At 41.7% G+C, this 144,179-nt stretch overlaps 2 protein-coding genes and 1 pseudogene across 13 annotated transcripts; 1 reads left to right on the plus strand and 2 right to left on the minus strand.

Moving 5' to 3' along the window:
- Positions 1 to 1,505: 1,505 nt before the first annotated feature.
- LOC307029602 (adhesion G-protein coupled receptor G2-like) lies at positions 1,506 to 32,476 on the minus strand (annotated as a pseudogene). The gene is made up of 11 exons (XR_013810607.1): positions 31,736 to 32,476; positions 31,040 to 31,159; positions 30,887 to 30,934; positions 30,633 to 30,727; positions 21,327 to 21,445; positions 20,836 to 21,103; positions 19,256 to 19,352; positions 18,706 to 18,955; positions 16,567 to 16,718; positions 13,534 to 13,663; positions 1,506 to 1,934 (listed from the first exon to the last, which is right to left on the minus strand). The product of XR_013810607.1 is annotated as an adhesion G-protein coupled receptor G2-like (transcript).
- On the plus strand, positions 15,696 to 99,771 carry mmp15b (matrix metallopeptidase 15b). 3 transcript variants are annotated; one of them, XM_079664856.1, is made up of 10 exons: positions 15,696 to 16,747; positions 73,803 to 73,951; positions 74,781 to 74,903; positions 74,992 to 75,299; positions 78,604 to 78,765; positions 79,776 to 79,972; positions 84,192 to 84,330; positions 88,354 to 88,504; positions 92,319 to 92,437; positions 93,944 to 99,771. In XM_079664856.1, exons 2-10 carry the CDS (start codon positions 73,815 to 73,817, stop codon positions 94,450 to 94,452), a joined length of 1,845 nt encoding a protein of 614 aa, XP_079520982.1. In that variant the 5' UTR covers positions 15,696 to 16,747; positions 73,803 to 73,814; the 3' UTR covers positions 94,453 to 99,771. The 3 variants fall into 3 exon arrangements, with proteins under 3 accessions (XP_079520982.1, XP_079520983.1, XP_079520981.1); XM_079664857.1 differs by lacking the exon at positions 15,696 to 16,747 and adding an exon at positions 32,832 to 33,972; XM_079664855.1 differs by lacking the exon at positions 15,696 to 16,747 and adding an exon at positions 55,847 to 55,981.
- On the minus strand, positions 38,229 to 78,684 carry LOC307029152 (adhesion G-protein coupled receptor G5-like). Of its 9 annotated transcripts, none has more exons than XM_079664848.1 (17): positions 78,583 to 78,684; positions 54,901 to 55,015; positions 54,444 to 54,598; positions 53,138 to 53,247; positions 52,643 to 52,711; positions 51,316 to 52,116; positions 50,996 to 51,137; positions 50,329 to 50,451; positions 45,741 to 45,860; positions 45,588 to 45,633; positions 45,342 to 45,436; positions 45,080 to 45,198; positions 43,730 to 43,998; positions 42,906 to 43,002; positions 40,167 to 40,296; positions 38,718 to 38,874; positions 38,229 to 38,413 (listed from the first exon to the last, which is right to left on the minus strand). In XM_079664848.1, exons 5-17 carry the CDS (start codon positions 52,648 to 52,650, stop codon positions 38,322 to 38,324), a joined length of 2,199 nt encoding a protein of 732 aa, XP_079520974.1. In that variant the 5' UTR covers positions 52,651 to 52,711; positions 53,138 to 53,247; positions 54,444 to 54,598; positions 54,901 to 55,015; positions 78,583 to 78,684; the 3' UTR covers positions 38,229 to 38,321. The 9 variants fall into 9 exon arrangements, with proteins under 9 accessions (XP_079520974.1, XP_079520975.1, XP_079520973.1 ...); XM_079664849.1 differs by having other exon boundaries at positions 54,901 to 55,012; positions 78,583 to 78,662; XM_079664847.1 differs by lacking the exon at positions 78,583 to 78,684 and adding an exon at positions 68,226 to 68,392 and having other exon boundaries at positions 54,901 to 55,012.
- Positions 99,772 to 144,179: the final 44,408 nt, after the last annotated feature.

Genomic DNA, 144,179 nt, shown 5'->3' on the forward strand with positions numbered 1-144,179 from the left:
TTTAGGGAAGTAGTGAATGTTAAAAAAAAACTGCATAGCATAACCACAATGTGACCAGATACATACATGCTGACACTGTGAAGAGCATGAAAAATGTTTAATATATACATATATACACATGATGAACATCAGAAGCCTATTTTAAATATAATATATTTTATCTGTAGGATAAGGCCACCAGACATACACTCTTAGAGAATCTCTGCTGTCTCACTGCACCCAATCAAAGCCAGATCAGACTCAGATCTGTGTACACATATTTGCCTTTGGACACAACGTGGAAAAGGTGGATGCGTGTCTGGAGGCATAAAAACTATTTGCAATTGTTTCTTAAACCTCTGGAGAACTCCAGGAGACCCAATGCATTTGCTTATTCTGGGTTTTCTTCTGGACCCTATTTCGTACTGTACATTTAGGGTTAGGGGAATGGAGAAATAACCAACGTGGTCTCATCACATCAATGCTTTGCAGTCTCTTTGTAACTTACTGTGTACCCTTGGTGTTACTTTGGATTAGGCAACAACACTACTTGGTGATGTTAAAAGAAAAAGGTTAATTGTTTGGGTTAAATTAGGAGTAATTTATGTAATTTAAATGGGTGAAATATGTGACGTTGGTTAAGTATGTTATACGTTTTCCTAGGTGCATAATATATAGTAAGATTAGTCACTTCTCTACGCAGACAGAGTTAAAGTGAGCTGTTGTCTAACCTATTATTGTTGTGGATTGGTTTACATGAATTCACATTTTGTAAGCATGGTGCTGGTACAAACACTTAAGGGTGCCATGCTTGTACTACCTGCAAGAGCATTCACCAACAAAATAAAACTGTACTGAAAGCTGCTTGGCAAAATCTGTGCGCTCAAACATGGGTGGCAACCCCTTCATACCACTACAGTCATGCATGGATGGGGGGGGAAAGCAGCTATGGGTTTGGGTATTAAACGTTGAGCGGCGTTACAAAGTGTCAGTATTTGACAACCTGGGAGAAAGACAACTGCTATTCTGAATGTTGTTCAGAGGAGGAAATCAAAAGGCAAAGGGCATAAACATGACAGCGGGAAATGTCATGGTTCAAATTTAGAATTTGCTTATCTGTGAGTAGCTTGCAAGTTTTTGTCATGATCAAATATTTGCGACAGAATGGAAGTAGGAAAACTGCTTTTGCTAGGTATGGAGGAGACATAAAAAATAAATAAAAGTCTTGATGTGTTGGGTGAGGCTTAGGTGTTGGTGCCGGGTGTTACACTAGTAGTTGATTGCTGTCCATTCTTTCTGAGAGACATCACGAACCACAGGAAGATGAATAAACCTCAGTCAAATAAGTGAAGAGAAAAGTGAGAGGATCATGCAAAACATGCAAATACCCTGATACACTTTATAACTTTGTCATGTAACTGTTTGTCAATATAAAAATATTCTACATGTCAGACCAATAGCCATTACACATAAAATATCAATACATTGTCTCATATGCACAATATTTTGTTGCTGAAATTTGAGTAATCTAAAGATAGACAGTTTATGGTGAAGTTCTACATGCAGCTGCACAAGTGTTTCCATTCCCAAATTGCCCTGTATGGTCTGGCATGGATCAAACATTGCGGTCCCAGCTCTTAACCACGTTAGATTAGGAGTTAACATGTGCATCAACTATGTTCAGCTTTAGTTCCCCATTCTAATAGTCAAACCAAGAGGATCAACTTTGCAGAAACAACGAGTAGTGTCATTGAAATATACAACCAATATGTGCTGAACATGATCAGGTGGTGCAGACCTTGCAGTGAGTTGAGGATACAGAAGAGGTAGAGGCCAGGCGTGGTCAGGTAGCCAAAGGAGAAGAAGACCAGACCCCAGGTAATGCCCAGCAGAGCGGTGACTCCCAGCAGCGTGCAGATGTCCTTCTTGGCTCTGTTACTGTCACTCTGCCCAAACTGACTCACAAGACAAAGTATACAATGACACATCAGCAGGTTATATAAAAGTGTGTCCTAAAACCTGGAATTGATTCAGCAATTTACCCCCTTCTTGTTCCCTGGTTTTTTGTATGTACTTTTCGTAAGATGCCTGAAATAACCTTTGTGATTGTCACAAGCTTAAGACAAATTTGTGTTTCATCCTAGCACATTAAATATGTCAGTAAATACCCCACTGGTGATCTTCCGAAACTTTTATTTGACTAAATGAGACTACTAAGCCATGCAACCTTGTTTTTTACATTTATAACCTAATGTTAATAGCCTAAAGTGCATGGCAAGCCAATTTAGTTTTTATTCATTTCTGTAGGATATCAAAAAATGTATTCTTACTAGTAAGAATGCAAATTCTTGATATACAAAATGCAATTCTTACTAGTGATAATGTTTATTTCTGATATCAAAAATTGAATTTTAACGAGTTAGAATGTGAATCCTTCATATCAGAAATTCAATTGTATCTAGTTGTAATGTGTATCTCTGATGTCAGAAATGTGATTTTAAATAGTGAGATTTGCATCGTTTTTCCCATTCATTTCAATGGAAGTATTTCTGATATCAGTAATTCAAATGTTACTAGTTACAATTACATTTGAACTAGTCAAAATACCAATTTCTGATATCAAGAATACAATTTGAACTAGTTCAAAATCCTTTTTTTGATATCAGGAATTAAATTGTAATTAAAACTATAGGTTACTTACGTAACCCCAGTTCTCAGAGTAACATGAAGTGAGATGTCTCACTATGGGATGCGCCTCAACGCATATGCAAACAGAAGCATCAATCTCATTACGCCAATCCTTGGCTGGTGATCTTGACGTCTACGTCAGGGAATCCACCCACCCTATAAGTAGCTTGCGCTACGACGCAGCGTCATTCAAAATAAGCACCTCTTCTCGCTTCGCCTTAGCAAGAAGGGCCACTGGTGAGACATCTCACTTCATGTTACTCTGAGAACTGGGGTTACATAAGTAACCTATAGTTCTCATTCATAACACTCCGTTCGATGTCTCACTATGGGATATTGAAACTCCCGTATTGCGAGACATGCTTATCTCGAAAACCACCAAAACAACCAGAACTTAACAGGTAGAACCCTGTCTCAACACGGGGCCCAGCACTGCGCGGGCCACACTTGGATCAGAGACATCTAGCCTGTAAAAGCGGACAAAAGTGAGCGGTGAGGACCAGCTCGCTGCTGCACAAATGTCTTGGATGGAAACACCCTTGAACAAAGCCCAGGATGTAGCCAGTCCACGAGTAGAATGAGCACGCAGGCCCATTGGTGCCTGCAAACCCTAACTCATATAAGCCAGAGCAATCGCTTCCACAATCCAGTGGGAGAGCCGTTGCCTGGTAACGGGCTTGCCCTTCTGAGGGTTAGCCCAGGATACAAAGAGTTGGTCATTGCAACAAAACTCTTTTGACCTGTCCATATAGGTGCGTAAAGCACGAACTGGACACAGCAAATTCGGCCGCTGTTCCTCAGAGGAACACAGCGGCGGAGGAAATACCACAATGTCAATGGGGGTACATGAGCCAACCACCTTAGGTATAAAGTCAGGGTTGGGCTTCAGCAACACTCTCGTTTGCCCCGGGGCAAACTGAGTGCATGAAGGATGTACAGAGAGCGCATGAATGTCACTGACTCGCTTGGCAGATGCCAGAGCCAGTAACAGCACTGTCTTCAGTGACAGGTGTTTCATGTCAGCTTCTTCCAGGGGTTCAAATGGAGGTCGAGTGAACCCATCTAAAACCACTGCCAAGTCCCATAAGGGCACCAGTGACCTGGAAACAGGGAGGAGCCTGCGAGCCCCTTTCATAAAACGGCAGACCAAAGGATGTTGGCTAGCCGTCTTTCCCTCAAAGCCCACATGGCATGCAGCAATAGCAGCCAGGTACACTTTGATCGTAGAGAAAGCTCTGTGTTTATCAATTAGGTCCTGTAGAAATGATAAAATCACCCCGACAGGACATTGAAAAGAGATGTGTCCTTTTTGAAGGCACTACTCCTCAAACACCCTCCACTTACAGTCATAGAGAGACCTGGTGGAGGAAGCTCTTGCACTCTGAATAGTGTTTATCACCTTCTGAGGGAGCCCCACTGTATTCAGATTGTACCACTCACGGCCAGGCCCATAGTGCCAAGCGCTCTGGGTGTGGGTGAAAGATCGTCCCCCCCCGCCTGAGACAGTATGTCCCTGCATAGTGGGAGCTGCCATGGCTGCCCCCACAGCAGCTGATATATCTCCGCCAGCCAGTACATTGCAGGCCAGTGCGGAGCTATCAGGATCAGTGTGTGGCGTTGTTCCCTCACTCTGGCCAGAGTTGGGGGTATCAGAGCCAGGGGTGGGAACGCGTACAGAAGGACCGGAGGCCAAACGTGCGCGAGCGCGTCCACGCCTAACGGTGCGTTTAAATCGTGCATTGAAAAGAACAGCTGACATTGAGCATTTTCTTTTGATGCGAACAGATCTACCGCGGCTCGGCCGTAATGCACCCACAGCTGACTCACAACCATTGGATGTAGAGTACAGTCTGCATGTAGTGGTACGCCTCTGGACAGCAGGTCTGCGCCGAGGTTCATCACTCCTGGTATGTGCGTCGCTCTCAGAGAGAGGAGACGTCCACAGCTCCATAAGATCAGTTTGCGTGCCAGCATGTGTAACTGGAGAGAACGCAAACCCCCTGTGCGGTTTATATACGATTTTGTGGTCGTGTTGTCTCACGAGGACATGATTTCCTCTGAGAAAAGGCAGAAAGCGTTTTAGGGTGAGGAACACCGCTAAAAGCTCCAGATAATTTATGTGTGACCGTTGGAGGTCTCTGCTCCAGAGACCCCTCACAGGTCGACCTTCGTATATACCCCCCCAGCCCGTCAGACATGCGTCTGTGGTGACCACCTTCCGCGATAGGACAGTACCCATAGGCACGCCCCGTACTAGAAAAGTCGGGTGCAGCCAGTGGCGCGGAAATACTTGGAATAAAAGCTGCTCTGACTCTGTTCGGCGGGTATTATCGATATAGTCTTCTTTTCTAGTAGCGAGAAAATCTCTTGCTCCAGAATATGTGCCGACTCTCCCCGGGCTTGTGAATACAGAATGCCCGAGAAGAGAGATGGGGTGACAGCGAATTGGAGCCTGTAGCCCCGTGTTACTGTCTTGAAAACCCAAGCAGAATCTGTGAGCATCTTCCACTTTTCGCTTCTTAAAGCGAGCGGAGATGTCACATCTCTGTCGTCTGCCCTCTGTGTCTTTATTTGTTGAGTTATGGGGCCCTCTAGTGTCTGAACACGGTGGTACCCCAGGTTGACAACCCCGGCCGACACTGCGCATGCGCGTGGTGGTGGTGCCTTCACAATCCCGTCTAATGTCCGCCTTTTGAGAGAGGCCGTAGCCACTCTCAAAGGAGGAGTAGACGACAGACTGTTTATTGTTTTTATTGTTTTTCTTTTCATTTTTATTGACTGCACCCTTGGCTTCAAGCCTGGAAACGACAGTGGAAAATGATTTATTAGGAAACAATAATGATGACATGTGTTTGTGTGACTTAAACAGGCAGCGGAACTTGCTGTCTTTGATGTTAAGTCCATTTCCCTTATGGCGCGAACTTGAGGATGACGTTCTGGTATCACTCGAGGCGGCGGGAAGATGGGGGCATGGTGGCACCCCGAAAACACATGAGCATCTAACACTGGAACGTGTTCTGGAGCTGGGGAACAGGGAACTTCCAGCTCGAGGAGAGGAGAGGAGGCTGTCAGGCCGCCCGCTTCTTCTTCCTCCCCTGGTGGCTGAAAACCTGGGTCGGCTGTGCCTGAGCGGCAGCTGCCGGAACCGGAGATTTTCTTGGCCAGCTCATCCTCGCCTCGTGCCTGGGCTGGGGACCCGGGACGGGCTGTGGTCTCTGCTGCTTCGGTATCTTGAACCGGGCAGGACGTGAGGCAGCTTGAGTGAAGGCCTGCCGCGGGACCGTTGAAGGTGGCGGCTGGACCCTTCGGGGGAGACAGAGCTGGAGAGCCTTGTCTTCCTTCTTTTTTGATTCGCATCTCAGCTGCATCGAAGCTAGAGCGTAGCCAAATATGCCCTCGGGAACAATAGGCATGTCCAGAACATCCTCTTTTTCCCGGTCTGGAAGGTTCGTCAGGTTGAGCCACCTGGATCTCTCCTGTACCACCATAATTCCCAGTGCTTTGCCCGTGCCTTGGACTGCACAGCGCTGCACACAGAGGCAAATGTCCGTGATCGCTGCGATCTCGTCCCACACGGCAGGCTCAGGTTTGCTCGACAAGTCTTCGCAGAGCTCCGCCTGGTAGCCGGTCAGCAGCGAGGAGACGTTGAGTGCCCTGGCGGACAAAGCTGCGGCTTTATAGGCCCGTTCGGTCATCGCTGACTGAAAACGGTCTGCCTTTGCCGGTAGCGTGGGGTTCCTGCTCGGTGTCGAAGCCAGCCTTGGTTGGAGGTGGGCTGCCACCAGCGGTTCCATGGGCGGCTTGCGGAGCAGGCCGAGCCTCTCCATACCGTCACATTCCAGGGATGAGGCACCCTGGATTGGGGCCTTGTAGCTGAAAGGGCGGTCTCTCCACGAGACCGACACCTCGTCCATCATCTCCGGAAAGACTGGAAGGAGCTGCCTCTTCGTCCTCGCTGCTTGGGGCAATTGCTTCCCCTCGTAGCGAGATCTGGAGGTCTCCTTGGCCACTTCAGGCCATGGGATGTCCAGCCTGGATGCAGCGCGTTGACACACGGCCTGCAAGTCCATACTTAGGCAGGGCGAAGCTGGTGTGCTTTTGCCCGGGAGAGCGGACATCGCTCCCGGCTTTGCAGCCTGAGCCGATGAAACGAAGATGTCATCCTCGTGCTCATCCGAGTTGGACAGGAGGAACTCAGATGCATCCTCTTCTTCCTCCATATAGTCCAATTCCAGGACATCCTCCGTGGGTGGAACCATGGTGAGGTCCAGTTGGGAGCCCCAGCTTGACACAGCCCGGGGCTCCGCTCTCGCGGCTCTTGCCGCCACCGGACCCCAGCCTGACACGGCGCGGGGCTCCGGTTCAGCGGCTGCTGCTGTTATTGAGCCCCAGCCTGATACAGCAAGGGGCTCAATCTCTGCGACGGACGCCACCATGTCTTGATTGCCGGACGGAGAATCAGCGGACATGAGGGGGTCCTATCCCGACAAGCTAGCTTGGCGTGCTAGCCGTCAGCGGAGGCTCGCACGAGCCGGGGTTATCGATAGCCTCCTGGGCGTGTTCCAGCCCGAGGCAGGACGAGGAGACCTGGTTTGAGTCTGTGCCTGAGATCTTAAACCCGCAGCCGCGTAGCCGAGCCTCCGAGTCCCTGACTCCTCTGGTGTGAGGGAGAGAAGGGTCAATCTTTATTCGCCGGGGTGTCGGCGTGGAGTGGACACGCTAGTAACAGGTACGTTACTGAGAAAAGAAATCCAACCTTGTCGTTAATCCGAAAGGAAAAAGCGACGGTGTAGATTTTATTCTTTAAAGAATATTAACTGGTGTGTTAATACCTTTTGTTTTTATCTCCATCTCCTCTGGTGTGAGAGAGAAAAGAGAACGTCCTCGCTACCGTGGTGTCGGTGTGCAGGGAAGAAAAGCTGGCAACAGGTATGTTACTAGCTTGAAGAAAAAATCAAACCTTACCTTAATTTCGAAAGAAAGAAACGGCGAGGCAGATTACAATATTAACTGGTGTGTTAATATTGTTCAGTCTTCTTGCAAAGCAAAAAAGTAACCAAGGGTACACTGATGTATTCTCCTGAATCGATTTCAGCCAACAGTGATGTTTAAAAGAGGCGTGACGCATGGCTGGACTTATGTCAACGAAGCACAGCTCTGCAAACTGTTTGTGTTTGTTGTACATTGTGTAGGTGTGGGTGTGTGTGTGTGTGTGAGAGTTGATGTGCCGGGCAGACAGGCGGGTCTCAGTATAGCTTAAGGTAGTATCTGACATATAAATGGTCAAATATGGTACATTCTCCGTTGGCCTACGAGCTCCACGTTCAAGTGATCGACTATTCCATCGCAATGTCGCATCACTTTGGATATGCGCTTAAATTGTCCTGGATTGGAATTTTTCCGATCTTTTCTCTAGGAAGAATTTGCAAAAATGTGCTTAAAATGCATGAAAAACGCACATTCTTCAATATCGCCAACTTCCTGGGGGGCGGGGCTAATAAAAGCTCATTTGAAATATGTCCGCAATCAAAAGAGCAATGTGTATACAGCGTTTCTTGAATATCGGAAAAACCATATCCGAGTAGTTTGGATTAATTTGCGACATTTAAATCGTCAAAAATTGTGTATTCGCTGTTAGTTTACGACCTCCATGATTGACTTATCAAAAATTTGCATCATATTGGATAGGGGCTGAACTTGTCCTGGATTGGAATTTTCTGATCATTCCCCTAGGAGGAGTTCGCAAAAATGTCCTTAACACTAGAACCACCAACGGGTACATTTTACACGCAGCTGTTTTTTGATTGTATGTAACTTTTGTTCAATAACATATTAAAGTCTCCCAGTCTGTGACTTTTCATGAAAGTGTGTTATGTAGCAGCCTCTGTTGTTAAAAATTGTCAATAGGAAGTCAGATTGAAAAAATCGCCAAATAAATTGCCATTTATACCCATATCCGCCAGCGGGTAATATTTACCTCATAGAAAATGCAGCGTAAACATGACGTGTTGCTATAGCAACGCCTTTTGTCTAATGCGGTTCCTTATAGATAGAGAGATAGATAGAGAGAGATAGATAGATATATTGATAGATAGAGAAAGAGAGAGATAGATGTATAGTTATAGATAGTGTAACATCTTGGAGAATACAAGATCTTGGATGACTGAGCTCACGTTGAGGACGTAATGCATGTGTGCAGGTTACGTGCCAGTTGAATAAAGATGAACACTCGGAATGAGAGAAGTAGTCCGCGTCCTCTGTTTATGTAGACAATTATATGTCCATAGAATAGATCATTACAGATGGATCGATAGATAGTTATAGATAGATAGAGAGAGATTGAGATATTTGTACCTAAACAAAACACAAGTCTAACACCAAGCGTTTAAATCAGCACTTGTAGCGATATTTTATACTTCATGCTATCTGCACAAACTATATCATATGAAAAGCTGAGAGTCCACAGATTCTATAGGTATAAGTTTCATCCCTGTGCGATCAAAACTCACTGTTCTGTATGATAAATAAAATAACATTCTACCTTGCAAATCAATAGCGGGTACATTTTACCCGTTGGCGGTTTTAGCTATACAGCGACCTCTGGCGGTTCTAGTGTTAAAATGCATGAAAAACGCACATTTTTCAAAATGGCCGACTTTTTCGGGGGCGGGGCTAGCTAATTAGAAATATGTCCCCAATTCCATGAGGAATGTGTGAGGATTTGCAGTTCTCCCTCCTTCTGCTCCCCTTTGTTTTGTGTTTGTTATTGTCTGTCTGTCTGTGTGTCTGTCTTCCTGGCTGGGCGTGGCTGACCCACTTCTGATTCCCGCCAACTCACCTCCTCAGCTGCTGCTCGTCATCCTGATTACAACTACTCACCTTCACCGGCATATATACCCGGTTCCTTCATCCAGTATTCACCAGTTCGTTGTTTCACCACGCTGGTAATTCGACTTAGTACATTTAGCTAGCAGTTAAACTAACTCTCTGTGTTTCTGCAAATTATAACCTTTGTTCTCTCTGTTAGTATCCACCTGCCAACTCCTCTGCCTGCCACGTCCAGCCACCTTCCCCTCATCTGTGTTCCTCCGTGCTTCCACGCACACCAGCTCCAACCAGTCAACTCTCGCCAGCTCAGGATCCTCGGCTCACCTCGCCAGTGTTCCTCCGTGCATCTCCGTACCTCCTCTGGTGACACACCCAGGCCCTGTGCTAAGAGGATATCTAATCCCTCTTTTGTTTCCATAAAAGGTTTTTGGTTAATAAACCTTTTTACCTCATAAACTCTGTTTCCTCTTCCTGGTGTTCAGCATTGTGAGTTCACTACTGTAAGCTCCCGGAGAGCATAACAGAATGTCTGTGCCAAAATTCGTGAAGTTCTGAGAAACTATATGTGACTACAATAGGCTAGTGAGCAGTTTTTTGGAAAAATTACGTGTGTTTTTTACATTCTCGAAAAGGGGCTGTGACGTGTGTCCCAAGTTTTGCGTCCGAAGCTCATTTTATGCTATCGCAATAAAAAAAAAAAATGTATAGGCCACGCACACATTCTGCATTTGTTGCGAAACTTTAAATCTCAGTTCGTATAGTCGTAGTTCGTATGTGTAAAAAAAAAGAAGAACATTTATCCATCCGTTCTTGAGTTATAAATTGGTGGTGTTTTTGATGCCCCCTATAGTCCAAAATGAAAATGGATACATTGTTGATGAGTTATGAGCATTTATTTCTAAGCCCCGCCTTTTTGCGAGTACGTTTTGATTCATGGCGGAAATATTTATCGTCTGAACATGCTCATTTTCTACGGTAATGTGTCTGACCCTCTACCGATGCTGTATACAAAGTTTGGTGTTGAAAAACTGAAAATTGAAATTTAAGTTAACATTTCACTGTTTTGGGAAATTATACTAATTCAAAGAAAAATGTAGGCGGAGCTTAGGATTCCAAGATAATCATTTGTAGAGCAGGTCCACCCGGATATGTGTGCACAATTTCAGGTCATTCGGAGTTACGGTGCGACTTTGTAAATGTATTCCGAATTGGGATTTTCATAGGTGACACTAGCAAGCACGTTGGACCATTTTAACTCATTGACTCCAGAATATTGTAGTTTTCACCAGTCCTGGTCGTCCGTTCAAATGTATACAACTTTTGAAGCATCCTAAAGGCCTCAAAAACAGGAAGCGCCAGCAAAAAAATAATAATACCTAGGATAACAATAGGTTCCTCGCACTTCGCGCTAGGACGCCGTTGGGTCCTAGTGCTCCGTGCTCGGTCCTAACTAGTTATAAATAACAATTGAATTATAACTAGTAACAATTGAAGTCCTGATATCAAAAAAGGATTTTGAACTAGTCCAAATTGTATTTCTGATATCAACAATTGAATTACTGATATCAGACATTGGCATGAAGTAGTTCTTTGAAACTCATCACATAACGGCATTGTAATACACGGTTCGGCTGCATTACATATTACACATCTGCCGTAATTCTCTATTTATAGAGACCTGATTAGAAGACCTTTGGAGAAACTGGAAGGAATGCCGCAGAAACTGAATATGTGACGTGGATCATAAATATATCAGCAATTGAACAACATCTTCAATTTCTCTTCACACAATACGTCTCCTTGCAGTATCAATATTAATTCGGCTGACTTTTATATTTGATCCAATTGGTAGATATTTACACCATAACGGTGCACAGCTGATAGAAAAGGACTTGTAGTTTTTAAAGATATTAATGATTTTCTTTGAATTAAAGAATGTAAATACTGAGTTGAGAGAATAGTCAGGGGTTTTGGGCGATGGGAGACACATCTATGGAATCACAATTTCAATAGCTTACCATTAAATGACGGATATGCCTTTCCGTCTGTGATGTTTTGCCAATCAGATATTAATGTGTAGAACTACAATATGTGAAATAATATAGCAATATCCTGTAAAATTATGTAAAAACATGAATAAAACTACACATCTTCAGATGTTATACATAGATAACTGTCCTACACTAATAATACAAAGTTATGATGGCATTTTACGCCGTGTGTTATTTTTTACATCTTCATAAAGTATAATTTATTGTGTTAACACCGTAAACTCGATAGTTTTTTAACCCGCACCGCCTAGTGGTTAAAGCACGTTCTTTTATTGAATATGTTATATTTGATGAAAACATTTAAATATTAAGAGTAGCCTACATATAAAATAGGAGGAAAGTAGAAGGTCAATGATAGAAATATAGAATAGATAATATCAAGAAGATACTGTAGTGATCTCTACAATAAAACAGTTTAGTGCAGGACATCCAAAGATATGAATAGGAGGATGTGCAAAACAGGCAAACTAATAAGGCTTTATTTAAACATTAAAGAATACTTTAAGTTAAGGTCTTCTTTTGAATAAGAAAAAAGCATTGGTGATATCTAGAGATAAATATTAAGCCTGACGAATTACTTAACGTCTAATATCTTGCATAGTTTATTTTGGCACTTGACAATCACCTTCCCTGAATTTTATTCAGGTGTAACTAAAGTCTGCTTTAAGGGTTGTATATAATTCACATCATTAATCAGAATCTGCAAAGTAACTCAAATAAATGTAGTGGAGTCCGTTCGAGTCCAGTTTTGGATAGTCTGCCGTGGTTTCATTCCGTTTCATAGAGCTGTTTGACGCTCAGTGTAACCTTGGCGCACTACCACTCCAACATCCAATTACAGAGCTTGAGGACTAATCACAGGGTTTGTCAAGAAAAGCGGATGTTGTAGTCCCAAACGATAGCTGAGGATTATGGGTAGTGTAGTGTCTTCGGCCATCCTAAACTCCCAACAAACTATTTGTTTCTCCGAATCGAAGGTTAAAAACACAAAAAGCATTGTACACAATTTAAACCAATCAATGTTGTGTAATATATTATAAGGATAAATTGAGGTTTTTTAGTGGATGAGTACTGCAGATATATCACTGTGAAATCATTTGACAGTGAGGGGAATACTTCCGGTTTTATTATGAAAACTTCGAGACCGGAAATACTGTTTTCACCCCGTGAGGGTTGATGCCAACTTTACATGGATGCTGCGGAAAGACATAGTATATACACGTTCTCCTGGCGATACCTCAAATCATCTTCATAATATCCATCAAACTATAGATCCTACACATCCACTGGACTTGGATTCTAAAAGTACAATATACACTTCTCGCTAGAAATCAAATCAAAAAGCATTTTAATGGCCTAACTATTCCACAATTTATGATTTTCCAGAGAGGGTTATTTGTGAATATACGACCCTCCGGAGCGTTTGCAATCAACGGGAACATATGCCGCAAATTGTTGTTTCTTACACGATCAGTAGAGGTGCTAAACATTAAAACGGGACTCTAGCTGCTGAACAATCAACCTATTTGGTAGTTTTTTGGAGGAGGACAGGCTGTTAAAATCGCATTTCTGATATCAGAAATACACATTACAACTAGTTACAATTGAATTTCTGATATCAAGAATTTGCATTCTAACTAGTTAAAATTCAATTTTTGATATCAGAAATAAACATTATTACAAGTAAGAATTGCATTTTTGATATCAAGAATTTGCATTCTTACTAGTAAGAATTGATTTTTCAATATCCTCCAGAAATGAATAAAAGCTATATCAGCTTGCCATAATAGTGGCACGATTTGCTCTTTGCTCACCGCCATGTTGGGCGCAGAGCTTTGCGGTGAAAACAGCTAATTAAGTTTGTTCCTATGGAATCGTACCCTGCTAGCTTGCACTGTTACATACAGCTGTCTTATGATTGGTTGCCAGTCCAGAAGAAACGAAAGACAAGTAAAGCAGAATGCAAACAGTGCAGGTTGAGTCCTACCTTTTTGCTCTGGTGCAGACTCACCACCTGTCTGACTGTCACCCCCAACATGGTCACGTTGAAGAGGAAAACCAAGCCAAACACTCCCACTGTGGACACCATCTTCAGTGTGTTATTCCCTATATAGCATCTGCAAAGAGAAAGGGGTTTTATCCCGTACACTGAACAATCTATAATGAATTATGTTCAAATTCTAGGCCAATTTAGGTGATTCAAGATTCAGTGCTATGTATTTTAAAGTAACCATAGGGTCAGGGTCTTAACATACATCTGCTTACAGTCTACTAATTTGTATATAAGCATTATTTTTATTCTACTGTATTGCATTCAATTTTAGATTATGTTTCATTTTATTATTTTTCCAAATTACATTGTTTATTTATTCCTGCATTTTACCATTGTATCACTTATACTACGTGATTACTCCTTTGTTTTATTTTTGTTGTCTTAAATATATATATATATATATATATATATATATATATATATATATATATATAGTATGTTGAAATAACCTCGATCTTTAGCTAGCAACTTCACTGGGGTTATCTTGCACATGAAAATTAAGCCTTAAAATCTTGAATCCTCTGTTCAGGAAATAGAACATATCAGTACATCCAAGCTATTCTTTCCTATAATTTTTAATAGCTTCTGACATGTGAAGGGGGTTTAGCAACCATTCAAGTTATATTTGAATACACAGATATGCTAACGCACATGCAAAACACTTGATAAAATGAGTTACCTATCTATTTAACAGCCTGTCCTCCTACAAAAAACGACCATATAGGCCGATTGTTCAAGCCCTTATTACGACCCAGAGACACGTTTTAAAGTGTATGTTGTTTCTTATAAGAAAGAAACAACATGCTTGATTGCAAATGCTCCGGAGGGACGTTTATTTCGCAAATAACCCTCTCTGGAAAATCCTAAATTGTGGAATAGTTTGGCCATTAAAATGCTTTTTGATTTGATTTCTAGCGAGAAGTGTATATTGTACTCTTAGAATCCGCGTCCAGTCGATGTGTAGGATCTATAGGAGGATTTGAGGTCTCGCCAGGAGAACATGTATATGCGGCAGCGTCCATGTAAAGTTAGCGTCAACCCTCACGGGGTGAAAACAGTTTTTCCAGTCTTGAAGTTTTCATAATAAAACCGGATGCATTCCCCTCACTGTCAAATGATTACAAAGTGATATCTGCATTACTCATCCACTAAAAAAACATCACTTTATCCTTGTTAATTACACAATATTGATTGGTTTAAATTGTGTACAATGCTTTTGTGTTTTTAACCTTCGATTCAGAGAAACAAATCGTTTTTTCGGAGTTTAGACACTACAGTTTCCGAAGACACTACACTACCCAGAATCCCCAGCTATCGTTTGGAACTACAACATCCGCCTTGCTTTACAAACCCCGTGATTAGTCCTCAAGCCCTGTGATTGGATGTTGGAGTGGCAGTGAGACAAGGTTAAGCCGAGCGTCAACAGCCTTTTGAAATGGAATGGAACCAGGGCAGACTTTCAAAAACTGGAATTGGACGGGTCCATCCCATTCCCCCTCCCCCACCCCGTCCCCAGAACTACACATGCTGGCTATTGTGTGTTTCGCAACATGTTCTATGTCTCTTTATAAGACGTTTTCGTATTTCCCACAATTAGAAGTTGCCAGTATTAAACTGTGTACACCCTGGAGGTTTAGGGAATACGAAACACAGTGGTGTTATCAAATTTAAAACATATAATTAATAAATGGGTGAAAACATGATACCCACATGACAGCTAATGTCAGAAGAGCTTTATATAAAGCTGGTCTTATGTCTGTGACCCCTCCTGTTGTTCATTGATAAGCCTGAAACATGCACTTGTCAAGGTTCAGAGGCAAACTTTGCAAATATGGCAGTAGCCATCGATCATCTTAAGATAAGATAAGATATACTTTATCGATCCCAAGCTGGGAAATGTTTTTGTTACAGCAGCATACTACTTTGTTCTACTCCACTACAATTCAGAGGTTGACCTGGTATTTTTACTCCACGACATTTATTTTAGTTACTTTGCAGATCCTGATTAATGATGTGAAATATAAACAACCCTTAAATCAGGCTTTAGTTACACCTGTAGTGCCGAGGACATGGAGTCGGAGGCGGTGCAATGGAGATGTGAAAGGATACTTTAATAGAGAGCAGAATAGGACATGTTGTCGGGTCGCAGCCCGGGTCGACAAGAGAAAGAGCCAAGAGGGCACACACTATATATAACTCACCCATAACATGTCCGTGTGGGAACAATAACCGCAACTGTAGTTCCTAGTTTGAATTGTGTCCCAGTGGTTAAATAGGTGGTCACCACACAAGCCCCCCCAGAATTCAAACAGGGCAAAATAAATCCTCGCGCCCGTGGAGGAAGCACCATAGGGGCCGACGAGGGTGTGGTCGCAGGTGAGGACCGGGCCATGGAATGGGCCACGAAAGGGGGCCGCAGGAGCGGGTAGGGGCCCTAACGAGGGCGAGGGCACCCCCACCGGGGGCGGGCCGGAACGGGCCGTCGTAAGGGGGCCGCAGTAGGTGTCGCAGAGAACCCAACAGGAAAAAGCGCAACCCGGCCGCAGGCAGACGCACAACGACGGCGGGCACGAAGTCCTCAGCAGGCGTTGAGGCGTCCCCGGGAAGCAGGAGAGCAACCCGGCCGCAGGCAGACGTGCCGCGGCGGCAGGCATGAAGTCCTCAGCAGGCGCTGAGGCGTCCCCGGGAAGCAGGAGAGCAACCCGGCCGCAGGCAGACGTGCCGCGGCGGCGGGCATGAAGTCCTCAGCAGGCGCTGAGGCATCCCCGGGAAACAGGAGAGCAACCCGGCCGCAGGCAGACGTGCCGCGGCGGCGGGCATGAAGTCCTCAGCAGGCGCTGAGGCGTCCCCGGAAAGCAGGAGAGCAACCCGGCCGCAGGCAGACGTGCCGCGGCGGCGGGCATGAAGTCCTCAGCAGGCGCTGAGGCGTCCCCAGGAAGCAGGAGAGGAACCCGGCCGCAGGCACACGTGCCGCGGCGGTGGGCATGAAATCCTCGGGAAGCAGGAGAGGCCAGACAGGGTCCCGGAGCGTGCCACCCAGGGCGACGTCCGGAACTGTCGAGGCGAGACGGGGTCAAGGAGTGCACCCCCCAGGCGTCGATTGAAAATGTGAGTGGTGTCTGGAACCGCCGTCGAGTTGGTGAAAAAGGTGAGAGTGTCCGCATGAGGTCAACCGGCTGGTCGAACCTCCTCTCCGGCACCAGAAAACTCAAAAGGGCTGATAGCCGTTAGCACTAGCCGTTAGCACTATCCGTTAGCCACTAGCTAGCAGCCATGGGTAGCTGCTAGCCGTCGTTAGCCCCACGTGGTTAGCCGCTAGCTGGCAGCCATGGGTGGCTGCTAGCCGTCGTTAGCCCCACGTGGTTAGCAGCCGGGATGTGCAGCCGCACGCCCTGAAGAACAAACCCACGAGGTAGCAATAGGGTTGCTGGTCGACCCAGCTGGTCGTGCATCGTCCCCCCGTTGGATAGAAAGCCGATGCGGGAACGGCGAGCAACATCTCCAGCATTCCGCGTACCGAGCCCCAGTCCGCGTGCCGGTGGCAGCCACGGACGTCTCCAATCAAACCCCGACATTTCGAGAAAGGAACTCGAGTTCCTTTTGCCGTGTTCGGCTCCGTCCAGGAAACTTCCCAAGACGTATCGGGGTCACCAGTGTAGTGCCGAGGACATGGAGTCGGAGGCGGTGCAATGGAGATGTGAAAGGATACTTTAATAGAGAGCAGAATAGGACATGTTGTCGGGTCGCAGCCCGGGTCGACAAGGGAAAGAGCCAAGAGGGCACACAAATAAGTCACCCATAACATGTCCGTGTGGGAATAATAACCGCAACTGTAGTTCCTAGTTTGAATTGTGTCCCAGTGGTTAAATATGTGGTCACCACACACCTGAGTAAAATTCAGGGAAGGTGATTGTACTTTGTCAGACTTAATATTTATCTGTGGACACCCCCAAAGTTTTTTTCTTATTCAAAAGAAGACCTTAACTTAAAGTATTCTTTAATGTTTAAATAAAGCCTTATTAGTTTGTCTGTTTGCACATCCTCCTGTTAATATCTTTGGAAGTTCTGCACTTTATTGTAGAGATCACTACAGTATCTTCTTGATATTTTCTATTCTATATTTCTATCATGCCTTCTACTTTCCCCCTATGAAAGTATGTACTCTTAATATTTTGTTCATCAAATATGACATAATTTCAAAAAAATGTAACATAATTTCAACAAAAAAATTCAATAACGTTTTTTAACCACTAGGTGTCCCTTTCTATCACTGTGTACCGTTATGGTGTAAATATAACCTATCTACCAATTGGATCAAATATAAAAGTCAGCCAAATTACTGTTGATACTGCGAGGAGACGTATTTTGTGAAAATAAATGTAAGATGTTGCGTAATTGCTGATATATTTATGATTCACATCACATATTCAGCTTCGGCTGCAGTTTTTCCAGTTTGTCTAGAAGTCTTCTCATCAGGGCTCTATAAATAAAGAACTACGGCAGATATGTAATATTTAATGCAGCCGAACCGTGTATTACAATGCCGTTATGTGATGACTTCCAAAGAGAAAAGCAAGAACACTCGGAATAAAGTATTTTATTTTTTAAATGTTTTCCGATTTCATATTGCATAAACACCATATCCCGACATGAATTGCGGTGTGATTTTAGCCTATCACAACCTCTGAAAAAAGAAATATGTCTCTCAGAATTGAAAGAGAAAAACCTATGGGAAAAACACAAAAGTATTGTACACAATTTAAACCAATTAATGTCGTATAATTAAAAAGGATAAACTGTTTTTTTTAGTGGATGAGTACTGCGCAGATATCACTGTTAAATCATTTGATCATTGGTTTCATTCTGAAAACGTCGAGACCGGAAATACTGTTTTCAACCCGTAACTTTACATGGAGGCTACCGCATACGTTCTCCTGTTGAAACCTCAAATCATCTTCGTAATATCTATCAAACTAAAGATCCAACATATCGACTGGATGTGGATTCTAAAAGTACAATATACACCTCTCGCTAGAAATCTAATCAAAAAGCGTTTTAATGGCCAAACTATCCTACAATTTATGATTTTACTGAGAGGGTTATTACGGCTTGGCTCTCAGCCATAACAAACGCAGCAATGAGACGATGGCGTGAGTATGGAAAAAAGAGGAGTTTATTCACACTCCCCAAAACAACCGACCACCAAACAGGGTTAACAAGCACAATGCAGGAGGATAGCTGTTCCGGGCTGCTCTTCCTCCTACATTCCCCGACCAGAGAGAGAGCCACTGCAGCATACTTAGATCCTTTATGGAGGCGCTGATCAGATTTGGGAGCACCTGGAGAGAGGCTGCACCTGGATACAATCAGGGAGAGAGAAGCACACACACCCACACACAAAGACACACCCACACCAGCATAGGCAGTGAAGCAGGGGTCGTCACAGTGAATAAACGACCATCTGTAACGTTTGCATTCAACGGGAGCACTAGAGGGCGAAAACTTTCAAATGTAATAATAGTTCGTATTAAGCGCTTGAACAAACAACACATTTGGTCCTCATAAGGGCTTGAACAATCGGCCCATTTGGTCGTATGAGTTGGAGGACTTGTTGTTATTTAAAGTGTACATGCTTGCAAATGTGCTTCTCTCTTACATTTGTGTGCTGTTGGGGTTAGAAGAGTCCAGAGGGACGCGTCCATACGAGCTTCTGTCGATGATGACCACCAGGGCCACAATGACTGCAGGGAGACCTGAAACACAAGCATTAGACAAGACATTGGAAAGTAACTAAGTACATTTAATGAAGTACTTTATTTACTGTAAATACATTTTTGTTTATCATTTCCTTAGGTCTTTATATTTTGAACATTTCAGAGGCAAGTATTATACTTTTCACATATTGCAGTGTTTTATGATTTAGTTCATTTGAATACTTATAGTCATATACAAAATATAATCAACAAAGTATGATGTATAACTATACAGTATATACACACACTAATATTCAATTAAACGAAGGTAAAGCAGAGGTAATTGTTTTTGGAACCAAGAAGGAACTAATAAAAGTCAGCGCTGAGCTTCAGTCTGCAATATTCAAAACAACAGTAAAAGTCAGAAATCTAGGTGTGTTGTCATAAAAATGTTTTACTAAATCAGGCTACTATCACCCGAATATATTATCTAGGATTAAAAGACTAATGTCACAGCAGGATCTGGAAAAACATGTCCATGCTTTTATCTTCAGTAGACTCGATTACTGATTCAGAACGCCGCTGCTCGAGTCCTCACTGACACTAAGAAAGTGGATCACATCACACCTGTTCTGAAGTCTTTACACTGGCTTCCTGTGTGTCAAAGAATATATTTCAAAAATACTGCTGCTGGTTTATACAGCTTTGAATGGTTCAGGGCCAAAATACATTTCTGATCTACTGCTAAATTATGAACCATTCAGATCTCTCAGGTCTTCAGGGACTGGTCAGCTTCCTGTCCCCAGAGTCAGAACTAAACATGGAGAAGCAGTGTTCAGTTATTATGCTCCAAATATCTGGAACTCCCAGAAACCTGCAGGTCCGCTGCAACTCTGACTACTTTTAAATCCAGGCCGAAGAAAGCTGCTATATAAATAACTTGAATTGCCTTGCAGAAAAATAATTTATACAGAATCATCAAATGAAATAAAAATACAATAAAAAAACGTTTTATAAACCTAAGAGTAAAAAGTAAAAATATGCAATGAAAAAAAAGATATATGAATATTTTACATGATGTAAATAACATACAAATATGTATATAAACATTAGAAGTTAAAGTATAATGTCTAATAAAAAAATATTGATCCTGTGGGGAAATTCACTAGCTCACAGCAATAACAAAACCTCAGAAGATAAAGCAAAAGTGTGCAATGAAAAAAAAAGAAGACGTTTTTATTATATAAATAATATAAAAAATGTTATATAAACCTTAGAAGTTAAAGTCAAATGTCTATGAAAAATATATTGATCCTATGGGGAAATTCACAAGCTTGCAGCAATAATTTAGGCCAACAATATATATATTCTAAAATAGGACTTTTGGACATTTTGAGTGCAGTTTGGTTGCTTATACTTTTGTACTTTCACTTCATACAAGTATTTATAGACAGTACTATGGCTAGTTAAGGATTAAATAATTCAAATGTTTGTTGACAGATGTTGCCACCTGTTGATGCCTGGCCTTTGCGACTCTACTCACCCCATCCCACCAAGCTGAGCTTGAGCAAGTATTCCGGATATAAATGTTGAAGACTCTGACTAAGAGAAGGTAGAGGTGTAAACCCTCCAGGGCCATCCACCTGAAAGTGGCCAGCAGGGAGTAGTGAAGAGAGACGGCCATATAGAAGCAGAGCCCGATGGAGGACGATGCTGCCACCGTCTGGCTGGGGAGGAAGTGCAGGTTGAGGAGGATCAGGGCAATGGCCAGGTTGATGTGGACCTTCATAGAGATATCTGCTCGGACTTTTCTGGAGGAGAATTGTTTCTTGGTAAGTGTTACATTTTTATTTTGTTAAAGGATTTCATGACATATATGGGAAGAAAAGGGACAAAATATGATAATAAAAGGAGTGAGAAAAGAACATTGCATTTAAAAGTAAGTAACAAATAAGGCCCACATTGCCAAGGCCTTAAAGAGGTATGATGGATCAATGTCATCCACGTGGCAAGAAATATTTCTTTTTTTTGTACCTATTTGCGATGAAGAGCAGAACAGTGATGATCAGGGCAAACAGAGAAAGACTACAACCAATCAGAGTGATGTATGTCAGCATCTGCAGGTCTGTTTGTGAGAGGGAGGCAGAAGATACCTGAGGAGAAAGGACAAAATAATTCCTTTAACACAGACAATTTGTCAGTAATTTGATAGAGCTAATTAGATTTTAAAATTCAACTATGATATTCCTATAACTAATAATTAAACAGGACAACCGCAGAGTCAATAACCAGCCTGTCCTCCTCCAAAAAACGACCAAATAGATCGATTGTTCACCAGCTCATTACGACCTATAGTCAAATTTTAAAGGTGGGGTAAGTAAGTTTCAGAAACCGGCTCGAGATACACTTTTTGTTATATTCCATGGAATGCTTTTAACATCCCGATAGCAATGAATATCTTAAGTGCTTTGAAAAAAAATCCATTAAAAAATGTCATCTGTGGAACCCATAATACTTTAAAAACTACAACCAATCCGTTGCTAAACGGATTGGATTGCTGCCCTGTCTGTCAGCCTTCCATCTCGTGCACGCACAAATGTATCTCGTGCCCTCATTGGGCATGCCGTCATTGGGCGTGCATTGCAGCAGTACTTCAATGACTCGCCAGCAACAGGCGGCCACTTTCACCATGGCAGAGTTAGGTTCAACATCGTCTACTGGTCGCAGAAGAAAAAAATGTCACGGAGCAAATTAAGAACAAAAAGAAAGCGGAAACTAGGAGAAGTCAAACCAGAGTCAATATCGGAGTTGCTTTGGCTGTGTCGTATTGCTAACCTAGATGTGTTTAGCTTTGCCTGATATGTAACGTTACTGCAGCCTGCTCTCGCGGAGGAGGTGCTCTGTATTGATGGCAGTTTGACACTGAAGCTTCGAACGGAGCTTCAACCCTGGACTTCCTATTCCACAAAAGCAGTGCTTCGAAGCTTGCTTCAAATCACGTGACATGTGACGTCCGAAGCAGCAACTGCTTCAAATCACGTGACATGTGACGTCCGAACCAGCAACTACTTCATTTCCTGAATGAATCAACTCACTGGTTCGCCGTCCAATCAGGTGATTCAATGCACTGCCTCGTCTCGATTCTGACAGGTGACAGGTTGAAGCAGTTTCAAATTTGAGCGCTTCAACACTTTATAACCGCTCTAAACAATGCGCAATGTGTGGGTTGTTGTCGTAGTTTGCATTGTTGCTGTTGAGTTGTTGTTGGCATTGCATTGGATCATTATAGCAAGCCAGGAAGAAAAATAGGTCGTTCTGGCTCGTGAAACACTTCGAAATGTGGAGAAGTTGTGAACAAAAAGACAATCAGTAATATAAAAACACTTCGATGGTCTAAGGAATTGATAGCCCAGTGGATAGAGCCGGCGGCCAGGATGCGGCGATATCCTCCGCGCAGCTGGTTCAAAGGTCGAAATAGTTAAACTTTTAATCATTGCTTTTCAAGTTTAATACTTTAATAACTGATAAAAGACCCTCTCCGCCCCAAAAAATGTCAAGCACTCTCTAGTCTCTTCTCAATAACCCAATACACACTATTATCAATCTTTAATTGCAAATAGAACATGATATTCAGTCTTAGTGTGTGTGTGTCTCGAATATTTTTCAAGGCAAAGATACGTTAAACCCACTGCAGCCTTACACTTCGCCAGGAGAGGTCGCTGTAACTGAAGCTTCGAGAAATGAACCTATTTCCGACACAATTGTCCAAGTGGTTCGACGCTTCATTCAAAGCTTACTTTTGCCATCACTAGTGCTCTGTAAGGAAGTCTGATGGAAGGGGCGGATTCTTTTTGGCTGTGTACTTTCAAATGTTAGTGCACTCGAGCCGATTTCTGAAACTTACCTACCCCACCTTTAAAGTGTAGCACCTCTAGTGGTCGTGTAAGAAACAACAATTTGCGGCATACTCCCGTTGATTGCAAATGCTCCGGAGGGTCGTATATTCACTAATACCCCTCTCTGGAAAATCCTAAATTGTAGGATAGTTTGGCCATTAAAACACTTTTTGATTCGATTTCTAGCGAGAACTGTATATTGTTACGATTATTGTGTTATGTCACGTTTTGTATGTCTTGTTTTGGGTGTTTTGCTGTTCTCACTATCATGTTTTCCTCTTGGTATATTGTCTGGTCCTTCTTCCTGTGTTTTTCCCCTGTCGTTAGTTTCCCTGGTGTGTCTAATTGTCTGATTGTTTTCACCTGTTGCCCTTGTGTTTCTCCTCCGCTGCCCGGCTGTTTCTCGTCCTGTGATTACCCCTCCCTGTATTTAGTCTTGTCTCTTCCTGTGTTCAGTGTTGGTTCGTCTTTTGTTTGTGACTGAGTTCACCGGTGAGTGTTCTGTTTTGTCGAAGTTATTATTTTATCCTTGAAATAAAGGCAATATCAGTGTAATCTGCATTTGGGTCCTGCTTTTTCTTCACCCACCGTAACATATATTGTACTTTTAGAACCCACGTCCAATCTATAGTTTGATAGATTACATGTTACTTATTAGACGCTTTTACCCAAAGCGACTTACATACTCAATACCCAAAAGAGCAATTTGGGGTGAAGTGTCTTGCCCAGGGACACAACGACATGTTGACTGCAGTAGGGTTTGAACTCAACACCAACGTTCTATCCACTGCGCCACACGCCTCGCCTAGATATTACGAAGATGATTTGAAGTCTTGCCAGGACAACGTGTATATACTATGTCTTTCCGCAGCGTTCATGTAAAGTTGGCATCAACCCCCACAGGGTGAAAACAGCATATCCGGTCTCGAAGTTTTCATAATAAAACCGGAAGTATTCCCTTCACTGTCAAACGAGTTCACAGTGATATATCTGCAGTACTCATCCACTAAAAAACATCAGTTTATCCTTGTTAATTACACAACATTGATTGGTTTAAATTGTGTACAATGCTTTTGTGTTTTTAACCTTCGATTTGGAGAAGCAAATCGTTTTTGGGAGTTTAGGCTGGCTGAAGACACTACACTACCCATAATCCTCAGCTATTGTTTGGGACTACAACATCCACTTTGCTTGACAAACCCTGTGATTAGTCCTCAAGCTCTGTGATTAGATGTTGGAGTGGCAGTGCGCCAAGGTTACGCCGAGCTCTTTGAAATGGAATGAATCCACGGCAGACTATCCAAAACTTGACTCGAACGGGTCCAGTTTTGGATAGTCTGCCGTGGATGTTTTGTTACAGCAGTGGGCTATGTACAACATGCAATTTATTAATTTGTAATTCTACTCCACTACAATTCAGAGGTTAACCTGGTATTTTGACCCCACTACATTTAGTTACTTTGCAGATTCTGATTAATGATCTGAAATATATACAACCCTTAAAGCAGACTTTAGTTACACCTGAGTAAAATTCAGGGAAGGTGATTGTCAAGTGCCAAAATAAACTGCAATATTTTAGATGTTAAGTACTTTGTCAGGCTTAATATTTATCTGTTGATACCCCCAACGTTTTTTTCTTATTCAAAAGAAGACCTTAACTTAAAGTAATCTTTCATGTTTGAATAAAGCCTTATTAGTTTGTCTGTTTTGCACATCCTCCTAATATCTTTGGACGTCCTGCACTAAACAGTTTTACTGTAGAGATCACTACAGTATCTTTTTGATATTTTCTATTCTATATTTCTATCATTGACCTTCTACTTTCCCCCTATTTTGTATGTAGGGTACTCTTAATATTTATATTTTTTAATCAAACAAGACATATTCCAAAAAAAAATGCAATAACGTGCTTTAACCACTAGGTGGTGCGGGTTAAAAAAAGAAAAGTCTCTCTCAGAATCGAAAGGGAAAAACCTATGCGAAAAACACAAACGCAGTGCACACAATTTAAACCAATTAATGTTGTGTAATTAACAAGGATAAACTGATGTTTTTTAGTGGATGAGTACTGCAGATATCGCTTTAAAATCATTTGACAGTGAGGGGAATGCGGTTTTATTACGAAAACTTCGAGACCGGAAATACTGTTTTCACCCCGTGGGGGTTGACCCTAACTTTACATGGACGCTGCCGTTACACGTTCTCCTGGCGAGACCTCAAATCATCTTCCTAATATCTATCATCTAACATCCCTCAACAGACTCCAGCGTGTCCAGAACGCAGCCGCCAGACTCCTCACCCACACCAAATCATGGCATCACATCACCCCGGTCCTCAAAGAACTCCACTGGCTTCCCGTCTCACACCGCATTCACTACAAACTCCTGGTCCTCACCTATAAAGCCCTCCACCATCTGGCCCCCCCCTACCTCACTGACCTCCTCATCCTCTACCAACCACCCCAGTCCCTCAGATCCACCTCAGCCGGTTTGCTCTCAATCCCCAAGGCCAAACTCCGGAGCTTCGAGGACAGAGCCTTCTCTGTGGCAGCCCCGAAGCTCTGGAACTCCCTCCCCCAAGACCTCCGTGAGTCTGATTCCCTCACCCTGTTCCAATCCCGTCTCAAAACCCACCTCTTCAACTCTGCTTATCCTTAAACCCGCCCCTCCCCCCTCTGAACCAACATCCTCCTGACTGCTTTTCTGTTTTTGTTTTGTTTTTTGTTTTTGTTTGTGTTTTTGTTCTTGTTTTGTTTGTCGACCTGACTCATAATGTAAAGCGTCTTTGGGTCTAGAAAAGCGCTATATAAATCCCATTTATTATTATTATCAAACTATAGATCCTACACATCCACTGGATGTGGATTCTAAAAGTACAATATACACTTCTCGCTAGCAATCTAATCAAAAAGCATTTTAATGGCCAAACTATCCTACAATTTAGGATTTTTCCAGAGAGGGTTATTAGTGCGTATAAAACGGACAAGTCAAATCAAGAAAATCTGGTTGGTTCTTAGCCGTGATATAATGAGCATATACAACGGTTAGAATTGTAGTTACTTTTCACAACAAGTCAGTATCCCTCTGTGTCTGAGAAAAGCTACAACCGTTACAACTGTTACCTTACGTCCGTTACAAAACTAACTAACTAACTAACTAACTAACTAACTAACTAACTAACTAACTAACAAAGCTTAAGATGGAAACATGTAAGGGATAATGTGCAGCAAGGACTTATTGACCATTGTTAAAGGACGCTCACATATGCAGAAAGAAGTCCGGTCGATTTAACTGTATACAGTTGGGCTGAAAAGCAAACTGCATGCAACTGGGACAAGAAAACAGCGGAGAAGTAACAGGGCAGAAACCCTCCTTTTTACGGTCCAAACATAGACATGAAGCACTCCTTTGTGCATCAGTCAATCCTCACAGTAAATACAGAGCTAAATCCCAGATCAAATGCACGCTGAAGGCTCTTTGAGCATGTTTTCTCTCACTGATTGTGCTGTTATGTTAAATGTTTGTTGTTTGAGTTTCATGTATTGTGTCTGGATACTTGTCTGTTGATGTTGGACATGGAGCTGCTGTGACGCAAGTCAAATTTCATACTTGATCTGGGGCCGTATTCACAAAGGATCTTAGGGCTAAAAGTAGCTCCTAACTGGCGAATTTAGGAGAAACTCCTAAACATAATGGGCGTGTCAGTCTTAAATGTAGGACTCCTAATTGTATTCACTAAGAGCAATTCACAAAGTATTTTAGGCCTAAAAGTAGCACCTAAGTTTAGGAGAGCTTAAAAGTCCTCGAGAGGACTCCTAACTCAGTAAGACCTATTCACAAAGAATCTGAAAATGGCTGCGAGACGAAATGTTTTGGAGACAATGGAAGACTGTGAATTGATCAAGAGATATGGCTAAATCGTGAGGGTATCAAAATTGTTGTGGAATTAGTGCGGGATGCAATAACATCCACGACTAACAGGAATAACCCGATTAGTCCGGAAATAAAATGTTTGGCAACACTACGATATTTAGCAATGTGGGAAAATGCAACTTTGCAATGCCGACGATTTAGGAATATCGCAACCATCAGTCATCCGTGCCATAAACCAAACAATCAACGCGCTCTCTAGATAGACCACATATCATCCAACAGTTTATCCGGTTTCCTTTGAACAATCAACAACTACACAGTGATCAAAGCCAACTTCATGGCAATTGCAGGTATGCCCGGTGTGGTCGGTGCTATTGACATACAAATAATTGCGCCATCAAAAGATGAGGACGTGTTCGTCAATAGAAAGAAAGTACATTCCATCAACACGCAGATTGTTTTCATTCATCATGATAGGGGGACTTGAACGGCGGTATGGGCTGTTATTGAACGTGTTTAAGTGCTGGAAATATGCTCATTGGATAATAGTTTGCAGGGTGCTTTTAATTGCCTCCTTGATTTAATGCAATTTAAGTATTTTTATTCTTTGCTCTCTCTCTTTAACGTGCATATACAACGTCATTATCGTGGTCTGCACAAACTTGTCATCATGCGTGTATTCTGTTAACTGCACTGTCCATAACTATTTGATAGGAATACATTTCTAGCCTAGGCTATTTCCTTGTTTTTCGATGATTTAGTGGGCTCGTTTGTGGGATGTTGCAGATGAGTTTCAGCGAGACCGCCTGCTCTGAACAACCAATCACCGTACTGACCGCTTCTAAACTCATGCACGAGAATCGACGTAATCCATAGCAACGGCGCGTCACTCTTAGTGATTTATCCTTAGTATGAGTAGGTCTCAGCGGCTTTGTGAATAACTTTTAAGAAAAAACTCCTACGTAAAATGTTTTAGCGCGAGTTAGGAGCACTCCTAGCGGTAAGATAAAATGCTTTGTGAATACGGCCCTGACCAATAAAGTATTATCGTATCATATCGTATCAAACGGCAAAACATATTCAGTTGCCAGTTACTTTGGCATTAGGGCAGGGATATTTAGATACTTTCCAAGGTTTGACCTATGGGTTTGACATAATGAATTGTGCTACTTTTAAAGCAAGCAACAATGTTTTCAAATCTGTAATCAAAAAGGTCCGCAAAAACGCTATCGACCAATCAGATTGCTTGATTTGACTTGTCCGTTTTATAAATATATTTACATTTCCTCCATTACGAAACAAACGTACAAAGCTTAAGACGGGAACATTTAAGGTTAACTTCGACCTCCGGGGTGGTCTCACTATCTCCAGAAAAAAAAGCACCTAGCCTACGACATGCAGACGTGAAGAGTAGGTAGACCAACTGGAAAAGTAACACCATTCAAAAGCTTTCTGATGCGAGAAATTATGACCGTTAGTGGCCACAGGCGCGAAAACTCTCTCCAGAGCTACTGGAAGCCGAATCTCGGGGACCGGAGAAAGTGGAGCAATATTCTGGCCAAACCAAGCAACAGCCTAGTACAACCTCAACCTATAGAAGTAACCACGTAAGCCATTCTACTGATGCTGGACAGGTTTTCAGTGGGTGCACAATAAACGGCAACATACAAATTAATGTAAATAAATAGCCAAATAATGGATCAACGATCTCTGTCTAATATGTTTGCTAGCTGTTAGTTCTGTTGTATAGCAACCACCTCCCACTATGTTTCGTGCAGAAGGCAACGGAGGGACTATTTTATTTTGAACATCATTATTTACTAATAAAAACTTTTTAAATTGGAGTGTGTATTTTTATTTCATATTGCCACACTTGGTAAAAGTTTTATAAAAGCAATAGCTCACTTCAGGCTGTGGTATGCTCATTGTATCACAGCTAAGGGGCGTGGTTCTGTCTGGCGTGGTTCGGCCCGTGAGCTACTGCTTGAATACGACCCTCCGGAGCATTTGCAATCAACGGGCGCACTAGAGGTCGGAAACTTTAAAACCTGATCATAGGTCGTAATAAGGCTTGAACAATCGACCTATTCGGTCGTATGAGTTGGAGGACTTGTTGTCAATAACAAAAGCTCCATTCTTACCAGCCTTAGTATTAAAAACCTTCTGTTATTTAACCAGAATGTTAAAGTGTCAATCATAATGATCTCATAGCGATCAAACACCCTTGTGTTCTTTAATGTAAACTATTCAATATACACTTTGTCATGCTTTTCCGGTTATTACCCGTCCCCTTGTGTGTTGTGAAGGTTTTTATGCATGTAAACGGTCTGCAAAGTCACAAACCCTCAAAGTACACCCTTTAGCGAGTAAAACTCTAACACAAAAAAGAGCTGTCTATGCTGCCCCAGAACGCCTCGTTGGAGATTTCTCTTTTTCTTCCTGGGTACAGTGACGTGCCCATACCCAAATGGACCCATTGGTCAAAATTGACCAATCCGTGGAACCGTTACGTTACGTCCGCGGAGCCGTTACGTTAAGTCTGACTTCCTCACACACATCGCCGATCTCTCCTCCCTGAGATGGCGGGACGCGGCGAGGCTGTGAGTTGGTGTGTGAGCACATACACAAACTCCCAGCCAGGCTGCGGGTGTGTGTGTTCGGGCTGGTTTCAGGCTGGGTTTCGCTGTGTCTCGCTGTCTCGCAGACGGCCACTTGGCTCATAGGGAGAGGGGGCAGGAGCTCCAACAAGCCGTGTAGGACAGAGAGTGAATACACATACAGAGATGCTGTATGAGAAACCAATGTGACCAATTGCACAGTATAAATCTATTTTAGTATACCTCAACAATGGAATTACGATCAGTAGAAATGGCCGTGACATGGGATCTTTAAGACATGTGACTATGATGTATTTCGTTGAAAGCCTTACCTCAGCTTTTTACTTCTGGGGCATTTAATTTACGCTTCAAGTGTCATAAAAGTGATGTTATTATGTGGAATTTCTGCTGAACAAAATGTGTAAGTATCATGTGTTTGACACATATCTTATTTTCTGCAATATAACAAAAACTAATGAAAAATAAAAATAAATCGGACTGCTATTCGACGAATAAGAATAATAATAAATTATATTTACATTTGTACATGGTGGACAAACAAAACAAACAGACAATCAAAGGGCAAAGTAAATAAAGAAGCCGGGGGACCTAGAAGATGCTAACTTTCATATTCATTACTGCACAACTCCATTGGTTTTTGGTTTGGGTTTCAATGGGATATGTTGACAGCTAAAACTATAAAGAATTAGCTAGAGCTATCATCACTGCACCACTCTATTGCAAAATTGTAGAGTTTCACAACTGCATTTTTTGCAAAGATTTGATGTAATAACTGTAAAAAACAGTCCGCTGACATGCATAGACCCGCCAAAGTGACCAAAACGGCTTCTGTTGTTGTTCCTTGTAATAAAACTACATAATTCAGTAATGCAAAATATCATGTATTTTGGCTATCCACTATATTTACATTTACAGTATATGGACTACTTTGCATGATGACAAGGACAAGCCTACCATGAGCACACCAAAGTATGTGAGGTGGTCACAGGAGCAGATGATGTTTCTCTGACCAGGTTCCCACAGAGTCAGACAGCCATCAGTGCTAAAGTCTGCCAGGTCAAACAAATGTAGACAGACAGATCCATTATATGAGAGATCCTGACACATGGGAATTAAAACCCAATTTGTTGGTCATGTATGAGACCACAATGAATAAATAATTGTAATATTCATAACAAAATATAAACGTGTCTTTGTTTTTCACAAACCGTTTGTTGAATAGTTTAAGAACACAGACAGCGGGGCATTTGGTTATCCTGTGACACACACAGTAACACGTTTACAATATTATATATTTGTGTAGGGCAAAAATATAGAAGGTTATGGAAGTAAAAACATTTGAGATGAGAAGTTGTAGTTACATTCACAGTAACAGCCAATGTGATGTTGACGCGCTCCTGAAGTCCTGAGATATTCTTGCACCGCACACTCAGGCCAACCAGTCTGCTCTCATGTAATTCAGCCGAGGCTTCACGTATGGTCTAGAGTACAACATAAAATCATCATTAGTTAAACAGATAAGGCATAACAACAGTTTTGTAAATTGTGTTTTTTTTACTGAAGTATATTTCCTGTATTTAAAGGAAAAGTCACAGGGCTTCAAATTATCATTATTGGTGGGCCCACTCTTATTCATTAAACAAATTACATTTAGCATGTTTGTGAAGGGCGCAATGGTGAATAGCTAAATAGCAAGTGAAAGTTGTACCATAGCATTTGAGGATATTTTTTTTGATCAGAAACAAGGACATGTTCTCTATAACATGCAGTCAGTGAGAATTAACAATGACGTACTTCCAATGGCTCCAATGTGACACACACACACACACACACACACACACACACACACACACACACACACACACACACACACACACACATATATATATATATACACACACACATATATACACACACACACACACACACACACACACACACAAAGAACCTGAACGCAGGAACATATGTAAATACTATACAAAATAAATACATACTTTTGGACTTTATTTATTCAGATTGTTTATTACAGAATTAGACATAATATTAAAGTATCTCACCCAGTTTGCTTCAGGCCAGGTAAGCATGTAGAAAACAATGGTGTTTTCTGATCCAGCATCGAGCTCCCTTGGCAGTCGAACCCTTACTTTGCAATTGTGGACAGAATTGCCTGTCACCTACGTATATCAGAGGCACAGAGTGAAGAACGGAAACCTTACATTTTAAATACCTGTAACATAATAACAGATTTCTCCCAGTTACATTTGGACCTAAGAGAGGTTTCACAGAATAATCAACTACCCAACTAACAGAACGACTTGTTATGAATTGAGGGTTTTACAACTAGAAAAGTGACCAGAGATGGTAACACCAAGAGTAGGTTGTTCGTTTTATATAATAAGACTAAGAGTATGAGCCTCTAAAACCATGCAAGCAAATAATTGAGATTGTACTTAAACATTTCAGGGGATTGAGCCAAATGCTAATGTTGGCATCCAAATACCTCTGAATAGAGTGGTGCAGGTATGACGTATTTTTTTAGGTTGACTCTCCATTTAGCATCGCAAAGGGGTCCCTCGATAAAAGCAATGGGATTTTCCCATTGGATATTGGTATATTGCAGGATTAGGGCCACATGAAAAAAAAGATGTGGGGGTGTGTGTGAAAAAGAAAAATGTCATGTAGCCCTAATCCTCTTCTATAGAAATAAGCTCTGTTGAAAACACATTTATGATACTTAACACATTTTGTTAAGCAGGATAATCTCCACATAGTAACGCCACTTTGTGAATTTTGAAGCGTTAATGCACTTGCCAAATGTGAAAATCTATTGCAAGGCTATGAACATTACTATAGAATGCTGTTGGTTCTTATGATAAAGGTACCTAAAGAGAAACAAAACAAAGCCTACTTTTTCATGTTGCAGAATCTGTGTCGAAATGATTTTGCCTGAAGACTATTTAGAGTACAGCTGATGTAACAACATGACAAAAGCAAGTGAGGAACCTGCCTACATTTTTTTCCTTCATGGGAAGTGAAAAAACAAAATGTAAATTATATTCTACAATTAAAACAGGAAGCAACAAGGCAAGCTAAAAACATTCCCATTGTGTCACTTGCCTCAGTCACCACCCAATATGGGTTATTTCCAACACACTCTGTCTAGCCTGGGCAATGTTTACAATTGTTACAACACGATCAGTTCATTTTGGCATTATTCAACTATAATCAGGCTATGGCTCACCAGGTTTCAGCCCTGACATTTTCCCCCACTCCTGCCGTCAGTAATCCTTCACCCCGGTCTACTCCAAGATAGGATTTCCCCATTGCCGTTTCCTTAACCATTTTATGGCGAGGTGCTGTTTTTTATTGTTCCAAAGGTATTTCTTCAGTGCCGCTTATCTTTTACTTTTGTCACTAAAATAAATTATGTTGAGCTTGGTTAACACACATTCTATGAATCTAGAATTTAATCTTCTTTCTTCAACCCAAAAACTATTTTAATCTTCTCCACCCAGTTTTTTTGTCAACTATTTTGAAAAATAGATGAAATATGCTCATCCTTTCCCAGGTCACCCACTTACACCACTTGTTCATCTTCAAAGTCCATCAGATACTTTTACACACTCTCCAAGAACTCATTAGGGGCGTTCACACCAAGTTATTTTCCCAAAATAGTTCATGAGAACGATAGTTACGTCTGTAACTACTGTTCTATGAGTCCCGGATGACCGCCAGAGGCGTTGCTTTAGCACTGGATATGTCCATCGCGCGCATGCGCCGTACGAGTACCAATAACAACAAAGTCACCTGTGACCCACGCGACACCGGCTGTCATCAGAGGATCTGTTCCCAGAATCTTCTCGCGAGCACACAAGAATTCTGAGTGACAAGAAACTCTGGCGGTCATCTGGGACTCACAGGAAGCAGCGGAGCTTGGCAGAAGGACCACGCCCAAAGGATGGAGGGTGGCGACATTGACCCGGTAGAACCTGGAGAATGTGCCAGAAGACGCCCAAGACGCCGCGGCACAGATGGTCTCCAGGGGCACTCCTCTCAGGGCGGCCCAAGACATTGAGACGTGTCATCAGAGGATCTGTTCCTTTGATCTTCTCGCTGCGCGAGAGTACCGTGGCTAAAATATTGTAGCCTACAGCGTTCAGTTGGAACGTTTGATTTAAGGATTTCTCTGCATCCAGCTGGCTGCGTGCAGCTTCGCGACTGATCCAGTCGGAGCCGCTGGGTTACCCGTCCTCCAGGAGCTGTGGCCGGCTGCGCAGAAAACTTCAACGGACAGGTTGGTGTCGGCTTGGTCGGTGACGGCAGTGTTTCCACTCCCTCTCCCAGCTAAGTTGTCCTGATTTCTGTCTTGGTTGCTACCTGGCTTGAACTTTCTGGTGACGGCAGCGTTTCCGCCCCCTCTCCCAGGAGTTGCCTTTGTTGTGCTCTCTGTACTTTTCTGATGGCGCGGCGTTGCGCCAAGCTATCATTAGCATCTTGAGTTCCAGCTTTTGTCGTGTCCTCTTGTTTAGCTAGTTAAAAGTAGCACGGCTCAGCCTAACCGTGTCCCGCCCAGTCAGCCACTTTGGCTGACGCTTGAGGTAAGCACCGGATTACCCGTGCTGTTTTTCCTTTAGAAGCCAGTTTCCTTAGCTTGTGTTTTGCTATTTTACTCAACCAGTGAAGGCAGTGTTTTCACCCCCGCTCCTGGTAAGAGTGTTTCTTGACTGTGAGCAGCAGCCGGCTGGCTAGCTGCCCTGTTAAGCTTCCTTACTGGGTAGCTCTGTGCTTCGTTTACTCAGCTAGGTGAAGGCAGTGCTCTCGCTCCCCGCTCCCTCTGCTAGTAACGCGGGTGTAGGACATTACACCCCTTTCGTGTTCGGCAAGTAGGAGCAGGGCTCTACTCCTTCCGTTTAGCAGGTAACTGGTGAAGGCTGTGTTCTCGCACCCCGCTCCCGGTTCAATAGCCCCCTAGACAGTTCAGTAATGGTATATTTTTTAGGGATTTCTGTTTTTCTGATAAATGAGAGAAAAGTGATTGAGTCCTATGTTCCTATCACCAAAAAGTACAATTTCTGTCTAAACTAAAGCTAAGTTTACAGGACTATAATTCAGTATTTCTTTAGTTTAATAATTGTCTGACTATTTAGTGATGTCGGACAGCCACCTGGTTCATACCTCAGCAAATCTGAAGAGGAAAATAGTTGTCATTCTCAAGTTATGGGCTTTCTTGTCACCTTTCCCAACACAAAAAAGATTTTTTCCCCCAACATAAAATTGGACAACAATCAATTTCATTAATGGGAGACCCTGAAGATAAGAAAAATCATTGTTGTCATTTGTTCTACCTCGGGTAGGGGTATCTCAAAATCTGAGGGCCCTTCCTGCTGGACTATTGGTGCAAAGATAAAATGTCAGTATCAAAACAACGTGGCAATATAATAACAAACTGTGCCAGGTGAGTCGTATGCACAGTAAATAGGCTCAGCAGTTAACACACCTTTATTATATATCCTCCTGAGAGCAACTGCATCCGTCTGCCATGAACCCTACAGAAACCTACGTGTAGTTTTGGCCTTATTATACATCCATGGTTTTGGCCCACAGTGGACTCCATTCTGTGTTGTGTCAAATGGAGGAAATAAAAAAAAGTCAGCAAATCCCCATGTCCTCCTCAGAGGATATTCATAAACACATTTAGTTTTAGGTCAAATAATTATTACACTGCTCTGAAACTCACTACACTAACTCCTCTTCTTTTAAATAAGAAAAAAGCTTTGGGGGTATCTAGAGATAAATGTTAAGCCTGACAAAGTACTTAACGCCTAATATATTGCATGGTTTGTTTTGGGACTTGACAATCAACTTCCTGCAATGTTAACTATGTTGAAGCACTTATTTTAACTGATATTATACATATTAATTATACTCTTAGAAGATGTATGTAGATAGAATGAGAAATGTGGAGAATACGACAGTTTAATGGTGGAGGTATACACACATATTGATAGATGTCTTGTAATGCACTGTTGAGTAACATGCGACCCAAGTTTTGAATTCATTGCATAACTACACCGTAGTTGTATGATATGTCAATAAACCTTAGAAAATCTTGAAAGGGATGTGCAAAATAGCCATTATATACAGTTTTTAATGAACAATTAGACAATAACGAGTAATGAATATGCTTTAGGGATCTGCAGATACATTTTTTGTCTTTTAAGCACCCTTTATCAAATATCTCTCCTGATTGTTGGCACTTGACAATCACCTTACCTGAATTCTACTCAGGTGTAACTAAAGTCTGATTTAAGGGTTGTTTATATTTCACATCAGAATCTGAAAAGTAACTAAAATAAATGTAGTGGAGTAAAAATACCAGGTTATCCTCTGAATTATAGTGGAGTAGAATTACAAAGTAACAATAAATGGCATGGTGTACATGTGTAACCGGTGTCGATAAGCACAGGATTCGTTCGTATCCTGTTTTGGATAGTGTGCCGTCGCTGGGTTTCATTCCATTTCAAAGTGCTGCTCTTTGACGCTTGGCGTAACCTTGGCGCACAGTCAACATCCAAGCACAGAGCTTGAAGATTAATCACGGGGTTTGTCAAGCAAAACGGACTGGTGTAGTCCCAAACGATAGCTGAGGATTATGGGTAGTGTAGTGTCTTCGGCCATCCTTAACTCCGAAAAAACTATTTGTTTCTCCGAATCGAAGGGGAAAAACACAAAAGCATCGTACACAATTTAAACCAATAAATGTTGTGTAATTAACAGGTATAATTGGGTGTTTTTGTGTTGATGAGTAATGCAGATATCCATGTACAGTAGGGAGGCTGTGGCGCAGTGATAGTGCGTTCGGATCAGGGGAGCACAGGTTCAAACCCCACTGCAGTCAGCATGTCATTGTGTCCCTGGGCAAGACACTTCACCCCAAATGGCTCCTGTGGGGATTGCCCACAGTATTGAGTAGGCCTATGTAAGTCACTTTGGATAAAAGCGTCTAACAAGTTGGCTATCATGTAATGTAAAAGCAATCGACATTAGAGAGAATACTTACTTCCGGGTGTAAAATGCTCTAAAGCTGCTCCGTCCTGACGGACTCCAAAAGTCAGACATTATACAATCAAACAAATAAACAAACACAGGGATAATTGTGTCTTATTGTTGAGTAAATAACAGTGTGTGGTTTAGAAAATAATACAAAATTAGAAGGAAAAAACGATGAAACAATAGCCTACAGATTTCAGTATTCTGAGCCCCGACTCTCTCCCTAACTGACGGCAACAAAAGTCCAGCATTATAGAATTAAAATAAAGTAGTAAAAACAATAAGTGTGGCTTGATATTGAGTAAGAAAAAGGTTGATAAACGCTGTGGGAATGGGTCTGGGGAGAGCTGCGTTTCCGCCAGGGGGGCGTCTTGCTCGGGACGCCCTGAACTCGAGCCGAGGGTGTCCAAAAATATTAATAATTCGAGAGAAGATCGAGAGTTTTTATCGCTTCAAATAACAAAAAGGAAAAAGGACAAGGACTTCCCTCTGTTGGAGGGGCAAAGGAGTTTGGTGGGATTCTTTTCGGAGTATTGAAGATCGTTTCCCCGACATCGGCGGTGCCTGCTACAGGACAACACGGAACGTGCGCGATTTGGACGCAATGAGCGGTGCTAGTGGTGCTCGCAGCTCACGTGCGTGCTCCACTAGCACCGCTCATCGCGTCCAAATTCCACACGTTCTGAGCACCAGAGCCTCGCAGCGGCAAAACTGAGGTTCCGTGGTAAACTTTGGTAACATGAAGAGCCGTTTGAGAACCAAAACAGCCGGCGCTTTAAGAGCGCCGAGTCAAATGATCCGGCTCACTAACATAAAAAGACAGTATCTATAAGCACTTTTTTTCAGTTAATGCCTTGACTACTGCAACTCCCAGCTTGCCACCCTTCACTGCCAGTTAGAACCAGGTACAGCTCAACAAATACATTCATGTTTGCGAACCTGGCACCAAAATTGCGGATCGAGCCCCCCATTTACATCAGGACAGGAGAAATTCCACAAACCCTCAATCGCAGACTAAAAACCCACCTGTTTTGCTTGTACTGTGGTCATTAAATTAAAAACAATGTAATAACAAAGGAAGAAATAAAATTGCTTCACCATCCCATGCAAGTTACCCTAAGCAATAAAGTGTAGTTGATGCACAGTCCAGTAGCAAAACCTCAAACCGGACATGTATGTAATCGCCTAGACTTCTATTCTGAATGTCCTTCGTACACTAAGACATGTTGTGGTTCAAATCTTGATTTGTTTATCTGTGCGAAAGAGTTGTTTGCATGTTTTTTCCTGTTTAATTATGTTTGCATAGAATTGAAGTATGAATAATGGCTTTTGCCAGGTATGGACGATGAAATTAAACACCAATAAATTCATTTATTAAAACACCAGGGTATGACAATGACAACACTTAAAAAAGGGCACTTAACCAGTTATCTGCCCAAGTTAACCCCTTTCTACTTGCGTGTAAATAAAATGAATGATTTAAAGAAAAAAAGAATAGTATCAAATTTTACAGCATTGCTTTATAATTCCGCACAACACTCATACATACATACATGTACGCACATAATCACAAAAAAGTATCTGGTGTAGTGCTTAGGTGTTGGTGCTGCGTGTTACACTACTCTTAGTAGATGGATCTCCTTTCTTTCTCAAAGACATCACGAACCACAGGAAGATGAAGAAACCTGCGTTGAAGGAGTGACACGAAAAGTGTTAGAGAAAGCAAAGGAGGTCGTATTTCCATCAGACATTCAGAGTAGGAGAGACCCAAATTGCCCTGAATGGCCTGGCTTGGATCAAGTATTAAAGTCCCTGCTCTTAACCACTTTCTTTTTGTATCAGCTTTCTGTATTTATGAAAGTGTCATACTATTGTGCCCCATCCTAAATGTAAACCCAAGAGGACCAACTTTGCATACAAGTGTCAATGAAATATACAACCAATATTAACGGCATCATATAGAGCTGAACATGATCAGGTGGTGCAGACCTTGCAGTGAGTTGAGGATGCAGAAGAGGTAGAGGCCAGGCGTGGTCAGGTAGCCAAAGGAGAAGAAGACGAGGCCCCAGGTAATTCCCAGCAGAGCGGTGACTCCCAGCAGCATACAGATGTCCTTCTTGGCTCTGTTACTGTCGCTCTGCCCAAACTGACTCACAAAACAAAGCTTAAAATGACACATCAGTGGGTCATAGCACATCGGAGAGTACGTACCATGAAGTTCATATTGTTGAGTAGAGGGAAAATCATAACTGTTTTTAAGTACAATACACAAGAAAATACTACTTTCTTTAATTTGTTTAAAACTGTGCCCCCAGGAGTCATTATGACATGTTTTCTTCTAGAAGGTGCGTATAAAAGAGAAAACAATGTTTAGGTTGCATGCAAATTATCAGAAATAAATACAGTGTGTCTGTTAATTGTAATAAAGGAACATGTCATCCACTGCAAGAGTGGGGCTTATTGAGTGTTTTTAATAGCTTTTGGACATCAATGTATCTCTTTGACACAGAGGACTCAATGATATCAGGCTTTAAATGTACACACAATGTTTGTAAGAACATTGATTCAATAGAATTGTGCAGGAATGAGTCTTCCACCTAAAAAACAAGTTAGCATTTTACCAGCATTTTGTCTGTGGTTAACACAAGCTGGAGGGATTTTTACATGTTGTCGTAGGATGTTAAAGTTGTCAGTAAATACCCCACTGGTGAATGTCTGATGCTTCTATGTTACATCAAAATTAAGGTTGCTAACAAGTGACTAAAATGACTACTAAATGTGGTCACGTTGAACAGCAGCTGCTCTTAGCTTAGCGAAGGTAACAGGAAGCCATGCAACTTTGGAAAAATTCTAATGTATTTTTGGCGTAGGAGCCCTTACATGCTAACTTCTGGGTCGGCCTCCAGAAATACATACAATACAGCTTTATTTATAAAGCACTTTAAACCTCCAGACCAAAGTTCTGTACAGTCAAATAAACAAAACATAAAATAAATCACACAGCACAGCTCACACACCATAAAAAAGTACAAGTAAAAACAATAGACAATTTAAAAGCAACACTCTAAAAGATGTCAATACGCTATGGAGAAGAGGAGGGTTTTAAGAAGCGATTTAAAAGCAGACAGTTTGGAGGCCTGTCTGATATGCAGGGGCAGATCGTTCCATAGTGTGGGAGCCGCTACAGAGAAGCAACGGTCCCCTCTGAGCTTTGACTTGGTTCTGGGCACATTCAGGAGCAGTTGATCAGCTGACCTGAGAGGGCGATTGGGCGTGTTGATTCAGTAGTGCAGATCAACACTGCACTACTGTAATGGTTGTTGGTTTGGATGGGATACACCGACAGCTAAAGCTTTATGGAATTAACTGGAATCCTCCTTTAAGAGCATATTTACAGACAAGTAGAGTAGAATGCAAAGAGTGCAGGTTGAGTCCTACCTTTTTGCTCTGGCGGAGACTCACAACGCGTCTTACTGTCACCCCCAACATGATCGCGTTAAAGAGGAAAACCAAGCCAAACACTCCCAATGTAGTCACCAGCTTCACTGTGGTATTCCCTATATAGCATCTGCAAAGAGAAATAAAGATAGCCTATAGCTGAAGGTTTTCTCTAATACATCGAAACCTCTTCGATAAAAAAAAGCATATATTCAGGTGACTAATAATTCTGGACCTCCTCCTTGTAGGCTAACTTATAGATGTCGCTGATAAGGCCAACCATATTGGTGTCATCTGCAAACATAATAATGGCGTTGGAACTATGCACAGGAATGCAGTCATGGGAAAAAAGGGAGAAGAGGAATGAGCTGAGCAAACCCAGTCTCACATCTAAACGTGTAATAACTACGTTGGTCCACAGCTTGGGACGTAGTATTTCTACAAAAACGCCTCTGAAATTGTAAGATCCCTACGTTTTTTTCACCATTCATTTCCAATGGCTGGCGTCTATGTCATGTGATCTTCACATTTCTCCCTGCAGAAAAAAAAACATGGCCGACCTTCGTTTTATTCTCGGTGGAAAAAGCCTATTTTAAGGTTAGTTTGGCCATTAAAATGCGTTTTGATGTCATTTGATGCGAGAAATATGAGTTGTTATTTCAGATTATGTGAGCAGTGGATGTACATGATCTTTAGTTTGCTAGTTATTACGAAGATTACTTCAGGAAATTGTGTCCATACAACGTTTTCATTGTTACCAAGGTGGTTGCTAGGGACGCTGCTATCGATATTATTTCTGTTATGTTGTGTAACTGTTTAATGGTGTTATCTTTATTGCTACCCCCTTCCCCGTCAATTTATAGTGTTGGTCCACAGCGCAAACGTATTAGTTTAACAAAATCTGCATCTAAAATGGTGGCATAGATCAACACATCCTCTATGTTGTAGACGACTTGAGATCGCGAGCGAATGCTACCCGCAGATCCATTCTCACACCGTTTATCAAACTTTTTCTTACTCAATATCAAGCCACACTTATTGTTTTTACTTCTTTATTTTAATTGAATAATGTAGGACTTTTGTTGCCGTCAGTTATGAGAACTTTACACCCGGAAGTAAGTATTCTCTCCGCTTCGCTTGACAAACCCATGGACAAACCCCGTGATAGTCCTCAAGCTCTGTGATTGGATGTTTGAGTGTGCGCCGAGGGTTACGCCGAGCATCGAAAAGCACTTTGAAATGGGATGGAACCACTGCAGACAGTCCAAAAGTGGATTTCAACGGGTCCAACCCGTCCCCTCCTCCCCCACCCCGTCCCCAGAACTACGCATGCTGGCTATTGTGTGTTTCGCAACATGTTCTCTATATGGCACGTCTCTACTGGGAATTGTAGTTTTAAAAGACGTTTTCGTATTTCCCATAATAAGAAGTTGCCAGTATTAAACTGTGTACATCCCTGGATGTTTAGGGGATAGGAACACTCAAATTTAAAACATATAATTAATAAATAGGTGAAAATTGCTTGTGGCAGCATTAATATATACATATATAGCGTTTTTGTAGAAACACTGCGTCCCAAGTTGTGGACCAACGTACTTATTACACGTTTAGATGTGAAACTGGGTTGGCTGAGCACACAACCCTGTGGAACGCCGGTGTTCAGGGTCCGAATGGAAGAAGTGAGGTTGTTTAACTTCAAAGACTGGGTGTGTTGGTCAGGATGTCCACTGTCTAGTTGCAGAGGGAAGTGCTGATGCCAAGATTCCCAAGTTTTACACTATATAAACTGTAGGGGATGAATATGTTGAATGTGGAGCTAAAAACAATAAATAACATCTTAGTAATAATATATTGTATTTGTTAAGCGCTTTAGCAGGTGCTGAAAGACACTTTATAATGGTAAAAATAATATAATTAAAAAAAGATAAAATACTGATGGTTGAGCGGCACGATGGTTATCCTCTTCAGGCACGTGGGACAGAGATATTTACGTACTGTACGAATAACGACTATGGATGACCTCACACAAAACGTGTGAGGTTATCTAAAGTTATCTAATTTGTCCAGTTTATTTACCAAGGACTGAAAGTTGGCAAGTTAAATGCTTGGCAGAGGTTGTTTGTGTGGTTAGCTTTAACCTAGCCTAGCCCGTGGGCCTGCTTTGCCTTTGTTCCAGTCTTGTCGCCACCGTTTTCTTCCTGTCAGCGAGACTGGTTCCCTGGGCTTTGGTGTCCTGGCTTACTCCGGTGGTAGCTGAACGTTGTTTAAAAAATCTAATTTACACAGAGAACTAAGGTTCAAGAGTTCTTGTCAGCTATAAAACGTATACACACAGCTGGGCTGTGTGAAAAAACTTGAAACTATGAGGTAACTACTAATTCTCAGAAACTGGAGAGACTCAGAGCCTCATATAGTGCACGCGCCATCCTAAGTATATTTTATGTGAGAGGAGGCTGGAATGTAAAAGCAACAACTACACTGAATTTATCTTGCCAATCACTTGTATACAATCAAGCCTTAACATCTTGAATCCACTGTTAACGAAGTAGAACATATCAGTATCCAAGCTATTATTTCCTTACATTCATTATAACTGTTTGTCACTGTAAATGGTGTTTTTGCAACCTTTCCCATTACATTCTATTTGACAGAAATGCTAACGCATATTCAAAACAATTAATACAATTAGTTACCTATTAGTTTAAATTGTACATGCTTGCAAATGTGCTTCTCCCTTACATTTGTGTGCCGTTGGGGTTAGAAGATACCAGAGGGACGCGTCCATACGAGCTTCTGTCGATGATGACCACCAGGGCCACAATGACTGCAGGGAGACCTGCAGCACAAGCATTAGACAAGACATTGGAATGTTTTTAAAGCATTATACTTGAAATAATATTATTTAAATAATTATTTAAACAAAGTATGATGTATAACTCTGGTGCATATAACAATTTTATCAGAATCATCAAATACGAATACTTTATTTATCCACAGGGTAATTGTGACACCATCTTAGAATGAAATTGTGACAATGGTGAGGATAACAGAAGCTAAATGCAAAATCGGGGGATGGGAGGCAGGTATAGATGTATACAAAATAAGCAAACTATATTAAATATGCTGGCACAAAACAGTTACATAAAAATGAAAGAGCAGGCAAGGTAAAACCAAAGGAAACTTAGCAAAACAAAAATGAGTGACAAACCAGCAAGACACAGGAAGGAGGAAAATACAGAATACAGACAGGAAACGAGGAATTGTGATAGACTGAACCGAACCGGGGAAACATTGATGACAAACTGTCAGAGAGCACAAGGGAAGACGGGCATATATACTCACAAGACTAATCACAAAGACAAGACACAGCGAGGGAGGGCATGCAAACACAAGGGACAGCAGGTGAGAATAATTGGACAATCAAATAGGCGGGTAAACACTATGACAGAAAGTAAAAACAAGACACAATGATAAAATACATTTCAAAATAAAACAGGAGACAAAATAAAAGCAGAACCAGAAGTTGCCACCTGTTGATACCTGGCCTTTGCGACTCTACTCACCCCATCCCACCAAGCTGAGCTTGAGCAAGTATTTCCGGATATAAATGTTGAAGACTCTGACTAAGAGAAGGTAGAGGTGTAAGCCCTCCATGGCCATCCAGCTGAAAGTGGCCAGCAGGGAGTAGTGAAGAGAGACGGCCATATAGAAGCAGAGCCCGATGGAGGACGATGCTGCCACCGTCTGGCTGGGGAGGAAGTGCAGGTTGAGGAGGATCAGGGCAATGGCCAGGTTGATGTGGACCTTCATAGAGATATCTGCTCGGACTTTTCTGGAGGAGAATTGTTCTGTGGTAAGTGTTAAATTTTTATTTTGTTAAAGGATTTCATGACATATATGGGAAGAAAAGGGACAAAATATGATAAAAAAGGAGTGAGAAAAGAACATTGCATTTAAAAGTAAGTAACAAATAAGGCTCAAATTTACAAATTAAAGGGCCCATGTCTTGGCCATTTCTACTGATCATAATTTCATTGTTGAGGTATACTAGAATAGATTTACATTGTTCATTGTTCCAAACTCACATTGGTTTCTCATACAGCATCTCTGTATAGTATGTGTATTCACTCTCTGTATACACGCCTTGTTGGAGCTCCTGCCCCCCCCCCCCCCTCCCTATGAGCCCACTGTGCTCTGATTGGTCAGCTCGCCCAATCTGTTCTGATGACTCTACCACCATTACGGCGGAACATCATGACACCAGTAATGACAAATAGATGAGAATGCAGCGTGGCGTCTTGGTGCCGTGTTGGCGGGACGTTGCGGGGATCGCTGCTCCGCCCTTTGAGGCTCGAGGAGCTGACAGTGTGAGGTGGATTACTGGTGTCGTTTCCTGGTTGCTGCATGGGGTCTGAGCACTGCGGCTGAGAAAATATAAGGCTGAGTGAGTGTGTGTGTGTGTGTGTGTGTGTGTGCGGAGCTACGCAGACCAATTGGTCCATTTGGACTCAGTGACGTCAACCTGCCTCGCAAGAAAAAAATGGAAAAAGAAAAATCTCCAACGAGGCGTTTTGGGGTATTATAGACACGTCTTTTCTGTGTTAGAGTTTTACTCGCTACAGGGTGTACTTTGAGGGTTTGTGACTTTGCAGAGCGTTTACATGCAGAAAAAGCTACATAACACACAAGGGGACGGGTAATAACCAGAAATGCATATGATTGGACCTTTAAGAAACAACAGCAAGAAGTTGTCATACTAGGGAGGAAAAAGGGAGCTCAGGAGCAGAATAAATGATGGAAGCAAAGACAGAAGCATGCTGCTGGATCTGAGCGTTATGTTAGATGGTGGACTGAAGGTAAAGAGGGATGAAAGACAAATATCATCAACATGGGAAGACATTTCTTTTTTGTACCTTTTTGTGATGAAGAGCAGAACAGTGATGATCAGGGCAAACAGAGAAAGACTACAACCAATCAGAGTGATGTATGTCAGAATCTGCAGGTCGTTTTGAGAGAGGGAGTCAGAAGATACCTGAGGAGAAAGGACAACAGTAAAAACATTGTTACTGATTAAACGAGACCCTACCCTAAACCAACATATCATGTATGTCGACTATCCACTATATTTACATACAGTACACTGCTTTCTTTGCATGATGACAAGGACAAGCCTACCATGAGCACGCCAAAGTATGTGAGGTGGTCACAGGAGCAGATGATGTTTCTCTGACCAGGCTCCCACAGGGTCAGACAGCCATCAGTGCTAAAGTCTGCAAGGTCAAACAAACATAGACAGACAGATCCATTATATGAGAGATCCTGACACATGGGAATTAAAACCCACTTTGTTGGTCATGTGTAAACTTTTCATATTCATTATAAAAAATAAATAAAACACTTGTCTTTGTTTTTCACACTCACCTTTTGTGAAAACATTTAAGAACACACAGCTGGGCTTTTGCGTATCCTGTGACACAACACAAGAAAAAGTTTACACTATTGTTCGTTTGTGTGTGTGTTCCTATCTACTTAACTAACTTAAGTAAAATATTTGAGGAGAGAAGTTGTAGTTACATTCACACTAACAGCCAATGTGATGTTGACACGCTCCTGAAGTCCTGAGATATTCTTTCCCCGCACACTCAGGCCAACCAATCTGCTCTCATGTAATTCAGCCGAGGCTTCGCGTATGGTCTACACAGCATGAAATAAGGTATTAGTTTAACAGTTTAGACAAGTAAAGTGACATCACTTTCCTGAAGTTCCTTTACTGTGTTTAAAGTAAAAGTCACACTGCTTCATCAGTTTGGGTGTGCCCACTCTTCTTCATACAACTATATTTAACTAACAATTAGGTTGCGAGCACCGACATCAGGTTGTCAAAGAACCCATTGAAATCATAAAAGGATAATTAGTATATAGTATTTCTTCTGGCAAAGGAATCACAGATTTGAGGGCTGAAACATTTTCTCAAACACAAATTGTTTTTGTTGCCAAAAACATAAATCATTGGCATGGCAAAATGACCCAACCTAGAATGCGGCCCCATTATTTCCAAATGTCCTACATGTATGAAATTTGCTGGGTATACGTAACTCACGGAAAAGACAAAAACAGAGAAAAAACGTAAAACCAACAGGAAGTCGGCCATTCTACATTTTATTGCGTTTTTTAATCAACATACCGCTCCCTACTGCTAAGAGGAAATAAGGAGATTTGTACTTTTACTTTCTCGTCCTCCCATACTTTTCTAAACTCTCTTAAAAGTTTTGCGAAAAACGCCTCAAGACATGGGGGAAGCTCTATAGATAAACTCTTGCATCTGCATCCTTCACCATGAGCAAAGAAAGTCCCGGATTGAAGACATCTACAAGCACATTTTTAACTAGAGAATGCAATTCCTGAAGAAATTGCTAGTGGGAATGCTTTATGCTGAAAATCTGACGCTAAACTGCTATGCTGAAATGTAATGTGTAAGAAGAAAGTGAAGAATTTAGATTGAAATGATACATGAACACTGGGGGCTTGAATGTGTGATGAGAGAAGAAAAGAAAGTAAAAAGGCTAGGAAAAGCAGCAGCATATTTGAACTGCAAACTTTTGAACTAAATAGATGATGAATGATCTGTCGCCATGCCAACGGCATTTGATGACACCCCATAATATGCTTAGATGCGTTGAAGGCTGCATCGTTACCAAACCTGTGGAGTTTTGGGCCATTTGGAGCATTTTCACTGAAGTTATGAGAAAACCGTGTTTCATGGCGGGCATTGTGTTGCCATGGCAACGGAATGTCCCGTAGATGTCTTCACGGCTGGACTGTTAGCACACATGTGAAGTTTGAGCACTTTTTGAACATTTTCATAGGAGTTATAGCGACATCGTGTTTTATGGCGAGGGATGCGTTTCCATGGAAACGGCATATGGTGAGATCTCAGATTTGGCGTAGAGCTGTTGAGGCATGGACCAGTGATATACAAGTGAAGATTGGGGGACAATTGGACCGTGTCCATTGGACTTACAGCAACATCGTGTTTCATGGCGAGTGGTCTGTCGCCATGGCAACGGCATTTAATGACACCCCATAATACGCTTAGATGCGTTGATGGCTGCATCGTTACCAAACCTGTGAAGTTTTGGGCCGTTTGGAGCATTTTCACTGAAGTTATGAGAAAACCGTGTTTCATGGCGAGCATTGTGTTGCCATGGCAACGGCATATGAAGAAATCTCAAAACTGTCCCGTAGATGTCTTCACGGCTGGACTTTAGCACACATGTGAAGTTTGAGCACTTTTTGAACATTTTCATAGGAGTTAATGTATAGCGACATCGTCTTTTATGGCGAGGGATGTTTCCATGGAAACGGCAGATGATGACACCCCATAATTGACGTAGAGCTGTTGAGGGCAGGACCATTAACCATTATCTGAAGTCTGCTGCTCTGAGCATGTCAGTTGGAGCTATGACATCATCGTGTTCCATGACACAGGTGTTTATATTTGAGCTAACGAAGTGTGCAGAGATCAAATGTTTCCATTGTTCTGAATGATAGATAAACCTATTACATGTGAACGTTTTGTTGAAGAACCGTAACAGATATGATGAAATTTCAAAGCGTGAAGCATCTCAAGGACCTTGAGTATCTGAAGTGTGCTTTTTGTGTACTTTCGGGTCAATAATGTGGCCTTTTTGGCAGATTAACTAAAGGTGTGCGGCTGCTGCTGTGAGGAAATATCAGCCTGAAATTACAATGGGCTTTAATGGAGGCATGTTGAAAGTTTTTGTCACTTCATGCCCTCAAGAGGCATTTTGTTTAATTATTTTTTGCTTTATTATTTGTCATTTTTTAAGCTACGAGATGTTTTCCTACGTTTGTGATGAAAAAGTATGTCTCAGGAATGTAGGGTTTGGGAATTATGGCAGTTTAAAAAAAATATATGAAGGCAAATTTCAAGATTTCCTACACTCTAGCTGTGACATCACGCACTCTAGTAAATGTTCAAATCTGAAGAAGGCCTCTGTACCAAGGTCTGAACAATGTTCAATATCTCTCAAATTAAGAATCAGATTTAAAAGTTGTCTTACACGAATAATGTCAGAAAGATGTGTAGCATTTTAAAGTTGGAATGAGGTTTCTGAGTGAAAGTATGAATGAACAGTTAGCAGTTGAAGTCGCATGAAGATTTGTTGAAGTCTGAAGAATTTCTCCATTGACTTCAATGGTTAAAAATGTGATGAATTATGGGATGTATCTCTGGAATTATGAAAGTTATGAATGATAAAAGTAATAGCAATCGATTCCTGACCGAGCTGAACGTTTTGATGTTTGAACTGAGTTTCTGCGATGTTCAATGCGGGAGGAGAAGACCGGCAAAATAACGGGTGGAATAATAAGAATAAAGAATTCCGTGCGTATAAGAACAGATAGTGGGAATGCTGTTTTCCCACTAAATGATAGTCATAGTACAACCTAGTCTCAACATTGAGTTATTGTTGCTCTACTTTGGCTTACAGCTATCAGCAGGTTAATGGATCATCTTCATACAGTATTTGGTCAGCTTAATTTCATGACCTTCCAATTGCTAGACTGCAAAGCTTGTACGCTTCAGTGGAACTCTTTTCACAAGGTGATAAATATTCGTCCATGAAACAGGCAGGATATTTAGACACACAAAACTTGGCACACGGATTAACAATGTTAAACGTAGGTAACTGATATGGTTATTGTGTTTGGGTGGCTCAATAGCCCCCCCTTTTAAACTGGAACAACAAAGCCCTCACTGTTATTTTTGACAGGCAGGTAAAGTAATATAGATAGACAAAATATTCCACAAGTAATGTCTACTCAATTGGTCCAGTTTCCAACGGTCAGGGCAAAAACACTACTACGTCAACCTACGTCCCACAATTATCACGACACACGTGGGGGGGGGATAGGACCCATTCAATTCTGCTTTCAGCCATAATGTTTTGCATGTTACAGCAGGTGGCAATGGTGAAAAGCAAAAGAGCAACAACTCTGTTTCAGTTGTACCATAACATTTGAGGATATTGTATGTTGTCAGAAACGAACATCACTTCCTCTTTGTGAAGCATTTCTGTTGTTGAGCATTTGTAACAAAAAAGCTGACCGTGGGAGACTTTTTGGGGGTTGGAAAAAAAAAGAAGAAGAATAAACACATCTAGAGTTTATGGGAAGAATAATTACAATAGTTTTCCTTTTTATTTACAAAATTAGCTGTTCTTGTTGTTTGTGTAAGCTATATAATCTAAATGTAATAACATAGGAACAGGAATATAAAAAAAGTTAAGATCAAAGGGTGAATGTGGTTTGTAGTACACTAGCTCTACTAGCTGAGAACTGTTTGATACAAATAAATGAAAGAAACCAAACCATACTGGTCATATTATTGGTCATATTGTTATACTTAAATTAACTTTTAACATATGAAGCAATGTGGCTGGTTATGACAGACCAAGTTAGCATTCTGTACCTCCTGATCCAAGGTAGATTTTTTGTTGATCTGCTTTAATTTAGATTGTGTGACAATTGACTTTGAGCTGCACCTTGTGTCTGTCATGTGCTATATAAATAAAGCTTTATTATTATCAGCATTTTCAAAAGTTTGAGTTGGTGGTCAGTTGTAGAAGAAACTATGTGGCCATTCCAAAATCTAAGAATTGGAAAATATTAGGGCATTTAGTTTGGAAAATGACCACGTACCAGCAACACATGCAGATTTTCAAAATCTCATAGTGTTACTATTTTAATCTACTGCGCTCAAACCTTAGTCACTCCTGTGAACCACACCCAATCCACTTCCTAAATCATGCAGCAGGTTTAGGGAAGCTCTTACTGGCAACACAATCAATGTTATTTATTTCCAAGGAATGTAACATGACACCACTAAAATGTTACTGACAAAAGAACTTGCAAAAAGAAAAACATGAATTCTTTAGGTTTATGGTTTGAACTGGGAGTTTAAAATGTGATTTAAAGTGTAGTTCTACTTAGCAATACTTTTTTTAAACCTTAAAGGGGCTTAAACATGCTAAACTTTAATACAACATTTAAATACAATGCAAAGTGACTAATATAAAATTGGACCATAGATATTCAGATTGTTTATTACAAGATTTTACATAAAAGTAATGTCTCTCACCCAGTTTGCGTCAGGCCAGGTAAGCATGCAGAACACAATGGTGTTTTCTGATCCAGCATCCAGCTCTCTCGGCAGTTGAACGCTCACTTTGTCACTATCGCTGTAAGAATTGTCTGACCTTACCTATATCAGAGGCACAGAGTGAAGAACGGAAACCTTACATTTTAAATACCTGTAACATAATAATAGAACTCTGACATTTGCATCGAAGAGTAGTTTCACAGAATGGTCGACTACCCAACTATCAGGAGCAGCTGTCGTGAATTGAGGGTTTTATAATTAGATGTGTCCAGGGATATTAAGACTTAGAGTAGGTCCTTAGTTAAATTAAATAAGAAGTATTCAAGAAGAAAAAGGGTCCATTCAACCATGCTAGCAGCTCATTTGAGTTTGTACTTAAGCATGTCAGAGCATTGAGCAAAATGCTAATGTTGGCATAATGTGATTGTTGAAGTTGGTTTTCAAATGATTATATGTTTGTGTTTAGTTTTCATCTAACCATGCTAACATTTGCTAATCATGACTTATGATGGGAGTAAAGGTGCTGGTAGAAAAGTCAGGGATCACAAAAGTGATAACAGTTGGATCAAGGGAACATGGATGTGCCTTCAACATTTCTCCATTCATTTCAGACATTGCTATGCCATACCCTAATACTATTACTTACCTTTTTATCACTTGCATGAATTGAAAGGCCTTTGAAGGGGACATTTGGTTTGTACAGGAAGGCCACCGAATTGTTGAAAGACAGTGATATAGACTCATTCACCTCTGTTTCCTCCAGAAGCCGTTCAAGGCTCTCAATGGCTCTTGTTGAAATTAAAGGAAAAACTATTTTAAATAGCATTCTGATTTTACAACCGTTTTCCTTAAATCATATCTGGTGAACTATTAGTTTTGTACATATCACTCTACTCAGATGCAAACACAAATATAACCCCTCAACAAATATAAAATGTTTTCTTATAAATAGGTTGAGATGGTTACTCGATAGGGTTGCAGTGGTGTCTGTGTTCCATAATTCCTTCCACGGTTTCTGGATAACCTGTAGAGTAAAACAAGGATTTATTGAAATATAATATATTCTCAAGAAATGTATTTAAAATAAAATAAATATTTGAGATCTTACTTTTTATCTTTTTTTTGGAAGTGTTGCGTTTATGATACAGAAGTGAACCTACATTGTAACCCTCATCTGAACATTTATTGGAACCTTTATTGGAACCCTTATTGGAACCTTTCTTGGAACCCTTATTGGAACCTTTCTTGGAACCCTTATTGGAACCCTCATCTGAACCTTTATTGGAACCCTTATTGGAACCTTTCTTGGAACCCTCATCTGAAGCTTTATTGGAACCCTCATCTGAACCTTTACTGGATCCCTCATCGGAACCTTTATTGGAACCCTCATCTGAAGCTTTATTGGAACCCTCATCTGAACCTTTACTGGATCCCTCATCTGAAGCTTTATTGGAACCCTTATTGGAACCTTTATTGGAACCCTCATCTGAACCTTTATTGGAACCCTCATCTGAACCCTCATCTGAACCTTTATTGGAGCCCTCATCTGAACCCTTATTGGAACACTCATCTGAACCTTTATTGGAACCCTCATCTGAACCTTTATTGGAACCCTCATCTGAACCTTTATTGGAACCCTCATCTGAACCCTCATCTGAACCTTTATTGGAACCCTCATCTGAACCTTTATTGGAACCCTCATCTGAGCCTTTATTGGAACCATATAGCAAAGACAAGACCAGCCAACAGAGGAACCGACTCTTCATTCTGTGAAAGGAAGAGGATTCATTTAGAACAACAACCTTTTCAAAAACACACATCATAAATGAACGACAAATGAATAGTCATTCAGTAGAATAGTCCCCCACACTCACACAATTTAAGACTAAGACACCACTGTATAGTAATTATGCCAAAGCGCAATAACATTACAAACAAGACTACGGCAAATACTGTTGTGCAATAACACGTACGTGCAATTTGTAAGTCAGTAAAATGTACTTTGAGTGCAACTTGACCATTTTAGTAATTTTTAAAATTGCCTTTTTATTTGATCTTGATTGATGTTGATATTTTTTTGTCTCTATCTTCGCTTTTGCTGTAACAATTAAAATGTCCCCTCTGTAGGACGGATAAAGGTATTCTGATTCTGACTAAATATTGACCTCTGTGATTTCCTTTACTTGAGCCTTACAAAGGCAAAGAGGGAAGTTCCAAAAATCATTAAGACTTTTATCAGTTCGAAAAGCTAAATGTTATGGTTCTGAATTAAGAGTATCAAAACAAAGCCTACCTTTTCATGTTGCTGGATCAGTGTAGAAACGGTTTTGCCGTAAGGATATTCAGAGTACAGCTGATGTGACTACAGGACAAAAGCAAGTGAGGAAAGCTAAATGTTGGGGCTTTATGGGAAGTAAATCAACAAAAAAAACATAACAACATGTAAATGGTATTCTATGTTAAAGAGGAAGCAGCCACAAACCAATGCAAAAAATACCTATTGTGTCACTTACTTCTGTTACCTCCAAATATGGGCTTACATTAAATAATTTAGGGAAGATAGTACTTAGCATTGAACACTTGTCTTGCATTCTCTATTAGGCCCTAACTCACAGTTTTGATTAGAAGCTGGTTTATCCTAAACAGTACAACATTGGTCAATATGCAACACGTCACTTGGTTTATGGCTGCACGTCACAACTACCACCAACAGAGGGGAGTAGAGCGTTTAAAGAAAAATCTAGTGAGACAAGCTGTTTAAAGTGAAAAGCAAGCGATCCATCCTTACATTATTTTTTTACAGGGTGTTAACTCTGCCTTTGTCAGACCACTACGTTTCCAGCCCTAATTTTCTTGCTTTGGTAAGCCACCATAAGCACCAAGGCTGCTAGAAGAAGCCTGTGGAAATGTTTACAAGAAGTAGAAGTTGCACAGTTAAAAAAGAAACAAATTGTAGCCTTTGTTGTTGGTAGCTGAGGAAAACATAAAGCGATCTAACAGTGCGTCAACATTAATACCACTATGAAACACAAGAGGGAAAAGTTACCTTTTTCTGCGTTAATTACATATATTTGACGCATAACATCAACATACTAAAGGCTGTAGAAGAGATATGAGTGTCATTCCTAATTCTGTTGAGATCACTGGTGTGTGGGCAGGTGTTGACTGATGTTAGCCTCCGGGGTTAAAACCTACCTGAGACAAACATCATACAAAGAGACCATTGAAGCAGAGTGACTCACATAAAGCAGGTGCTGATCCTTATGAGTAACTGGAAAACCCTAAGTGATAAAACATCCCTTTTATTTGTAAGTACATTTGCCTTTTTAGTTGTCAGCAAAAGTCACACAAATTATACAATGGGGATTTCCAAGAAGTCAAATTATTACCACTATTTTGTTTGGATTGCTTGAAAATGTCACGTGTTGTTTCCATTTGTCAAAAGTAAAACGGATAACAATTGCTGAGTAACATTTCAATGTATTAAATGAACTGAAGCTCAAAAAAAGAGGCTTACCAACAACCTTTGTGTATGTTCAGTAAACTGTGACACCTCTTGTGTTGACCTCAGGCCAACATTTATTTAGCCTTTTAGACATATTTCCCTGCAATATCAAGCAGGGGTAATTGCATAGTGAATTGCAAAAGGCAAGACAGTATTGACAAATGCAAACAGGTACCGATTCAAGTTGTTCTTTTTTAATTATATGTGAGACTTAACAAAACAACTTTGTTTAGCATCTACGCATATCTTACTATTAACCTTATGTCTTTATTTACTTTTCATACTCATTTTGGCCACAAGAGGCTGCAATGCACTACTAAGCAATGTATCCATGTGTTCTTAAACATATATGTAAGGCATGTAAAGTAATTATGAAACTTTAAATTATCTGTTTTCACTGATGAAAAAAAAGTCACTTTGACAAATTATCCTGTCAAAACTTATTGTATGTTGCAAAATCGTTTCAAAATTGAGTGAAACAAACAGTAACACCAAGGTCATATCAGTTAATGAATTGGGTTAATAACCCTTTTATTATGTTTATCTCTTAATGGTGACTTCAAATCTCATAGTTTATCAGTACATGTACCTGTTACATTCAGTATTTGTACGTGTGTGACACACATTGGGGGGAGGGTCATGGTTGCTGGCGTCCGTCTCGGGCTCTTCCTCCGCTCCCTGTCCCACTTCCACCTCCATCCGTCCGGTTGTGAAGCATTGTGGTCAGCTCCATCAAGTCAGCCACTGGAAAATAGGACAAAGCCGGAAATGATTTGCCTTCAAAATAAGAGACAACTAAAATATCAGATCTGGCAGGAAACTTTAATAGTTAATAAAAACAAATATTATTCCTGAGTCACTATGCTACTTGTTACGTGAGCTCCCTCAAACATTTGCATTTGTTTAACTGTTAAAAGGCCAATATAATTGAGAAGGAAACACGTCACATTCTGCATGGAGAAAATAACTTTCTTTATTATACAGTATTCCCTTTTTCTTCTGCTTTCAAAACCGTCAGAGACGAAAGAATGATTCAGACTGCGTACCTTTTATTTTGGCAGCCATGACAGGGACACCTCGCTGATGTGCTGCCACGCTTGACGCTCTCATCTCCACGTTTGGTACTGAAACCCCACCAACAGAGGACCACTTTCCGTGCTGCTTCGGTAGGAACACAACAGAGCCACGGAATCAGGATAAGACTGATAGCAACTAAGTATCGGCTTCCGAGACGGTTTCCTCTGGCAAAAGGGGACAACTGGACGTAGAGGGCTCTTTTTTTTTTACAAGAGGTCGCGAGCAATAACTGCCGTTGCCGCTTACAGCTACGACACTGCTCGAGCTGCTGCTGAAGGAGTCAAGTGCGGTGAACTTTCATGTTGTCGCTGTTTCAGATTTCTAAACTTTCTCAGGGTACATTTGAATGCACCCGAATAGGCATTAACACGACATGAGTTCATTTACCCACTGTATTTGAACATGTCAGCAGTAGGCTACATTATTTACTCAAAAGCATTTCTGGGTTATGCACACTTTGCTGATAGTGGGCACTGCTGGAGACATTGTTGCTCTTTTGAAGTGCACTTTCAAGGTTACTAACAGGGCAGCGACTTTGATGTTAATTAAATGAGTCGGGCGCTCTAGTGGGTAACTCCCGCTAGAGATAACAGAGCACAGTAGTCAAAGAAAGGTGAGACTGACTGTTAACGCTGTTAAAACAACTTAAAGGAGAAACCTGCATGGAGGTTCACATATGACAAGTCGACGACATTTATGGAGGGTCAGTTTGTAGTGCGGCTCTGGCTGTAAAACTGAAATGGGGCTCTTTTCCAGGATACAAGTGCACAGTTGAAGACCGTCGTATAATTCTCACTTGGGAATAGTTTACAACCATCGTATCAGGGTTTTTACCACTTAAACCAACAGTACTGTAAAAACCTTTCAAAGACACCCTAATTTATCCTCTGGGATTTAACCACTACTGATTTCCCTCGCGCCCGGACCATGGCCTCCTCCTCGCGGAACAGCTCCTTCTGGTTGCTCTGGAGACGCACCTTCCTCGCGATGGGGCTGTGCGCGCTCGTGGCGTTTGGAGCAGCGGAGGGTGACAGCGCCTTCAACTCAGAGGTAAATACACAGCAGCGTTATTAGTGACTATACTGACTGTCTAATGCTCTACGCTTAGGCTATTAACTGCGATGAAACCATGAGGCTGGTTCTTCCTCTTGCTATAAGCAGTCACTAAAGTGTTGTATACAGTCGTGCTACTATAGGCCTATTAATGTAATTTTGTTTCTTATTTAAATCCACTAATATAAACCAGTGTAACAGCTTCAGACATGAGAAAGTCATCAATAATGATGCAGGACCACCCAGTGCACACCAGCTGGTTGATGACACTTGTATTAATTATATTATTGTAACAATGCTCTAACTAAATGCATATTTTCCCGTAAAGTGCACTTGGTGAGGAAAACATATTGATTGGCAGGTGTGCAGTCTTTTTTGTTGTTGCATTCATCTACATCACAAGGCTTTCACAAATCTGTCTGTAAGGGACATTCACATCTATAATATCCACCTCTTTAATGGAACATGTTTTAGGTAAGGTGATTTTTTTTTTCTAGGCATCCCCATCACACCATTCTCAAAAACAATTATTTGGACCCCCCTTTCATATTTGCTGTACTAGAAAAAACACATGCTATAGCAAAACTGATCACCACCTTAGTAGCCATTGTAAAGGTAAGTACTTAGAATATTACCTTGCACCTCTTAACCATAAGGAACACATGTTTTAGCATTATTTAGGCGCGTAATTAGACGCCAAGGTGTGCCATAGTAACAAGTTTGAACTTGAACCAGCACTTCTTGACATTTTTCTTTCACCAGTCCAGCTATTATCTAGAACACTTGACTGTTTCAGAGTATTGAAAGGTGATTAATGGTGGAGCTTTTGCTTGTTGTTTGCCAAAGAGAGACAGACAGACACCGACATACGGAGAAACCACCCGGTCATTAGAGGTGACCATGCATTTCCAAACTCATTGACCAGGGGGGTCTGCTTGTTAGCCAGGTTACAACATACAGTTTGTGTGTGTATGTGTATATGTGTATGTGTATGTGTATGTGTATGTGTGTGTGTGTGTGTGTGTGTGTGTGTGTGTGTGTGTGTTTGTGTGTGCTAATGTGTCTCGCTGACAAGAGATGGAGGGTTTACACAATGTGTGGACTGATGAGAAATTCCTAATCGCTTGTTGCTAAATGTGTGTGTTTGTGTGTGCCAACTGAAATAGTAACAACACATGTTGACACATCTGGAATGCTCCATAGATCTCTGAAGGTAAAGTGCATCCTGAACGCAGTGCACGTCAACTTTATTAATGGCTGCTGTTCAGGGGCGGACTGGGACTACAAATCAGCCCGGGACTCTCGACTGGCCCACTTCGGTACCGCCGGCCCACCGCGGTACCGCAAGTAAATACCGCTAGTAAATTGTAGACGGGGGTGCTAGTGACTTACCGCAGAGGTAGACATTAAGGGTAAAATGCCACTGGCCCTCTGGGCCGGTGGCACTTGTATTATCACTGGCCCCACCATTGTAACCACTGGCCCGGAGCATTCGTCCAAAAAAAAATCGACTAATAATGAAGAAAATGTACACATTTGTTGCAATAGTAATTTATGCACTAACTACATTACTACTTGAATCATAATTTCTTCCTTATTTTCCTCAATTGTTCATATTTGGTTTATTAAAATAATGATATTGTGGTCATTGTTAAAAAATGTCTGCTATTATTATGAGTATTATTATTTGTATAAAGCGCTTTCTGCCTTCCTGTGATTAGGAGTTAGACATGTAATGGCTATGTAATTGATTTGATTAGAACCTTCATTATCCTAAACTGCTGGGACATTTCCCTAAAGCCAATACCTTTATATTGTCTACTCTTCACTTACTTGTCAGCATAGGTCGGCATCAGTGTCGGCTGGTGGAAAATATTTTTGGTGGGGCTGTTGATATAGTGAGTAAAGAAAATTGGGGGGGATAAATGACCCCTTAAATTGGGACTTCTGGTGATGTAATGGCCCCATAAAATCGTGGTTCTAGGGCCAGGAACAACCAGGCTGAGTCGGGCTGAGTATGCTAAACTAGAGAGAGAATCGCTGTCAAGGGGGCTACAACTACAACAAGATGAACATATTTGACCGTGATTTAATTGTAATACACGTTTCAAAATGATGCCGAAGTAACAACATACTGATACCGGATAGTAAAAACCATGAATTAAGGCTTTGACAAGTCTGCAGACAGACGGCAGGTGAAAAACCTTTTAAAATGCGTGTTTTCTAATGGAGATTTGGCTAAGCTAACGTTGTAAATGCTCCGACCGTCCACACTCACAACAACGGCCTATACAGACATAAATAAACCAGCGACTGTATTCGCCATGACACAGACAGTATGTGGTTTGTACTTGTTTAACTTTTGTCTAGTTTCTCAACAGATATAAAGAGCTGTGAGCTCTGAGTGCTAAGAGCTAACGGCTGTGTTGTTTTTCTGGGGAGCTCATTGAAGATGACGTCAGGGCTCCGCCTACACTGCGTTACTATAGATACTACCCCAGTTCCTCACGAGTCTAAAAAACAACTCACGTCAACGCACGTAAGCAACGTGGGCGCCAACGTGAGCGCCCTCGTGACCAAAATATTTGACGGCGCTGATTGGCTGAAATTATGTTTCGGCGACACAGTTTACTATTGAGACTTTTGCAACGTGCTGGTTGCTGCTATTTGGCTCGGGGGCAGCTTAATGATAAACTAATGCCAAGGGCAAGGCCAGGCAGGAAACATGTGACTTATCATTAACTTTAGACATCGTAACACCATTTTAAACAAGATTTTATTGTAGATTATACATTTTACTGATACCAATTGTATGATATTTACCTTGTTCAATAAAAAAAAAAAAAAAAAAATATATATATTTTTGAAATGGTTTTTTTAAATATTTTTTTTTGTATGTGGGAAGAGGTGGGGCGGCGCCCCTAGCGCCCCTATGGGCCGGCCGCCACTGGTTGGCATTGATGTACAGAGCCGACAGAAGACCTTGTTTATATTGGCATCATATTGAGAGGTGCAGTGACGCGTCCTAAAAACAGGAAGTAAGCTGCTGGTTCCCTCGACAAAAAGCAATGGGATTTCTCCACAGGGTTTTGGAAAATAGCTGGAAATAAGGTCTGTGGAAAAAAAACCTGTTTGATAAATGCACGTTTTTTTCAGCCGGATAATATCCACATGTCTACCCTACTTTTATAATTTTCGAATCATAAATCTAATCGATAGATTATTAAAAGGGTTTTAGGACGCGTCACTGCACCACTAGAAGCCAACTCCATCGATCAAGCTGGCCGAAACTTTCTCTCCCTCTTCTTCTCATGTCACTCTCCTTTAACTCCTCCGGTTACTTTCTTTTATTTGATGACTGTTTTTTGCCCGGCGCTTGGCCGGTTACCGCTTGTATTCAAAATATTTTGGCGAATGGTTAGGTGGCGCAATATTCTGTAGTGAAGGAGCGCGCTCGCGGGAGCCTGCTCGCGCTGTGCTCCGCAGCAAAACAGCTGTTTGCTTTTCACCCAACAACGACAACCGACTCACAAAACGCTATGTTGTAGCGTTGATATACGAAACAATTTAACGAAATTGCTAGTCAAAATACCAATACCACAGGACCATCTTTTTTAAAGCGATATTTTTAGTGGCCCGAGCGGGCAAAGTACGTGCTGGCCCGGGGTGTCTAAATAGTGCTTCCGGGCCAGCGGGCCATTTAATGTCGAGCCCTTCCGGTTACCGGCCGGCCCACATCGTCCGACCGGCCCACTTCAGTACCGGCCCATCGGGATTCGTCCCGAACGTCCCGATGGCCAGTCCCCCCTGCTGCTGTTCCAACAAAAGTAAATTAAAGGGAGGGAATCCTCATGACACGCATTTTTAAATAATTATCATCCGATAAAACAGACCAGTCTCTGCCAGTCTTTTTTTTTTCAAATTTTATCCGATGACGTTATCAGTGATTTTAAGCTGATTAATTATCGAAATAACATCAACCCTGTGGGCGGCGCCATTTTGACGAGTCACATGACTTATTTTACCGGAAGTGACGTGAACTATGCGTTTAGTGTCGAGGACAAATTGACGTATTTGCTTTGTTCATGTTGTTTACTCTAGTTACTCTCACAATTCTATTGAAATATGCCTCATTGTATCGCAAAACCTTGCCACAATTCGGATAGGAACAATCCACGGAATGCTCCGTGTGCACGTGTGCTCCGTGAATGCTCCGGAATGCTTTCTTTATTTGATTGATTAACTATGGAATTTATTCAACTACATTGTACCATTATTATGTTAGGCAGGGCTGCCAACACTCACACATTGAGCTTGAGAGTCACGCAATTAACCCATATCTCACGCACTCACGCCACACTTGCCTTTCCTCACGCTAAGTTTTCGTCCAAAACAAATGTATATAAATATAAAAATAAAGTGAAGGAACGGCAAACCGAGCGGTCTACGAAATGAGACGGTCTTCTGGCTTAGTTCAGTAAAGTTGGAACGATATTGGAAGATTCCGATTTCAAGGATCAATAACTCATGAAACGTTATTCAGATACAAATGACGTCTCCTAAGTACCGTGGTAAGGTTGACAACGAACTACAATCACATTTTGATAAAAAAAAAAGCCAATACGCGCCGTCCTCCGAGCTGGGCACATTACATTGGTCTCTATCCGCAGCCGGAGAAGAAACGAGTGCTCTGCTCAGGGACCGTCTGCAAAGTGCAACTCCGAAAAAAAAGAATACACTAATATTCAACCACTATTATACAAATTATTACTACCAAACTCACCACACACATCAATAGTCTCCTGGTGTTCATACTACAGCAAGGAGTTTGGAAGAATATGCTTTCGAATAATTTTGGGGAATATTTATAATGTAAAATCTTCAATAAATATCATCTTAAATAACTTTACTATTATACAGTATATTTCTACCAAACTCACTATTTGCATTGTTGTTGTTAGCATCTGGTTAGCTTAACGGATATTAAAAGCTGTTTCTAAAACAATGAGAGGGAGAGCTCTGTCCTGTCAGACTGAGAGATAACTACAGCTCAGTGAGGTAAGGGACTCTGTTTAGATACTTTAGTCTAGTTATCTCAGTGGGTCTCATACGTTTTGGTCACCATTTATGAGAATAAATGAAAAACAGTTATGAAATACTATATGACAGTGAAACAAGAGTACAGTTTAAAAGGTGAGTGATTTGTAAAATATCCATAAAGAAAAAGAAAATCTGTTTACCATAAATTCATTTTGCTCTCAAAGTGCATCAGGTTGATGCATTTAACTTCAATATTTAAAAAAAAAAAATGTTCCCGGGGGAGCATGCCCCCAGACCTGCCTAGAGGAGATGAGGACCCCCCCCCCCACTTATAAAATAGCACTTGATTGTAAGAGTTGTGGGTACACTGTATGTGCATATTCCACTGTAGCGCCCGGTACATTAATGGGAAACCCTGTTCAATACATTTGTAACACTGTACACATGAACGTTTCTTTTTTCAGTTCACCAAAAAAAAATCTCACTCCAAGCTGAACTCAAATGTTGGCAGCCCTGTGTTAGGACTCCTAGCCTACATTGTTCTATAAAGAGTGCATTCTGTAGATATGCTTTTTGATTTCTTTTATCATGGCTATACTTAGTAAAGTTTTGGTTTTGAAAATTATCTGTCATTGTCCTTGCCATGCAATTGTAGACAGAATCCATTTGACACGCTTTAGAATTAACAACCATAAACTTCTTATTGAATATGGTCGATACACAAATACTCCTGTAAATGACAGGTTGTGCAAACATTGCCATGAGATTGAGGATGAAAATCATTTCCTCCTAGAATGTAAACGTCATTATAAAACTTTTGATAAAGTCAATTCAATCTTTAATCCAGAACTTCCTAACTAAATAAAATGTCTTTAGTTGATATGTCCATTAATAATAATAATATTAATAATAATAATAATTGTAGAGTATATAATGCTAAGAAGAAAGGGCTGTACCCGTCAAATTTACCCACCTTTCATTTATTGGTTCAACCAAAGAGGTGCATTTCACATCCTTCATGGCAACCAGTGCTGTTCTCAATACAGCTTTTTCTAACACCACAGTGTCGAATTCCCTGTGTAAACATATGCAATCCAAGTCGTCTGTGAACAGTTTATTTTCAAGCTCATGACAACATATGTTCATAAGAGGATTGTCCATGGCTACACACCGATCGCAAGTACACCATTCATGTACAGGTCTCCCTACTCGCCCCCCGAAATCAATTGCACGAGTAAAGGGATCGTCTCCAGCAAGATCACCGCGCTGTTCATCCTCATCGTCACTGTCCCTGGATTCCTGAGGGTTCTGGCCACTTGGCTCGAACCTGTATGGATGAATTCCCCCATCCAATCTCTCCACATTGCTCAAAACTTCTTCCTCGGCTGACGAGTCCGAACTCAAATACTCCGCCATGTTTTCGTCGAATGAGCTGTCGTGTTTACAAAGTGAACGCATAGATGACGTCACGACCTAGTTTATCGGATCATGTGACTACTGAAAATGGCCAAAATGGCAGCTGCCTGACGGAATATACAGGTTTTGATAAAAAAGAGCTATAAAATCATTATTTACCGGGGAATATCGCTGATTTCTTCAGGGTATGGTTTAAACATAATGTTTCACTAAAAAGTTTGTATTAACTATCTAATGACTGGACCCTTCCTTTAAGGCTTATGGATTAGAAAGACTCGCCAACCTACAAATAGGATATTCTTGAACTGAACGCCAACAACCGATATTGTTTCCACCAGTCAGTTCTTTACTGGATGGCTATGTTTATAATAACAAACTTATTACACAACATGGGTAAAATAGAGAGAACAGCAATACTTCAGGTACAGAACACTGTTGATTAGGGCCTCTCGATTATGACAAAAATCATAATCTCGATTATTTGGGTCAATAATTGATATCACGATTATTAAAAACGATCATCCATTTACTTTGAAAACATCAATTTATTGAAAAATAAATTTCAACAGTATGTTTTTAACAGTTGATTACCCCTAACTTTAAGTATAATTCAACTGAAAAAAAAAGCAATAATCGTTTTATTTCGATTATGTTGTTTTCATAATCGTTGCAAGCCAAAATCGTAATTACGATTCAAATATGATTAATTGAGCAGCCCTACTGTTGATTGTCTTCAAGGGGCCCTATTATGCTTTTTGGGGTTTTCCCTTTACTGTATTTAGTTGTATTGTTATTTATTTTGCATGTAAATGGTCCGCAAAGGCTTATCCTTGGATTGTGAAACAGCACAATTTTGTTGTATTGCCTCAGTGGAGAAATGTAATAAGCACCTGTTGCTTTTATTCTGACAATTTACGATGATTTAAATGTGATTTAAAAGCAACATAAAGTGTTTGCATTTATATCTGAGATTTAAATCACTTTTATTCTGACAAGTATGGCAAATGACAGAAGCTTGTATTAGCTGCAATTTGCACTTGATGACTTAAAGATGTCTTGCTGTTGTCGGTTGATGGGACTGCTAATCTTCAGCCTTACCACTAATCATTTGATAGGAGAGACTCTGAATTTAGGAACTAACTGTTTGTCTGGAGCAGGGAAGGTGAATGTTTCTCTGGAGTCCAAGGGGAACATTTGTTTTCTCTCGAAACAGCTATACATGCCGTATAGTGTACTTTCTAAAATAAAGAACGGGTAAAGAAGGACTTAGATCAACATATAAAATGACACTACACGTAAAAGTGTTGTTTTGTTTGGTTCAAAGCAGCCTGTATCTGTGACACAAACCCACACTGTGTTGGATTGTGTTGAGTCTACATTACACCCAGGGGCGCCATAAGGGGGTGAACGGTTAGGACGATTCTAAGGGCCCGTGACTGAAAGGTGCCCCAAACATTTTTAGAACATTAAGAAACATTTTTTAAGTAACCTTTCATCAATCATCAACAATTAACATTAATATAAAGTTAAATTGATAATGTACTCACTGCACTTACGAATCATTTCACTTTTTTTCTGCCAAAAGTTAATTATCCAAAGCCTCTGTACACCCCTCTCTATTTACATGTAATGGTTTGGTCCTGCCTCCAAATGATGTGCGGCACCGCTCTTTCTGGCAAAGAGTGAGAGCATGTGAGGAGCAGGGATGTTAGTACTTACGTGTGTGCCATGTCTCAACCACTCACAAAGTCAGGCTTTCAAGAAAGAAAAGAAAGGAGAGAAAGACAAGAGAGAGGGACTAAAGGGTGACAGTATGTCACCCAGTTTTTCAAAAGAAAAGGCGGGTGGTCCATGGTGGAAATTAGTCTGTTAGCTAAGCTTAGTCCATTGTAAATAATAATTGTAATGTTTTGCTGACATTAAGTACTGTTAATATCTTCACAGAAAATGAAGAGATTTTTCATTTCACTCCTCTTTTAGCTGACATTTAATAAATGCAGGTACATTTTTAGCGGCTATTCATACTAAATCAGTTGTCCCTCCCCCTGGTGCCAGGACCAACAGATCCATATTCAGGCTCCGCAGCGCTGTCCCCCCATAATGCTTTGCAGTCTTGCCATGCTGTCCATTGAAAGCCAGTTGGCTAGAAGGCTGGACTTCAAGGACTTGATCAGTGACTTAGCCTGTAAGAAGGCTAGGCGCTGGACTCTTGGTGAGTTTACGGCTGAGCAACGGCTCGCAATAACTGTTGAAGGGCAAGGCTATGGTAGCGATATTGGATCACACAGAAGACGCATGATGAGAAAAAGACTGAGAACAGGTAATAGGCTCTAATTTACCACCACCATCAGGCCTTTTCACTTCCATTTCCGTTTTGTTGTCCGTTTACACTTTAATACCCGCTTATTTTGTAGTTGGTATGTATTTTATTTAATAAAAAAATCTGCTGCTTATGTTATTTTTTTTGTTATAGCATTTTATAAATGATAATATTGGTGTTAATGTTCACTTTATTTTATTTTAAGAGGTCATGTATATTTAAGTTATATTTATTTAGATTTATGAATGTTCCATTCAAAAATGTTATTAAAAAGGCATGTACACCATAAAAGATGACTATTGAGATCTATTGTCAGGAATTTTAGTCTTATATCAAATAGTGAATTCTACTGTAGAATGTTGCACGTCTGCCCAGTGTTATATGTTCACAGCTCAGTGTCAGTAAGTATTGTGCGGTTAGTATTGGACTACAAGATAGAGGCAAGCCTGTACAGGTAGAGTTATTTAAAGCATAAATGAGTGGGTTGGGTTCTGGAGGTGTGGTTACAGCAATTGTGCTTGGTTGGCGTGGCCTGGGTCTGGTGGTGGGGCCCAATGTGATATCTTTTCATGGGGCCCAAAATCCCTGGCGGCGCCCCTGACTACTATACAGTTTCTTCACATACTGAAATCTAAAATTAAATCTGATCCTCACTTGTCAGTTGTGGTTTAATCCATGTGTTGAGGAGTTGGCCCGAGACCTTTACTCCTACTCTGTCTGGACAAAAAGGATGAAGTGGGAAGGAAGAAGAATGACGGAAAAGGGAAAGATTTTGTGTGTGGCGAGCATTTTAAAAATCTTAATTCAAAAAGGGGAAATGGGCAAATTTATTTATAAAAGCCGGAAAGAGAGACCAAGATGGATATAGAAAGTTGACGATCAGTCTCAGCTGTGCAGCATGTGATGGCTGAATGTGACAGCTGTTCTGTAACACACACACACACACACACACACACACACACACACACACACACACACACACACACACACACACACACACACACACACACACACACACACACACACACACACACACACACACACACACACACACACACACACACACACACACACACACACACACACACACACACACACACACACACACACACACACACACACACACACGCTGGGCCTGGGACTCCAAGGCATCTTAGGAAATACAATGGACCCTCTTGTCTGAAGAGAAAGAACTGTGAGAGAAAACTTGCCAATAGGAGAAAGAGAGCGGATAAGCCCATAAAGAAACGTGATAAGAGAAAGCTGTAGAAAGAGTATGCAAAAGGTGTACAACAACGATATGTTAAAGCAGAGTAACAGTTGGGAAGTGGTAATCAGTGACTTATTGCTGCACATAACACCACAACTTCCTCAATCCGTATCCTCTTTGTATTCATGTAATCTGCAACGTACCGTCCCTCCACATTCCAGCCCCTTTCCCCCCCAGTGATTGGCTATCACCACTTCCACAACTCTGACATTGCTCAAGGGATGGGATGGGACAGGGGGATGATATGAGATGGGAACGGGAATCTCTGAGCATGTAATAGGGTTATGCATTGGGCATTTCTGCTCTTTGCCAAATCATGTTTTTTAAAAGGGCCGTGTCATCAGGGATTCAGACTAACTTTTCTAGCACTGGTGCTACTAACATGGGAGTGTAGTGTCTATGAGAGGAACTCTCTCTGGGAACTTTGGGATTTAGACTTTGCAGACCATTTGCGTTCACAAAAAACAATATAACACAAAACAGCAAAGGGAAAACCCCAAAAAGCATAACAGAGCCCCTTTAAGTATACATAATGCTTTTATACGAGTACAATTCTGTAGCAAATATTGTACTTTTTACTCAACTACATTTAAATGACAACTTAATAATACAAACTATAAACATCAAGAGAATATTTGTACTCCTGGTGCACGAATGCTAGAGTAAATAACTTGCAGTCTTGAGCCTTGTATCCGTTTTCCTCTCTAACTCCATGTGCGCTGCGTGAAATCTTCAAATTGAACTAATGAAATTCTCTTCCTCCTGCTATCTTTGTCTCGCTCTCAAAACTCAATTTACTTATCCGTCCTGTTGGTAAGACTTTGAGGGGTAGGAGATGGCAGCGTACCAAGCCTTAAAATAAAAGCTCTGTTAGTATCTTGGCTGACATTGGGGTGGACACACACACACACTCCAACACACACAGCTGGCAGGTTTTATAACTCCTTGTATATTGCTGGGTCTTGTTTTGGCAGGTAAGCTCAAGGACTCTTTGAAAGACCATTTAATATACGAGGCCAAGCGTACACACACACACACACACACACACACACACACACACACACACACACACACACACACACACACACACACACACACACACACACACACACACACACACACACACACACACACACACACACACACACACACACACACACACACACACACACACACACACACACACACACACACACACACACACACACACACACACACACACACACACACACACACACTCCTCCTGTTGTCTAAAACTTGCTTTGTATTCCGCCCAGCTTATGAGGGAAGGTGAGTGGCCATACTGAGACTTGACTGTTTAAGACGAATGGGTTTGAGGAGGGGGGGGGGGGGTTCAAACGCCTCCATACATCTTCCAAACAGCACTATAGCTCTTCCCTTGTCCAAACCACAACCTGCTGTAAACACAGGGAACAGAGAAAGGGTGTGTAGATACAAGATCAGATTCAGCTAACATAAAGGCATTTCCCTTTTGTATCAAGTGCTATCACTGCAGCAATGAGTACCATATGGAGATGCTGATCACAGAGGAGCAGGGGAAGGAAGCAGCTGGAAAAAGACACATGTAGGAGATTACACAGGACACTAGGTTGGCTTCTTCTTTTGATTACCTTTATGGGAATTCGGGACTAGAGTGGCGCAGTATTGAGTCCTAAAACCCTCACACAAGCTAGAGATGTTCCCTTTGAGTTGTAAAACACGTACAACACAAAATATCTCAGTAAGTACACCACTAGCGAATGTCTGAAGCTTCTATCGGTCATAAAAACGGCAGTTGCCAACAAGTTAAATGAGACGACTAAACGTCATCCCGCCGAAGTTTAGCTGCCTTTAGCTTAGCCGCCTTTAGCTTAGCCGCCTTTAGCTTAGCCGCCTTTAGTTTAGCAATGGTGACGTGAAGACAGTTTGTTTATAGCTGTTAGTTTAACACGTCTGTTGTATGCATTTACCCTCAATAATCATAGTCGGATTAATATGTGGAGATTTTCCTGTGATACTTAAACAACCGAATGTGTATGTATCATAAACGTGTGTTTGCTGGAGATTTTGCACAGGACAACCAAAACTCTACCACAAAATAACCATCACAACCAGCTTTGCGACACAACACACAACTCTTTGTTTTAGGCGTTAGCTAACATTATCCAAACAACAAAAGCAAACAGCCTACTCACCACACTCGTTTATTTCTCCCAAACAACCAGATTTCACTTATTCACAATAGACAGGATGATGACTTGGATCACCTGAAACACGAGGACGCATACGGCTGAACGCATAGGATTAACGCAAACGCAATCGCAAAAAAGCTTCCGTCCACACACAATGTTCACCGGATAGTGTCTGTCCACACGAGACAGCTCCGTTTAGCTCCAACCGCTGGAGAAGCTGCAGTACATATGCAGGAGCCTGTACGTGGCGCTGTAACTCCCTCCACAAAAGCAGCGAAGAAGCATGGTTGTCATGGTTGCCCTTCTGTTTATTCTCCGCGGTGGGGGCCGAGGGATCCGGGCAGAGTTTTTCGCCAGTCAACGTGTATTAAAGTTTTAATCTTCCGGACAAAATTATAAAAGTACCGGTCAAAGTTCTTTTTTGTTATTTATTGATTTTTAACACAAATGAATAACAAATCTATATAATATAATAATAAAATACACGGAGCCTCTCTTTTCCCTCCCTCTCTTCTGACAGCAACAGTGTTTGTCTCAAGCAGCAGCTGATCCAGTAATGAGTGACCCGACAGTAAAAATAAACATATTTATAACTAGTTTAGGTAGTTTGAGAGGTAATTAAAATAGCTAAGGGTGATGATCTGACTTGAAGTGTGTGTTTTGCTCAGTTCACCGCTGCATCACAGCGGGAGGAGCTGCAGGTGAGCAGAGCTGCGTGTCTCCGTCCTGTCAGATTAGACTTCACTCGCGTTTATGTCCATATCGAGAGAAAGATAAATCATCTGAATTCAGTGTGCAGTTTACTTTGATGCGGGGGTGAGCAGCAGAGGTGGGGAAAGGCGGGGCTATTGCGTCATCATTATCAGAAAATGATCGTATAAGGCGTACACACGGAGCCGTTGGACCCCCCAGAGCGTTGCGTATGCCGTTCTATCCACCTTGGGACCCGTTATCGTTTCCCCAGTTGTTTACTGTCATATTCGGTCGTCTTCGTGTTGCCGAACGGTCTATATGACACTAAACAGTAACGCAAACGACCGTTTTCGTCCTCGTGTGGCCGGGGCCTAAGAGCCAGCAGGCAGAGAACACACACACAGACCCCTATAGGAGTGGAGGGGGTCGTAACACTTAGGCCCCGGCCCCACGAGGACGATAGCGGTCGTTTGCGTTACTGTTTAGTGTCATATAGACCGTTCTGCCACACTAGGACGACCGAATATGACAGTAAACAACTGCGGTAACGATAACAGGTCCCAAGGTGGATAGCACGGCATACGCAACGCTCTGGGGGGTCCAACGGCTGTGTGTGTACGCCCTATACGATCATTTTCTGATAATGATGACGCAATAGCCCCGCCTCTCCCCACCTCTGCTGCTCACCCCCGCGTCAAAGTAAACAGCACACTGAATTCTGATTATTTATCTTTCTCTCGATATGGACATAAACGCGAGTGAAGTCTAATCTGACAGGACGGAGACACGCAGCTCTGCCTACCTGCAGCTCCTGCCGCTGTGATGCAGCGGGGAAAGGAGCAAAACACACACTTCAAGTCAGATCATCACCCTTAGCTATTTTTAATTACCTCTCAAACTACCTAAACTAGTTATAAATATGTTTATTTTTACAGACACTTACGCTGTCAGAAGAGAGGGGGGAAAAAGAGAGGCTCCGTGTATTTTATTATTATATTATATAGATGCGTTATTCATTTGTTTTAAAGCTCAATAAATAATAAAGAAGACCTTTGACTGGCACTTTTATCATTTTTTCCGGAAGATTTCAACTTTAACACACGTTGACTGGCGAAAAACTGCCCGGTTTCCTCGGCCCCCACCGCGGAAAACAAACAGAAGGGCAACCATGACAACCATGCTTCTTCACTGCTTTTGTGGAGGATGTTACAGCGCCACGTACAGGCTCGGCATATGTACTGCTGCTTTTTCCAGCGGTTGGAGCTAAACGGAGCTGTCTCGTGTAGACAGACACTATCCGGTGAATATTGCGTGTGGACGGAAGCTTTTTTGCGAATGCGTTAATCCTATGCGTTTTGCTGTATGCGTCCTCATGGGGCCGTGGCCTTACATTCTGTCCTTTTTCACAGTCCAATGGAAAGACACATCGCTTTTTGTCAAGGGAGCCGTTGCAATGCTTACTTCTGGGTTGGCCTTCAAAAATACGTCCTGACTGCAGCTCTCGATAACAATTTGAAACTGCTTTGGTTGGATGACCGTTAGCGGGTGCATTTCAGCGAGTGCTTTGTTTTTATCTTTAGGCAGTATGAAATTTGAAGTACATTAGCTGACATGAATCTACAATCAATAGCCTACTGCTTATTACTAATCAGCTCGTTAAAGATTTTCTTTCTTTTGGGGACATGTTTGTTAAGTCTATCCTAGTGGAATTGTAACATTTTTGTTATTACATTATATTTTCATACAGCTGCTGTGATTACATTATTTGGTAAGGTTTCATTATTTGACCATTGACTGAAACTCTCCCTTTTACAGTGATTGTCCACTCCTAGCATTGCAAATGTAACCAGATACAGAGTCCACCACGTTTCCATTCCAGGGCCTGGGTCCAAATACTGCCTATTTCTAAGTGACAGTGTACTTTAGTTGTTTTTACTGAGGAGTGAGCACATGGGTCCACCGCAACCAGCAACTTTTTTCTGACCCCTCTGCCTTTTTTTGCTGTCGCTCCAAGAGCTTCAAGTTAAAATATTTTATTTTTATTTTTTAATTCAAGTGCTGGTGAGGTGACGGTTGAAATGAGAGAAGAAGCCTGTTTTTGGCCATGTTTGTTAGACCAAAACTATCATAAATAACATTGAAATAACTCTGTTCGCCTCTGTCTGAAATGAATGACCTGTGGTCAAACATTAATTAAAGTTCAGAATGGTTAATCTGCCACAGCTATCATTGTTACGTGCATTTTATGCCGGGCAAGAATGGAAAACTTCATGGGCATAACAACAGAAACTGGAGTGGCGGCGCTTATCAACCAGTTTTTTGTGTTGAGTTAATGTTAGCCTGGTATACTGTTGTGATGTTTGTGTTGTCTTAGCTATTCTGTAGCGGTAACTACATGTATGATTACGTTTTGTGCGATGAACAGAGGTTTTTTGTGAACCCTGCCACCTGTTTTCTAGCTTGTGTGCCTGTTCGTGAGAGAGTATTAAGATAGTGTTTCAGGAAGTTTGTTTTAGGGAGTGTGTGTGTGTGTGTGAGTGTGTGTGAGTGTGTGTGTGTGTGTGTGTGTGTGTGTGTGTGTGTGTGTGTGTGTGTGTGTGTGTGAGCTTCCTTAACTAAAGGCAGAGGTGGGTCAGGGTCACATCCAGTTTACCCTCTCCTACTACACACTCATTCACAGAGCTGTATCTTCAAGAAAGAGAAACATTGAAGATGAGAAACAGAGAGGGAATAATTTATACATAGCATACATAAAGAGTTTTTCTCATTTCTTTATGCAAAGGAAATAATAAACAATTACAATTATGTAACACCTAAATGCTTGACAATATTGTACATAAGTGCGTCTCAATGTTCAATAATAAGAGATATGTAAAAGATTGACGAAGTGTAGTTAGCTATTAAAAATAATAGATTTACAATAATAACTATTGGACAAAAGAATATAGAAAAGGGACAGAAAAACATTGATGTAGTACAGTTACTACAGGAGCTAAAGTGACAAAAGTGAAGTATTTACGTAAATATCGAGTAGTATAACAACATTTAAGAATGCCCAGTGATGATAAATAGGGGTATAGGTTGACATAACATGTATTCAATAAAACAAGTGTTTAGTTTATGATTGTGCATTGTTTAATAATGGCATACTAGAAGGTAATACCATATACAAATAATAATAATGATGAGGATCAACCTGAAGAGGAGATATAAGCTCAGCACATAGAAGCCTGCCTTTATTGTTTGGAGATATAACCGAAATATGGAAAGGGTTTGGAAGCTTTGAGCTCCTTTGGCCAGTAGCTCCAAAGCCTGAGGACTCAAACACTATTTGTTTACCTCCCTTGAGCTCCTGTTGGCCAGTGTGTCTGTGAGTTACTTTACTACAGTTGTGTGAATGCCTAGACATTTTAAGCCGCATGTTAAGGGAAACTGAGTGCATCTTTTACAGAAACAACCGGCTCAGTTAGTGATTAAAAGCTGGTGTTTTAAACATCAGTAGCTCTGCGATGATCATTTCAACTCCTCTTTTCAATGTGTGTTTTTAAAGAAGAGCACAGTTCCACAGCTTTCCTTTATAACATAGTCATATTGTAGCTGTGTAGACATTAGATGACACTTCCAGGAATTGGTTGGACTGTAGGGACATTTTGTTTGTTCAGGACACACTTACTGTACAGCAAATACAAGTTATCGTCTAGGGGGGGTACCTCCTACACTAAGACATTTGGTGGGTGGCACTTCTACATGACTAGAGCTCTTATTATTTACAGTTTTTATAAGATGTGCGCCGAGTATATGTGTAAGAGGGAGAAAGGCTGAAAGATTGTTGGTGTTTTTAAGGAGTGGATAAGTAAACACAGATAATCAAGCAGTATTTTTCATTGTCTAAGATGGGCGTATATTTCACAAATGCACACACAGATACCCCTTTATGTGTGCACTCAGACACTCCCTTTTACATTCCCTGCACCACCATGGATAGGGTGTCCATGTGTGGGCGTATCTAGTATCCCAGACTACCCAGTATGCAAGTGGTTGCCCGTGTGTGAGTGCGTGTGATATTAGGTTTCTTCTTAACAGGTGGGATAGACTTAGCGTCATCTGTGATTGGCTCAAATATCACGTTTTCTCCATCAAGTCTGTCATTAACACCCACCCCCCACTTACATGCTCCCAGAGAACCAGATGAGGTTGGGCTCACAGTGCTCACATTCAGCTCTGAGACTAATGTCCTGCCTGCCTTCTTAGTACCAAGTTAAATCTCTGTCATATCATCAGGTTATAAAAGCTGTGGTATCTGCTGTGCCTGACTATGGAAGGATATTTCTGCCAGTAAAAAAATACAGATAAGAAAAATGTAAAAAAAACTCTTTGCCCTGTGATGAAACAAAAGGTTAATGTAAGAGATTATGGTTAGAAACGTTGTACAAATAATAACGTAGTATGTCAAATTACAGAAAAACTTATTTTTAAATGATGACGTATGAAAGCTTCTAATTTTTTCGAGATATGAAAGTCATTATTTTGAGATTCAAGGTAATTATTTTAACACAATTTCTTATCTACTCTTTATTTATGAAAGCTTCTCGTTTTAAAGAACAAAATACATTATTTTTCGTTAAATGTGTCATTATTTTCTCCATCCCTTTGGCAGAAATGGGCTTCCATAAAAAGACATTCAAAATCCTGACATAGATCACCCAAATGCTCATAAAACAATCCGTGTTCATAATGATGAAAGTTTATTTTCTGAGATAGTGTCATGTCTGTGTAGCGTAAGCTTTTGGCAATTTAATTATTGATGATGGCCACTTCCTGTGCATTGCAGCCAACCAAAATGATATTTCTAAAAGTCTCCTTTTGTGTTTTTCTTCCTGTCTCCAGTCATGGCTGAAGATGTACGGTTACCTGCCCCAGGCCAGCAGACAGATGTCCACCATGCGATCGGCTCAGATCCTGTCCAATGCGATCAGCGACATGCAGCGCTTCTACAGCCTGCAGGTCACTGGACAGATGGACCAACAAACAGTCAGGTTAGCCTGGATTAACTAGAATATTTTTTGTATGTTAAGACTCACACCAACTCTCAAGATAATATGGACCAGTCCCTTAAAGCAACGACCACGTCTCAACAGCGTGTTAAAGACTTAGAGAAATGTCATGTAAGTAGAAAGAGGTGAAGAAGGACAAGTGATTTCGTCTATAGGGCTGGTCTGGAGGACAAACTGAAGTCCAGGCAGAGGGAGACTCAGGGTGGGGGGTACAAGCCCCCAGACGATCCCTGGATTGAGACAAAAAGTATGATTATACCAGGTTAAATAGAAAAACATAAAATAAGGAAAAAGACAGCAGTAGGGAATGAAGGGATGGTGTGAAAGAGTGGAATAAAGAATGAGGGATGAAGTCATTTAGGAGGTGAAAGGGTGAATGGAGGAAGAGAGGAAGGGATGTAGGGATGTAGGGAGGGAAGGGATGTGGGACGAAGGGATGTAGGGATGAAGGGATGTTGGCAAGACATTATTAATAGCAGAAGGATGGAAGGAATGAAGATGAAGGGCTTTAAGGAAGAATTAAGTGTTGCAGAGATGTGGGGAGGAAGGGATGAATGGGAGAAGGAATGGAGGGATGTAGGGCTGTGGACGGGGAATGGATAGATGTTAGGAAAGGAAAGGGTGTGTGTTTATTGAAATAGGAGACAAACTTGACCCGATGTGTTTACCGGTTAGAAGTAGCTTAGCGGGTGATAAGAGTTGTGATTGGTGCCTTGCTTGATTTAGTCTAAATGTCACTGTTCGTGCTGTGATGATAAATGCACGATAACACATTGATTCACTGACACACATTTGTTGCTTGCTCCTTCAGTGCCATGAGGAGACCCCGCTGTGGTGTGCCTGACAAGTTTGGAGGCCCGATCAAAACCAACGTGCGGCGGAAACGCTATGCCCTCACGGGGCATAGATGGAACAAGAGCCACCTCACTTACAGGTAACATCAAAACCTTCTGTTTGTAAAGAAAATCAAACCGGTAAACTTTTGTAAAAAATGTTTCCCTCTTCCTCTCTTTTTACCACAGTATCCAAAACTACACTCCCAAGATTGGAGAGTATAACTCATACGAAGCCATCCGTCGGGCGTTTAAAGTCTGGCAGCAGGTGACCCCATTGACCTTTGACGAAATCCCCTACCAGGAGATCAAATATGGACGCCGCAAGGAGCCCGACATTATGATCTTTTTCGCTTCGGGTTTCCATGGAGACAGCTCTCCTTTTGATGGGGAGGGAGGCTTCCTAGCTCATGCCTACTTCCCTGGACCTGGAATGGGCGGGGACACACACTTTGACTCCGATGAACCATGGACCATAGGAAACCATAACGTACAAGGTAAACGCTTACTGTCAGTATCATTTCTATTGTTTGGCCAAATGTAGATAAACAAGAAACACAATCTTATTCTACAACAAACGTCTTGGAGAGGCTTTTAGGAAGCACCGTCTGATGCTTCAGTTGGGTGGATGTTTTGCCGAAAATGTTAGTTGGTGTGTTGGACGTGTTTTTTTTGTGTGCAGCTGCTCACATACGGCTTGCTGTGTTATGAAGCCTTTTATTGAGTGAGGAGGGAGTCATTACCTTCTTTTTTTGGTAGAAATGAGGATACAGGTTATTAGGCCCTTAATCATTTCAGCTGATGGGCTGTTCGGAGCCCAATAGTTATGTTGAAGGGTTTTAGTGCTGGTGGATTTATCACATTTTATTTTCAATTACAATTTTGGCTTATAATAATAAGAAAATAGAGATAAAATAATTACAATGCTCTCATTTTGTGTTGTGTTAGAAATCTAGTGCACCCTTTTTCATTACAGTAGCGAGCTTCCCCTGATTGTAAAATAAACAGCTGTTCTAAACACATAACTAGAGTTGGCTCAACTAAGACATTATAAATTGTACTTTTGTGCTTACGGGGAATATTGCTGTTGAAATCATTGCCTTGACCTATGGATTAACCTATACATTTAACTTAAATTGACCCAATCACAACTCTTTGCAAAAGTGAGGATTAAGAAAATGTATTAATTTTGAAGAACCTTTTAGAAGAGTCTGTTTCCTTGCTGTGCACTCATTAACCCTGCTCACCAGAGAGGGATTTGAGTGACAATAGGCTTTCCTCCCCTGTTATCCACAGACACAGCAGACAGCTAAACGTTGTGTGTGTGTGTATCTGTGTGATCAGCTGTGTGTGGGATGTGTAGCTGGACAGATCACAGGGACAGTGGAATGCCACAGTAAGTGGGAGTGTGTTCCACTTGGAAGGACTGGTCCCTTTGTTGCACCACGCTACTTACACAGCTCAACAGCAGTGTACAACCAAATTACAATCTTGTCTGACTTCAGTTGGACACATGTCTAATGAATCAAACTTTTTGCAGATGCAATCTTCTTTCAACTTCAGCATGTTTACTTCCCACAAATCGCACTGTTGCTGAAACAGCCCTTACTCTTTGTTACATTTGAATTTTCAGATTACCTTCCAGCATAACTCATGCAGATTGATCCAGCAATTGGCTGCTGGAGAGATATTGCACAATACAGTCAAGAGAGTCAACATTGAGAGCTGACATAGCGACAAGTCATTCAGTTAATTATTTAAGGCAGTATATACGTTTCTAGCTAGAGAAATCACAAAATGGAAATGTGCAATATCCAAATTGTGCAACATTTGGCAAATTAAGGCGACATATTTGAAAATATCTGAATAAAGTACTGTGTTACTGCAGAAAAGCAGCAGTCCACAAACGATGTTCTGCAGACTTCATCAAAAATCCTTGTTTGGTATAGATTTTCTTAAAGAGGCCCTATTATGCTTTTCAGGGTTTTCCACGTGAATGATCTTTAAAGGCCAAACTCCCTGTTTTCCCTCCAGAGGGAGTTTCTCTCCCACCTCCCCCACCGCCTCAAACGACTCCATTGGACTCCTCTGTTTACTTCTGTAACATAGTGACATCACTATGTAACACTCACTCTTCTATTGGCTAGCTCTCCAACACATTGTACGTGATATCCTTAAACGGTTAACCAATCACAACAGAGCCGGCCAGCTAACCAATCAGAGCAGACGGGCTCTGGTTTCAGACAGAGGGTGAAAACGATTGCTCAGATACTGTATGTCTTCTTTAATATATAGTGAGAGTTGCAGAGCCATGTTAAAGCCTTATACATCAGCTCTGCTCAAGTGTCCTTGAAACAGAATCAGCTTTGACCTCTGACCTCCTTTTGGGTGGGGTCAAACAGACACACACTTTAGCTTAGGGATCAATAGTTCCACATAAAAAATGTATGCGACAGATTGACTGTAAAAGCCTGAAACCCATTCAGTCCACTCTTTGCAGTTACGGGGTTTCCCTATCCTTGACCTCAGTTTCACGGGTTAGTGAAGAACAATGCTTTTAGGACGAACATTTTCGGAGTGAACCTTATGATTCACGGTGTGATTAATCAGCTGCTCGCTGTGACTTGCTGACACACACACTCAAAGCCACCTTGCACGGAAACAACACTGCAGGCCCGTAGCGATAAAAGCCCAGGAGCTTGTGTTTTTCTGTGCGGTCAGATGAGACTAATGTGAGAAAGTCACTGGCACAAAGGAGTGCACTTTGGTTGTCAGGGGTCTGCTTTAATGTCCTTCATAGGAACAAGTGAACAACGCTTCAGAGTTGAAATAAGGATGCCAAAATGTCTGTTTTAGTGTACAAGGTAGTCAGGAATAGCAGTAGTCTCATTGGCTGAACTTCTAACTTTGCCAAGACTTTGAAGTTTTGAACAGTTGTCACAGTTACCACACAAAGGCCTCTTTATCCCCTCAGCTATCTCTAGCACTCTGTGTTGCCCTCTGCTGTGAGCTGCAGCCTTAGTCCACCATGAGGACATTCATGTGACTCTGAAATTATAGATCGTAGGGGAGATGAACTATGTGTATCCTCCTTTGTGTGTGTGTATGAGGGGAAGCTCAAGGACGGGCATTTAGAACATCTCCCATTCCCTTGCATGACACACAGCAGTGACTTCCACGGGTCCCAATCCCCCCCCCTAACGGCATGACGTAACTAGCACAAATCCGACCAATCAGCATCACACGAGACAAAATGGCTAGCAAATGTAACGTTCACAAAGAGCATGCACAGGAAACACAATGGTATTCACACAGGGGAAGCACCTAAATAGGTCAATTCACTTTAGAGGTCAACTTATTTTTGGTGAAATTTTAACTGTGGTTTTACTTTTCTCAAAAAAGAAAGTCTGTAAGAAGACCTTCATGTAGAGAGGAAGTTGATGCAGGGGTCAGTGTGTCACCGCTGTGTGGCGGTGGACAATGACATCTCTTGATTGGTTAGAAATGTTGGAAATGTATGTTGCTTCATAGCAGCAATCATTTGCATTCCTTTTTGTGTGAATGATATGCCAGATCCACTGAGATGTTCTTTGACATCATAACTGGGAGAGAACAATGGACAGCCATTGTTATCCATTGACTGCATGGATTTATTGGGAATATCTGCTGACTGTGGCCTTCAGCTGGGGTGGAATGTAACTAAGAACATTTACTCAAGTATTATTTTTAATATCTTTAATCAAAATTAAATATATTATAAATATTTTTATTTTCCCTTACCTCATGTCTTTGCCTCATCAGGAAACGACCTCTTCCTGGTTGCAGTCCATGAGCTGGGCCACGCCCTTGGTTTAGAGCACTCCAACAACCCACTTGCCATCATGGCTCCCTTTTACCAGTGGATGGAGACGGAGAATTTCCAACTGCCAGATGACGACCTGCGAGGCATCCAGCAGATCTATGGTAGGAGGGTTTTTGGAAGACCAGAGCATAGAATCCTTGCGGTTTTTCAATCATGATATGATAATTTGCGCCATCTATAAAATGTAATACATATTTTTATATAAATGTTTTTCAAGAACACAACCACCTTTGACCTCAGACACATTTTTCTTTTTATTTCGATACAAAATCCATTCCCAATATACGACGTCTTCACTATTTGCATAAGCCACATGGTAAAAGGCACACTCAGGACAACACATTCAAAAACACGGTCACGCACTGCAATTACCTGACAGTTGAATTCTTGCTGGACATCTGTAAAATAATCACTCAATATATTATTATCAATAAGGGAAAAAACTCAATGAATCAATACAGGTGCTGCGAATTGGACCATACCATGTACTGCATGGGCATGGGTGACAATCATTTCTTATACATTAAAAAGTAATTGTTAGGGCTTTAATTGTTAAAAATAGTAGCATATGATGGCTTCTTTGATTTATTGTGTTTAATAAATGTAATACCTTTCTAATTTTGGACTGGACGTGTGTGTCATTTACATTTTTCACAATTTTTCTATAAATAAAAGCATGTAAATATATGTTATTGCGACTCAAGCCATCTTATACATTGTCTTAGTAATTACCAACACGTTTTGCAACATATGGTGTCTGAAGTGAGATAGCTTTCCTGCAGACTCATCATCAGTAGAGTCGTCAAAATCCACGGTCACATTAAGGCCAACAACTTTTTCTACAGGCATGGTGATTACAGAGCGCTCAATATCCACAGTCACGTTCATGCAAGCAGCAGCCTTCTGTAATAGGTCAACTTAATAATTCTGGGAAACATTATTTTTACTAAGGGTTGGATGACAACCTTGTTAACACTCGGCGATGGTTAGCTTAGTCACCACAAATGAACAACAAATTAAGTTTACACCCTTCCTAATTTAATTTGAAGTGTTCATTTATAATTGTTGTATTTGATCCAACATATTTACCCCCATCTGTTTGTCCGTGCAGGTCAGCAGAACAGCAGCCCCACCGTGGCCCTGCCCACCGTGACACCTCGTCGCCCGGAGCCCCGCCCCCCACAAACTCCCCCCCGTCATCCTGACCACCCCAGGACCACTGAGAGACCGGATCACTACGGGCCCAATATCTGTGAAGGGAACTTTGACTCTGTGGCAATGCTCCGAGGGGAGATGTTTGTTTTCAAGGTAAATTGGAATTGTATCTTCAGGCTCTGCCATAGTCTGCTAACTTGATCTAAGTTTGAGCATAAAACATAAGGAGAGATATGCGAACCCTCGCAGAGCTTTATTACATGTGCTTGCTTGGAAATTCTATCGGCTTCCAGCAGAGGAGCTGTACTGACAACTTAACTGTGTCAATAAATTAGTTATTCTTTTCTGTGGAATCACTTTGAGACAAATGGCGTGTGCACTGCCAACAAGGCGTCTGTTTTCAATCCGGTCCTTGTGGATTGTAAACCAACAGGCCAGTGTTTTTTATGAGGCGGAACACTGTTAAAGGGTGGGGTGCGGTCAGGTGTTTGTCTTAAAGAGCCTCTGGACCCACACTAAACATTCAATAAGCGCTGAAGCAGCAGTTGACCATTAGCTGGGTTTTACCTGATGTTCTACAAGTACCGGTCAGTGCACTGCTGTTGCTGTCAGCTGGGTTGTATGATCTATTAAATACTTAAGATATTTCTATATTATGCAACTCCGCCCTGGGTTAATGTGTTATTATACATCTGCAAATGATTTTCCTTTATCCTGGGGGTAGTGGTTCTTGGTCAGAGTTGATGATGCAACACATTTATTTGCTCATTTTCAAAGTTACATTTCAGCAACCTCGTGTGTGTTTTCTCCTCTTCATAATGTGTTCAGTGATGCTTTATACCAGTGGTTCTCAAAGTGGGGGGCGTGAGAGACCAGGAGGAAAAATAGCTATTTAAAAAAAAAAAAAAAAAAAAAATCATATTTTGAAAGATTATAAAAATAAATAAATAATATGATACAGTACTATTACGTCTGGGTCTCTGTGTTTCATTAAAGCTCGGCTCTTTGTGTGTGTGGAACGAGACATTTTGTGTGCGTGTGCGAGCGAGAGAGCGCACCGGTACCTAGCGAGCTACGCTAACGGATATAAGGAGTTTTTTCAACAACAAGGTGGAGGAGAGTCCTCTCCTGTCAGACTGAGAGACTCAGTGAGCTAAAGGACTCTCTCAGTGTTATTTCAGTGGGTCTCAAACACTTTGCTCACCATTAATGTAAACAATTATTTCCGAGGCACACGTTTATATGATCATTATAGTTATACAAAAATAAGAGAATAAATTAAAAACAGGTATGAAATACTATATATATATATATTAAAAAAAGAATAAAGTTTACAAGGGAGTGATTTGTAAAATATCCATAAAGAAATAGTAAATATGTTTACAGTTCTGTTTCAAATGGGTGTTGAAAGAGGTATCCATAGATCTCTTAATTTTGCTCTCAAAGTGCACCAGATTGATGCTTTTAACTTCAATATTTAAAAATCTTCCCGGGGGAGCTGGCCCCCGGACCCCCCTATGTAAGGTCCACACTCCACCTATAAAAATAGCACTTTACCCCTGCTTACACCTATATGCCGTGAGCCGATTATCGAGCCTTTTTTTCTCCAAAGGGGGGGCCTGACAGAAAAAGTTTGAGAACCACTGCTTTATACATAGTGCAGCTCTGCAAAGATAAATAATAATGAGTTTCAGTGGGGGAGGTCAGAGGGGGGTGTCCCATGCTGGCAGCGTTGAAGAGGTTGGCAGATATTAGAGAGAGCGGGACGGAGGACACCCAGGGTTCACTGTAATGGAGCTTCTGCTTTACTTTCAGAAATGTTGTCATGATATCTGAAATGCTGGGGCCACAGTAGGGATTTAAATTGCTGAACATATCCAACAGTATCAAACTATCAACCACATCTTGAATTATGTTCCACGTCCAACAGTTAGACATGTCAACGGCAAAATATAAAACTACTAAGATCTGAAAATGAAAAAACAGATACAGATGAGCTCTGGGCATTATTGCATGCGTTCGTAAAAAGTCACTCTTAGCGTAGGAGCGCATTTGCACAATGGTGATTGTTCATGAACTCAGAGAACTTACTCTCATGCTGTATTCACATGATATGCAATTTGCTCTTTGCTCAATGCGATTTTGGCATAGCCTTGCAGTGAAAACAGCCAGCTAAGATTTGTCTTTATGCTTACCTCCCTTGCTAGCTTCTGCTGTTTCATACAGCTGTCATCTGATTGGTTGCAGTTTGAAAGGTTAGCGGTAAACAAGGTCAAAGATGAAATAATTTGACCTTTGAGTGCAGCGCGAGGCTAAGGCTAGTCGGTCTGCAACACTGTTTCCATAGAAACACAATGGCAACGTCACTGCAGAGCTGTTTTACCGTGCATCTTGTAAATGCAGCTTGAGTTTGCTAGCTAACTTTAGCTTTAGCCTATTATACACACAATTGAATCATGTCTCATCATAATCATCTCTTACATTGTCATCCTCACTGGCACTATATATGCTCTTCGCTAATACATGTAGAACAGATCGCTTCGCTTTGAACAATGCTCTCATTTGATTGGATAAACGAATGCACACGTTATCTTGGCAAAGTATAATATAGCAGAGCCATGTCTGTGAATCTGCTATCTTTGACTCTAAGTGTTTCTGACACTGACCAGTGAGTCTGGACGTCCAGCTGCCTGGACAAGTGCTGCACACGTTCAAACAGTTGTGTCTGTGCTCTTGGGTTTCATCTCAGACAGTCATGTCTCTGTGCTTGGGTTTCATGAAGCTAGTCTGGATAGCCTTAATCACTGTCCCAAATTAACTTTGTCCATGCCCACCAGTGGTTCTTAAACTTTGTCTTGATCCGAGTAGATCCAGACAAGATGCAATCACTATAATTACCATGTCCTGGGCAAACTATTATATTTTATTAAATGAAATTAAATAGGGGAATCCATCATTGCTAATTATTTTTGTTATATAATTTTACTGGATATATTTCGTTTTTTATTTTCAAGCAGTGTGGCTCTAGTGAACCCCCTCCTTTTTATGAGACTAAAATATCCAGCCAAAAATCTAGATTGTTGCCACATGGATTGCCATAACATCTTGTACAGACATTCGTGGTCCCAAGAAGAAGAATCCTAATTACGTTGGCGACCCCCTGATTTCTCCTGTAGTGCCACCAGCAGCTTTCCTTTTTCTTTTAAGGAAACGTCCCAACAAGTAGCGGCCGGACTGGATTCATCTGAATTAGAACACCTTTCTTACAATTCTCTGGTTTATGGCGACAGAGCGAAATGTACTCATTTAAGTGGGCGGCAATCCCTTATTACCAATACCATAGCGAAATAATATGCATCCCCCCGTTGAAAAGACTGGAAATGCTGCTACCTTGTGTCTCCTTTTTTGTCTTCTTTGAAGTCTAGATGGACCTATATTCCAAAAGTGTGTAGGAAAAGACAGAGACAGACATGTGAAGTATGCACGTCAGATGTATATTTTCCCAAAATGTTGTTGACTGATATTGAGCACTTGAGTTGTGACTAATTTATGTTGGTTCTCCTCCTTTGAATTTGGAAGTAGTGCCTCCACTATTATGCAAAGTAGAAATTGTTCTTCTCTGATATAACAATGCACAGGAAAAATGACTTACTTAATGCACTGTGAGTGGGAGTAATCTGTAGCACATCAGTGCCACTTTCTCCACAGTTCATTCAAATAAGAAAGGAGCTGTCATTTATTTGTATTTACTTTGCTCACAGCAGAGGGCTGGATCTGCAGAGCTCAATATCCAAACTCCCACTCTGAGATCTGTTCTGCTGAGGACTAATATGGTCAACTCCGTCTTAATCTGGTCAACACAAAGCGGCTGTCAGACCACACAAATCGAAAAAAATCAATAAAATGTGCTATTTTACTGGTTTGTGTTGCTGCCCTGATACTGAAATCACTCTATAAAAGTGACTGTATCAGGCTGTGATCAACAGAGAGTGCAACATGAAGACCTGAAGAGCCACCGGAGCGGAAACTGACTATTATTAGCCTGCCACGGTTCCACTGTTGTTAGTTTAGTGCACGCTCTGGTTCAGTTCTGCTGCAGACTGCTTGGTGAAACAGTTCAAACCAGTTGACTTATGAAAAGAGAATACCCTTCTTACAGCAGCAAAAAACTTCATATTCCTGTGCATATGCATGTTTTGAAAAGGCTAAAGGAAATATTTAGTTTAAGATATGAAGCCCTATGTTTTGAACTTATTTGGGCATTGGTTTGCGCTTTGAGTAACAGGAATCAGAAAAAAGAAGCAACAACAGAGTATTTTAAGCATACAATAAGAAGTGATGCACTCTCAAACACACGTGTGTCTCCCCTCAGGGTCGGTGGTTCTGGCGCGTGCGCAGGAACAGGGTCCTGGATAACTACCCCATGCCCATCGGTCACTTCTGGAGGGGGCTGCCTGGAGACATAGACTCTGCCTACGAGAGACACGACGGCAGGTTCGTCTTCTTTAAAGGTAAGCAACAAATACACACTCACATTTTCAGAATCAGGGATTTAATTATCCCCTGGGGAAATATTATAAAATATATTACAAACATAGGTAAGTTAAGTGCCAGCATATTGAGTGCCTGACGCTCAGTGAGACAGTGTGATGCCCACAGGCAGGAATGAAGTTGTGTGGCACTCTGTGGTGCTTCTAGGGGGAAGGAGTCGTTCACTGAAGAACATATCTCACTAGCTGGCCCAGTATGTGATTCAGCATACATCCAAGAGGCTGTTTTCCTGGGCCCAGCTTACGTAATTTTAAAGGCTCCATAACCATACCCATTTCAGATATTTATTTTCGCAACGCCCAAATCCAATCACTTTCAATTATGGGCTGATTTTTGTGCTTTGTACTTAAGTCTCTACTAAATATTTGATGTGGATTCTTCTTAAATAATGATTGACCTTTAGCTGTGGTCGCTTTGTGTTTTAATGACTGGCCTTGTATCATTTTGCCTGGCTTCTTATGCTGTTGTAAGGTAGCTTCTCACAACAGATGTTACATTCTAGCCAAAATACTTAAATGAGACCAAAGTTAAGGTAACTCCAGCTATAGCTTTAGTAATACCGATGAGTCATCATCACTTTGTTTCTCAGACTTTCTGTTCTATTCTTAAAATAGTGATGCCCTGACTGCCGGTAAAATGAGGAATATCTGTCATCTAGTTGACGTGACACAAGGGAATGAGAGCACTGGTGACTGAGGTGTAGCCTAATAAGTACCCTACTATTTTTGAGAAAGGACATAAAACATTTTTAGTAGCTATATACAGAATTTTGTATCACTTATCCGGTACGTTTCTAATTGATATGATTTAATCAAATCTGACTTCCTAGAGCCAAGAGCAGACACATCATATCACCCTTTGATATACAACAAACGTTTTTTTAAATACATTTTTGATTTGCATCAAAGCTTTTACGTTTTTACAAAAAGTGGTCAGAATTGGAAGCTGGACTATACTTCTCTTATCCTCCTTTACTAACTGTCCTTCAGGGAATGAACATACATGTCTCTGGTTATTGCTGCTGTAAAAACAGGCCTGGGCCAGTTCTAAATAATCTTCTTTTGGTATTATTAACCGTCACTTTTGGAGCATGACAAGACGTCCAGATTAGCAACAACAGACTTTGAGAGCATACCCAATTCTGAAATGAGGTTCCAAGCTTGAGACTAACATTCAGTCTGCTATGCTTAAGTAGCAACAATGACAAACAAATCCAGTGTTTGGATTCAGTTTCCAATGAAGCAGCACTGTGTACTCTGCCACTCTAATACAAAATCATAGTTGGATTCACTGGAAGCTTTGGTGAAACACACAATCCAGCTTTTATCATACATTAGCCTGACTTGCAGCAGCATGTCAGCTCCTAAAGGTCAAATATGTATCAAGAGCATATGAAATATAAGTATTTCCTTTGACTTAAGTATTAACTCCTGCATTGAAATAATGCCCATATTGTCTCTTCTTTACAAACTCTCAACATTATTCCTCCTCCATAGTCATTTTTAAACCATCAGGTCTGTCATAGTTCAACTATAAAGCAAATCGCAGAACTTTTTTCATCATCTTCAGATTATGAAAATAATAAACATGCCCCCACCTCCTCGAATAAAGTACATAATGCATTCTACATGCAGAGCATACATCTCTTTTGGAACAGATCATTATTGCACTGTGAGTCACTGAGTAGCATTTGTTTTACAGTGGTGGATAAAGTTTGTTGGAGGAAAAAGAAAAGAAGCAGTGTTTGATAGATACTGCTTGACTCTGCTCAGCTGCTGGCTTTGGGGCAGCTGATGATGATGAGGAGGATGATGTCATCGGCAAGGCTCTCTGTGTGACACTTGGCTGCGAGCCATTAGCCGAAGGAAGAACAAGAGAAGTGCAGAGGAAGGAAAGAAAAAGGAAGGAAGCAAGAACTGAGAGCACAGGAGAAGGAGAGACACAACTGAAGCTTAGACCTTTAAATGGATCATAGCAGTCCAGAAGGACCATCGAGCCTGAAGACAGGCTGAAGACTCCTTTATCAATACTTGTTCTTTTGTTGGACTTGTGATCTTTGCTTAGCTAAAAGTGGTCCAAAGTACTCTTAATCTTGGAGAATGGTTAAATATATTATTCTTAATCTTGGGAAGTGGTGGAAAAAGACTAAAGTAAACCTTGTGGCTGATGCTGCTAAGATAAGATACCTGAAATCCCCTCCCGGGATCAAAAAGGGTTTATCTTAAAGGCAAATGCAAAAACTAATCTAAGAAACAATGCTGCGAAAACTGGACTGCCTGATTCTCCATACTTAAGGAAACAACAAAAATACACTAACACATAATAAAGAGCAAAATCCTTTACTAAGGCTGAATGAGTGCTGCAGAGTCTGACAGCAGAGAGACAAAGAGAGACCCTTCTCTCAAGCATTCCCTTTATATCAGTGATGAGTGCAGATCAGGAAAACCTGAGCAGAGGATAGAGAGAGAACAACATGGGGATTCAGATGGATGGTTCTCATTATATGAACAAACATACATTATGTATATATGCACTATATGTATATATCCTTAGTCTATAGTTAAAGGGGCCCTAGTATGCTCATTTTCAGGTTCATATTTGTATTTTGTGCCTCTACTGTGACACGTTTACATTCTTTTATGCTCAAAACCTTCTCATACTGCCTGTGCTGCAGCGCCTCTTTTCACCCTCTGTGGAGCAAACGTTGTGATTTTAGCCTTTTACAGATCATTAACAGGCACAACAATCAATATAATACAGAATAGAAAAGAGAAAACCCGAAAAAGCATAATATGGCCTCTTTAAAAAATGCTTACTTGTTTTCTCTGACATTCTGAGTGTCAGCTCACAAGGCAAGCTAGCTCTAGCAGGTCTAAGTAGATCATAATGATGTCTTCAGTAATCCATAGTACAAATGAATACTCTTTGTAAATAAAGGCAGTTCATTAATGACAACCTATTTGTTAAGTTGCAAAATCACAGTTCATATTTGTAGTCTTACTGATATAGTGATGCCAACAATAACTTGTTGTTCTAATTGTAAATGAAGTATCCTTCTGTTAATGTTTGGAAATTGGATATCAATTTCTCAAATACCAAGAAAGCAATTTCGGACTTTGGACTTTAGGAAGACCTACAGGGAATATATTAAACAACGACCACTTCATGGACTCATGTTCTAAAAGTTGTAATCCAGACAGAAAATATCCATTCATTTAAGTGAGTCCCTTTAGAACAGTTACACAGCAGGAGTCAAATCTATAGGTCACTGAATCCCTGGAAAGTCTTGGAATAAGTCATGGGATTTTACTCTAAATCGTGTGCACCCCAGGGACACTGGAAGCATTGCGTCAACCTCTCGTTCTCTCTAGATGCTGAGTGTAGAGCTTTCGTTTTAAAAAGGGAGCAAGGGGCCGGAGGTGGGTGGATAGATGGGTGGGTATGAGGGGGGGAGATAGAGGGAAAGGTGGATTGAAGCCAAGAGGAGAGATGTAACAGTGCCAGGAGGAACGGAGTCCCCCTGTCTGACACAGTAAAAACAATAAAACCCTCCCTTAGGCGAGAAACCTGCTTCAGCCTGACATGAGACACGCCGCTGCTAATGGGTCGTTACGAGCTAAACCAGCAGTCAATGATACACTTGTGTTTTCTGATATCTTGCCAGCAAATCATTATAACATTCATAGAATTTACAAGCTCTGGTTTGGTTTCTCTGATTGTTCTCTTTTTATTCCTCATTTATTTTTCAATTATTTAACACATTCTGTGCCAGAAGATACAATGTGCGTGCATAAGCAGCATTTGTAGGGCTACATCTCTTCTTGGATGTGTGTGTAACCGAGTGAACATGACATATATAGTATGATTGTGTGTGTGCTCACATTTTCCAGAGTCCATAAGGGTTGTGAGTGGGGGTGGATAGAGAATGTACAGATGTATGGGCCATATAGGATCATTAAACACTCCTCCTCTCCTCTCCTCAGGAACCAGATTCTGGCTCTTCAGGGAGGCTAACCTGGAACAGGGCTATCCAATGGAGCTGGTCGATTATGGCCTAGGTATTCCCTATGACCGAATAGACACAGCCATCTGGTGGGAGCCATCCGGCTACACCTACTTCTTCCAAGGAGACAGGTAATGTAGCCTGCAACCAGCCAGACTCACACACATTGCTCTAAATCATCTGCCTCCAACTATATTAATAGAGCAGCTATATGATAGACAGACATTCATACCTCACTCTGGGTTCATCATTTTAGAGACTTTTTATCTGGTTACATTATCAGGTTTCAATTTGTCCAATGTTTTGGTTTATAACCTGACATTTACTTCAGTCTAGTGCTGTTTTTGTTACTCAATGATTCAATATTTGGTCCATGTCCTACGATAAGAAGATGAGAAGAAGGCACAGAGTTGAACACTCACTATGACTTTATCAAAATTAAACATTGTTGATGAAAAAGGACATGAAGGACAAAATGTAGTTAAACACGTTTGTCACATCTCTCTCTATGCTCCTTTCGTTATCCTGTGTTGCATGCCGTTAGCTCTATCATTTTTCCAACCTATTCAAATGTCAGTCAGCCTAAACACCAGCACCAGGTATCACAGCTCGCTGAGGACCAGCTGATTCTGGACCGTCCGGACTCAACTCTAGATACAAAAAAAGAAAAAAAAGTCTGTTGCTGCCGTTCAGCGGTGCGGTTTGCGCTAGCTGGATTTGCATTGCGACAACACTGACATATTTTTCGATAAAGAAAATTGTGATATTTTGGCTAGAGTAGATTGAAATGGAAGTAGACTGTATTGTATTCTGAAAACTAAAATAGTTTTCCAATCACTCAAATTATGCTAAAACAGTTGCTAAAATGTTTACTACAGAAATGTAGTCAATCAAGACCTGATTTAACAAACAGATGAGATTGACCAAGTATGATTTATAACAACATTTGACACAGTACTGATACTAAATAAAAGAACAGCTGACAAGTAACGCAACATTAACCTCAGCTATAGCCTACTCCGTGTCAGCTGCAGTATGTTGAGTTGCTTACATGTTAAAATAAGACATGGTAAACATCATACATGGAAACATCAGTATGAAAGCATTACTAATCCGAGCATGTTAAGGTTAACATTTAGTTTAAAGCATTATCAAGCCTTAGTACAACTTCACAGGTATGACTTATTAAACCATAACCACTGTTGCTCTTTAACTCAAAGACAAATGCTTCTCAAACTTTTCCAATTTAGAAAATAAGTTCACTCAATGAAGTACAGTGTCAATGTTTTGAATCTATTTAGATGGAGTTTTTGTGTTTGTTTCCATATAAAGACTCAAATGACTGAGATCACTGAGATAAAATGCGACAGACCGGTAACAAGTGGCGCGTTCACACCGGAGTACTTTTACCCTTACTTTTCCCGTTTAGTTCCGTTAGTGTCTGGAATTTTGCGTTCACACCAAAAAGAGAACTTAGTTCCGAGAACTTTTACCCCCATGTTTAGTGCCTGCTAGAGAGGTGGTACTATCCTGGGGAGAATAAAGAACCAATTTCGATTGGCTGGACGAATTGCAAACCACGCCCCGTAAAACTCTGAAAAGTTTTTTGAAGCCACCATTGCATTTGCTGGCATTAGCATTATTAGCATTAGCATTAGCCCCGCGCACCAACAGAGAGAGAATAACTTATGGCAAACAAAAAAAACATGGGAGCGGTGGAGTGATGAGGAGGTGTTGGCGTTCTGGCGATTTACTCGGGAGTCCCAGCAGCTTCTACTTTAGCCAGTCCCCAACCCCGGGGACTTCCGGCCGGAAACTTTGGTGGCAGTATACGCCGTGAAGTGGTTAGCGGCCTGCCAGTAAACCCAAAGCATAAGAAGAAGAAGTGACGTCAGCGGCTTCATTTGCGTAATCTTCCCTCAGGGCACTTATTCCGGTGTGAACGCGATCTGTACGTAGTTCAATGAGGGTACTAAGTGCTGGCACTAAGTGCGGCAAAGTACTTGGTGTGAAAGCGGCTAAAGACAGTACAGCGATGGAGTGACGAGTCAGATTCAGCTCTGCAGGATTGCTTTGCATCTACGGAGTGTGTTTGAGGATAATAACATCAACACACACACGGATACGGTCATATGCTACATTGGGAAATGCATCGATGACCTGGTGCAGAAGGTTTCTGTACGAACATTCCCAAATCAAAAGCCCTTGATAAACAGCGATGTGCGTACCAAGCTGAAAGCGCGCAATATCGCGCATAGAGCTGGAGATTTGGAGGAGTTCAGGAATTCTAGGTATGAACTCCGGAGAGCTATCAGCAGCGCAAAGAGACAGTACAAAGAGAAGGTGGAATCTGACTTCAAAGGCTGTAACACCCGGAACATGTGGACGGGACTAAGAACAATGACAGACTACAAAGGAGCAGCGGGGGGTGCTGCGCGAGTGTCTGCATGCGCATCTCTCCCAGATGAGCTGAACAGTTTTTTTGCTCGCTTCGAGAGCAGCCAGGCTGTGGAGCCACAGAAGGATCAGGAGCCCTGTCCTTTTCTTTTAAACAGGACATGGACTCTTCACGCCTTCACAAAAACAGCTCAACAGCGGCTCTTCTTCCTCCGCAGGCTGAGGAGGTTCAACATGGACTCCAGGATACTCTGTAACTTCTACAGGTGCACCATAGAGAGCATCCTGACCTTCTACAGGTGCACCATAGAGAGCATCCTGACCTTCTACAGGTGCACCATAGAGAGCATCCTGACCTTCTACAGGTGCTCCATAGAGAGCATCCTGACCTTCTACAGGTGCACCATAGAGAGCATCCTGACCTTCTACAGGTGCACCATAGAGAGCATCCTGACCTTCTACAGGTGCTCCATAGAGAGCATCCTGACCTTCTACAGGTGCACCATAGAGAGAATCCTGACCTTCTACAGGTGCACCATAGAGAGCATCCTGACCTTCTACAGGTGCACCCTAGAGAGCATCCTGACCTTCTACAGGTGCTCCATAGAGAGCATCCTGACCTTTTACAGGTGCACCATAGAGAGCATCTTGACCTTCTACAGGTGCAGCATAGAGAGCATCCTGACCTTTTACAGGTGCACCATAGAGAGGATCCTGACCTTCTACAGGTGCACCATAGAGAGCATCCTGACCTTCTACAGGTGCACCATAGAGAGGATCCTGACTGGCTGCATCACGGCCTGGTACAGCAGCTGCACCGCCCTAAATCGTAAGGCTTTACAGAGGGTGGTGAAAACGTCACAGCATATCACCAAGACGGAGCTGCCATCCATGGAGGACCTTTACTCCCAGCGGCTCAGGAAGAAAGCCCTCAGTATTATAAAAGACCCCCATCACCCCAGCCACAAACTGTTCAGTCTGCTGCCGTCAGGCAGGCGGTACCGCAGACTCAGGGACAGTTTCATCCCACAGGCAATAAGACTGCGAAACACCTGAACTGAGAAACAACATCCATAACATTCATCTGCTACTTAGTAATTATTTATCTATTTCTCTAATATATATCATTCCAATAGCTTGCATATAGTATTATACTATACTATATATACTATACTATTTCACTATTTAAACTATTTTTCTTTTTGTATTTACTATTTACTATGCACTATATTTTTCTGTGTATCTGTGTTATTGTATTGCACTGTTGGAGAAGCCTGTGACCTAAGATTTTCATCGACATAACTACACTGTAGCTATGTTCGTAGGACAAAATAAAGAACCTTGAACCTTGATTTAAGTAGAAACAAAGTTACACTTAAGGTCTGTATTTTGAAAGAGACCTTACTCACTGTCTTTTTGCAGTTTCACGAGTGCATTACCAGTAAGGACAGTTATTATACACACACCATGCACTGCACTTTGTAAGAATTCTGCTCTTTACTTGTTTAGGCAGTTACAGTAACAACTGGTTCTGACTGCTGTCTGCAGGTACTGGCGCTTCAACGAGCAGTCCCGCCACACGGACCAAGGATACCCGAAATCAATCAGCGTCTGGGGATCCTCAGTACCCTCCTCCCCCAAGGGGGCCTTCCTCAGCGATGATGGAGGTGAGCTCACTCAAGAAGAGTGGTTGTATCGAATGTGAATGTGTGTTTGAGTGTGTGCGTGTGTGTATGTGTGAAAAGCCAGAAAGAGCTGGGGCACACTGATGCATGGAACAAAGAATCAGGTTGTGGTCACACAATCATCAGGAGAGAAAGGGGATGGAGTGTGTGTGTGAATTTGAGCACATACATGTGAAGTGCTTTGTGCTTTGCTGTGCTTGGTTACAGTGAAAATAGAGAGGAGTGGTTCGATCTACGGCAGACAGTCGACAAAGCAAGACAACTTTATTTGTATAGGACCTTTTTTTAATTTATTGGGCATTTCAATGCACTTTACAGGGTTTTATAATAACAGCAAAAGTAATGGATTGCAGTGCAAAATCGTATATGCACGTGACAAGAGATACACTCAGTAGACATGTTTAAATATACAGCCAATTATTTTAAAGTAAACAAGTTTGCGATTTTTTTAGGTTATGAAAGGACAAGTTTTTGGAATTACATTTATTGGATTTCTTGCCGAGATATAAATGAGGTGGTTGAGGCCACTTTCATATCAACACTACCGCAAATATGAAGCTATGGCCAGCAGTGACTTGGTTAGCGTAGCTTAGCCTAAAAACTGGAAACAGCTTGCCTTGCTCAGTCTCAAGGCAACATCTATATGTACAAAAAAAAAAGGTTTAAAAACGATTTATTTACAGAAGTTGTGTGCAGGGAAAATGATTGCTGTGTCGCCCTAGCCTCCCAGCTGTCTGGCCTTTATGCTAAGCTAATATTCCCTGCTGATGGCTCTAGCTTTGTATAGAATGAGTCCTAAAACCTGGAGACGAGTTAGCATTTTACCATTTCGGGTTCCCTCGTCTCGGAGTCAAAATTATTTTGAAAGTGCCTTTGGTTATATGCCTGAATTAGGGTTTTTGGTTAACGCAAGCCAAAGAGATTTTAACGTTTTGGTCTATGACACAAAATACGTCAGTTAATACCCTATTCAAAAATGTTAGAAGCTTCTATGTGTCTTTATAACGGAGGATGCTAACTAGTAACTGAATAAGAAAACTTAACGTCATAACCCAGACACGAGTCAGCCTTTAGCCTAGCCATGCTAATGTGAAGCCATGCGACGTGATGTAGTTTGTTTACAGCCTAACTTTGGTTTATTACTTCTGGTGATTGCATTTACTCTTCAATAATCATAAAAGTGGTGTTATTATGTGAAGGTTATTCTGCTGAACAAAACATGTGAGCATCATAAACTGCCACTGTGTGTCTGCCACAGATCTTATTTATTGCAAAATCCAATGGAAAATCCCATAGCTTTTTGTCGCGGGAGCCCTAGTGAAAATCTAAATCACTGCACCACTCTATTGAACAGACAGATAAGAGTGGTATCAGTCGTGCCATCTAACTCTTGGCAAGAGTTGGAACATTTTGAAACTATTCCTTTAATTTGTCCTTCTTAAAATCTTCCTGTTATTTGACATATTGTGCTCTCCTTGCTTTCTCCAGCGTACACCTTCTTCTACAAGGGTTCCAAGTACTGGAAGTTTGACAACCACCGCATGAAGAGCGAGCCGGGCTACCCCAAGTCCATCTTGAGAGACTTCATGGGCTGCAGTGCGGACCAGGACCCAGACCGAGACACGGACGCAGACGTGGGGCGCAAATACCCCGACGTGAACCGCCCCCCTTTCAACCCCGACGCAACCGGACGCGACGGAGACAAGGGCAAAGACGGGGATCGTGACGGGACGGACAACGACGCGGGCAAAGGGTCGGACGGCGATAAAGACGAGGACTACCGGGAGGGCCGCGAGGAAGACACCAATGAGGTGGACGTGGTGCTAAAGGTGGACGACAGCGAGGAGCGGACCATGAACATCCTGATGGTGACCATCCCTCTGGCCCTGGTGCTGTGCATCCTGGGACTCGTCTACGCCATCATCAACACGCTGCAGAGCAAAGGGGCTCCACGGCTGCTGGTGCACTGCAAGCGCTCGCTGCAGGACTGGGTCTGACCCTGAACAAGAGCAGAAACTGAACTTTGAACTTAAATTGGAACCTTAGACACTGCGCTCCTCTAATCCAAGCCTCTTTCCACCGACCCATCCGTCTCTGGCAACTCTTAGAACCTGTGGTAGTAGATCCAATACTGTACACAAACACTAGAAGCAAGCATTAATGATGTCTTACTTATACACAAACAAACCATCCTAACCTCCTCCTGTCTCCAATGGTGCTCTACAATGCGTCGACTGTAGTCTATTTATATGAGAGAAGTTTGCACATTGTTTTTTTTAATTTCTGTTCATTTTGTGTGACATTTTGATATAATTATTATTATTTTGAAACCAGGAAGGCTGTTCAATTCTCCGCCTTCCCCCCCTCGTCTAATCTTAGCAGGGTCTTTGTCCTCGCCGATACCTTCATATCTGCTCATGCTATCACAGTCGGCACAAAGAAAATCCAAAGGGTTAGTAAAGAAAAACGGATCACTATGGAAGGGTTCAGTAGATTGTCTTCCCCTTCTCACCGTCTTCTTCTCTATGTCTTCGCCTGTTTCTGCGGTACAGTTTGTCATTTCAGTCCAATACAGTGGTTAAAACAATCCCTCTAACATGGGGTCTATTTAAAGAAAAAGTGAAATATTGTGGGAAATACACTTATTTGTAAAGGCATTTTTTGTTAGCAAATACAAATTGTGGCTTCGAAAATATGGCCTAAGTGGAATCAACAGTATCCTTATCCTTTACATTCAGAGCACCACTGCCTTGTTTTCAGTCTTCATCTATAGCACAATAGGTCTGCCTTCTTTTGTTTCCTTATTTGGAGAGCATTTAAAGTCCTCTTTGGCTGAAAGGCCTCAGACTTTATCTCTTCCTTTAACCATCATTTATGAGGCTAATTCTCAGAGAGCTTCCTTTTTGTCAGCAGAAATATATTTTCTTTGCACAGGAGAGGAGAAAGACTAATGGTCCATTTAAAAAGTCAGCTCAGTGTGAAATAACACAGGAGAAGTAGCATCTTTGACATAACACCATGGAGAAACAAACGAAGCCCTGGCCTTTAACTCAAGAACAGGAAGTAGCAGCACACATGTGCTGCTACCTCAGCGGTCTGAGGGTGCAGCTAATGTACCGTGCACTCTGTAATGGACTTTTTACTGCTCATGTTTTTTTCAATTGAAGTAGATTCACACATGACCTGGGGTCTATCTATTGTAAACACTGGAGCTGTGAGCACCAGGGTGGGCTTGGCTCATGTGAACACAGACTAATCCTGTTCATTAAGAAACAGCAGGTGTGTGCAAATGCTGTTAACCCCTGCGACACCTAAACTAAACCTTGAACTCCCAGAAACAAAACACTCTCCTCTCCCTTTTCATCTTGCGGGAAGTGTAGTGTGGGCAGAATAAAAATGTCCAATTCAACTACTCATTATAAAAGTAAAACAAATATATTCCTGGCAGCCATTTATTTTGTAGTTTATAAAAATCACAGACACACAAAAGCAAAAATAAGTCACTCAGATGGATGATATACCTCAAGAAGGGTTTTCGCAATACATGTGGTATTAATAATACAAATGTGAATTATGATATGATGTCAACATACACATGACATGTCAATAATAGAACCAATTAAATAATTGCAGGTTATTTTCTGTTTTTGCGGTTTATTTGCTAATCAAGTTGCCTTTTCACTGTCTAATGGAAACAATGTTGTCCAGTTATTCTTGCCTATCACTAGTCGTGTTTTGAGTGTAATTAAGATGCCAACGAAGAGACATAATGCACAAAAAACAAAGTGAAAAATTCATATAAATTAAAAATATACATTTTCTGGCTGCCATGGAAACATTAATTGAAGAAAAAAGGCGTAAGAGCAATTTGAATAATCTAATCATTACTCGATGTTCTAAAAAAGTCTAATCAATAAGAGTCTAGAAACCGGCCTCAGATTAGAGAGAGTGTAGGAGTGCAGCTTCAATATGAATGGGAGGAAGCCTTATCTGACGGCGCATTAAGGACCAAGCTGCCAATCTGAGCAGACAGGTCTCAGCCGGATCAGGTTACAGATGTGGGGGGGGGGGTGAGGAAACACAAGAGAAAGGGGGAGGGACGCTGACCTCGTCTCCCTGAGCTCTCACAGCTTGGATCACAGGAATAAGAAGGGGTGAGAGAGAGAGAGGGAGATAGGGGACTTTGATGGCTCTATCCCACTGGCAACCGCTCATGTGACCCAAATTCTCCTGCTAGCTCAACCGCAGTGCTAGCCAAAGAGGAAACTTTAGCCTACAGGAGGTGACGGTCTTTTGCTGTATGTGCTTAGTAGCTGCGAAGAGACCCCATCACATGTTTAAAAAAGTGCTAAAAATATTAATACATTTGGGAAATATTAAGTGAATCGGGAACTATTATTATATTGATCTCAAACTATTTGATTGACTGATTAAGGAAAAAGTTAAATGATTTGACTCCAGCTTTCTAAATCGGATCCTTAAGTAGTTTCTGTTCTCCTCTACTTTGAGTTGTGGGGGAAAAATTGAAATACCCAGAAATAAATGACGGATGAATCAACAAAGACAATAAGTAGTTGCAGTGCTAGTTTAAAAACCTGCTTACCAATTCCAGTTGCGCCTCACAATTTAGCTTTGTCTGCTTTCCTTCAGTGCCAGTCAGACTGTATGTTGACAGACGGTGCGGAAACACAACACCGCTGTTCTCTTACTTCACCTCCAGCTGCAGGTGCAGACAGGTTGAGGTGGGACACCGCTCAGAAGGAGGTAAAGTTAACAGGACACTCGCTGAGTGGAAGAAAAGGAAGAGCATCATCTTCCATCACCAGAAGTCTGCAGATTGATCTGTGGCCGGTCAATAGCGGTTGCCAGGAAACGGTGTCCTGTGTCCATCGCTCACCTCCTCTCCATCAGGGTTGGAGGGGGAGGGGGATTGGCGGGCGTAGCTAATCAGTGTTAAAAGCCCCCCCCCCCCCTAACCCCATCTGCTTTCTCCTCCCATGTCCTGCTCTTCCTACAGGCACATCAATGCTTAGACCGCCCCCTGTCTGGACAGGCTCAGAAAATGTCGACTCATTGTATTAGAGGCAACGCTTTGTGTGGAGTTGTTATTATCAGTTCTCCTTTGTGACCTCCACACAGCAAGCCCACATGCAGTTAACCACGTTAAAGTTTAAAACGTTAATTGTACTAGCGTTTCTTTACTTTAAACCATATTCTTTTGCTAGTTTGAGAGCTCCTTTTTGGCAGGACACTGGCAGGGATTCATTTGTTGTGTTTCAATTTGGGCACTTCTGTACTTAGATGTGATTTTTAAGTGCACGAGTGCGTCCTTTTGCATGGTTTGACACTTTAAACCGTCAAAAATGTGTGTGTAGAACACTGAACACTTCTCACACTCAACAATCATCATGTTAGCAAAGGTTGGATACGTAGCAGAAGTCGGCTACCAGCAGTGGTTGCTGGAATCAAGAAAGCAGATAAAGGTTTTGCTAAGTAAAAGTTATACCTTAGGTTTTTTCAGTATTTAATAAAGGTAATACTATAGTAGCGTCAAAAATTAGCCCCCGTTCATTTTATTGGGTGAATTAGTCTCTAATGATTTGCTACAGCAAACTATTACATTGAGAAGCTAGCTAGCTAACAGTGATGTTTGCAACTTCCTGTGAGTGTACAGCAGCTATTTGTGATTTAAGACAACACTACAGGGTAGAAATTCACAGAGTGTTCACAGTGCACAACATGCAGCGGACTAAGGAATGTTTCCGAATTGAGACACAGTAATGTTCTTAGGACAGCTAGCAGAACAGAAATATGGTAAAGGTTCAGAAAGGAAGCAAGGCAGGCTGATTGATGCCTGTTTGTGTGTGTCGAGGTGTTTAGTTAATCAGCTCTACTCTCCATAAGCGAGGCCTGTTCTCTCTGACTGTAAATCTCCCACACTCTCTCTATCTGTCCCCCCCCCACCATGCTCAGCCCGGCCCTCCACGCCCCGGGGGATCGTAATAACAACAATGGCCTTCTCTCTCACACACTCTCTCCTCCCCCCATATACTCTCTATAATACACACACACAAACACATTATTGTCTTCCCTAACCTCACCTTCCTTTCGCCTCTCCCACCCCCCGATAGGAAACTAGTCAAGGCTAAGGCCAAGCCTTTTTTTATAGATCCTTGTTCGGCAACTTTGAATACTGTGTTAGGATTTACTTAAAACACTACCTGTCAGGTTTTGAGTCTGCTTTACGCAGACTCAGCAACAACATGTCACATTCAGATTTCAAGTTGCAAAGGCTGAAGTTCTTTTTATGTTAATTCTCTGTTCGTTTTGAAGTACAGGGCCTTGATGCAAGGTTTAGGTGTGGTGAGGCAATCCCTTGTCTGAGCTTTCATCTCCCTCAGGATGTTTCTGTGAACACTGCTTTTCTCTCTTATTTTGATGAACATCTCTGTTAAAACCTCCTCTTTTCTCTTTTCGTTTTCTTCATGCTGTGTCTCTCTACTCCACTTCAGCGTCCTGTGGTCAATGTGTGTCCCTGCACTTCCTAATAACCACAAGCTTCAAACGGTCATTGCATCAGCCCTGTGCAAAGTCTGAACTCAAAGGGAAAAAAACAGATCAATAAAAAACGAACTGAGAAGATCAAAGAAAAAAGTAAAACTTCACATACAGTACGACTGTGTTCAGTTTCTCTTCCACTTGGGTCAACTTTGTGGCTTATGATGGCACGAACCCAAAGGATCATGGGTTTTCCAGATGCTTCTCTCTTTTCCCAGAGTGCATCTCACCTTAGCTCGTTAAACCACTCTGAAAACACTAATTTTAAATCACCACAGGCTAATTTATTTCGGTGAAACAGACAAAGACATTGAGTGTTGCTCCAGGCAGACATGGAAACTGTTGAGAAGCCTGTTGTCCCCCACTAACTGCAGCGACAGTAGATGTTGCTGGATTATTTACTGGCCCTCCATGGTGGAACTCTTCATTACTACCCGAGTAATGCTTCAGTGACTTTCTGAAAATGTAACCATCATCCCTGACTGGGATGAGATACCAAAAAAAGCAGCTGTCAAAAATAAAAACAGATGAGATTATTGTTGGTCTTTGATCATTTTTATTTTATTTCTCAAACTTGATAGGACATGTTTTTTGTTAATAACATTCCAATTGTTTTTTTTTTGGTTTGTTGCTATTGGGGTTTTTTCTGTAGAAAATGTAATATTTTATACATTTGTGTTTTTTGTGTGATCACCTCTAGTTGAGTGTGTTAACAAGCCATGCTGGACATGTACACATTAAAAATTGATCTGAAAATATTTTGGTTTGGTTACTTCGTGTGACTGGTGCTATCTGGAGAGAATGGAGAACTACAATTCCGCACACACACCCTGCGCTCTCTTCCTGCAGTGAGGTCACTGTCCATAGGGCCCTGCTTCCTGTCTCACACAGGACCGGCAGCACAAGTCTTTATAGACCATGATAGAGGGGGGGTCTGGCTGCCTGCCAGGAAGCCACATGAGCGGGGAGGAAGTGAGCAGGCTGCTCGCCTAAAAGAAAGCGACGGGGCAATGGTGTCATCGCACTGAGAAGGAAATTCATTGTTCACAGCACCACAAGGCTAAAGTGTGATGGATTGCATCCAAACACCAAAATTACAGAACAGAGACTGACGGAAAACTTAATGAGATGTTTTTGTGACTCGGAGTAAGATGTTGCCCAGACCGAAAATGAAGCGACACCTACTCACTTCCCGTGGCGGGCGTAATCAGACAAAATTATTTTGTCTCCTCCTGAGTCCTTATGATTGATTAATTACATTACAGTACATGTTACTTGTTAGACGCTTTTATCCAAAGCGACTTACATACTCAATACTGTGGACAATCCCCACAGGAGCAATTTGGGGTGAAGTGTCTTGCCCAGGGACACAACGACATGCTGACTGCAGTGGGGTTTGAACCAGTGCTCCCCTGATCCCAACACCAAAGCACTAGTCCATTGCGCCACACGCTTCCCTTGCGGAGGCATCCAGCCGAGGGCGGCAGGCTTTTTGAGAGAAAAGGTGTTTATTACAGGGATGAGAAAAAAGAAAACAACACATGCCATAAGAGGTGACAGGTTCTGTCTGTCGGGCACCTGTGTGAAACATCTCTTGCCGAACATTGGGTGGGTAGTAGTTGCATCAATAGCACAGATATCATGCTCCCCTGAAAATTGTTTGCAACTTTAAGAAGCCCCCCCGTCTCTGAAACGCCTCTATTGGACTCCTTTGTTGCTTCTGTAACATAGTGACATCACCATGTAACACTCATGCTTCATTTGGCTAGGGATGCAACCAACAAGTCCTCCAACTCATACGACTAAATAGGTCGATTGTTCAAGCGCTTATTACGACCCATAATCACATTTTAAAGTTTTCGACCTCTAGTGCTCCGGAGGGTCGTATATTCACAAATAACCCTCTCTGTAAAATCCTAAATCGTGGGATAGTTTGGCCATTAAAATGCTTTTTGATTAGATTTCTAGCGAGAAGTGTATATTGTACTTTTGGAATTCACGTCCAGTGGAGGATCTATAGTTTGATAGATATTACGAAGATGATTTAAGGTCTCGCCAGGAGAACGTGTATATTATGCGGCAGCGTCCATGTAAAGTTAGCGTAACCCTCACAGGGTGAAAACAGTATTTCCGGTCTCAAAGTTTTCATAATAAAACCGTATTCCCCTCACTGTCAAATGATTTTAAAGTGATATCTGCACTACTCATCCACGTTTAAATAGTGTACACTGCTTTTGTGTTTTTCCCATAGATTTTTCCCTTTCAATTCTGAGAGACACATTTCTTTTTTCAGAGGTTTTGATAGGCTAAAACATCGAACTACCCATAATCCTCAGCTAACGTTGAAGCTCAGGGATTGGATGTTTTAGCCGCAATGCACGTTGAGATATGGTGTTTATGCGATGTGAAATCCGAAAACATTTAAAAAAAGAAAATAATACTTTATTCTGCGTGTGCTTGCTTTTCTCACATAACTGCATTATAATACACAGTTCGGCTGCATTAAATATTACACATCTGCCGTAGTTCTCTATTTATAGAGCCCTGCTGAGAAGACCTTTGGACAAACTGGAAGAAATGCAGCCGGAACTGAATATGTGACGTGCATCATAAATATATCAGCAATTAAACAACATCTTCAATTTTTCTTCACACAATACGTCTCCTTGCAGTATCAATAGTAATTTGGCTGACTTTTATATTTGATCCAATTGGTAGATAGGCTGTATTTACACCATAACGGTGCACAGCTGATAGACAGGGATTTGTAGTTTTTAAAGATATTACTGATTTTCTTTGAATAAGAATGTAAATATTGAGTTGAGAGAATAGTCAGGGGTTTTGGGTGATAGGAGACACAATTGATTCAGAATTTCAATAGCTTACCATTAAATGACGGATATACCTTTCTGTCTGTGATGTTTTACAAATCAGATATTAATGTGTAGAACTACAATATGTGAAATAATATAGCAATATCCTGTAAAATTATGTGAAAACATGAATAAAACTACACATCTTCAGACGTTATACATACATGTGTCCTACACTAATAATACAAAGTTATTATGGCATGGTATGCTGTGTGTTATTTGTAACATCTTCAGAAAATGGGGCGAAGCCTTCGAGCTAGTTCAGGCAGTCAACTCGAGCACTTATGCTGCATTCATACATAACGCCCCCTTGCCACTCTACAACCAACCAAACAGAGTCTCCTTAATATGCCGCTCTATTTAACCTGCCAGATCTCTCTCTATGCATTGCTTGCTGCTGCTATTGCTGCAGCTACCTCGCTGCTGCTTGCCTGCTGCCACTGCTGTGTTCACTTGCTATTGCTGCGTTCATGTTCCTGCTGCTGTGTTTCATGTTGCTGCTGCTTGCCTGCCGGTGCTGTCCTTGCAAATGTCTATTGCAATCTCCAACTCTGGAACCGAATCATCATACGTAAGAAGCCGTAAGAAATGCCTCATTCCCGAAACACAGGCTAGCTCAGAGCACGGTTCAGACGCCGCTGGAACGAGCCACAGCTCCTGCACGACACACATGCAGGTGTCCCTTCCGTCCTCATCTGGAGTAGCTTTTAATATCCTTTGGGCCAGAAAAAGTCCCGAGTTCTACGCCAGCTCCGGTAACAACCCCTCTCTTGTGTGTCAGCCAGCTAAGAGTCGCACTGTCTCTCGGTCGGCGGGTATTTAAACAACAAAAAGGCAGGAGCAAGCTGACTCCGGCACTCCCAAAGTACCTGCCATCCTGTCCTACCTTCTCGAAGTAAAATCAGCGCTTGAAGCCTTTAATTCCACGATATTTCCGTGAACAAACTCGATTTCCGCTGCCTGCAATGTAAATAAATGTTTCTACTTCCGCATTCACACCCCCGAGGATTCTGGGAATTGGAGTCCCAGATCCAGTCACAAGTTCTAGCTTCCTGCTACCTGCAGCATCAATTCCTTAGGAATCACATCTTGGCAGGTATATAATACTATTCTGCATAAGAAATGTTTTATTATGGAAATATTTGGCCTGCAGTAAGTCATATTTGAGGCAATTATACAGAAGTTGTAAGTGTACAAGTATTCTACTATAAATGGAAATAAATGAATCATTTCCGTTACGTGAATATGAAGTTAAGCGCGATACATTTTTGACCATCATTTTAGACTTCAATCAGCTGTGACTTCAGGTGTTCATGCTGCCGACATACCCGTTTCAGATCCTCGTAGCAGATATCAAGCAAGAGCGAGAGGAGAAGACCTCCATCCGCAGAAACACGGGTACGTCCGGCCGTCTCGGCATAAGCAAACAAGCCGATCCGGCATCAGAACGGAGCCGAGGCCCCTCGATCAGCTGATCCGTGAACACGGAAGTCGCATTACGCACAAGCCGACCGCGTGCAGGCCCTCTACGCCGCATTCAATCCCTCCCAGGAAATTCAACAAGCAGATAAATGACGTTTATCCGTGTTCACAGCACGTTTAGGCATGATCGCCTCCGTGTCTCATCAGATTCGTATCTCGGCACCCCCTTGGGTTGGGGCAGTCCGGATAAAATAATTATATATTTAAAAAATGAATAATATAAAAGAAAGAAAGAATGCACAGGTTCTCCTTCATACTTTCATGCATATTATGTGCATATACGGTGCAAACCGTGCTTGCTTTAATGATCATACGATCCCCTCTATCTGGTACTTCAATAGCATACCTCAGCTAATGTCTCAGTGCACACTTTTCCGTCAAGCATAAGGAATGGATGCAATATAAACACCTCATGCTCAATGTAGTCTTGCAGCGTATGTCTCTCACAGCAATGAGACTCACTCGGCTCACGTTTTAATCATCTGCAGAATACCTTCATTGCATTACATTATTCATTAATCAGCACTTCTCCAGAACGGTTTCATCTAATTGCATCCCTGTCCTGTCATTCTCTGTTTTATAATGATTGCTTATTCTGCCCTTATGTGTGTAACCACACGTATGCCCTATCCGACCTGATATCCGCACCGTACTGGCTAATCAAAAACTGTTAAACTCCTACGGTAAGCTATGCATATAACTAGTGGTTTATCACATTCTTCTAAGATAATGTTTTACCATATGCTATGCCTCTCTCACTTATTCCAGCAGACTGGCTGAGCGATAAGAAGTCTTCCAATAGCCAGCAGACTGCCTGAGCATCAGAAGTCTGGCAATAGCCAGCAGACTGCCTGAGCCATCAGAAGTATTGCAATAGCCAGCAGACTGCCTGAGCATCAGAAGTCTCGCAATAGCCAGCAGACTGCCTGAGCGATCAGAAGGCTCGCAATAGCCAGCAGACTGCCTTAGAGATCAGAAGTCTTGCAATAGCCAGCAGACTGCCTGAGCATCAGAAGTCTTGCTCCATGCAATAGTCAGTATCACAGGGAGCGCAGCTCACCCCATCCTATTTTCCTTCTCTCTCCATGAATGTTATGTTCATTCTTTTATAAATGACCTTGCGATGTCTTCAGATCCTCTCTAGTTACTTACAGATGCTGCGCCTTCTGCTGGTTCGGGGGATTTTGCAATGAGTGGTTGCCCCACCAGCTTGCCATGCCCTTCATTCAACCAAATGACTCTGGATCTACACGTCAAGCCCCTCAAGGATTTCCCCATATTCCCCCAAAGTGACTTTGCCTGTCCGTCAGTGGTTCATCAGCCGAAATCACTGTCATATCGCTTCACCAAAACGTATTCATCCGCCGCTTAGCTTTTCGTAGTCATCAATCTGTCCGGTGGAAGTTCTTCTTTTGATAATGGCAAATCAAACTCTGTGGTTCACTTGCTGTATATCGTAAAAAAATAAAAAACTCATGTCCCTGTTAAATGCATTCAATTAATGAAAACAACTATGAGACCGGGACTATTTTCACCGGGCAGGAATATGTCAACACTACTGCCGTGTTAAGAGGCCATGGAAAGTTTCAGAACATTATTACACATCACAACTCACTGTTCAGTCAAATTGACTTCATAGAATGTAGAGGTCATTGAACTGGCTTACAGAGCTGAGTTGAAATAATAACAACTTATGAAATTAAGTAGAAATTGCATAAATTGATATGTTAAGTGAAAGTAACTTAAAGACAAAAGTTTCAATAACTTAATGATCAAATCCTTTTTTACAACGGCTCCATCATATAACTGGCAAAAATGTAAGAATTTCATGCATCGGCCTACAGTGGGAAAATGGTTTAATCTGTTGGAATAGAGTATAAATATCAAATATCACTACTTTTCTTCTAAATGAAATGCTGACATTACAAAATGCATGGTTTAATGTAATGTAAACATTTACATTATTATTATGATTATTTAATATATAAAGACTATATTTTCAAATGCTCTTCAAAGCAGTTTCTGTCAACTCCGAAAGGCAACATAATTTCTGTATTTGTGAATGAAGCGCCATCTCCTGGTTAAAACCTGAAATTGAAAATCTGGCAACGCCCTCTTGGAAAATAGTGGAAGGGCTTAACATTCCTTGATACTTGTCTTTGGCAGGTCGTAGGCAGGACGCTGTAAACTGGAGTCTGAAATTCAGTGCTACATCTGTATGTTACGGCTTGGATTAGTGTATAAGCGAGTGGTAGCTAAGTCGGTGCTAACGATGCTAATAGTAGCCTCCAAGTTAAAATCATAGACTATATTTATAAAGGTTAAAACAAAATAGACAAGTGTTAAGCGTTAAGTGGGATAATACTGTTGAACAAACGGCTTCTGTTTGAGGTTGATAAAATAAGGTCATCCTTGTAACTTAGAGAGATTATTATGTAGGTAGGAACTGTATGCATCGCTAAGGTTAATTTAAATTGGCTATGCTCAAGTATGTAGACAAGCTAATGTCGAAGTAGTGTATGTGAAATCATCCTCACAACAAGATGTGTGTATATTACAATTATTAATGTCATATTTCAAGATGATTACTTAGATATTACAATATGGTTGGTTGAGCTGGAGTTCATTATTGAGCTTACACGTTAACATCACAGTCATCTGAAGAACAAACCCAAACCTTGTTGTTTTTATGAATTGCATTACCAAATTGGTATCAAATAAACAGCAAGCATTGGTAACACAACTTCCAAAGTTACAGTAAAAATAAAAAGGACCCTGACTCGGACAATACACAATCCAACATGTTCAACAGAAGCGAATCAGTTATATTGTTTGTACACATGGTACTTTACATATGTATCTGTTTGTTTAAGGTGTCCAGGTGATGCAGACAGGCTGGACCAGAGAGTGAGAGACAGAACTGGACTCCTCACAGCAGTGAACTTTAGCACAGGTACAAATACAATTTTTTTCATACTGTACAAAGAATCAAGAAAGTATTGACTTTAATACACTGATATACATTCCATTAAACAATACTAGATCACCTACACACCAGTGAAGTTGAGGGTTTTTTCTGTTCAAAAAGTTACATTTAGATGTTAACAAGCAATATTATTTTGTCAGCTTTCTAATTTAATGTATTAAAGGCAAAGATATTTAACACATAGTGAGAACTGCTACTATTTATCTCTCAATATTGTCTGTAAAAAAACGTGGTAAAAGTTATTCTTTCAGTGAGACAACAGAGCAAGCTTCTACAGTTGCACTACGTTTTGATAAGTTAAATATTATTTTGATAATAACATATATTTCAATGTTGATGAACTTCATACTTTTCATTCATAATCTGATTGTCTTTGTAGCTCACTGTTGAAATAAAAAACAAAACATTACAATAACAAAATAATTATATCTACAGCCCCTAAACACACAAACACACCGCTTTCATAAATAACACACTTGTTCTGCAATAATGGGTTTTATGTTTCCTGTAATTTTTGTTAGTAAAGGACATGCCTGAAAGACACAACATTTTCTCGTTCTCTGAGGGTCAAGAAGAACATCCAAGAGGAACATTAAAAGCTGATGCTAAGAGAATTTAAGACCAGTACACTAAGAAACTACTTTTATTGTAAAAACAGTCAGCTGATCGAATGCACCTATTTCCACTTCTACACTCCATCAGCTGATTATTTCTATTTGCCTCGCTTTATGAGCTTCACATCACTTGTGCCTTGTACCGCAGAGTTTGCAACGTCACAAATGAATGGGGCCAATCTTCAGTCAGATGTAATCTAACATTTTCAGTAAGAATAATGGACAAAAGGAGTGCAAATACAAATACAATTTATTGAAATGTGAACCAAAACTTAATCAAACATGTTTTAAATAAAAAGCACATATGGACAGAAGGTGTAAACCTATTAAAGTAAACACATTTAGTCAAATAAAGTGACAGACTAGGCCTGTGCAGTTGGTATCAGCTTTGCCCAGCATGGGCTCCTCCATCAGGCCTGGTCCCCCTCACAGAGGAAAGACCCTCAGTCCTCTCCAAACCAACAGACCATCACACGGAGGTTTCTCCCTGAAGTCTCTGCAGCTTTCTGGACACCACGCTGTCTCAATCCGTCCACACTGAATATGAGAGGGGGAAAATGAAAATAACAAATGCTTTAGACAATAAGAAACATAAAGTTGATTGTTGAGTTGCTCCATTTTTTTAGATTGTCAATACTATTAATGTATAACTAATATATCAGGTTAAGAAGCACATTCAAATAAAGATTGGTCTTTAAATACATGTTGTCTTTTGAATTGTTTGTCTAAAGTCAAGGATCTAGAACTGGTACTTAGTTTTAATGATACAGTCTGGTTATTATGGTTATCAAACGTATAATTAAGTGATATCAAAATATAAATAACTAATGTCATGCAAACATATTAATATTTGCTTGATTCCAGTGTTGAATTTAGCAAAATTGCATACAAACGTTAAGGGATTTTAAGATTCTGAAGTATTATGCTAAAAACTCAATAACTTAGACTATTATTTATAGTTTTGCTGAATAGTTTCATGTCCGCTTACCTTTGAAACGTAAAATGCCACGGCAGTGTGCAGATGGGGAGCATGTTAGCTTAGCTTGGTAGCTTCAGCTAGCTCTGGAACTTTCAGCTCGGTGGCAGCAGGTCCCGCCTCGGCTCCGCCTCTTTGCCCTTATTTGGAGCAGGCTGGAGAAGGCGGGAGTTGAACTCTGACGTCACTGTCGAGCCGTTAGTGGCCGACTCCGCCTACTAAGGGCTTCTCGGCAACTCTGCAGAATCCTATGGGTGACGTCACGGACCCTACGTCCATTTATATATACAGTCTATGGTCGGCACCCATGTTTATTCGATGGCTGCAAACCCAACGACGAGGGTTCTCCTCCAAGCTGCGTGATCTCTGCCTAAACTGCGATCTGCCCCCAGATCGCTAATCCCACTGTTTAAGAATCTGCACAGCATTTGAATGAATCGCAGCTCTATATCCACCTACCTCAACCCTGAGTATCCTGGGCCGTCGGTCATCTTCTGCCCACCAGCGCTATACACAAGTTATTGAGCCGTTTCCGCTCTACATCCTGAACTCCTCCCTTCGATGCAATGCACTTCCGATTTGGCGGACTGGGTTTGTTTTGCTAGCTAGCTCCGTTGTGCCGACAAAGCACTGATATCGCAGAGACAAAGAGGATATAACAATTACAACATGAAGAAAAGTGGTTCGGGAACTACGTGTGCGGTAGTCAGTGTTGGGCAAGTTACTTCCAAAATGTAATATATTACATATTACTTATTACTCTCTTTCGAAAGTAATAAGTTACATTACAATATTACTTTCTCTGAAATGTAATGAGTTACACTACTTTAGTTACTTTTTAGTTACTTTCACGAAAATAACCGCAAAAGAATAGCTAGGTATTTTAAATGCTAAAATGTATTTTAGTGCAGCTCATTATGCATCCAGTGAAGGGCAATGTGGTATAGCATAACAACTGTGTAGGCCCTTAAGGCTACTAACAACTTGTATTACAGGGCTTAGTTGAATACTCGATTCTGATTGTAAATTCTTAACATGTGACACGTTGTTAATACAGCAGTACAGACCGCTGTCAAGGACTATAATGAAGGTTAACATATTGTAAATCAAGGCAAATATTATTTAAACCATGCTCATGGTTTGAAATGGCAAACATTGAAAGGCAAAAGTATTATTAAAACCATGTAGCCTACTACATCATCAGCTTGGTCCCATCATATACGATGGGAAGAGAATATTTACTGTGCTTGAAAACTGGTATCACATCATTATGTGAGGTTGACTTTGTGACCTGGAGAACATTTCAGCTGCAACATCAGCTCGTTGATAATAAGCTTGGGATATGAGATATTTTTGTAGCCATTCGTGGTGAAGGCATCTGTGCTATTGTATGCATTATTTTTGACCCAACATTTCTACAGGCATGTCAGAATATGGTACTATTTTCACATGCATATTCTAGCCATTGTCTATTTTTATACCACAAGCTGCAAAATGACCGCCTTACCCCACTGTACAGGCGGGTAGTTGTTTAGATATACCTGGCACCTGCGGGCCGCAGAGGGGCGGCGTAGTTTTGGGCGACGAAGACTGCTGCTCCGGGGCCGGCGAGTCAGGCGGGAGTAAGCTAGTGTCCACAACGGAGGGTAGCGTGATGTCCGCATCTGACCTGTTGCTACTGTCTGCAGTAGATGCAGTGTTGCTGGCGTTTAGAGATGGTTGGTTTAACCATTTTCGTATAAATGATTATCCACAGATCAGATGTGTGTCACTGTTGTGGAAGCACTTTGGAAATGATGCACGCGCAGCGGAGCAGGTCACGCGCACCTGACACAATGTGTTGTTTGTATTTTTCGCTACGTTCTCTTTTTTGAATGGTTGCATAACGTTCAACTTCCCCGAAGATCTCGACGCGAAGCCTGAAGGGTAAACACCAGGTTTACTAATCTACCCGCACAATTTGTCTGGTGTCGGAATGTCTCGCTATGTTAGTACATTCTTAAAAAACAAAACACCATTTAATTTCGGGTTAAAATGTGTTGTAACTGCGTTACTGAGCATTGTAACGGGTAATATATTACCCACATTTCATTAGTAATGCGTTACATTACTTCGTTACAGCAAAAAGTAATATATTACTGTAACTCCGTTACTTTTGTAACGCGTTACACCCAACACTGGCGGTAGTTGGTTGCAATCACTCGAGAAAGCACCTGAACGAGTGGTTAGATAGAGAGTGCTACGACCACAAACCAGCACCCAGCCATGTTGTTCATTAAATACAGATAAACACAACAAATACTGCATGCATTGTATTTTTTAATATTATATATGAATATTTTCATAGTGATGTAATTGTGTGGGCTGCTTTTATATTTTAATTTGTAATACCTGTTAGGATTAAACATGTGATCTTTCTTGTTGAAGCCATTTCTTTAGTTTCCTCTCAACAATTAATTAATTCAGTGTTATTTATGTACAGTATGAGCTTAATATGAATGATGAACTGTGTTAAAAGAAATTGTAGCACTCTAAGGAACATATGAAATGCAATAATGCAATAACAGTGCAATAATGAAATTAAATTACATCAAACTTTATTTTCACTCAAACAGTACAGGCACATATGATATATTGCACAGCATAAAGAGATCATGTAAATTGTGCATTATGTAAACAACAGACAACTGTTGGCTCCTGTGGGCATGACCTAAATAAGGCAGTTTATTTTGGTTTTATGCTGGGCCACGTCGTCATGTTATCCTCCCAGTTTTGCACTGAATTCGGGTGGGGGAGAGTAACGCCATCTCCAGTCAAAGAAGTAGAATCGTGTTCCCAAGCTAGCATCACTGTTAGCATCGAAATCGCTGTGTTTACACCAGTGCCCGTCTGACTGTTTACATCGGTTTACACCGACAGACGCTGTGCAAAAGACTTCCGGCGGAAATGAAGTGCATTTGTGTAGTGTCATGGCGCTACCCGTGTTTTGGCGCGTAAACTTGTCTATATCATGCTTCACAGGAATGAGATCCTTTCAGCACAAACAACCATGAACTCTTGCATTACTCGATGATGAGTAAACGTTCAAAAATGTATATCTGTAGAATTCAGTTTTTGCATACCAGGTGGTTGCTGGGTTAGATTATATTTATTTCATTATAGTATATTCCCCTCATAGCTGCATGCTTGGGGGGGAAAGGTCATTGTCGCTGCCTCAAAGACCTAGACACAGCAGTCTTGATAGGTAGTATATTCCCCTCAAAGCCGCGGTGCTGGGGGGGGGGGGTCGGCACTGGTCACTGGTCACTTCCAGGCCTACACTTAGCAGTCTTTCTAGGTAGTGTTAGAAATTAAAATCAATGTTTTGATGGTATAATGTAGCTTAAACATACCGTCAGTTTAAACGCTCTTTTATACTGAAAAACCAGAAATTCTTGTGCACAAGCAGTTAAGCTTTTATTCTGAAAATCCTTCATCTACGGTTAGCATTTAGCATGTGGCTAATATACGATTTCCTAAAGAGGTGAATTGAGTAGCGAAATGATATGGAGTGGTGCAAACCGAAACCTACGGATTTAACACTACAACTATAGATGTTGAGGTACTACCATGTTGAATATTAAATGAAAGTACAGTTTATTTGAATACATGATTGTTTACAGACGAGAGTAGCATGTGACAACATCCGGAATAACCGGAAACCAAACGAGCCGAGAAGTATTGTTTAGAGTATTGATTACAGCGTTTAGAATGTGTTAAATGAAAAGTGATGAAAGAGAATATGAGGAGAAACGGCGTGTTAAGCATATATTGAATGTGAAAAGAACCTATCCTCTGTTTAAATGCAATAACGGACATTGGAGACGAGGTGAGCCGGCTGGCGGGGAGGAGCCAGCAGAGGATATATAACAGCGCCGGAGGAGAGATCCGGTCTCTTCTCTTCTTGCTCAGGAGAGCCAGATCACAGCTGTTTTCTGCCGGAACAATATTCTGTCTGTAACACTACCGCGCCTTTTTTAATTAAAGTATCCCATTTGAATCTTTTCAGAGACTCCATTTAGTCTCATTTTAAAGCTTCTCTCCTGGACGCGAGAATAAAGAACATATTTAACAGTAGTATATTCCCCTCAAAGCCGCGGTGCTTAAGGGGGATGGCTTTTCGGGCTGTTCCCGGGCCTTCACATAGCAGTCACTAGGTAGTATATTCTCCTTAAAGCCGCGGTGCTTAAGGGGGATGGCTTTTCGGGCTGTTCCCGGGCCTTCACATAGCAGTTTTATTAGGTAGCATATATAGTATATTCCCCTCAAAGCCGCTGTGCTGGGGGGGGGGTGGCTTTCGGGGCGTTCCCGGGCCTTCACATAGCAGTCACTAGGTAGTATATTCCCGGGCCTTCACATAGCAGTTTCACTAGGTAGTGTGTATATAGGTAGTATATTCCTCTCAAAGCCGCTGTGCTCGGGTAAGAATCGGCTCTGGGCTATTCCTCAGGCCTACACATAGCAGTCTCACTAAGTAGTATATTCCCCTTAAAGCCGCTGTGATCAGGGGGAATGGCCACATGGCAGCTCGCCAGGCCCTCTACTTATCAGATTTACATCACCAGCGTCAGGCTCGGGCTACGCAGTTTTGGGGGATAGTATCTAATCTCCACACAGTTTTGGGGGTTAGTTATTTAATCATCACTCATCGTGCTATGGGCTCGGGCATCTGATCATCGGGCATCATCGGGCATATGATCCTATATCATATAGCCTATGCTGCTTCTAATAAACATGTTAAAGAAACACGTGAGTTGTCTGACTGAAATGGGGCGAAGCCTGCGAGCTAGTTCAGGCAGTCAACTCGAGCACTTATGCTGCATTCATACATAACGCCCCCTTGCCACTCTACAACCAACCAAACAGAGTCTCCTTAATATGCCGCTCTATTTAACCTGCCAGATTTCTCTCTATGCATTGCTTGCTGCTGCTATTGTGCAGCTACTTCCACATCGCTGCTGCTTGCCTGCCCCACCACCACCCCAGCTTCCTCCCCAGCTTCCACCTGTAGGCTCGGGGGTTAGTTATTTGATCATCACTCATCGTGCTATGTATATCATGGAGTGATGATGCCCGAGCCTAGTCGCCAAACTTAACTATTATATATATATTAAATATATTATATATATGCTGCTTCTAATAAACGTGTTAAAGAAACACGTGAGTTCTCTGACTGAACTACCTTTCCAACTCCTCATGCAGTTGACTGTTACAGGTCTATACAGGTTCATGGTACAATGCATAAGCCCTCAAATCGAGAGACTGAAACTGTATTTTTCTTTATTATTCTGTTTTAATTTCACAATGAAGTTAATAGTAATATTATGTTTGATATTAATATGTTTTATTAACTAGACCACTGGGTCATGTTGTTAAGACCATATTTCTGTCGGTTTGGTGTTACAAATATCAAAACATGTGTGGATAAAAAAATGTATCAGTCATAAACTAAACTGGAATTTATTCTGGAAAGTATAACTTATTGTGTTAACACTATAAACTTGACCGTTTTTTAACCCGCACTGCCTAGTGGTTAAAGCACATTATTGCATTTTCTTATTGAATATGTTATATTTGATGAGAAAATTTAAATATTAAGAGTAGCCTAAATACAAAATAGGGGAAAAGTAGAGAGTCAATGATAGAAATATAGAATAGAGTCCAGTTTTGGATAGTCTGCCGTGGTTTCATTCCATTTCAAAGAGCTCGGCGTAACCTTGGCGCACTGCCACTCCAACATCCAATCACAGAGGACTAATCACGGGGTTTGTCAAGCAAAGCGCATGTTGTAGTCCCAAACGATAGCTGAGGATTATGGGTAGTGTAGTGTCTTCGGCCATCCTAAACTCCGAAAAAACAATTTCTTTCTCCGAATCGAAGGTTAAAAACACAAAAGCATTGTACACAATTTAAACCAATCAATGTTGTGTAATTAACAAGGATAAACTGATGGTTTTTGGTGGATGAGTATGCAGATATATCACTGTGTAATCATTTGACAGTGAGGGGAATACTTCTGGTTTTATTGTGAAAACTTTGAGGCCGGAAATACTGTTTTCACCCCGTGAGGGTTGACGCCAATTTTACATGGACGCTGTGGGGAAAGACGTAGTATATTAATGTTCTCCTGGCGAGACCTCAAATCATCTTCATAATATCTATCAAACTATAGATCCTACACATCCACTGGACGTGGATTCTAAAAGAACAATATACACTTCTCGCTAGAAATCTAAACAAAAAGCATTTTAATGGCCAAACTATCCTACAATTTAGGATTTTCCAGAGAGGGTTATTTGTGAATATACAACCCTCCGGAGCGTTTGCAATCAACGGGAGCAGATGCCGCAAATTGTTGTTTCTTACACGACCACTAGAGGTGCCACACTTTAAAACGGGACTCTAGCTGCTGAACAATCGGCCTATTTGGTCGTACATTATACGTGATTTGCTAATGAGTGGGATATGTCTACAGCTGTTGACCAATCACAACAGAGCTGGCCAGCTAACCAATCAGAGCAGACTGGGCTCTGGTTTCAGACTGAGGGCGAAGAGAGGTGCTGCAGCACAGGCAGTATGAGGAAAATAAATAGCTTTTTGAAGATTAAAGCATGGAAACATCTCACAGTGGAGGCACAAAATACACATATGAACCTGAAAAGGGGCATAAAATGTCCTCTTTAAAAGATATACATGTGATTGTCAACAAATCCCATTAACATACAAAAACCTCAAATCATACTGTACATCCATTTTCAATCATTTCAATCATCCCTACCGTGTTGAACTATTCCGGTTTGTTCCTACTAAAGAGTCGATTTAAAAAAAAAAAATCAGGTCAAGTAAATCATCTTATTTATAAGTCAAATATAAGTATACACATTTTGCAGCATATATTAGGCTGCAACCAGCAGGGATTCCCTGGTAATGAATTAACACCCAGTGCAGATGTGTGGTTTATTGGTGAGTTCTGAAAGAAGGGAGCTCAAAGGAATAATATATTAGGCTTTAAATACACATACTTGCATCAACTTATTTCTGGTTTTGGTCTTTTAAAAGACTTTGGCATTACTTGCCATGCTCCCCGCCCTAACTGATGAGTCTCAAATGTTACACCTGTCTCAACACTTCAAAAATACTCAACTGGATGTAACGTTTACTGCCTGCTGGCCTGAAGGTGGTTTAAACATTCCGTAGCTTAAAATGTGTAGTTAACATCCTGCAGACACAACAGATTCCTACAAGGATCCAGTCTCGTGCATATTTCTCAAACCTCTGCAGCATAACTCACTTCTCTGGTCTGCGGTCCATCCATATGATCAGTATGTCCCTTACACTCTTATTTCTGCCATGATATACCAAGAATATAGCTAAGAGAGTAACATTATTAGTCATCTGGAGTGATTTTCCTGCACACCTTACCAATGTAAGGTTGGTGTCACTCTCTTCATCTGTAGCTGCTAAATGTTGGTAAAACAAGCTGAACAGTACTTGAAATGGTCTTTAGAAGTGGAAGGAACTGCTGAGTCAGGTTATCTGTTCCTGATGCATTGTCATTTCAACCACTGTAATTATAAAATATTGATTTCAACTTTTTAAATTATTTTTAGGGTTGAAGGACTGTATTGGAATTCTAGGATTTATTATTATCCACATAATAAATCACATTTTAGAAGGGCCACAATTGCATTCTTTTTTTATTAAAACTTGCACAACATTTTAATATTTTGAAAATGTTTGTAAAATATGTGTTCTGCGTACAAGTGTAGCCAAATGACATCACCTTGAACGCCTATTGTGATGTGCGTTTGTTCTAGATGTATGAAGGCATTTTCATTGGAGGGCCCACAAAAACGTCATGTGTCATAAATAAATACCATTAAAAAAGCATGGCCAACGCAATGCGTAAAGACGCACGCTGTTCCAAATACGCACTAATAAACAGTAACATACAAGCCACCTTAGCAGCCTAGCATTGTGTGCGCGGCGGCACCAACACCTGCAAAAACCAGCAAACATGAGCAAGTGCGCAGTCACTCATCCACACTAAAAAACATCAGTAACAGCTTGGATTGGGCCTTACACACAAACAAATGGAAACAACACAGAGCAACACCATTTCACAAAGCAGCAGAGGATTTAATGAATATGAAACTAATCTACTCACCGCTTGATGCTTATAATCCATTTTCTGATGTCCATTTTAGTTTTAAACAGAACAGGCAGGCTACAGAACCAAACTCAGAAGAACTTCTGAACAGGTGGCAGAGTGCAATCACACAAACTTGCTTACATGATGTGTTCTGGATAGCGATGTTTTTGATTTGACGAAGTATCTTACATCCAGGGTTGGGAGGGTTTCTTTAACAATGTAATCCATTACAATTACTATTGAATTGTTAGACAATGTAATCAGTAACGGCCCGTCCTCACGGCGGCGTGCGTTGAAGCTTCAACGCTTCTGCCCATACACTTTGAATGGGGTGACGTCACGCTTTGCCCGAACTGCATTGTGGTTCCGTCGCTTCGCTTTGCTCGCGTTGCTCGCTTCAAAAGTAGAGCAATGTTCTACTTTTGAAGCTTCGAATGAAGCGTCAGCCAATAGAATCATATGCCAGTACAAGCTCTAGCCAACCGCGTGCTTGAGTGTCCAGGGCGGGAGATTCATGTGATTGGTTTTTGGTCGAGCTTCAGACACGCCCGTCGGCAAGCTTCAACGCACGCCGCCGTGTGGACATACCAAATGCAATCTGAGTCTCAAAATATAAAAGTAATGTAATCTGATTACTTTCCGTTACTTTTAAGGATAAAGGAAATGTCAATAAGAGGTTTTTTACTTTAGTGTATTATGTTAAACAACAGAACAATGTGACCTTAGTTTAGAAGAAACCAAGATATTTAGGATCATAGCGTGGCGTATAGATTCACACTTAAAGTATTAGCCTACAGAACAGTACAGTTTACAAAGGAGAGATAACATCTGCTCCATCTTTTAGAATTGCAACAGTAACTACCACTTTTTTTATGTCACTGTAATGGAAATCAGTTTTGTATCCCGGTTATGAGATCATGTAATCCGTTACTCCCCAAGCCTGTTTACATCGTATAGATCGTAGTATTGAAGTGCAGAACACAAAAATATGTTTAATTGTAAAACACATTTAATTTTGGGTCGGGAAAATATGTAAAATTGGAAGGGCCTGTCCTGGGTATAATAACATGTGGAGATGACCCAAAAACTATTTTTGCACTGGATCTTCTCATAGAAAACACAAATTGACTCAGTTATTTGATCCCCTATCACATTATTGACTTGCTAACAACATGACCTGTTAGAATGCTGGGGAAGGATACATGCTCAACCAGTGTACACACATTACGTCTCCAGATGACCTACTTGTAGACTTGTGCCGTCAACCATTACCCTTTTTTAAATGACGGACATACCTCACTTTGTAAACAAACAACTTTAATGGAGCGCGTGGTGTGTGCACGCTGTTTGAGTGTGTTGGCCTGGTTTGCTCTGTGTTTACGTGCTTTTAATGCTTTCCTGCCGTGTGCTAGAGTCTGACTCTGGCCACAATCACTGCCTGTAAAATCTTTCAGCTACAGTTATCACCAGGTACGCCCTGTGGAGCTCCATAATTACTTGCAGCCATCTTTACTCTGAATGGAAAATTAACTCACTTTTTGCCCATATGTACAACATAGGTGCATGTACACTCACATAGGGAGGAAGTTAGCAGCTTTGCTAATGACTCCGCTGAGAATGTCTGAAGGAGGTGAAACTGAATCACCTGTTCAAGAATGCTTTTACAGTAATACACCTGTTGGCCGTCCGGAAGGGATTTAAAAAACTGGGGTTTAGTATGGATTTTAAGTCTTTATTGTTATTGTTTGAACCTTCGACCAAGAAAGTGGTCCTTTTGGAAGTGACTACAAATCATTACAGTACAAACAACATTGAAACAAATTATCTCCAGTTATAAATACTCTGGATGTCATAAACCTGTCCTCCAGCACCAGATTTGGCAGTTTTTTTTATTAACAAGCTCTATTTTGATGCTTTTGTATGCACTCTGTCATCTGTCTCAATCATTGAACAATGTACACGTGAAACGTTACCAAACACACAACTTTATTTTGAAAATTAAATATGAAATCTGATCTAAAGATATTACCGCACTGCCATATCTCCTCTTCTGTTTGTGTCGCTCAGAGGCCGTCGTTTATTCTGACAGGCTGTTATGTGATGACTATCCCACATACACACACATTACGTTTCTTTTCTGACATTTAAAATATATTCGTGCCCAAAAGTTCTCTTAATACATCCATGGCCTACACATTGACAATAATAACGATGGTTTCTCCTGGGACCGACAAAATCCTGAAAAAGTGGGCCTAGCTCCCCAGTACTACCATAAGGAAGTTATCTTTCATCAGGATATGTCCTTAAACTCCCACATAAAGGACAAGGACCTATTTTATCTTGGTAAAATTGCAAAAACCCAGCACATCCTGCCAGAACAACGCAGAAAAACTAGTCCATACATTTACAAAGACTATTAGAACTCTTGAGTTGCTCCAATATGCTGCAGCATGTGTAATATCAAGAACAAGATCAAATTGCTCCCATATTACCAGCTCTACTCTGATACAATTGATATAATTCCCCCCCCTACCTCACAGACCTGCTGCACCACCACACCCCTTCCCGCTGCCTCCGCTCATCAGAAGCCAACCTCCTATCCATCCCCACCCGCACCAATCACCGGACCTGGGGGGACAGAGCCTTCTCCGTCGCTGCCCCCTCCCTCTGGAACTCACTCCCACAACCCATCAGAGACTGCACTGACCTCACCACCTTCAAAAAACTCACAAAAACTCACCTCTTCAATCTGGCTTTTAATGTGTGATTGTTTTTGTATTATTTGACTTTAACTATATATTTATTTGTTGTCCCTTTCTTTTCTTTTCTCTTCACTATATCTGTAAAGCGTCTTTGAGCACCTGTAAAAGCGCTAACAAATTAAATGTATTATTATTATTATTAATAATACAAGCGGCCGAGATGGGTTTTCTCCGCAGGGTGGCTGGTGTCTCCCTTAGGGATAAGGTGAGAAGTTCGGTCATCCGGGAGGGACTCGGAGTTGAACCGCTCCTCCTTCGCGTCGAAAGGAGCCAGTTGAGGTGGTTCGGGCACCTAGTTAGGATGCCACCTGGGCGCCTCCCTAGGGAGGTGTTCCAGGCACGTCCAGCTGGGAAGAGACCAAGGGGTAGACCTAGAACCAGATGGAGGGATTATATCTCTTCTCTGGCCTGGGAGCGCCTTGGGATCCCCCAGTCAGAGCTGGTTGATGTGGCCAGGGAAAAGAAAGTTTGGGGCTCTCTGCTGGAACTGCTACCTCCGCGACCCGACCACGGATAAGCGGGAGAAGATGGATGGATGGATTATTATTATTATTATTATTATTATTATTATTATAATCATACAATTAAGACATCTTCTCCTATCCTACAGAGCCCTTAATGGCCATGTACCATCCAATCCATCCATCTTAAAGAGCTCATAGTACTCTATTGCCCTACTCAGGCTTTATGTTCCAGGAATGCAGGGTAGTTAGCGGTTCCTAGAGTCTCCACAAGTAGAGCCAGAGCCTTCAGCTATCAATCTGCTCTTCTGTCGAACCAGAAATAAAACCAACCATTGAGCCATGTAAACAACATTTGATTTGATTTGATCTAAGGAGGAGAAACTAAAAGCCCAACTTCATCTACAATATTTTTGAAAGATGTATTTCAAAAGCCTTTATGTAATAACATGCAACATGAAGTGTAAAGCAGTTTGGGGACATTTTAAATGAATGCAGATAGAGCAACATTTACTTTTAATTCGACAATTAACGCCCAATGTTTTTCTTTTGTACTTTTCGTTAGGTGTAAAATAACTTATTTAGATTGGCTGATTAGATTAGATGAAACTTTAATGAGTGCTGGGGTGATCTGAGGCAGCAGATAATGAGATACAGCAAAGATTAAAAAAAAGACATCCAAGATACACAGAACTACAGTGTTGTGTCAAACTAAGACAAATAATAAAAACATATGGCAAATATCAGACCCAACATGACAATATTTATTATTTCAACTGGACGAAGGTAATATACATGTATGTAAAAGGTTCAGTTAAACAGCTTCATGATGTTTTCCGCCATGTGTAATGTATAAAATCCCCACCATGAAAACACAGTTTCCATTTCCCTTCTCTGTCACATCCCCCTTCCCTGCTTCACTTTTATTGTTTCTCAGTGAGGTAATGTTGAGGTAACATCTGGAGCTGTAATGCAGTGTGTTTTGGTGCTAGCTTTGGCACACATCACCGCAGCGCAAGGGTGGGGACATGCTCCTGAAGGCAGCACGGGTTAATGCTGGGATTGTCGGTGTTACAGTCAGTGGCACGACGATACTCCCGGTACTTGTAAAACACTGAGCAGGTCATAGCTACAGTGATACAAAGAAGGGAGGTCCACACAGCAACCATTTAATACTTGACTAAGGATAACTCAACGTAGGCGAAGCGTGATGTGTGACAGACGTCAGTGTGGGTAATGGGGGCTATAGGTACCAACCTAAGACTATGTGTCACGAAGAGCAGAAATAAATGCATGAATATCACTTTCTTCTTCATTAAAGAGGCTATATTATGCTTTTGGGGTGTTTTCCCTTTCCTGTAGTGTGTTATATATTAGCAATATATTATATTGCTATGTATTCTTCTTTCTGTGTCTTTGTATGCACCACATATACCGAAGCAAATTATTCGTATGTGTGAAGCTTCTTGTTAATAAAACAGATTCTGATTCTGATATAGGTTTTTGTGCATGTAAATTATCTGCAAATGCTAAAATCCATGTGTTGCCCCCCCCGCCTGAAAAGCCTCCATTGGACTCCTTTGTTTGCTTCACATCATTATGTAACACTCACGCTTCTATTGGATAAGGCTGCAACACATTATAGGTGATTTGCTAATGGGATGGACATCTCTAAGTGGTTGACCAATCACAACAGAGCCGACCAGCTAAACCAGGGGTCTGCAACCTTTTTGAACAAAAGAGCTATTTTGCTGCTTTTTCCAAAACATTTTTTTGTCTGGAGCCGCAAAACATATTTCATAGCTTGATAGCTAATAAAGTTGTATTTATTGTTATATCAGACAAAAACTACTGTTTTTTTGCATTTATTAGGCTATTTATTACATTATATGAAACTGTTAACCTCTAATAAGAAACAAAGAACCCCTATAAGGAGAATTAAAAATAATACACAGGCCTACTTTAAAATAAATTAAACACAGCACTTGGGGAGTCCTCTGCACATTTGAAGGAAAAAAAATATTATTAAAATGGGCCCACTTTGAAATAAATAAAACATATAGCTGCACCCTAAAAAGAGTTAAAGGTAGGGTAGGTAAGAATGGAGAAACCAGCTCGAGTGCGCTAGAATTTGAAAATACACAACCGGAAAAAATATGCCTCTTCCTTCAGATTTCCTCACAAAGCCCCTCCTCCAACACACACGAACGCGCACATGAACAATGAGGCCACGAGATAAATTTGTGCACATATGGAAGGCTGACAGGCTGACAGGCAGGTAGGCCATCCAGTTATTTTAACCGGGCCGGCTCAGATGATTGGTCGTGCTTTTTACAGCGCTACGGCTTCCAGAGATTAATTTTTGTATGTATTTATTGTCAAAGCATTTAATATATTCATTGCTATCGGGATGTTAAGAGCATTCCATGGAATATAACAAAAAGTGTTTTCTGAAATAAATTACATACCCCATTGAATTATGACTTATGATTATGACTGAAGATCGTCAGCTGTCTTCCTCTCCGTGTTGTTCCCGTTGTTCCTCGATACGTAAAGGCTGCAGTGCAGCACCTTTGACAACTTCTCTCTACATATCAAACATACCGGTAAACCAGCATCGTTTGCTGTGAAAGCATATAACTCTGTCCACACAGAATTAAATCCTGTGTTTCTCCTGTACTGTTCTTTGATTTATCCATAGTTCGCTCATCGAGCCGGGGGTAAGGTTATTCAACCGCAGGAAAAGGCGCTCGCGCGGGACCGTAGCAGGATGTGACGCATATTTTATTTGACCTAATTAAAACCATTTTGTTTTTTATTTATGTGTCACAGTATCACCTCAAAATACAAGATACGAAACATTTTCAACCATGCAACAAAATATAAATAGTCCTACAAATACTTTTATTTTATTTCCTTCTTATTTTTGTCTAAGCTCAAGGGAGCCAGAGCAGAGGGCTTAAAGGGCCGCATGCGGCCCGTGGGCCGCGGGTTGCCGACCCCTGAGCTAACCAATCAGGCAGTATGAGAACAATAAAGAGCTTTTTGAACATTAAAGCATGGAGACATGTCCCATGAGAGACACTAAATGCAAATATGAAACCTGAAAATGAGCATAACAATTTTCTGGACAGTTCAAGCTCTATTAGAGAGATAGATTCCAAACGGCGAGATAAGGAAGATGACACGTGTGAAGGGACCCCAGACTGGATTTGAACCGCTGCAGCAGGGACTGCCTTTTGAAGCTTATAACCAAGCTTCAAAAGGTTGCATTGGTTGGAATTTGTACCACGGCCCTCAATATGGCAAGCTGGAATTTTACATCTAAAAAGGGTAAAGATTAAAATAATTTAGTTTAATTTACTACAAAAAATAATGCGCTAGAGATGAGAAATCCATTTGCAGCTTCACAACACCCAGCATCATCATCACATACAACATCTTACTGCATATACGTTGCAACACTCGATTTAGGGAACTCAGACAACTGCTATATTAAAGTTATGTTTCCATGTTATTTCTCAGATGAGTTGGACAACATGACTAATTCAGCTGAAGGTGAATCAAAACTAAGACTTTTATCTAGCCTGTTGTAAGTACCATGTGTAGAAATCTTTCCCTGTGGAACTGTTTGCCCACTCAGCTACTCAGGGAAGCCCCACTGGTCTCCAGCATGGCACCACAAGCAACACCTGGATGCATGCACAACGCTGCATCTGGACTCACAAACATGCAAGGAATGCATGAAATAACATGTGGGGATGCAGGTGCGTGAGTGATTTAAAATGAATAACATGCAGCGGGGGTGTGTTAACAGAGCACATGGTGAAGTGAGTGATAACAGATCCTTAGGGCTTCAAACTAAAAAGATGTGTGTGTTTGTGTGTGTGTGTGTGTGTGAGTGTGGGTAAGTGTGTGTGTGTGTGTGTGTGTGTGTGTGTGTGTGTGTGTGTGTGTGTGTGTGTGTGTGTGTGTGTGTGTGTGTGTGTGTGTGTGTGTGTGTGTGTGTGGGGCAGCTGATTTGTCCTGTTGCTTCAAAAAGTCCCCACAAAACTTCCACACACTACTTTTCCTGAGCGAAAGTTGTGACCTTGTCTTCAAAGCAGCTGAACCTTAAAGACTAGCAGTCTCCTCACTTCCCACAATCCCTTATGTTTTGAGCCTCTGACATCCACAAACCCACGAGAGACGGGACATAATATCAGGAGATTCCCTCTCAAGATCCTCTCTCATGTCTGTGAAGCTATTGTGTTGAGGATTAGCACTGTCAGGAAGTATGGTATGTTGGCAACAGAGTCTTTAATTTCTGTCTTCATTTCATTGTAAGAACTATAATAGATTTTTTGGGGGAAACTGTAAAGGGAAAATGGTTTTCCCTCCCCACAGGTCTTTTCAATCATTACAGCCTGACATCCCAGTATCTTAAATGAACCAAACATATTCAGAACATCCCTCACCCTGTGGGGAAAATTTGAAAAAGACGAGCCGTCAAACTCTCTTCATTCCGCTCACAGATCTGAGTCCACAGGGAACGCTCTGCAATCATGGGAAGACTTACCTGGTCATCATCTTCTCCGAAATTATATTACTGTCTCTAACTTTATTACATCTTACATCAACTCTTTGCAGAGGTTCAGCGGTGTGCACTTCAAAGAGAACCCAGATGAGGTGGTGAGTTTAATGCAGACCTGCTGTCCGTGTATTTTATTATGATATGTAGGCCCCCCCATCTGTACAATAAAACATGTATCTTTGTGAGTTACACTCTCATGTGCATGCATTAGAAGGTGTATGCAGATAAAATTCAAAGAGAGCTAGGTTTCACGCTGATGTTAAACCTATTATCATAACCAGGCAAGAAAGCTCATAAGATAATGGGATGTAATAAAGTTAATGAGCAAAGCACCTCAAGGGATGCATGCTGTGTGTGTCTGTGTGTCTGTGTGTGAGTGTGAGTGCAGTAAAATAACTATGAAGATGTCTGTTTGTCAGAGATCACAAAGGAGTACCGGTGTGCAGTTTTGAGCAGTGAAGCAGTATTGGAGCACATTCATTTGTTTACTTATTCCTTTAACAAATAGTACATTGGATTACAATTTAGTTACTTATCATAAAAATGGTCAAGATAAGTGTATCTGCACAATTGATACATAACGTTTAAAAAGTTGAGTGTGAAACGCTGGACACTACGGAGCAGAAGTTACATGAACGATAGCGGTTACTCTGACAAACACAGCACTATACAAATAAAAGTTACACATGTGGTGTTTTTCACAATTACAGTAATGTAAAACTAGTGGCGAGCCGTCAGGGCTCTCTACAGTTACTGTGAAGATAGGAGGTGATTGGTGGTCCAGCTATAAATTCACAGAGGGTCAGCTATAGTAACTGAACGAGAGAGTAATGTCAAATGACAGTACAATTGACCAATCATATCTTCCCTCTAAATGGGTGGGCTTTATTATCGCAGACTTTAAGACAGGTTCCAGGGCCGGTTCTGATCTAGGGCCCCTAGATAGTGGGCTCCGCCTGGGCTTATAGAACTAGGGTTACAATACGTAACCCCCCGTTCTATCTCACACAGACTCCGCCCTCTACTGGACTCTATGGGTACAGTGGGTGGAGCCCCGATGGATAAACGCCCTGTCGTCCTACAACATCGATCGGCCACACTGCCCCTGACCGGCCTTGGGTTAACAGCTACCGCACCCCAACTTCCTATCATCCAGTTGTGACCGTGGAGAAGTCAGGGACGCAGCTGACCTGGCTGGGTAGAGCCTAATTGGTCTGAATAAGCCCATAGCTCCATCCTGCAGGTGCCAGCGCAAGTGACTATACACTGCGCACTACGTTTCCCAGGTCCCTAAGGAGCATGGGGAGAACGTAAGTGTACCGTGTCCCCCACACTCACCCACGCTTACCTCGTGGAGAGTGTGCATAGACCGTAGTGGGGAAGGCTCTCCCCGCCCGCCCACAGGCAAGCGGGGAGACTCCTCCAGCCCCGTATGGTGCTTATTGCGCACCACGCCTCCCGGGTCCCTAAGTAGCACGGGAAGAACGCAAGTGCACTATGTCCCCCACACTCACACGCTTGTGCAGAGCGTGCATGGACCCTAGTGGGGAAGGCTCTCCCCACCTGTCCATAGGCATGTGAGATGCACTCGCAGAACCATCCTGTCAGGCGTTTCTTGGACAGAGCTTTACCGGCCACACCATCCCCAAAGCACACAAACAGCTGTTCATTGCGCCTAATGGAAGCCATGCACCCTACATAACATGCCAACGCACGCACCGGGCAGAGGAGGTGCAATTTACCTTCCCTGGCCCCAATATGGGGTGGAAGAATAAAGCCGTCTAAGTGTAAAGCCCTCGACCTGAACGAATTCCTTAGGTTCTTGGGGGAAAAAGGAGGTGATCGGTCTGTGTGTCACCCCGCTACGGTCACCCCGAATCAAAATGCAACTCGGGTGCCCGACAGAGCGGTTAGCTCGCACACTCTCTTGGTCGAAGTCAAAGCAAGCAGCAAAGCTGTTTTCGATGATAGCGTCTTCAGGGAGGAGAGCTCCAGAGACTCAAATGGTACTGTGACCAAAGCCTCGAGCACCAAAAGGCAGATCCTATTGCGGAGTGGAGACATGCACCACTGGGCGCTGTCTCCTGACCCCCTGCAAAAAACGCGCCATAAGCGGTTGACTAAAGGCTGACCTGCCACCAAATCCCTCATGGCAGGACGAGATGGCCGCTGCATACACTTGTGGATTGAGCAAGCCCCCTGTCCACCAGTATCTGTAAATAGTAGGGATGCTCCGATCGCCAATTTTGGGGCCGATCGCCGGAATCAGTATCGGCCGATACCGATCGCCGATCCGATCGAGTGGGCAGGGCCTGATGTTTAAAACTCAGTCAATGGGGCTCATTCACTGGCGCTTCCCCAAACAACAACCAACATCATTATTACATTCAAATGAAGTACATTATTCAAGTTTACATTAACTTTGTGTTGGGTCTCGTCAAATGTGTTAGTTATGTTTATGTATTTTGTCTGTCATTTCCTGTTTTATTTTGTATTTACCTCTTGTCTTTCATTTCAGGCCCTGTTTTCTTCCTCCCCCTGTGTGTTTTTCCCGCCATCATCAGTGTCTGCCCTGCCCCTGATTGTTTCCACCTCTTCCCACCCACCTCATGTTCAAATAGTCCTGTCTCTCCCATGTCCTGTATCAGTTCGTCTTGTTTGTTAACCCGTATGGTCGTGCCAAGCCTCAGCTCTGAAAGGATCGCCTTTCTTTCATGTCAGGTTTTGTGTTTGTTTATTTTGTTAGGCTTAAGTTTTTATTAAGTTTTCTTTTTGTTACGCTAGTTTTTTCCTCCTTGTGAGCGCTTTTTGTTATTTCCACTACCTACTCTGTTAAGAGGAATTACCTGATCTGTTCACATAAATACACTTTTTTATTACATTCAGGACTTTGTCTCTGAGTCGTGTATTTGGGTTCATCAGTTTGTGTCGAGGTGCTGACACTTTGGATAATAACACGGGAGAAATGAGCGGAAGCGCTCTCTTTTCCTCTCTCCCCCTCTCTCTCTCTCCTGACAGCCTGTCAGTATCGTCTCATGCAGGTCACTGATCCAGTAATGAGTGACCCGACAGTGAAGAATACATATATTTATAACTAGTTTAGCTTGTTCCAGAGGTAGATAAAATAGCTAAGTGTGTTAGGTCTAACTCTTAGTGTGTGTTTTAGGATTTCTGCTTCACACACGTTGCATACCGCTATTTTATTTTCCTTTTCAGACACCTTAAAATACTGCCAGACTTGTGAAGCCATTTTGGCGAGCTTGTTTTTCCGCGCACAGAGAAAAGTTTAATATATTTTACGTCATCATTTTACGTCATGCGGCTCTCTCGATCGGCTCTCTCGATCGGCATTTTTAGAGAGCCCCGATCGATCGTCAGAGAGTGAGTATCGATCGGAGCATCCCTAGTAAATAGGACAGAATAGAGCCCAACGTACAGGATAGAGGCTCTAGACTCCTTTCTTCACACCACCACAACAACACGCCGGCCATAATGTCCCTGCACCCACAGTGCAGTGGGGAATCGTGGGATAAATGCAATCGTTTTTATTGAACGCATAATTCACACACACATTATATTTCACTTTAATTTTACAGTGGAAGGAGGCGGAAGGATTCGCCCTCGCGTCTTGAGGTGGTGAGACACACATCTCGCCACCGGGACACTTCTTCCCACAGCCCGTCATTTCCAGGAGGACGGTGCACCCCACTCTGAAGCTCTCTGCCGGCGCGGAGCCGGAGCAGAGGCCTGTTGGGATCAAGCAGCCTGTCCCTGCGGGCGCCGGTATCGAGCCGGCTCCGCGGGACCAGCCGAGGAGGTAGAGGGAGCAGTGGGAGACATGGGTGCTCTGTACCGGCGCCTCTCTCTCCTTCTCACCGTAACGCCACGCTCTCCCCTTTGAGGAAGAGCCTGAGGAAGAACCAGAGGCAGCATGCGGCTGAGCTGTGACCTTTTTTCCTCAAAGCGTCTGAAGCGCTGTGTGACCGATGTGATCGACCCATAGAGCCCTTCCGTGGATACGGTGGCCCCAAGGAGATCATCACGATCCTTTCTGGAGAGCGTCGTGAGTCCCAGCCACACGTGACGTGATCCCACTGTGGCCAGGGACATTACACGGCCAGCTATGTGGTCAGGCCCCAAACACTCAAAGCAGAGGTGGTGGGGATCGGCGCCCGCTATTATGCCAGAGTACGAAGGACCTAGGTAGTCTCTAGGAGTGGCGAATCCAGAACGGTACAACTACTTTTTCTTCTTCTTTCTTCTTCTTTACGTTTACTTCTCTCTGTCAGGTGTTGTCCTGCTCGCTGAAGAGAAAAGGATGACAGTCAGGAGGCGTAACCGCCTTATATACTGTGTGCCTATGCACGCATTCAGGTAGGCTTGCCCTGATTGGCCGGCTACGTTTATACAACTTCAGTGTGTGAACCAGTGCATGACATTAAGGATTTTGGGAGATGGCCCTGTGGGCCATCTAAGCTAATTTACAGATGGCCCTGAGCCCAATAGAGATTGCCCTGAAAAATGCGCGCGGACGAAATGACGCACGAAGGGTTTGGGGGGTCTCCCCCTAGGACATTTAGATTTTTGCATGTCTTATATGCTGTCTGGTGCATTCTATAGACTGAATTATAAGATGAACCACCACAATATTACAATTTCAATTGTATTCTTCATTTCACTTGTTTGTGTTTGCTCACTTGCATGCCCTGCATAGCTATAATAAATACTTAAGTTGTTTGTCAAGACACTTTTCACCTGATGAAGGCAAATGTCTTCCCAGATGTAAAAAAGTTGAAAACATTACATTCAGTGGTAACTGCCAAAACAAACATTATTTACGCTATTATGGCCCCTGTTAAAAATGTTTGTAATGTTATCTACTGTAAATTGGTCGAAGGAATGCCTCCTCATCCAGAAGCTGACCGAGCAGACCCGAGCAGCCGAGTGCATCCGCGAAGCACACACAATGGCGACGTCAGAGTTCCCGTTAGCAAGCAAATCTAAATCTCTTCGGTCAGAATGTCCGGTCAAAAATAATTTCCCTTTAGCGCACTACCACTTCAGTTGCGCCACTTATGTGACAGACAAGAAGAGTATGTGACAGACAAGAGTATTCAATTCTAATGTGTAACACTTAATGTGGAGAAAGAGATGTGCTGTATGGGTTGATTGTGCAATATACACCCCCGCTGCATGTTATTTAATAAGCAGGTAGTCATATCATTAGCTAAAACTAGCTGGATCTGATCGATATGGACATAAACGCGAGTGAAGTCTAATCTGACGGGAGAGAAAGATCAGCTGCTGCTGACGAGTCGACACGCAGCTCTGCATGATCACATGCAGCGGTGAGCGGAACAAAACACACACTTCAGGTTAGAATATCACACGTAGCTATTTTAATTACCTCTCAAACTACCTAAACTAGTTATAGATATGTTTAGTTTTACTGTCGGGTCACTCATTACTGGATCCGCGAGCTGCATGATACTGGTATAATAGATTGCCCGATTGGGCAACCAGCAGGTGAGGCTTCATGGCCCGAGCTAAATACTAGATGGCCCCGGGCCATCGGGCAGTCCTTAATGTCGAGCCCTGTGTGAACGCTCGCGTATCATTGATGAGAGTAGTACCCATAGACTCCAGAAGAGGGCGGAGTCTGTGTGAGATAGAACATCTTCTTATATCCGTTAGCGCAGCTAGCACCAGGTGCTAACAACAAAAATAGTCGTACCAGTGCACCCTCTCTCTCTTGCTCGCTCCCACGCTCGCACTTTGGCTGTGAGCTGCGGGCGCCTGATAAGCCAACGTCCATAGCCGCGGGAAGTAGGGGTGCCGGAGGTGCTGCAGCACCCCCTGTTGGCGAGTGGTGTACATTTGAAAAATTGAGTGACCACCTAAATAAAAATGATTAAACTACATAAAATAGTTATGATTTTACTTAAAATAAAATGTGCTGTATACATTAGCATATAATAGTCATAGTATATATTTGTATCAGTCAGGTGGCTTGAATTTATTTTCCAAATAAATAAAATCCAAGTCATCTAGGTCGTAGGTCGTGGGATAGTGACGTAATTGACGCGACACACACACTGCAGAGTGACGACTTTCTAGAATGGCGCAAAAAAGGATTTTGGATTTTTTTCTCCAACAAACAACCCAATAAAAAGAGTGGACCACCAGCTACTCCTCAGCCCACCACCTCTACAACTTGAGTAATATGACACAGAAGAGACTGACACATCTGACTTTGATGCATGTCCATAGTAACATTTGGACAATGTGGATGTATATTCTCTAATGAGGGTCTTCATTAGTGCCACCCCAGAGAGGAAGGCTACATTTAGAGTTTTGTGGTAAAGTAAGGTAAGACGATATTTTCCTTTAATGCTGCTGCCGCTGTGCAATGTTTTGCCTTGTCAATCAGTTAAAATTGGATTCATAGTTTTATTAATATTGTAAATAATATGTTCTGACTATTTGTAATGTTATGTTTGTAAGACCCATAGTTAGCATGTGGGCATGTGCAGCTGTTGCTAAGTGATGTAGGTCTATAATGGTTTATTAAGCCTAAAAGGCGAGACACCCCAGGTGAATAGGGTAATCTTTTTTTACTTAAAGATATCAGCTAGATATTTCTCCAGTTAATTACCTACAATAAGGCAATTGTTTATTGTTTTACAAGTTTTCTGAATATGCAAATGAGCCAATCATTCATTAAATACTCATTTTGAGAAAACGACCTTTAAAGATTGCAGTGTGGCGCTAGCGAAACCCTCCTGTTCTTTGAATGACAGCTTGCGCCTCGACGCACTCGGTGAAGGTATTTCATGTTCGGGGTCATTTGTTTTTTGTATAATCTTGCTTAGTGCAAGTGACAATTGTTGTTGTCTTCTCTGTGAACGTTTTTTTCGCCGTTCTTTTGCCATTTTGAGATTTACATTTCTAGCGGAAAGGTAACCAGGAAGTGTTTTAGCACACCACGTGACGCATCTGAACGAATCACGTTGTCAGAAGTTGACACCAGCCAATGAGATTTTGTTTCTTAGTTTAAGACCCTTTTGTACTTTCACGATTGGTTGCTGATACAAAGGAAATTAACATATTTGGATCCGATGAAATTGTGCAGGAGAGACGGAGCTTTCCAACGATACTTCTGATGACATGATGCAAACAGCGGTCGCGGTACTTTATGTTACGTTAAAGTGCTAACTTTTGGTGAATTTAGGAGAAATATACAGACGCAAATAGACAAACTATAGTAACATAAACACTTACATGTGTATTTTGTACGTTTTCCTTCCAAAAGCCTGAAAGAAAACATGTTATGGAATCAAAATAGCACAACCTCTCAACATTTACCAGTGCATGAAAAACGATGTTTTTGCCTGCCGTGTCTCGCCTTTTTAAAAAACAATTTATGCGGCTCGTATCGCTGACAGCCGTGCCCGGCCGGGCAGCGGCTTTTTTTTTTTTTTTTTTTAAGCGGCCCCCCTCCCCACTTTTGGCAGCACCCCCTGAGCAAAATGACTTCCCGCGGCTATGCCAACATCCCCCACTTTCATCATTTACAGCGCCCATCGTACAGGGCAGATAAAACGTGTAACCTGGGTGAAAAGGGTGTTACCTTTACTTACTTATGAATGTTGTTACATGAAGACCGAAAATTAGGATGAGCGCAAACAGTCAAAAAATATTTTTTTCCCTCCCAGAGCTACCAGCGCAGCGCCCCCCCCCAGACCGCCTATGTCGCCTATGCCAAAAACCGGCCCTGACAAGTTCCGCCCGCTGTGAAGTTTATGCATGTGTGTTACCACAACGGGTCAAGCTAGGCGGAAGTAGCTAATTAGCATAAGTTTGTTCATGATGGCTCATGTCAGTGATAGTGATGACATCGTTGCGAAATTATTAACCGAGTCATTTTCAAGATTGAGTTACAATGATAAATAGGAGTGGCAAACGATCAGCTGCATGACCCTGCCATCAAGTACCTCATCCAAAAGGACAGGAGGATGGACTTTGTGTTTAAGTTACTTGGTCATCAAACGTAGGCCTAAGTCATTTTCAATGTGGGCCGCCGTGCCGATTTATTTCATGTTTTATTGTTACTTGGCTGCGGGTGCCTTGTCATGATAGGTGTTTATATAAATGTTGTTGTTTTGTGTGGTAGAGGGTCGCTGTCATTGATGCCTTTTGCAACCCGGGCCATTGTTTTGATATTCTGCTGTGACGTAATAACTGTTTTTCCTTTTTTCCGAGGGCCTAGGTTTAAAAGTCACGACTCACCACTGTGTACAACGTATGCCTAAAGGCCCGGACACACCAGGCTGAAATCGGCCGTTTTCGTTAGTCGGACGACGAAGCGTGCCCTGTCGCCCAAACTCAATTTGGTGTGTCCCGCACCGTCGGCCGTGACACGCCTTATTTGCTCTTTCATGGCCGACGCACGGCCGATTCAACATGTCGAATCGGCCGTGCGTCGGCCACAGGCAGTCGGCCAAAGAAATCACTCTGATTGGCTGTTCAGCTAGCGAATCAGTGCATGAGAAGCGAAACGGTTGCTTGAGAATGTCTTCCACAAACAACACTCCAATGGCTGATAGCTCCAGTACCGCACGAAACATGTTTTCGATGGACGAGAGTGAAAATGGAACGCACACGCTATTTTTTGTTTGTTTATATCACGTAGTCTGTTCTTCTTCTCTGTCTTCCGGTTGTTGCCTCTTTTGAATGGTGAATACACACTACCGCCGCCTGCTGGTAAGGAGAGTTATTGCCACTCACGCATGCGCAGTGTTCTTACGTGCTCGGCTGAAGTCTTTGCGGTGTGTTCCAGTGCGACACATGGCCAAGACGCAGGAGAACACGCCGACGCAACAGTCGGCGTCAGCGTCGGCGAGTTCTCTGGTGACTGCTTGATGTGTCAGGGCCTTAATAGAAGCCACAGTTAATTTATTTGGTTAATTAAGCACTCTTTAAAGATTTTGCACCACAAGCAATCCTTCCGGTGAGGGGACTGCAGACGTGCGCGATTCAAGACAACATTATACGGTCAAAATCCATGCAAAGCACAAGTGTTCACAGTGTACACCAGGGCAGTGAACTAAGAGAAGTATCCAAATTGAGACACAGCATCTATTTCGAGTCTTGCAAAATGCTATTTGTTCTGTCTTCATCTAAAGCTGACAAAAAAAAAGGAAGTTAACACTACATTTCAATTAGTTTTGGTGCAATGTGGTTCATAACTCATCATAAACTGAAATGTTGAGTTACTGATGACATTTGACACTTAACATGCTCAATCCAATGAGATTGAACTGGCTGTTTGTTCAGTGTGAATGTACCATGAGATTAGCCGTGAATATATAAAGTATTTGACAGTTAAAGGTTTTAGCTTAGATTGTTTGAAGTGGGCCGTACAGTATAACATAATTATCCATAGTCAATATATGACCTACAGTAGATAGCCGTTGGTACGCCCCTTTGGAGAATCGTTCTAAACAGGTGTACAAGCAGAGAAACCAGCCTCCTTAGAGTGGTGCAGTGATGACGTATTTTTGTAGGCCGACCCGGAAGTAAGCTCCCATGGGTTCCCTCGACAAAAAAGCAATGGGATTTCTTCATAGGATTTTGGAATATTGTAACAAATAAGATCTGTGGGAAACGAATCTGTTTGATAAATGCACGGTTTGTTCGGCCGGATAATATCCACATGTTTACCTTACTTTTATAATTTTCTAATCATAAATCTATCGATTAGATTTATGATCTAACCTCAATTGGTTAGTTAGTAATACTGTATGATTTTGTTGTTTTAAATGTTATTCCCAATTCAAGAATTCACACAAAAAACATAAACAAACTAAACAGTACATGCAGAGGTCGACAAACAACTCCAAAGTTATTCAAGGCAAAATTACGTTTTTTGCAAATGGATTCTGGTGGCTTTGAAGAGAGCATAGATAAAAAGGTCCAGTTTCCTGACAGAGAGTTCTGTCTGACAGAAAGGTAAATCTGCTAAAATGTAGTTAATGAAACCTGGACTTAAACTCATATTTGCTTCAATAGACCTTCATCTGTTCTGTTCAGATTTTTTTGTGATCGCTTTTGTTTAGCAGTACACATTATCTCAACAAAAGATAACATTGTAATTCCATCCATAGTACATTCAGTTTAATTTACATTTATATCATAGGGGCCATTGTATTCATTTTTTGTTCAGTATGTAAGCACCACAGTTGACATTTCATTAAGAAGTCAAATAATAAAAAGTCAAGGCAAAACAACTTTAAGTATGTTTGACAAAGTAAGCCAAATGTCAATCAAAACAATCAACGCATTTGCAGTCCCAAAACATTTACATTTATAAACCAACCTCATGTTTGTGCAGAGATCATCATTTGAATAGACTGAACTGCTTTTCCTTCCGGGAAAAGATTGTCCCACTCTTGACCTAACAATCAACATCGGCCCCTCTGTTGTTTCCCCGACTCAGACTGCAAGGAATCTGGTTGTGATCCTAGATAACAAACTGTCCTTCACTGCAAACATCGCTGCTACAACCCGCTGCTGCAGATACACGCTTTACAACATCAGGACTATACGTGACCTGACCCAGAAAGCGACGCAGGTTCTGGCCCAGGCTCTCGTCATCTCACGCCTAGACTACTGCAACTCCCTCCTGGCTGGTCTACCTGCATGTGCTATCCGACCTCTGCAGCTCATCCAGAATGCAGCGGCTCGCCTGGTCTTCAACCCTCCTAAATTCTCCCACACCACGCCGCTCCTCTGCTCCCTTCACTGGCTTCCAGTAACTGCTAGAATCCACTTCAAGACAATAGCCGCATTCACACCGCAGGACTTTCCCTGGTACTTTGGTTCTTTAGTTCCGTTAGAACCAATAATGTCGCGTTCACACCGCCGGGACTACTCAGTGCCGGGAACTCTTTTGGCCATTTTCAGTCCCTGCTAGAGAGGTGGTACGAACCTGGTGATAAAAGAGTGCCAATTTCTATTCTATTTCTATTGGCTGGGCGAATTGCAAACCACGCCCCCGTTAAACTCTGAATCTTTGTTGTTAGGCAGCCATTTCTTTCCTCGCTACAAAACCACATCCACACCTGAGCGAGTAGTTTTTTTGTACTTTAAAGCAGTTATGACCACACGTACTACAACACCGGAGCGGTGAAATGATGAGGAAGTGTCGGCGCTTCTGGCAATTTACTCTGAGGACGGGATGCAGCAGCTTCTACAGAAAGCAGTTCCCAACTCCAAATGTTTTGAGCGATGTTCGCAAAAGCTATTTGAGCGGCGTGATGCCGTTATTGTTATGTCTTGACTGTGCAATAAAACAAACAAACTGGCGAAGCTTTATTTATTGTGTCCCACCCCAAATTTGCAGAATAGAAGAATGTGAGAGCAGACAGGTTTCGGTGGTTGAATTTATCTACAATGTTGCAACCTTGTGCAGCAATGGCAGGGGCAGAAACACAAGTCTTACACACATAAACACAAGTAATTTATCATGTCATTTGTTTTAGATAAATAAGGGAAAAACACCAAACAACGGTTAATGTCCTTTTCCAAAATCAGCCTGAGGGGGTAATATATAATAAATACATAAAGATAAAGTCCATTGTTATAATGGGTCATTTTATTTGTAAATTACCCTTATAACCCAGCCTCATGGTGCGCATGATTCTTTGCTTGGACATTTTGTTGGTTTGAGTCATTTGAGCTCGGATTCTAGTAAGGACATAAAGTAACACGTATCTTAGGAAGATATGAACTTCATCTTGGTGAAGTTGATGCTGAATTCACTATTTAGTAGATAATCATGTGACACTTTATCTTTGCACTACGGTCTGTCTGCTGAGCCTACCTATTATATATATATATATATCATGTACAGCGGGTGGGCTTTATACCCCCTCCCCAGTGTAGTTCTTATTCTCTTGTTTTTCTTTGTACTCGCCGTGAAGTGGTTTTGTGGCCTGCCAGTAAACCCAGAGAAGAAGAAGACGAAGTGACGTCAGCGTAATCTTGCCTCAGGGAAAGTACTGCGGTGTGAATGCGATTGGCACTAGCCCCCTGGCGGATTCAGTGCCGTGGTACTTTAGTGCCGGCACTAAAGTACGGCAAGTCCTGCGGTGTAAAAGTGGCTATTGGTACTTGGCTTGTGTACCATGCTGCGAATGGATCTGGCCCTTCCTACATCCAGGACATGGTTACACTGTACACCCCAGCACGTGCACTCCGCTCTGCATCAGCCAAACAGCTCGCTGCACCCGCACTGCGAGGGGGACCCAAGTTCCCATTAGCAAAAACACGTGGGTTTGCTATCCTGGCTCCAAAATGGTGGAATGAGCTCCCCATTGACATCAGGACAGCAGAAAGCTTGCACATCTTCCGGCGCAGACTGAAAACTCATCTCTTTAGACTCCACTTCGAGCGATAGAATTACTAACAAAGCACTTATATACTAATAAAGGACTGACTTATCTAAAGCCAGTTGAGTAGCACTTGAAATGTTTTAGCTCTATGAAACCTGATATACTTATATGATTCTGTTTTCTTCAAGTTTGTATCTTCCTGGTCGAACGCACTTATTGTAAGTCGCTTTGGATAAAAGCGTCAGCTAAATGCAATGTAGTGTAATGTAATGTAATGAATAAGAATTAAAATCCATAAGATAAAATGTTCTGGGGGAAGGATGTGTTACGTGTTCAGTTTGCAGATGATTAAGATTCTCAGATTAACAATAGTCGGCCAAATTATTTTCCAACTGCCATCCACCGGAGGTATCTATTTGTCCCTAGACCATACCTGCTATGTGCAGAGATTTTTATTGACAGCAAAGAGTAAAGCTCTAGCACTAAGCTCTTCGTCTGACCTTTTCTAGTAATGGCATTTTGTGAGTGTTAAGTGGTGTGTCCCATAGCCATTAACAGAGTAGGGCATCTGTATACAGAACAAATGATGAGGTAAGTCATATATAAAATGTGCGTCATCAAAAGTGAGACCAGTTGTATTAAAGATTTATCCTTTATCTTTATTCTTCTTTGTCAGTTTTTTTTCCTCCATGTAACTGTCGAATATAATTTTTGTCCAGGGGCTTGGATCTGTAAAGGTATGCGTTTGTTACGATGGTGTGTGTGATGATTGCAGGCTATCAAGCTGATTTAGCAGACTCACAAACACACACAAGCTTAGAGTAAACATCGGGATACAAGATCCTGATGATCAAACATACTCATGATTTCTGGCAGTCTCAAAGATGACAGGGCTGCAAACACACACAAATACGCACGCACGCACGCACACACACACACACACACACACACACACACACACACACACACACACACACACACACACACACACACACACACACACACACACACACACACACACACACACACACACACACACACACACACACACACACACACACACACACACACACACACACACACACACACACACACACACACACACACACACACACACACACACACACACACACACACACACACACACACACACACACACACACACACACACACACACACACACACAGGGCAGGGACATCTGGAGCTGAGCCCACAAAGAGGCAGCGTGAGTGGGCCACACAGCAGGAGCCGAGCCCCTGGTCCTGCACCGGCTCTGGAGATGCCGTCATGTTTTCCACGCAGCTGGGGTAGGAGTGGTCAGGCGGGCAACTGACTAGCAGAAAACAAACAGATGCCAAATGGAGAATGGAATGAAAAGTGCATGTGTGTGTCTACATGTGGGGAAATGAGAAACGTTTACGCACCAGGTGGATTCCAAAGTCCCAATGACCTAGTTCTGTTTCGGAGGAGCATTCATAACAGGTTAGCCAATGATGGATGTAAATAATTTATATCCAGAATCAACAAAAACATGACTGATAACTGATGACATTCAGAACGTCTGCTCAAGGGTACTTCAACAGGATAAATACTTGCAGTTCTGCAGCTAAACAACACTTTTGGACACGTGGAGTTCCTGTAGCAACACAGCTCTTTGTATACATACATATACTTGTACATATAGGTGTTCTTTTTTTAAATGAATAGTTTTGGGAAAAACACTTGGTCACGTGCTTTTCAAGAGGCCCAAGTATCAAGTAAATAGGAAGTTAAAAAGCCAAATATGGCCCCCGGCCCCTGCAAAACTCAATAATACATGCTATGTGTTGAGTTTGTTCAATCTTTACACAATCAGGAATTTTAAATAATAAATGGTGGGCTTCAGGATAGCTTGACCTGATTGCCATGACATATTTAAAGTATTTAAAGACACAGATAATATAAAAACATCCTGTTTATAAGAAGCAATAGGTTTCAGAAAATATGGTTCTATTTTGAGGAACATTTGCATGAATAATACTGCCTGCAATTACAGGAACTATATTAGTTTCATTTGTTAGTGCTGATTAAAGAAAGCTAGCTAACAACCTAATGATTCAGGTAAGTAATTCAATATGATATTATATTAAAATATTGCTACTTTTTTTTATCGCCTCTTTTTACGAAAATAGTTTCCTCAGTCTGTACTTGCAGCACTCAGACTGCACTCCTCTTCAGGCTGACAGTGATAAGAACTCTTTTCAGCTCGGGCCTATATGTCTCAGCTCTCATCCTCCCTCATTTTCATCTTTTTTTTATGGCAGAATTTCTTCTCGGCTCGCTTCATCTCCCTCTTTCACTCCTGCTCATTCACCACGCTGTCGAGGTGAGTCTGTTCTGTCTTCGTTTTAGCACCGTCGTCAGATCCCGCCCGGGGCCAGAAGGATTCCTGTGATAGCATCCTCAAAGTTAAGATGTGCCTGTACACTGACGCAGATTAAAGAGAGACTGCGAGAAAGAGTCGGGCTGAGAGATGTGTACGGTCCCTTTTGGCACTTCAGTTCCAATTTGAATTGTTAAAGCTAAAAGTGCAAATTACAACATCATTTAAAATATTCTTCTTTGCTAAAGCTGAACGTTTATTGATTTGTTGGCATTTTTGTGTTGCCACTTTCTGACTCTTAATTGAATGAAAACATATCACGCCCACCTCTTCTTCAGAGATGTCCCTCTGTTTTTGATGTCTGTAACTCATTTCATGCCATCAGTCACTTCTCACCGCCTCCCTCCATCAGCCTAATAACTGCTGTGCCTTTTCTCTCATGTCTGCCTCAGAATAAAGGATTCAGTGCATAGAGTCTGGGCCGACTCTCGCCTCTACATACTTTCCACCTCCATCTCCTCTCGGCTCGGGGCTTCAGTCTTGAACTCCTGACGGGCTGAGTGGGCTGAGTAGGGGGCTGCTTGTCTATCTGCTGTCCGCCTACATTACTTTCTACCGGCTGACTGGATTGATAACAAGCTGAGTGTGGGCATTATTTCAAGTTCAAGTTTACATTTCTCCTGACTCATTTTGAAAGTTAATGAGGCTTTTTGACAACTCCACAGAATGGGTTCTCGGTAGCTGCCATGCTATTGTTCCGATGACCTCCTGTGCCGAAACCCCAATTTCCCAACGAAAATGTCCAGTTGTCCCATTTCTCTGGCAGTCATTATATTGGAGTTATAACATGTGCATTCCCAGCTTGGTTAGGTTTACAAATTGGAATGCAAACTTGAAAATATTCATAATTAGTGTGGAGTCTGGGTTCGTCTCGTAGAGAACAGATTGTAATTTAAAAGAAAATGCATTTCTTCTCAACCTAGCCTAGCTTAAATTAGCAAACTCTTTGATTCAAGTGGACAGAACTAAAGGGTGGTCAAGAATGTGTGTATTTGCTCAGTTTTCCACTCATAACCATACTTTTAGAAGCATCATTGCTGTATTTATCACCTTGACAACATTTTATATTCTGTAAGCCTAAACTCATTTTTTTGTGAGATAAGATGAAAACCACTTTCCTTGACCCTGTCGTGTTACTATCACCCTGACATTTATTACTTATTAGGCGTAGGGAGGGAGGGGTGCGGAGCTCATCGGAGTGAGAGGAGACAATGCTTGCAGAAGTTGGCATGCTGTCTGTAGAAGCTTCAAATATATTTATCTTCTGGTTTGTTCAAACATTTACAAAAAAACCCAAAATGAACAAAACCTTAATCCATGATAATCTCAGAATGCGCCCTTGCGATAGAAGGGTCAAATATCTGAAAACACCACAACAATCCTAATCCCCCCAAATCAATAATTTTATCGTATTCCCATGCAAGATTGTAAAACAGAGTTTCAGATTAGGTATAGCAGAGAGATATCAAATGAAAGAGAACCGAGAGACAAAAGAATGCACACTGGGTTAAACGTTAAATGAGACGCCACTATAAGAACATCTCTGCCCCCCTTCTACTGTGTGGAATGTGTTGGCATCTGTATTGTTCTGTTATTTCATCTGGCTCAGGAATGCAGACAGATAGGAAGTTAGCAACCACCTCTGTTGTGACCACTAACTTACTCCCCTGGGGTGAGGCACACATACATACACACACACACACACGCACGGACGCACGCACGCACGCACACACACACACAGTAGATTTATAGAGCTATTTATTGTAACAGTCGACTGTCTGTCTAGTCCTCTTCTATTATTGCCATGCAGCTGCGTAGGTGTGGATTAAACCTCTTCCTGGATGATGCAAACCACAAGTGCATCTCACTTAATGAGAATAGATGCTTTTAAATGGCTAGACCTGGCCGGAAATATTAGAAACCAACGTCCTGTTATGCATGCTGCAAGCACTGCACAGACTGAAGCAACCGGAGACAATTCATGGGAAATTGTGTTCTGCAGGGTTCCCTGGGGGCATAGTGGCTATAAGAAGCATACTTGTCTGGTGCATGACCTTTGTCACGTGTAATCTCTGCAACTCCCCTATTTGTCATGCCTTCTGTCTACAATCTAGTGCAGCAAAGCAGTAATCTCTTAAAAATATAGTGCCCAGAGTCTCATGCGACAGGTGTGGCAGATTTGCAATAAAGAGATGCTACAATAGGAAATGTCATGTTTTTCAGAACAACATCTCCACACACTCCCCTCCCTAAAAATACCAGCACATGATGTTTGCTGTTGTTAAATGACTATCAAAACAAGATAAAGTGCAAAATGAGAAGGCAAGTCAAGAATGTCACAAATGAGCCTCAGGATGTAATGAATTGAGACCTCAACCACAAGCAGACAACAAGTGGGGGTCAGCGGGGGTGCAGCCGAACAAGTTATAGACCTCCTGCCTCATTAGGAGATTGACAATGAAGTCTACATCTCTTAACTCATGTGATGTTTTCCCTGCTTGCTACGACTGGAAGCTTTCTTACGGTGACTAATATAGATCTATACTGTAAGTGTCAGAAACAAGGAACTTTTTTTGAAAGCCATTCTTTCCAGTAATCCTTGAAAGACTCCTCCACATGCATAATTCTGTTTGTACTTTGTCTCTGTAAGGCATCATGCCCCGACAAATATAAGCCATAGAAGTGACATACAAGACATAAAAATGTATCCGTTAGCTTCTCCGAGTTTTAGCGAGCCCAAGTGCATTTGGTGAATGTGTCACAATTCAGAGAATGAAAATAAAATATTGTTATTATCTTTCTTTAAACAGGTAAACAGAAAACAACATCCCTTCCAATATTTGGTGGATTTTTTTATTTCCCATTAAGATGCACTCAGGGATTTTTGAACTGCAGGTTTTTATTCTCTAAGTGAGGCCTCAGAGGCAGCACTTCCGCTGGTAACTTTGGTAATTGGGTAATTATTTGTTACCACTCTGTCCCCTGGAAGAACTTCACAGTGCTACGTAATTCTTAACATTAAAACTGTTGCCAAGCTAACGTATAGCTATTAGCTCTTTTGAGTAATGCACTTTTCTGGTTAGCTCTAACAATGAGGAAACAATTGAAATGTCTTCTTTTATAGTCATCACTTTCCCTGAGGAGTTTGACAATGGTTCAAACCAGACTTCAAACAACATTTGCCTATAGCTAACAAAACTAGCTATAAGGCAGCATCCACACGGCGGCGTGCGTTGAATAGGGTGACCAGGTCCGAACATACCAAATGTGGGACAAGGAGAATGTTTGTGTGGGAAAATGTGGGACACTCTCTCAACCCCCGGGAAAAAAAATCTCTATTTCTATTCTGTTTCATTTGGTTTATTCAACAGCATCCAATAAACAATGACAGAAAGTGAAGTCAAAATGCAGTAACAATTTAGTATCTTAAAGGTCCCATGTCATGCTTTTCCAGTTATTACCCGTCCCCCTGTGTGTTATGAAGGTTTTTCTGTATGTAAACGGCCTGCAGAGTCAAAACCCTCAAAGTACACCCTGTAGCGAGTAAAACTCTAACACAGAAAAGACCTCCCCAAAACGCCTCGTTGGAGATACGTCACTGTCCATTGATTATTCCGGGTAACTCATGATGTCATGCGTTTTCCGGAATCAAATGGACCAATCCGTGGAGCCGTTACGTTACGTCCGCGGAGCCGTTACGTTAAGCCCCCGCTGATTGGTCCAAATTGACCAATCCACGGACTTCCTCACACACACACTCAGTGCATGCAGCTCTGCTGATCTCTCCTCCCTGGCTGCAGGCTGATAACAGACAGTTGGGATCGCGGCGAAATTCTCTCTGCAGACCCATTCTCACAGCGTTTATCAACCTTTTTCTGACTCAGTATCAAGCCACACTTATTGTTTTTATTTCGGCGGTGACTTTGTGTGTGCTCAGGGTGAGTTTGGCTGTGTTTCGCTGTGTATCGCTAAACAAGGAAACCACACCTCCACGGAGCTTAGCTTGATTCACAACGTCCCGACCAATCAGAGCACACTGTGCTCACAGGGAGAGTGGGGGCTGGAGCTACTGGAGCTACAACGAGCCGATAGAGGCAGGGAGTGAAATTCAGTGAATACACGTAGTTTACAGAAATGCTGTATGAGAAACCAATGTGAGTTTGGAAAATTGCACAATATAAATCTATTCTAGTAGACCTCAACAATGGAATTATGATCAGTGGAAATGGCCATGAAATGGGACCTTTAATAAAGAAAAGTAAACTAAGGCTAACCAATGCAGCAGGCATTATTCACTTCAAGTGTTTAGAAATGCATCTTCCTAATTCAACTAGTGTATTACCTGTACAAGTAGACACAACATAAATTAATAGATCAAATAAAACCATAAGTACAAATCAAAACTGGCCAGGAGGGAACAAAAACATAATAATACATAAAATAAAATAGCTTTCAGTTTTGTCCACCACAGCAACAACAGGTGCCCCCCCCCCCCCCCCCCACAGTGTGTGGGCTATTTTGTCACCTAGAACTACTGGTGTCTTTAACTCAAACAACTCTCCAGAGGCAGGGGCAAGCCCATCTGTTATTATGGACGCTGCTTTTGTACGACCACATGACATTTTTCTTTTCTATATCAGAGTCTGGAAAAATGGTCGGCGCTAGCTTGTTACCAGTTACTGTGGTAACACTGGTTATTTCTGCTGCTGTTACCTTGTCTGAGTGTCCATCATTTTTTGGTTTGAGTAGGAATGTCTCCATAGAGTGGGATGTCTCTTTTTGAGCGACACGTTTCTTGTGAGAATCGCATTCTCGGTGTCTTTTGACGTCGTATTCACCGCCATGTGAAATTGAAAAATTACTCTTGCAAAGATTGCAAAAAAGTCTCTGAGAGTCGCCCTGCACTGGCTTCACCCACGGGTAAGTGTCTTCCCAGTCTTTGTTGTATGTGCATCTTCTTTTCTTCTTAGCTGTAGTTTCAGTTTCGTCCATTTTCCATAACCTGCTGCGTTGCCTACGTTATTGACTGACTTTCGTTGTTGTTGTTTGGCGGGGCCGCGGGGGGGTGTGTGTGAGTGAGTTACTCTCATTGGTTAACACTTGACCAGCACCCGTCATGTGTTACAGTTTGATTGACAGCAAACACACCCCCGTGATGATAGCCTTCCCTGCTTTCTCAACAGCCATTGGATACATCTGATTTTAGAAAAGCGTCTTAGCCTATCAAAATGAAATATGCGGGACCAGAGGTCGCGCTAACCGAATATTTTCCGTCTATGACGGATTTTTTTTAACAATGACGGAAAAATCTGAAAGCTGTCCGTCATTTTGACGGATTAGAACAAACTCGTAACAGCACCAAAGTTTCCCCGCAGGGAGGCTCCGGTGTTAAGCATGCCTGCCAAAAAGGAAATGATACCGTTTCCAAACC

Source organism: Notothenia rossii (genome assembly GCF_949606895.1).
Source record: "Notothenia rossii genome assembly, chromosome: 2".
Lineage (NCBI taxonomy): Eukaryota > Metazoa > Chordata > Actinopteri > Perciformes > Nototheniidae > Notothenia > Notothenia rossii.

Coding starts and splice junctions, on each gene's coding strand:
- LOC307029152 (XM_079664848.1), bottom strand. Junction 51,138..51,315: donor CACCACTGCAACCCTATCGA/GTAACCATCTCA, acceptor AATTTCAACAAG/AGCCATTGAGAGCCTTGAAC. Junction 45,861..50,328: donor CCTGGCCTGACGCAAACTGG/GTGAGAGACATT, acceptor CATGCTGTGTAG/ACCATACGCGAAGCCTCGGC.
- mmp15b (XM_079664855.1), top strand. CDS start 55,859: ATGGCCTCCTCCTCGCGGAACAGCTCCTTCTGGTTGCTCTGGAGACGC. Junction 75,300..78,603: donor AGGAAACCATAACGTACAAG/GTAAACGCTTAC, acceptor TTGCCTCATCAG/GAAACGACCTCTTCCTGGTT. Junction 84,331..88,353: donor CAGGTTCGTCTTCTTTAAAG/GTAAGCAACAAA, acceptor TCCTCTCCTCAG/GAACCAGATTCTGGCTCTTC.